The sequence below is a fragment of the Taudactylus pleione genome, unplaced genomic scaffold (genome assembly GCF_031769625.1).
Source record: "Taudactylus pleione unplaced genomic scaffold, aTauple2 ptg000258l, whole genome shotgun sequence".
NCBI lineage: Eukaryota > Metazoa > Chordata > Amphibia > Anura > Myobatrachidae > Taudactylus > Taudactylus pleione.
In genome coordinates, this window is record NW_028284660.1 from 1,400,817 (window position 1) to 1,544,995 (window position 144,179).

The 144,179-nt window shown below is 46.0% G+C and overlaps 1 protein-coding gene across 1 annotated transcript; it reads right to left on the reverse strand.

Moving 5' to 3' along the window:
* Positions 1–641: 641 nt before the first annotated feature.
* LOC148514803 (C-type lectin domain family 2 member A-like) lies at positions 642–111,349 on the reverse strand. Its single transcript, XM_088480925.1, has 7 exons — positions 111,289–111,349; positions 66,574–66,708; positions 51,355–51,438; positions 46,668–46,730; positions 30,050–30,219; positions 22,959–23,068; positions 642–1,968 (listed from the first exon to the last, which is right to left on the reverse strand). Exons 2-7 carry the CDS (start codon positions 66,698–66,700, stop codon positions 1,842–1,844), a joined length of 681 nt encoding a protein of 226 aa, XP_088337051.1. The 5' UTR covers positions 66,701–66,708; positions 111,289–111,349; the 3' UTR covers positions 642–1,841.
* Between the last annotated feature and the right edge of the window lie 32,830 nt (positions 111,350–144,179).

Consider the following 144,179-nt stretch of genomic DNA (forward strand, 5'->3'; position numbering starts at 1 on the left):
CTGTCTCGGCATGGATGTCTGCTGGGTAGGGTACTAAATACACATGGAGATGAGTCTCCTCTCATCATGACATCTCTCATCATGAGACTGCGGCTGCTGAAGGGACACAAGGGGGAGGTAAGAAGCTGCAGGGGGGCTTTACTGTGGGGCTTAATGTTATAAAGGGGATTACTATGTGGCATAATGTGTAAGGGGCATTTATTACTGGGTGGCATAATTTGTACTACAAATTTTGTTGATGACATTACTGTGTGGCATAATGTGTATAAAAGGCATTACTGTGTGTGACATAATGTGTTATAAGGGGAACTGCAATGTGGTACACTACACTGATGAAAAGGGGTGCATCTTAAGGGCACTACCCCCTTTTGAGTAGCCCTTTTCTGGTGTGCAGGCCTCCAGTGCCCACATAAGTGCAACCTTAGATTTTCCATACCCCACTTCAAAATTCCCACTTCGACCACTGCATTCATTTTGAGGTTAATGTTATCCTGACTCGCGGTGAAATCCTACTGCATGCCTATAGAATGGCGGCAGAATTGCCCATCATTAAAAGACTACAGTATTTGCAAATTACTGCAGCTGTATTTGTACTGCAGAACGGCCATTTTGCACTTCATAAATGACTTATACCGTTTTATTTTTTATAAAAGCAAACTTTAATTGAACAAAATAACAAAACAGCCCAGACTCCCTAACCCCTCATGAAATCGTTTTACAAAATTAAATAAACGAGATAAAATAGTCAAGAAGAGCTTATTCTTAAAAACCATGTATTCTTTTTTTCTTTATAACATCTTGGGTTTAATGGGCGGTATTGTAGAGATAAACTATTAGCACTGGAATGGTAGCCTCTGGTGGCAGCATTGAAGCTAGTTTTCACTATATGGGGAACACTGAAAACCGTAAAAGTATGCCTTATTGGGCTGAGAGGTGAACATAGGAACACTGCACAATGCCCAATCTCCTATCACTAAATAATACTTTCCCTCTTTTTTCCCTCAAGTACTGCCCTGTTATGACCTTAATTAATCCTGAGTATGAGAGGGAATGGGGCTGTCTTTCTAACATATTGCATTTTTGTCAAAATTAAGGGGGTCATTCAGACCCACTCACGAGCGGCAGTACGCTCGCAAGTGGGTCGATGTTCCCCACTGCGCATGCGCACGACGGAGGGAGCTCCGTCGTGCGCATGCGCGAGACCCGGCGAGCGAAGGACTTTCCATCGCTCCAGGTCTCGCACCAAAGGGGGCGTGCTGTCGATGTTGATTGACAGCACGCCCCCTTTGGTGGGCGTGCCGGGGGCGTGCCTGCCAGACGGAGGCGTTCCTATGGGAACGCCTACCATCTGAAGCCGGCCCCACTGACATCACTAGTGATGTCAGTGGGAGTGATTTTGGCTCTGATAGAGCCAAAATCACTCCAGGGCTTGCGGTTGTGAAACCCGACCACAGGGTTTCACTCGCAAGTCCGATGGTCGCGATGGTCAAGACCATCGCGACCATCTTGTTGGACGCTCGTATATGTTGTGGGTGGTGACCCACAGCTATACGAGCGTCCAGGAGGACGCTCCATTTTAATGGAGGTGGGCCCTGATTCAGAGCGAGGGCTCTGGTCAGAGCGTCCGGCTCTGAATCAGGGCCTAAATCCTTTTGCAGTGTGAAAATGGGTCATGTAAATGCACATAAATATGTGTATGGGTGGGAATACGGGTTCACGGTGGGTCCAAAGGCTTCATGTACACTGTTAATCAGCTGGGTTCCCCTTTTTCAACGACTTCCACAAAGTACAGTAACAGCATATCTCCAGGTCTCAGGTCTCTGAGTTTGATCCAACAAAGTTCATGAGCTACTTTTTTCACAAATCCATTTGTTTGGATAGTCTCCTTTCTGACTGTGGAAACCAGAGAGACTGAGGAAAACACATTCGTATTCAACAGAAAATCCTGACTGACTCTCAATTTGAAATCTGAAGAAAAACAGAAAGACAACATTGTATTAAAAAATAATGGAACAGGTTACTTACTGTACAGGAATCTAGCTCAGGATGGGCATTTTGTGATGCTGCTTCTATCTATCTATCTATCTATCTATCTATCTATCTATCTATCTATCCCATATCTATCTATCTATCCCATATCTATCTATCTATCTATCTATCTATCTATCTATCTATCTATCTATCTATCTATCCCATATCTATCTATCTATCTATCTATCCCATATCTATCTATCTATCTATCTATCTATATATCTATCCCATATCTATCTATCTATCTATCTATCTATCTATCTCATATCTATCTATCCCATATCTATCTATCCCATATCTATCTATCTATCTATCTATCTATCTATCTATCCCATATCTATCTATCTATCTATCTATCTATCTATCTATCTACTATCTATCTCATATCTATCTATCTCAAAACTATCTATCCCATATCTATCTATCTATCTATCTATCTATCTATCTATCTATCTATCTATCTCATGTCTATCTATCTCATATCTATCTATCCCATATATATCTCATATCTATCTATCTATCTATCTATCTATCTATCTATCTATCTATCTATCTATCTCATATCTATCTATCTATCTATCTATCTCATATATATCTATCTATCTATCTATCTATCCCATATCTATCTATCTATCTATCTATCTATCTATCTATCTATCTATCTATCTATCTATCTATCTATCTATATCTATCTATCTATCTCATATCTATCTACCTCATATCTATCTATCTATCTATCTATCTATCTATCTATCTATCTATCTATCTATCTATCAATCTATCTATCTAGCCCATATATATCTATCTATCCCATATCTATCTATCTATCTATCTATCTATCTATCTATCTATCTATCTATCTATCTATCTCATATCTATTTATCTTATTATCTATCTCATATCTATTTATCTCATTATCCATCTATCTATCTATCTATCTATCTATCTATCTATCTATCTCATATCTATCTATCTATCTCATATCTATCTATCTCATATCTATCTATCTATCTCATATCTATCTATCCCATATCTATCTATCTATCTATCTATCTATCTATCTATCTCATATCTATCTATCTATCTATCTATCTATCTCATATCTATCTATCTATCTATCTATCTATCTATCTATCTCATATCTATCTATTATTTATTTATTTATTTATTTATTAACAGTTTCTTATATAGCGCAGCATATTCCGTTGCGCTTTACAATTGGAAACATTGATAGAACAAAACAGGGTAATAACAGACAGACAGAGGTAAGAGGGCCCTGCTTGCAAGCTTACAATCTATAGGGAAACAGGCATTGATACACAAGGATAGGTGCTATATATATTGCAATTTGGTCCGGCCAGAATGCAGAGTTTCTTGGTGGGCTGCTTGATCCAGTCACATAGGAATGTCGGCAAAATGTCAGGAGTATGTGAAAGAAAGACAATATGTGAGGTTATGTATGGACTGTGAGAGGGGATGTGATAAGACATGGAAGCTATGAAGGTTATGTGGTCGGTTCTGGAGTCTGATAAGCTTGTCTGAAGAGGTGAGTTTTCAGGGAACGCTTGAAGGATTGAAGAGTAGAGGTAAGTCTTATTGTGTGTGGTAAGGCATTCCATAGAGTAGGTGCAGCCCGAAGAAAGTCCTGTAACCGTAAATGGGAGCAAGTAATGCGTGGGGATGAGAGACGCAGTTCTTGTGCTGAGCGGAGAGGTCGGGTTGGGAGATATTTTGAGATGAGTGAAGAGATGTATGTTGGTGTAATTCGGTTAATGGCCTTATGTGTAAGTAACAGTATTTTGTATTGAATACGGTAGAAAACTGGCAACCAATGGAGGGACTGACAGAGCGGGGCAGCAGATGATGAACGTTTGGCAAGGAAGATAAGCCTCGCAGCTGCATTCATAATGGATTGTAATGGCGATAGCCTGTTTTTGGGAAGACCAGTAAGGAGACTATTGCAATAGTCAATGCGGGAAATAATGAGTGCATGGATTAGAGTTTTTGCAGTGTCTTGTGTGAGATATGGTCGAATTTTGTATATGTTTTTTAGATGTATGTAACATGATTTTGAGACAGATTGAATGTGGGGAACAAAGGACAATTCAGAATCAAGGATGACACCAAGGCAGCGAGCTTGTGGGGTGGGGTGGATTGTTGAGTTATCAACAGTGATAAAGAGATCAGATTGGTAACTGTTATTGGCCGGTGGAAATATAATTAATTCTGTTTTAGAAATATTAAGTTTCAGGTAGCGAGATGACATCCAAGATGAAATGGCAGAAATACATTCAGTGACACGGACCAATACAGATGGTGATAAATCTGGAGAGGATAGGTAGATTTGAGTATCATCCACATACAGATGGTACTGAAATCCAAAAGAGCGGATTAGTTTGCCAAGAGAGGTGGTATAGATTGAGAATAGCAAAGGACCTAAGACAGAGCCTTGCGGTACTCCAACTGATAGAGGTAGCGAAGAGGAGGCAGAATCAGAAAAACGAACAGAAAAAGAGCGATCAGATAGGTAGGAAGAGAACCAAGAAAGGGCTGTGTCCTTAAGACCTAGGGATTGTAATGTTTGTACGAGAAGAGAGTGGTCAACAGTGTCAAAAGCAGCAGAGAGATCTAGAAGAATTAGAAGTGAGTAATGGCCTTTAGCCTTGGCAGTGACCAAATCATTTACTACCTTAGTCAGTGCTGTCTCTGTGGAGTGCTGGGAACGGAAGCCAGACTGAAGTGGGTCCAATAAGTTGTGGGTGTTAAGAAAGTGTGTGAGGCGGGTGTAGACAAGTCTCTCCAGTAGCTTGGAGGGGCATGGGAGCTGGGAGATAGGACGGTAATTAGAGAGAGTGTTAGGGTCAGAATTTTGTTTTTTCAGAATGGGAGTAATCACTGCATGCTTGAACAGTGATGGAAAGATGCCAGTAGAAAGAGAGAGATTACAGATTTTAGTTAGGGTTGGGATGAGCACAGGAGACAGAGCTTTACTAATTTGTGAGGGTATAGGATCTAGAGGAGAGGTAATAGAGTAGGAGGATGAGAAGAGTGTAGATACTTCATCTTCATTTGTGGGGTCAAATGAAGAGAATGTGCCAGAGGGTTCAGGTAGGGAATTGAGTAGGTCACTAGCTGAGGAAGAGAATAACATTTCATTTCGGATATTATCAATCTTGTCCTTGAAATAGGAAGCAAGATCTTGTGCACAGATAGTAGCAGGTGGCTTGGGTGAGGGAGGGGTAAGAAGCAGTTTAAATGTATTAAAAAGTCGCTTGGGGTTAGAGGCTTGAGCAGAGATTAGAGATTGGAAATATATTTGCTTGGCAGTGTCCAGAGCAGTACGATAAGAGTTGTAGATAGACTTATATGTGAGGTATCTATCTATCCCATATCTATCTATCTATCTCATATCTATCTATCTATCTATCTATCTATCTATCTATCTATCTATCTATCTCATATCTATCTATCTCATATCTATCTATCCCATATCTATCTATCTATCTATCTATCTATCTATCTATCTATCTATCTCATATCTATCTATCTCATATCTATCTGTCTATCTATCTATCTATCTATCTATCTATCTATCTATCTATCTATCTATCTCATATCTATCTATCTATCTATCTCATATCTATCTATCTATCTATCTATCTCATATATATCTATCTATCTATCTATCCCATATCTATCTATCTATCTATCTATCTATCTATCTATCTATCTATCTATATATATCTATCTATCTATCTCATATCTATCTACCTCATATCTATCTATCTATCTATCTATCTATCTATCTATCAATCTATCTATCTAGCCCATATATATCTATCTATCCCATATCTATCTATCTATCTATCTATCTATCTATCTATCTATCTCATATCTATTTATCTTATTATCTATCTCATATCTATTTATCTCATTATCCATCTATCTATCTATCTATCTATCTATCTATCTATCTATCTATCTATCTATCTATCTATCTATCTCATATCTATCTATCTATCTCATATCTATCTATCTCATATCTATCTATCTATCTCATATCTATCTATCCCATATCTATCTATCTATCTATCTATCTATCTATCTATCTATCTCATATCTATCTATCTATCTATCTATCTATCTCATATCTATCTATCTATCTATCTATCTATCTATCTATCTATCTATCTCATATCTATCTATCCCATATCTATCTATCTATCTCATATCTATCTATCTATCTATCTATCTATCTCATATCTATCTATCTCATATCTATCTATCCCATATCTATCTATCTATCTATCTATCTATCTATCTATCTATCTATCTCATATCTATCTATCTCATATCTATCTGTCTATCTATCTATCTATCTATCTATCTATCTATCTATCTATCTATCTATCTCATATCTATCTATCTCATATCTATCTATCCCATATCTATCTATCTATCTATCTCATATCTATCTATCTATCTCATATCTATCTATCCCATATCTATCTATCTATCTCATATCTATCTATCTCATATCTATCTATCTATCTATCTATCTATCTATCTATCTATCTCATATCTATCTATCTCATATCTAACTATCCCATATCTATCTATCTATCTATCTATCTATCTATCTATCTATCTCATATCTATCTATCTATCTCATATCTATCTGTCTATCTATCTATCTATCTATCTATCTATCTATCTCATATCTATCTATCTATCTATCTATCTATCTATCTATCTATCTATCTATCTCATATCTATCTATCCCATATCTATCTATCTATCTATCTATCTATCTATCTCTCATATCTATCTATCTATCTCATATCTATCTATCCCATATCTATCTATCTATCTATCTATCTATCTATCTATCTATCTATCTATCTATCTATCTATCTATCTATCTATCCCATATATATATATATATATATATATATCTATCCCATATCTATCTATCTATCTATCTATCTATCTATCTATCTATCTCATATCTATTTGTCTTATTATCTATCTATCTATTTATCTATCTATCTCATATCTATTTATCTTATTAACTATCTATTGGTCCGGCTTCAGTGGCGCTTGGAGATGACGTCATGTCCAAGCGTCCACTTTCATGCCGGGAAAGCTGGGTCTATGCAGACCCGACTCCGGTGTGAGCGGCGCCGACTCTGGAATATCCCGAGTCGGTGCCGGCTAAATTCCGGGTCTGATCCGGATAGGAACTCTGTTCCAACTCCGGGTCAGGCCCGGAATTTAGGTGGAAAAGGGGTATCAGTGGCAAACTCTGGATTTCTAGAGAGGGGTTTCCAAATGCTTGATTTTAAAATGAGTGTGGCCACTCCATGAAGAGGGCATAATTAGCACTTAACCAGCTGTAATATGCGTCATATATAGTGTATTGTGTGTCATAATTCCAGCATATACTGGACCAGCGATCTATCTATGTATGCCCTGCTCCCTGCAATTCAAACCCCAAGTTCTTGGTATATTTTAAACCATTTTCTTCATTGAAGTATAACAAATAAATACAGAAGTTATTTCATTATACTAACAGTCAGTTTCATAGAGACAAGTTATAGGTTTAGAAGGACAAACAACTTCAACAATATCCCAGTGCAATCCACTACTGATATAAATACAACGATAGTCATCCTTGATTAAAAAATAACTATTTTATTAAGATTGCAAATTTGCAATACAAATGACATGTATTATTGCACTTAATGTATCCTAATATTACTGCACTTAATGTATCCCAATTCACTCACCCTCCTTGGTATCAGGGAAAGGCCTCCAGCACCTTTCCCGAAGGACTTTCCCTGATACCAAAAAGGGTGAGTGAACCCTGACTTTCATTTATACAATGTGTGGAACGGACTTGTCCAAAGGCGAAAACTTGCATTTGTACAGCTGATGCTGCTAATCTATGACAAGACAAATTATAGCAACTACAGCAATATAGGAGTCTATTTACTAAGCCTTGGATGGAGATAAAGTGAACGGAGATAAAGTACCAGTCAATCAGCTCCTAACTGCCATGTCACAGGCTGTGTTTGAAAAATGACAGTTAGGAGCTGGTTGGTACTTTATCTCTGTCCACCTTATCTCCATCCAAGGCTTAGTAAATAGACCCATAGTCCAGTTTGGATATTTTTTTATGACTGACACTCCAATATATGGAACTGTGGGCCTGATTCAGACCCGCTCGCAAGCGGGTCGATGGTTGTGCATTGCGAACGCGCGGCGTGTGCAATGCGCATGCGCAAGCCCCGTAGGCGGGGTGGAGGGGTGGCTGGACAAACGGAGGCGTTCCTGAAAGAACGCCTGCCATTTGTGGGCGGCCCTACTGACATCACCAGTGATGTCAGTAGTGAGCTTCTGGCTCTATTAGAGCCGGACGCTCACTGGGGCTTGCGGCAGACGAGACCCTACCACAACCATCACCTGGCCTCTCGCATAAGCTGTGGGTGGTCACCCACAGCTTAGTGAGCGGCCAGGAGGCTGTCTTTAAAAAAAAAACGTCCGCCCTGATTCAGAACGAGTGCTCACTTTTTGTGAGCGGCTCTGAATGAGGTCCAATGTTTTTTTGCAGATTTTTCTCAGATATATATTTTTCAGTCTGTTAGTGTGAATGTTTTATGTTGTATTGGATGTGGTGTATCCTGTTATTAGGATACATTAAGTGCAATAATACTTACAGAGTAGTTTTTATTTATATCTGCTATTTGCAATCTTAATAAACTAGTTCTTTTTTGAATCAAGGATGACTTTCATTGTATTTATATAGATGTAATTCCAAGGAGAGGAAAAGTGAGAAATGTCCTCCAATGGCGCACACAGAAAGAGCGTCGTAAGACTAAAATATAACCTTTAGTGATAAGAACTTGTTCAGTGGAATATTAAACACAAATAGGAAGATTAGTGAAATGAGTTTAGGAAGGTGATATACTAACACTTACGCTGACACACTGTACGCTGCTACTATGTATTACTTATATTGTATTAGATTATGAGTAACTGTGACTCTCATTAAACTGATCCACGTGTAGATAATTATGACAGGCAATAAGTCGCACTATCACAGGTTACTAATATACTATCTTACATAAGTACACAAATAATATGTCCTTTGTATGTAATCCAATTCAAACAAAGGGAAAGGATAAGCACAACCCTCACTTAGGGGCCCATTTATCATTGAACACTTGAGGTAAAATCCCAGAAAACACCCATTTCCGGGGGTTTACCTCAAATATTAAGTGTCCCCCAGATGTATTAAAGAGGGACTGCAGCAGGTATCTCCGATACATGCTGTGATCCCCCAGTCCCACAGGCAGCCGCATCCCCCATAGGTCTCTATGGGGGATGCGATGCTGCCAGACTTACCAATATCCGATATGCGATGCATTCTCAATATTGGCTAACGCCTTCTGAAGATGGCGTTAGCCGGTGAAGCCTATGGCTACATACCGCATAAATAGTCAGCGGAACCCTCCCCTGGCAATGGCCACCGCTCATGTGCAGTCAGTTCATGCGCAGCAGCGCAGGGAGCACTCCGGCCACATCGCAAGGAAGTGATCCTTTTTGGAGCCCGTGTCCCTGCATGTCCCGGATAATACATCCGGCCATTGTGATCGCATTTTTCAATGCGATCATGGGCGGTACTGACATGCCCTGATCGTCATTACAGAATGCGATCATTAATAAATGGGGGCCCTGCTACTATATCTGGGTAGGCAACCACAATCTGGTTATTGTGCTCAGTATCTGATTGCTGTTATTACATCACATACCCTCTGTAACTATTTTCTATTAATCAGTTACTGATGACTTTATCACCTTAAAGATCCCCTGGGGTATAACAATAAATGTGAGGGTATATTCATATACATAAACATGTCAGTTCATCCTTATGAATAGCGATTGCTGTGAAATGTCTCTATATAAAGAATAGTTCCCTCTGTATTCATGTATCACTGTGTTTGTCCGTGCCGCGCTAGCTGGTTCCAAGGAGCAGAGGGGTCTATTTACTAAGCCTTGGATGGAGGTAAAGTGAACGGAGATAAACTCCCAGCCAATCAGCTCCTAAATGCCATTTTTCAAACACAGGGCCGTATTCAATTTGAGGCGAAAAGTCAGTTTCCCCGTGTTTTTGGCAGAAACTTTTCGCCGATGACGTCATTTTCGGCTGTTTTGCTGTTACCCCGTATTCAATTTGGAAGACTTTTCGCCTAGGCAGAAAGTCAATGCAATGTAATAGGCGGAAAAGTTTTGCCTATGAATGGGAGGTGGAAAAAAGTGCAGAAGTGGGGTTTTGGGGTGCAACGTTGTGGGAACCCCCCTGCAGCCTTCAGACAGTCCCCCAAAGGTAATCTGTGTCAAAACATTTTTAAAAAATACTTGAGGACATCCCAAAAATTGACTTTGGAAAAGGGGGCAAAAAAAAAAAATTTGGGGGTACAAACTTAAAAACTAGTGAACTTGACTCAGGGGGGGTCCCCAAGTATGCCCCAAGTGTTTTTTTTTTCATTGCAGGGGCTTGCGGAAGGTGGATTTTTCACAATTTTTCAACTTCACTTTAGCAACTTTTAAATATGCTGACCCCCATTTTCAAGTACCCCAAATTTTCTGGGATAAGTTCTTTTCTGGAAAAAATACTCCTGAATACTATTCTGCATCAGGTATACATTAATGCTATTTAGCCCATTTAAAATCACCAAATACCTTCAGCAAGCCAAATCAGGGGGGTACCATAGGGAACCCCCATGTCAGAGCATCTTTTGGGGGGTGTCAGGCTGATTTCCCCAAAAATGACAGCACTTTCCGCCTGTTTAAGTTTCGCCAGGTCCCGTTTTAGCGTACTTTCATATTGAATATGGGGTAAAGCAGGGACGGCCGCGATACTTTTCCGCATGCAGAACAGGCGAAGTTGGTGGAAAGTCCGGCCCGCGAAAAAGTATCGCAGCTCGGCTCAAATTGAATATGGGCCACAGCCTGTACTGGTTGGTTGGGCCTTTATCTCCATCCAAGCCTTAGTAAATAGACCCCAGAGTGTGCAAAAAACAAACCTTCTATTATCACTCACCACTGTATCAGCATTTCTCAGTGGGTTACATTGTTATTACTTATCATCATATACTGAAACGTTTGTTTGTGAACTGCGTGTGTTGTGTCCAGATTCTCATTCGCTTGTATAGGACATCAGTCAGTGTATTATGGGGAGGGTATTCATTGAACCTTCATCCTGGAGGTTATTACATGAATATGAGGAGAGATAATGTATATACTGTATGTCCACCAGAAAGTATCATTAATTCACAGGCATATTATTGTGTGCAGCAGACAACTCAACATTTATTTTGTATAAAGCCCTCAGTAACTGATCATTACTTATTCCTTATAATTAGGAAATATATATTTAAATTATTTAGTGGTTCATAATTCACCTCGTGAGAAACAAATAGCCAGGGTATTTTTGTTCTGGTAGCAATCTCGGAAGCCCTCACAACATGCTTTATTACACCCACTGATTTATTCACACCATCAGCTGTCAACGCCTCTGTAATATTACGGGTTATAGCTGCTAATTGATTGCCCCTTTACTTAATATACACACGCTCTCAGTTAGTGCGGGGAGTAATATACACTTTAGATATGTAATGATCTGGTCTCAGGTATTGTCACATCTAGTGCATGTACAGCATAAATCCCGGTCTCCCGAATCTCCTCCGTAATGTACGCGGTTATACCCTGTGTATTGCCTTGAGGGGCCGATGGATGGTGACAAAAAGTTTCCAAAGATGTCAAAAAATTGTGAATTTAAGTGTCAATGGGACATAATTAACTGAGAGGGTCTGAACAATTGGTATGCAATCGGGAAGCCGGCAGATGTAAGCCCGACAGCCGGCTTCCCGACTGCTTTATCCCGGTGAGGGTTAAATGACAGGCGTCTAATTCTAGACGCCTGTCATTTTACCGACCCCGGGAGACCGGCGCCCAGCATCCCGATCGAAGTGATGCCGTGCGCCGCTACGGACAGCCGCGGGAGGAGGAGGTTTAGGGCTCCCTGGGGGGACTTGGGGTTAGGCACCCCCCCCGGGAGGTTAGTTAGGCTAGGGGAAGGGGGGTTAGCGTTAGGCACCCCTGGGGGGGACTTAGGGTTAGGCACCCCCCCGGGGGTCTTAGGTTTAGGCGGCGGGGAAGGGGGGGGGTTAGGTTTAGGCACTTAGAGGGGGGATTAGGGTTAGGCACTGGGTGGGAAGGTTAGGGTTAGGCACCACTAAGTAGGGTTAGGGTTAGGGGGGTTAGGTTAGGTTAGTTGATACTTAACTGGGGGCGATTGGGATTTTCAGCCGTGTCGGCCTGCCGCTGTCAGGATTTGAACCGCCAGACTTGTGTCCGGCGGTAATTTGTATGTATTCCAAGCAATTGCTTGGTATTTTATAGGAAGGGGTGGGGCTAGAATGAGGGATTTTAATACAAATGATGTCATCCAACCTCCCGACTACCTACTTCAGAAGGGGGACACTGGAAGACTAGCCTGCTCTGTTTAAAGGCTGACAGAGCCCCCCAAATGTTGAAGCAAGTATGAGTTTGAATGATGATTTTAAAGATGAATTGGCCAGAATGGACCCTCCTCCAGATTAGGAAGAATTTATGGATCAATGTACTGTATTGCAATTGATTCACATGTAAATGAAAGATGTAAAGACTAGTGTAAAGGTGCCTACACAATAGACACATTTTTTGCATGATTTGGCTGGTTCCGACGTATCGGAACGACAAATCTTGCGTGTCCACTAACGATAACGATGCCGATGCGCGGTCCCACAAGTCGTATTCTCAGATCTTACCTACAGTATATGTTGTAAAATCTGGCAATCTCGTTAACGAGATTAAGGTCGTTGGTCAGGTTGTTGGTCAGATTGCACAGTTTAAGCACGATATCGTATGCCTCCAGGGGCATTTTAAGAGAGGAGGGGGCCTCTGTGCAAACTCAATGCGGGCCCCCTCCTCCCTCTGGGGGTCCCGCAGTGCACCGTAGATTCTGGCTTAGTGCCAGAATCTACTGCGCATGCGCAGGCCTCGGGGAAAATGGCACCTGCGCTGTTCTCCTGGGGGCAGTAGTACTGCGCATGCACAGGTCTGGGGGAAAATGGCCGTTGCCATTTTCCCAGTGATTTTTGCTGCTTTGCAGTGCCGGCTCGGCGCTACAAAGCATCACTATGGAGAGGTAAGTATAAGACTATGGGTGTAGGGTGTGCGGTGTACGGTGTGGGCCCCCCTTGACCCATTATACATACGCCCCTACAAAGAAATACAAATTTACCTCGCGCTTACTGGGAAAAACAACTAAAAAGTAGTGTACTGCTATGTGGCGCCCAAAATACTAGAAGTTCATAATTCCAAATGCCATCAAAATAATAATTTATTAATAATAAATAAATAATTCACTAAAAGAATAAACAACTCCCGGGAATATAAAGATATAAATGAATAGGAGCAATAATGCACATATCAATAAAAAATGAAAGACATGACGAACACAGACAAATCTTTCACATAATAAAAGATTCTATAGATGTATATAGATGAAAGTGTACCCAAATTCCTCGCTTATACTCACTGTCCTCAGGACCCGGGTGGGGAGCGTGAGACTGACGGCAGGCAGGAGTATGTCCTGATAACCCGTACTGCCGTGTGGTCTCACTAGGAAAACAATTTCACATCCAGTGATAGGTCAATAAGCCATGCCGCTGCAGTAACGATCTGTGTCCCCGGGCAACAAACCCGCGATGTAAGGGCCGGCAGCAACCTTGACCAGTACTCACGCTGTGATGGAGCCCGGTGTGCAATTCCACCAAACGTGAGTGGAACTGGCATCCAGCAGTGGCGCTCCAGCCGGCGTCTGGTTCCAGAAGGAAAGCGGCAAGTCAGAAAGACACCGGTTCATGTGGTCTCATTCCTGGGTAGTGAGAGTGAGTAATCACAGTGTAACGAAGCGGCACCTGTACCTTCAACGCGTTTCTCCGTATTACCACGGCTTTTTCAGGGGCAGATCTCAGGTTTTGAAGGGGTTAATGAACCAGTGCTGTGGGGTATTCTGGTTAAAGTAGGGGGCAAATGGACTGATGCTGGTTACACAGCTACGTTTACAATGAATAAGCTCTTTGCTTCATTCAGATCGTTCGTCAGATTGCACAGTTTGTGCAAGATATCGTATGTCCGGGAGTGCTGGGGAGTTGCCTAAAAGAGTTAAAAATTGTTGACGACATTGCATCTTTTGCGAGTCGTCTAGTGTGTACGCACCTTAAGATACATATAAGTAACCCTTTTCCTAGTAAACTGCAAACCTTCTACTCAGTTACAGATACTTTTGAACCTGAGACCATGCAGGTGGGAAGTGTGCCTTTGGCTCCTCAGGAGCAACAACAAAGAAATTAGCTCGGGGCCCAGAGATATACGTTCATCCAATGATGAATGCACATCTCCGATGATTAGGGGTCTGCGTCTGCGCATGTGTAGAATGGGTCCTGCGATTATGCTCGCAGACCCGCCCAAGCCGCAGCATAATTGACATGCTGCGGTGTTAGAGTGCGTGGCTTGTTACCAGGGCCATGTCTATATTGGATGCAGTGAGTGCGGTGCACACGGGCCCCTGGGTCCGGGGGGGCGACACCCTGCACCCATATAGTTTTATACTTACACATCCTTAGTCACCAGCATGCTGCTCTGCAGCACCTGGCCGGCACTACAGAACATCAAAAATCAGTGGGAAAATGGCGGTGGCCATTTTCCTGGTTACTCTGTGCATGCGCAGTACTGCTGTCCTTGGTAAAATGGCGCACTAAGCCAGAGACCTGCACTAAGCCAGAATCCACTGCACCGTGGTTGGCTCCATGGCACCGCACGAGAGAGGAGGGCGGGAAAAGGAGACCGTTACAAGTCGCGGCCATGCCTTGTCTCCTTCGAGCAGTTTACCCTGCCAGGACGGGGTTACTCTAGTTTCTCCTGTTACTAGGCGATCGGCACACCTTAGGAAGTGATTTGTCATCCACAGTACAGCGTGATTGGTGGATCCTACTATTTATACTCACTGGACTTTTGCCGCCTCGCCGACTATAGCGTATCTGTGAGTTCCATCAGCTTGGCTGCATGGTCAGCGTTCTGTTCCTCCTCATGGTGCAGTTTTTGTCCTTCCTGAAGTGGCTTTCGTGCTATCTCCGGCTTCCCTACGGCTTCTTAGCTGCACCTATACTGCCGTGCTGCCATCGGCTCTCCAAGTCGCAGCACTGACTACCTACTCCTCTACCTTCGGCTATTGCCACACCTCTGGCATATTTGCCACACCAACAGATTCTGTGATGTCTACGGTTCTCCAGCTTCTTCTACGGCTTCCAAGCCGCACCTATACCACCGTGCTGCCATCGGCTCTCCAAGCTGCAGCATTACCATTGACTGTCTACCAACGGCTATTGCCGCATCATCGACACATTTGCCATACCATCGGCTCCCAAAGCCACAGTATTACCGTTGACTGTCTACCAATGGCTATTGCTGCACCATCGGCACATTTGCTGCACCATCGACTCCCAAAGCCACAGCATTACCATTGACTACCAACAGTTATTGCCGCACCATCGGCACACAAGCTGCACATTTGGCACATTTGCCGCATCATCTGCACATTTGCGCACCATTGGCTCCCAAAGCCACAGCATTACCATTGACTGTCTAGCAACAGTTATTGCTGCACCATCAGCACATTTGCCGCATCATCAGCACATTTGCAGCACCATCGGCTCCCAAAAGCCACAGCATTACTTTTTACTGTAAATCATCAGCTATTGCCAGACCCTCACCATGCAAGCTGCATCATCGGCACATTTGCCGCATCATTGGCACCTTTCCCTGCACCATTGGCACAGTAGCCACACCATTGGCACACTTCACACCATTGGCTCCCAAGCCACATCTCTCCAGCTGTATCATCTGCTCCTTCTGTACAAGACTCTCTCCTTTCTTCTCAGGATTCCAGTTGACACTCCTGTAAGCTGCTACTACTCTGAGCAGTAAGTCCCGGCGGCCGCCTAAGTACCGGTGAGCTATTCTTCTCTAAGGAAACAACGGGCGGTTGTTAATGGTGGAAGACCTCATAGCCCGAATTCTAGACGGCTTACTTGGAGTGGTCACTGGAGATCATAACAGAGACATGTCGCCCGTTTTCCGGGAGGGATGAGGCCAGGGTCTGCGAGGGAGGTTTCTGACACCTCCTTCTACATTTGCATTAAGATGGACGGAATTGCAAAGCTGCTTGTGTGTGGCTCTGCGATTCTGTCCATCTCTGAATTAGGCCCTCTGTCTGCATTGTTCAAATCCAAGCCATTTTTTAATTGAATGTCCAGCACGCAATTTAAAAAAAAAATATTTATATATATATCTTTTCAGAAACACCAATGACCCAGCTCTACGTAAAAGGCAGAGTGGGTGATGTTGGTCATTGTCCTCTTACTACAGGTACTACTAAAATATATGTCTATAGTACATATCATTGCCACCCAGAGTCCAGCTCAAAGATTTGCTCATTTCTACTGTTGCTCTCAATGATTCTAGTTCAAAGTGTATATTGATAGGAGATTGATTCTAAGTTACTGTATTCTTTGCCAGTAAAGATCGCCAAATGATTGAACGCCCAACAAGCTAGATGGGCCTTATTTTTTGCCCAACTTAATTTTTAAGTGACTACAGGATCTAAAAGGGCAAAGGCAGATGCCTTGTCCAGAGAATATGGTGAACATCATTCACGAGGCTTGTTGTCCATTCTTATGGGTATATTTACTAAAGTGCGGGTTTATAGAAGCAAAGGTATTGACCAGAGTATTCAAACAGATTCTATTATCTTCTAGAAGGTGCTAGATAAATGATAAGTAGAATCTGATTGGTTGCTATGGGCAACAACTCCACTTATAAAAACCCGCACTTTAGTAAATATACTCCTTAGAATCTTTTAAGGAAAGAGTTATTTCAAAGGGAGTTTTGTGAGCCAAATGTAATAGGATGAGAGTTTAGAAAATGTGAGAAAACTTTCACATTTTTAAACTCAGCCGATGTAATAAAGTCACAGAACATGGAAACTCAGCCAATGTAATAAAGTCACAGAACATGGAAACTCAGCCAATGTAATAAAGTCACAGAACATGGAAACTCAGCCAATGTAATAAAGTCACAGAACATGGAAACTCAGCCGATGTAATAAAGTCACAGAACATGGAAACTCAGCCGATGTAATAAAGTCACAGAACATGGAAACTCAGCCGATGTAATAAAGTCACAGAACATGGAAACTCAGCCCATGTAATAAAGTCACAGAACATGGAAACTCAGCCCATGTAATAAAGTCACAGAACATGGAAACTCAGCCCATGTAATAAAGTCACAGAACATGGAAACTCAGCCCATGTAATAAAGTCACAGAACATGGAAACTCAGCCGATGTAATAAAGTCACAAAACATGGAAACTCAGCCAATGTAATAAAGTCACAGAACATGGAAACTGAGCCAATGTAATAAAGTCATAGAACATGGAAACTCAGCCAATGTAATAAAGTCACAGAACATGGAAACTCAGCCAATGTAATAAAGTCACAGAACATGGAAACTCAGCCAATGTAATAAAGTCACAGAACATGGAAACTCAGCCAATGTAATAAAGTCACAGAACATGGAAACTCAGCCAATGTAATAAAGTCACAGAACATGGAAACTCAGCCCATGTAATAAAGTCTCAGAACATGGAAACTCAGCCCATGTAATAAAGTCACAGAACATGGAAACTCAGCCCATGTAATAAAGTCACAGAACATGGAAACTCAGCCAATGTAATAAAGTCACAGAACATGGAAACTCAGCCGATGTAATAAAGTCACAGAACATGGAAACTCAGCCGATGTAATAAAGTCACAGAACATGGAAACTCAGCCGATGTAATAAAGTCACAGAACATGGAAACTCAGCCGATGTAATAAAGTCACAGAACATGGAAACTCAGCCGATGTAATAAAGTCACAGAACATGGAAACTCAGCCGATGTAATAAAGTCACAGAACATGGAAACTCAGCCGATGTAATAAAGTCACAGAACATGGAAACTCAGCCAATGTAATAAAGTCACAGAACATGGAAACTCAGCCCATGTAATAAAGTCACAGAACATGGAAACTCAGCCCATGTAATAAAGTCACAGAACATGGAAACTCAGCCGATGTAATAAAGTCACAGAACATGGAAACTCAGCCAATGTAATAAAGTCACAGAACATGGAAACTGAGCCAATGTAATAAAGTCACAGAACATGGAAACTCAGCCAATGTAATAAAGTCACAGAACATGGAAACTCAGCCAATGTAATAAAGTCACAGAACATGGAAACTCAGCCAATGTAATAAAGTCACAGAACATGGAAACTCAGCCAATGTAATAAAGTCACAGAACATGGAAACTCAGCCAATGTAATAAAGTCACAGAACATGGAAACTCAGCCAATGTAATAAAGTCACAGAACATGGAAACTCAGCCAATGTAATAAAGTCACAGAACATGGAAACTCAGCCCATGTAATAAAGTCTCAGAACATGGAAACTCAGCCCATGTAATAAAGTCACAGAACATGGAAACTCAGCCAATGTAATAAAGTCACAGAACATGGAAACTCAGCCAATGTAATAAAGTCACAGAACATGGAAACTCAGCCGATGTAATAAAGTCACAGAACATGGAAACTCAGCCAATGTAATAAAGTCACAGAACATGGAAACTCAGCCGATGTAATAAAGGCACAGAACATGGAAACTCAGCCGATGTAATAAAGTCACAGAATATGGAAACTCAGCCAATGTAATAAAGTCACAGAATATGGAAACTCCCATGTTTTTCAGACTCAAAAAAGTCTCAAGATTTAAACTCTCATCCAGGTGTTTCCTGTATTGAAAATACAACTCGATCAATGTATTAGTGTGAGAGATTACTGCTAAACTCTCATATTTTCTAAACTCTCACCCTATTACATTTGTCCCTATGGGCTCTATTTACTACAATCCGCATTGGTAATGCAGATTGTAGTGTGATATTACCGACTGAATTCGCATTGCGAATTCAGGCAATCACAGGGATTTACTACAAATCCCTTACAGGGACAGAGCTTGCGATAAAGCTCTGTCCCTGCGAATCCCCCTCGGAGCCTTATCACGGTATTTTCTCAAAAAATACCGTGATTAAGTGCCCGCGCATGCACCGACCGGTCGCCGCTGCAAACCCCCTCCAGCGCTAAGCCCCGCCCCCCGGCACTAAGCCCTGCCCCCCGTGATCGCGGACCCCCCGCGACCCCCCCTCCCTTAATTACACTTACCTGCATGCTCCAGGCCTCCGGTGATGTCCTCCATTCCTCCGGTCAGGTGATCTCCCATACTGCACTGGGGCCCGATCACCTGATGACCGGGCCGCAGTGCACTGTGGGAGACCAGCTGACCGGAGGGGAGACATCACCGGAGGCCCGATCACCGGTCCCTGGAGTCAGGTAAGTGATTTCTTTCTTTACTATTTTTTTTTTTCTTTTTTTTACAGTAATCAGCTTGCGGTCTGTTTAGACCACGCAGCTGATTACAGGGACCGACTCCCGGCTCTGCTCTCCCCGTTAGAGCAGGCCAGGAGTCCGGTAACCGGGGGTGACCCTGGATAACGCCACCTCCAGGCGTTATTATCACAGGGCTTTCCCCGATATTTTTTTCACATTTATTTTTAGTAACTCTGGTCGGATCACATTTCCCATTACAATTATGGGAAATGCGATCTGCTTTACTAAAAATAAGTGATACTTAGGGGTTGGAGTAGAATTTTACGAATTCTACTCCAATTGCCCTATAGTAGTAACTATAGGTGATACTAAAATAATGTGAAAAGGGTGTGAAAACACCCTTTTTCACTTTATTTTAGTAAAAATAATGTTAATAAATAGAGCACCAAGTCTTGGAAGATGGATGTTTGACTCTCAGATCTCATCTGTATGTTGCATGTGCTAGATTGCAAGAGCTGGTGATACAACAGTTCCATGATTCTCCTAGCACTGACCATCAACAGTTATCTATACAATTCACACATATGATGCAGCGCTTTACAGAGAATATTTATTCATTCACACCAGTCTCTGTCCAAGTGTCCAAGTGGAGCTTATACTCTATATTCCCTACCACATGTATACACATTACACACACACTATGGTTCATTTTCGTTGAAATCCAGTGTAGTCGGCATCCTGACAGTCAGAATCCCGATGCTTACTATACCGACTGTGGGATTCCGATGGGTCAATAGACCGACAACTTCAAATGATAAATATTAAGGGGAGGATTAGGGCTGGGTTAGGGAGCTGAAGGGGACAGTTAGCGTTAGGCTGTGGGGGAACTGGTTGTGGGAGGGGTGTGTTAGGGTTATGGTTAGCCTTAGAACTAGGGATGTGCAGGCTCGGATAGGTTCGAGTTTGCACGCCGAGTACGGATTTTTCCCTTCAAAAAACGGGACTCAGAAAGAGGCAAAACATCATCTTGCATGGACTTTTGTCCAGGAATGATGATGTCTGTCCATGCAAGATGACGTTTTGCCTCTTTCTGAGTCCCGTTTTTTGGAGGGAAAAATCCGGACTCGGTGTGCAAACTCGAACCTATCCGAGCCTGCACATCCCTACTTAGAACACATAAAAAATCGACTGCATTTTGACCATCGGGACAGTTTTTGGACTGTGGGAGGAAATCGGAGTATCCAGAGCAAACGCACACAAACACAGGAAAACATACAAACTCCACATAAATAGGGCCTTGGTGAGAATTGAAAAAAAAAAAAAGACCTCAGTGCTATGGGGCACCACGTTAGAGACTTTCCAGTATGTGCCCAAAATAACGCACCTCACACACCTCATACACCACCTTCATTGCTTGTACCTTCTGGTCCCAGAAATAATATTTCCATTGACTTTATTACAGATCTTCCCATTTCCAAAGGTTTCATCACCATAGTGTTATTTGTGGATAGAGGGAAAAAGTGGAAATATGGACGGATCTTATGGATTTTTTGCACATGAGTCAAAGGAAAAAATCAGCAACTATTCATGTGCTAGATCGTGCATATGCACATGGACGGACATCGCTAGTGTGTCTGTTACTGACAGATCGTATACACCCAGCATGGAGAGGGAGCAATCCCAGATACTGATGTGCTAGATCGTGCATATGCACATGGACGGACATCGCTAGTGTGTCTGTTACTGACAGATCGTATACACCCAGCATGGAGAGGGAGCAATCCCAGATACTGATGTGCTAGATCGTGCATATGCACATGGACGGACATCGCTAGTGTGTCTGTTACTGACAGATCGTATACACCCAGCATGGAGAGGGAGCAATCCCAGATACTGATGTGCTAGATCGTGCATATGCGCATGGACGGACATCGCTAGTGTGTCTGTTACTGACAGATCGTATACACCCAGCATGGAGAGGGAGCAATCCCAGATACTGATGTGCTAGATCGTGCATATGCACATGGACGGACATCGCTAGTGTGTCTGTTACTGACAGATCGTATACACCCAGCATGGAGAGGGAACAATCCCAGATACTGATGATGATGGCAGCGGCTGCAGATGGAAATACAGTGGGTGGGATGAGCTTCCACATGCAAATGGTCGGACTTTCCATAGACACGAGTAGATTCTCGCATTATAATGAAGTAAGTAGGATGCCATCTAAACCCGGTCGCAGATGCGTCCAACCCAGAATAAGGCCCATAGTGTCATTTAGGGCTCTGTCCAATTAGGTGCTAGTACCACCATACTCGTGGACTTTTGTTCTCAGCCCTATAGGGCTGCATACAAAAATATGCGAGTCTGGCCACGAGGGGGCAGTTGCCGATATTTCTACACAGTTGCATCGCCAACTCGCCCCCCCCTTCGAACCGAGGGCCTGATTCAGACCCGGTTGCAAGCGCTGTGCGCTCGCAACCGGGTCGATGGTGGGCCAGTGCGCACGCGCACGACGGAGCCGGCTCCGTCGTGCACATGCGCGAGACCCGGCTAACGACGGGCAATCCGTTGCTGCGGGTCTCGCTCCAAAGGGGGCGATCTGTCGATGTTGAGTGACAGCTCGCCCCCTTTGGTGGGCAGGCCGGGGGAGTGGCCGCCTACCATTTTGGGGGCGGCCCCACTGACATCACGAGTGATGTCAGTGGAGAGATTTCGGCTCTGTTAGAGCCGAAATCTCTCTGGGGCTTGCGGCCACGAGACCCTACCACAAGGGTCTCGTCGCAAGCCCGATGGTCGCGATGGCCTTGACCATCGCGACCATCATCATGGCCGCTCGCAATAGCTGTGGTCACCCACAGCTATGCGAGCAGCCAGGAGGCCGTTCAAAAAAAACAAAAGCCCGGCCCTGATTCAGAGCGAGCGCTCTGTCAGAGCGTCCGGCTCTGAATCAGGGCCCTAGTTGGATAGTGCCCTTTGTTTCCCTGACTAAATTAGCTATTGCTCCTCAAAGACCTAGGGGTAAATTTACTCAAGTGAGAGAATTTAGAAGTGAGTTTTAGAAGAGTTGTTGCCCATCGCAACCAATCAGATTCTAGCTATTATCTTCTAGAAGGTGCTAGTTAATTGTTATGTACTGTAAAATCTGATTGGTTGCTATGGGCAACATCTCTTCTAAAACTCACTTCTAAATACTCTCACTTTAGTAAATTTACCCCTTAGTATGTTTTTAAAGAATGTTTATAGCCATTGTGGTTGCCCAATTAGCTTGCTATGGATGTACAGTATAGTCCCGTTGATTATCAATTTTACTGATTCAAATCAGAGAAGACTTACAGTGAGCCATTGTGTGTAGCTCCATCCGTCCAGATCCAGGCATTATTATCATTGCTCCATCGTAGTCCAATCCAATAGTTATCATTGCTTTGAAATCTGCTCATGAATTTCTGCCATGAAGAAAATATATTGTTGGGTGAGTATCAGCTGCTTACAAATGCATAACATGTAGTAATGTAACATGACCCACAGTAACAGAGCCCGGCACCCGCTTGCAATTGAACACACTGGGCTTAATTTGGAGCTGGATGCAAGATCATTTGTGCATTGTAAAAATAAGACATGCGTAAGATGTGTTGCACCGTATATGCACAGAACTGGCATTTGAGTTGGCCCCTTAAAAGTGAACGTCCCTGACACACCTCTCCAAATGCAAATTCAATACCGTATAGGTAGACATACCAACAATGGGCAGTGGTGCAAGCAGATTCATTTCTATACAAGTGTGTGCACAAAAAATTGGCATGACCACATGCCACAAGGGGCATGGGTATACATCCCGGGACATGTCCAAGTGACATTCCCCATTTCTCATCACTCTGGGAGCATGACCAGCTGTCTGGGAGTTGCTAGGTTGCCGCTGGTCCCTCACAGGCGCAGGAGTATGTCTCGAAGCCGTACACTGTCACTTGCTCGGCAGCGCAGCTAATGGCAGGACCACGCCGGTAGGGGTGGGTATGATATACTGGCTACCAATTTTGTAATGGTATGCCATATCGCCCCATACCACCCTAATTTCACCATTGACCATGGAATCTTAGAGATTAGCCTATAGACCTAGTAGTCCAACAGCTCTGGTGCAGGTTTGCAGGTTCATGGTTATAACAGTCACATTTTTGCCCATCGATAGGATTGAAATCACCTTGCTTGTTTCCGAAGATATGTGCAACATATGGACATATTTTTTGGGTCCATGCAAATGTATCAGTTTTATACAGCAAGCCCATCTGAATTTAGCTTGCAGTGAGCACATTAAGCTGCTTATTGCTGGACGACTTCTACATAACTTGATCTAAACTGAATAAAAGCAGCTTACATTCCCTTTCTTTCCCCATTAATATAGTGGCACAACACAATGTTTGGCAGTTTAAAGTCAATTGAATTAGTAAATGACAATTTATTATAGAATTAATTTAAAGCATTGCTTTACTATTACATGACAGGACAGGACATGACAATGGGGGGAGCACACCTCTAACTCTTCCGCTATATATATACTGGATTGTTAGAATAGCCACCTTTCCTACTAACCAGCAGCACACAAACAAGCAACATAGGCACACCAACCAACCAACTAACCAACCAACCGACCGACCGACCAACCGACCGACCGACCAACCAACAAGAGAGGAAGGTGGGGAACTTCCATCACCAAAGAGGCAGATCCCACCTACTCTCCTGACTACACTAGCTTCACTAATCCCTCCCCCCCCACTACCCTGATAGGCTGCCTTGTAGTAACATCCTGTCAATCAAACAATTTCTTAAGCTGGGCAAACACGGCCAGATAAAATGCCTGTCAGACCGACAGACATTTTATCTGGCAGCCTGCCAGCCCGCAGATGTCCGCAGCATACACTGTGAGATATCTCACAGTGTATTAGCCCCGACATCTGCGCTCCGCCGCCGGGGAGGAGACATTTCCCTGTTCCTTTCATGGGAAAGAACACAGGAAATGTCTGTTGGCCGCGGCTGGGCATACACTGCCCGATGCGGCCGACATTTGAACTAATAAATATCACATCAGACGGGCATGCTGGACAATCCAGCATGCCTGACCAAGCGATATTTAACCCTCGGTCGCCCACACACACGCTACAATTATCGGGGCGATAATTGTAGCGTGTATGGCCAGCATTACTCCTTAAACCCATATCCACCAAATTATCCATCATCCACAAGTCCAATGCACTTTTGCGCTTATTGCAAAGCACTCAGGCCCTCATTCAGAGGCGGTCGGAGGATGCAAGCGGTCGCTCAGAAACTGGGCGGCCGCTTGCATCCTGACCGGCCGCCTCTGTTTCGGTCGTTAGGCTGTGGGTTTACACCCACAGCTCTAACGACCGCTAGGGTGATGGTCGCGATGGTCATAGACCATCACGACCATTGGGGCTTACGACGAGACCCTAGGGTAGGGTCTCACTTGTCGTAAGCCCCATAGAGTTTCTGGCTCTGTCAGAGCCGGAAGCTCTCCACTGACATCACTAGTGGGAATGCCTCCGTTTGGGCTGCCACCCCCCTGGCCCGCCTTCCAAATGGGGCAAGCTGTCAATCAACATCGACAGCTCGCCCCCTTTGGAAAGAGACCCGCTACGACCGGCGCTGTCGGTCGTAGCGGGTCTCACGCATGCGCACGAAGGAGTCCCTCATGCGCATGCGCACTGGACAAACATCAAGGCGGCCATGCGGTCGTAGACCGTACGCCCGCCTCTGAATGAAGCCTTCAGTGCCTGAAATAGGGTATGCCAGGACAATGTACAGAAATATGTCTTCATTTGCTCAACCTATTTTTGAAAAGCAAGTGGTGCCAGGACACAGTGAAATCCCCTCTGGTGGTGCCGTTGTTACAAGCCGCTGCACTGAGAACGCAGGGTGTGACGAATGCCGGGCGATCGTTTGCTGAACTCCCCGCCATCAGCTGTCCATCATCCTTGGTCTGTCCTGGATTGGCTCCTGCTGGTGTGAAGGCTGCTCTGGTGCCGGTGATAGCGTTTCACGTGTTTCCGGTTTTGGTGTTGTCTCCTGTTATCCAGTCGAGTACCCAGTCCTCCTGTCAGATTCTGTTACCTGCCGTTTGTGTCATCTAGGCGGCACGGTCCGCATATCAACGCTCTGCTGTTTGTGTCATCCAGGTGGCACAGATAACACTGAGTCCAGAGTGCGCAGTTCAGCATCCAGCTGCTTGTGTCAACCCGGTGGCACAGGCCGCACTCCAGCGTCCAGTTGCTTGTGTCAACCCGGCGGCACAGGCCGCACTCCAGCGTCCAGCTGATGTGTCAACCCGGCGGCACAGGCCGCAATCCAGCATTCAAATTAGACAACCCAGCGTACCACCGCCAGTGTCAACCCGGCAGCACAGGTCCTTCATCAGATCACCGCAGCCAAGGTTGCTGCACAGCTCAAAGGCTGCATCTTGTTCTATGGCCCACAGGCCACAGCTTGCCCAGGCTGCTACACGGCCCAAAGGCCGCATCTTGTCCTACGGCCCTCGGGCCACAACAAGCCAAGTTTACCAGCCCTCAAGGCTGCTACATGGCCCAAAGGCTGCATCTTGTCCTACGGCCCACAGGCCATAACAAGCCAAGGCTTACCAGCCCTCAAGGCTGCTGCATGACTCAAAGGCCGCATCTCATCTCACTGCCCTCGGGCCGCGACCATTCAAAAACTTTCCAGCCCTCAAGACTGCTCCACGGCCGCAGCTAGCTAGCTATCCTCTAAAAGATATACCCGTTCCCTAACAGCCATGTGCCTCAATCTCTACCAAAGTACATGGCCTTGAGGAAACAAGATGTTGGCATTCGAGGAGGAGCAAATATTTACAATGGCTGAAGGGAAGAGTTAGGGGGCTTGTCAGTACATGGCCATTTTACTCTTTAAAAGGCCTTAGTTTTTAAACCATCTGGTGAGATCAGTTCTCATCCTAAATTTAATGTATAGTTGCCCATTGTACTGGAATCTCAGGGAGACCCCGGAATTAAGGGAATTATCTCCTGGGTCCTGGAAAAGTGGGCAATTCTCATGCAACCCGGTGGCTCCAGTGCTTACCAGTGAAGTTGGGCATTGCAATAGGGAATGACAATTTGCATAATCCCGCCCCCTACTCAGCCACCTGGCCTGTCCTCTCAAGGGAATTGCTAGAGAGGATCTTACCTGAGTGGGCGAGTAGGATTTTGTGGGATGGACTTTGCTAATACTACTCAAAGACAGCTGCATTTCTAGGTGCTCCTTAAATGTTAATATTTTTATACTGGCCATAGCTGTAACTAGGGCTCTGAGCGCCTTGTGTCTGCCATGTCACTTTGTGTGTGACATCATGACGTCGCACATAAGGGGCCGGGGCTGCCAGCAACTGAAGCTGCAGCAGTGCTCTGAGCAGCTGTAATTATGGCATCCAATGGACGCGACAGGCAGCACTACCGCAGAAATGATTCAGGCACCCTGCAGCCAGAAGCAGGGGCCGTAGGGTGGCGACTGTGTCGGCCACAGAGCCCTGCGCTCTGTGTGGCAGCACACCCCTAGGTTACGGCCCTGATATTGGCAAACACAAATCAAAATGAAAAAAAAAAAGACAGTTACAATGTCATTTGAGCCTCACTGAATGCTGCCCATGTTAGAGGAGAGTGCACTACTGCGCTGTCTCCTCCTCTCTGTGCAGTGGCCCCCGTGGGATGATGTCACTGCGCATGCTCAACCCAACACACTCCAGTCTGTTAAAGTGCCACAATACTGCAAAGATGTGCAGTACTTAGCTTCTCAAGTGACCCCTGTTATTACCGCTGTTATAGTCACTGTGACCTCCACTGTTAACCCTGTTTAGACCGCTGGTTCTAATAAACCCAACAACCACAAATAAGTTATATTAATTGCCCAAAGGGGGAAGACCCCTCAAAATTACACCTGCTTGCATACCCAGAGGGTGCAGAGCAGCACCACGGTTGGATAGATGTGCATTTGTACAGCCATTAAATAGTGAGTTATATGGGTATATGAGCGCTGGTGTGGAATTATGTAAAAGTTATACTAAAATTGGTGAATAGCATTACTGTTTATGCCATTCCTTTCCTCTATTCCCTCCCCTCTGCTCCCTCTTCTCTCTCACTTTTTATACATTTTTTTTATTTTGATTTTTTTATATTTATATTTATTTTAATTTTTATTTAATTTAGTTCATTTTATTATTTTTTATTTATTTGTTTTAATTTTATTTTTATTGTCTAGTTCAATTCACACATTTTTATATCTTGCTATTCACCAATTTTAGTATAACTTTTACATAATTCCACGCCAGCGCTCATACACCCATATCTTTCATTTAATTTCGTAAATTTTGAGCTGCGGAAAATCAAGCGCCAAACACCATTTTACCCCAGTTACAATATTAAACAGTGAGTGATGAACCTGGGGCAGCCCAGCAGCTCGGAGAGTGCTGCCCCCCCCCCAGAGTGCTGTAAACGGGTGTGACGCGAGGCCACGCCCCCTTCCTGTACGGTCACAAACCTTTTTTCAGATGCACGCCTTCGGCACATGCATGGAGGTCCCTACACTGAAATTGCTTTGCTTTTATTTTATTTGCAATATTATTTCATTAGAAAAGCAAATTATTGTAGAGATTCCCTAAGTTCAATAATAAATACATAGGGGGAATTTTTTATGAGTCGTACTTACTGCTTTCCGGCATGATGTCAGTCGCAGAGTCGGACTGGCTCACAGGGGTACAGGGGAAATCCCCTACTGCCTGAGGACCCCACCCCCTCCACTAGGGGTCATGTTTCAGACTGTGCACTGAATTGTACATTGTTACTCTATTAGAGGGTCAGTTACCTGGTGGAGCAGGACCACTGATAAACATTGGTCCTTGGTTTGCTTCTATAGAAACTACATTAATATTTGCCTAATGGTTAGCCAAGCAACTGTGGTGTCTGGCCACACCCCCTCTGGTGGATGGCCACACCCCTTAAGCATGGGCCTCTATTACTGCATTCCCCCCGGTGGTCCCTTTATGCACCTATCCGACACTGGTCAGACGAATGGTCAGGCGAATTATCAAGGCCAAACCTCTAGAAAATCATTGCTAATCCATCACTTCAAGCCTGGCATCCTGCAAATCGCCATCCTAATTTTTGTTTTTAATTAAATAGAATAAATAAGAACAGCTACAGTATCTTGATTGATGGACTGAAAACAAACAAAACGAAAAAAACCTCCTTCCTGAATAATATTTAGCAGTGTAGGGCCTGATTTAGTTGTGCGCTTTGGGTTTTGCCGTTCCACCCCCAAACATCGGAGTTGTACGCAGACCATCAGGTTTACGTACAATCCTGTATCAGCCCCCTGATTCAGAGCCGCACACAATGCGGGTGTTCTAGCCGTTGAGTCAATGTTAAGTATCATTGACGCCCTCCTGGTACCTCTGTGTGGCGGGTACCAGGGCAAAGAGAGGGAAAAAAGTGCTCCCTTTAATTGAATAAAACTAATGTATATCCCCTTGGTATCTTAATACATGGAATGTGTACCCCTCTTTATATTATATAATATAGTATTATCAGCATTTCTATTTTTATATAATATCTGAATCCTTTTTCATATTATTATGTTTTATAAGTGCTCCATTTCTATTATTATATAATATCTGTAACCCTTTTCTGTTATTATTATATATTATTGGCTGAAATACCCGGCATTGCCCGGGTTTAAATCTTCAAGTTATTCCGTTTTATTCTGTGATGTCATCCAAATCCATCCAATGCAAGGCCCAGAACAGGCTCCCTGGGTCAAAGTTCTGCCCAGCGTACACCAACGAGAGGTTCGACCAGGACCCTAACCCCCCTAAAGCCTGGATCCAACTGTACCACCTTGTGTTGGTTTCATCCCAATCGGTGCAGGGGTATCTGAATAATACATAACCGGACAGACAGACAGACAAACAGACCAATGAATTATATATATATAAGATAAGAGACCGTCCATTTTATTGTCACCACCACCATTAAGTTAAAAGCAGCAAGAAAACGAAAAACAACCTCTATAGGATAAAATCATGACAAACTGCTTAACCACTGCTTCTAAGCCAAATAAATTGTGTCCCTAAAAATGATAGCCTGTACAGTATACTGTAAATACCAAAATGGCTTCCCTGTGTCATTGCTCTAAAGTTTGAAGTTGTACAAGACACAGGGGTCTATGTACTAAGCAGTGATAAGTGACAGAGTGAAAAGTGATAAGTCTGTGATGAGTGCCAGCCAATCAGCTCCCAACTGTCATCTCACAGGCTGTGTTTAAAAAATGACAGTTGGGAGCTGATTGGCTGGCACTTATCATAGACTTATCACTTATCACTGCTTAGTACATAGACCCCACAGTTTTATACTCACCAGTTCCATCTCGTTGTGAATAAGAGCCAAAGATGCACTATGTGTTTTACAGGCACTCTGGCTGTTGGTCCATGTATCAGTGTTGTCAGAGAAATAGTAACACTTCCCCCTGTGCCAGATCCAGTCATCCTCACACAGTGCAGACTTTGGTATGGAGGCTTCCTGTGTTACTGCAGCAAAGAGACAAACATCAACATATACTGTACTGTGCATTATTCCTATATTTATACTTGGAAATGGCTTAGACCTGCTGTAATTGTGTTTCCATTGTGCACAGTAACATTATAGCATCACTGAGGAATACTCTTCAACTATTGTGTCTCTTCATAAGGTGGAATCATTGTACATGTGAAGTCTCTATAAATGCTTTTATACTGATTGTAACGAATGACTCAGACAGTGATTACATTAACGCATGTGCAGGCACTTAACCTTTGTACATCCTGCGCATTAATGTTGTTACATTTGAACGCTTGAGCCGAGCATCATCTTGCAGAAAATAAACGTTAAGGGTAAATGATGGTGTCGAAGCTGGATAATTGGCTGAGACAGAATCTGTTAAAATTAAAATCTGCACGACGCCATTTTGCAAATGGCAACAAGACGCCATTTTGTGAATGGCCGCCCAGCGCCATCTTAGCGAATCTCACACATTATTGCAATGCTATTATTTAGCGTTGTGCGATTCCCACGCAATAGAACAATGTTAAAAGTCCTCATTATATAAATACATACATTTATTAAAACATATAATCTGACCAACCCTGCAAAACACGCACAACGGTGTACTTCACAAACATGTAGACGCACAACGCTAACTAGCGTCTTTTCTTAATATCCTTACACTTGCACACTTGCATAAAAAGGTTCCCTAGCACTAAGGTTTATATTCAAGGTTTTATTCATTATTAAGTATGTAATAAAGCGACTGTATTTAAGATCTCAGGTTTAGTACATGATAAGCAGACCGTGTTTGGTGCTATTCTAAACTACTGCTTATTTGCAGGCTTCCGGTTCCATCGGCAAGGAAATCGCAACATGCATCTGGGAATTATGGATCATAGAGAGATATGCATTAAAAATGTACTCTGTTCATGTATTGTAATTAGTAAGTTTAGACTTGTTCTTCGGCGCTAAAACGGACACAAAGAAGCTGTTGGAGGCTGAACTATTACAATACAAACTGACCTATGAACTGCATCGTAACAGGAGAACCAGGAAGAAGAACCAATGGGATTATGCCAACTTGTTTTATTGTATTGCCTATCTCTGCAAGGGTTTATATGCAAGCACCCTGAATCTGCTAGTCAGTCATCTTTTCTTTGCTGTTGACGGAGGTTTCATAGTTGATGCCGGGAATCTGGATTGAGAGCGCATGCGTAATGTATTGACTGTATCTTGTGATTGTATAATTTGTTTGCGCTAATTGTATTTAGATCACAGCGTGTAACTATCTGCTTTTTGGTGAATAATATCTTTTTGTGTTTTATAATCACAATCCAAGTCTGAAAAGAAATTATTTCTTGTGCGACCTACAGTATAATGCTAAATGGCGACATTTAGGGTGTATAGATAGGTAGGAATTCACAGTTGGGGGCTCATAGAGTGAGTTCATGCTGCCAGTTTACATGGTAACACACGGTTATCGATCTCTCAGCAAAGGGTGGAGGCGCCATATGCAGGAAAGAATGCATTGTGCCTTCGAAAACCTGCTACCACTGGATGCTTAGAGACCGCTATCCGTTATTGTGTGAGTTCAAGGCGCGCTGATTAGAATCCAGGGACAAGGAGGGGAAAAGTTTTTCTTCCTTCGTTGATAAAGGTTTGTGTTAAAAAGGGGAAGTCGGACAATAGCGTACGCATATGTCCTGTATTGCTGCCACGTGTTCAATGGTCATTGTATGTATAACGTGCTTGCTTGTTAAACCTCTGTATTATACTTCTATATTGAGGGAAAAGGGTTTTTATTTTCTGTACAGAAAAGGTGTGTGTAATTGAAATGTGTGAGTGTAGAGCAGAGGCTACTGTCTGTTAAGCCTGAGTATAAAGCAGAGGCTACTGTCTGTTAAGCCTAGGTGGAGGTTACTGTCTGTTAAACCTCAAGTGGAAACTCGGTAGGTGCCCGACGGGACCGTACAAACTACTGGGCCAGTGCACAAAACAGGTACATTGTGGTATTATTGAGAAATAAGGTTTTTTCTCGGTCCGAACACCCATTAATCACAAAGTCCAGTGATCAGTTATGTTCTTTGGGCGATGTGATCGGACCACATGATTATTTCAATTGTGATTATGAAGTGGGTGTCGTGGGAGTGAAACTGCTGGCAAGGGTAGGGGTTATTGGAATTCCTAGATGCTACCAGTGGCAGTAAACTCGAAGTAGGAAGCCAGTGGTAAAGCTTGAGTCGATTTACCACGGGTAAAGTAATTTGCTAAGCGGTTATTTTACTCCTCGTGAAGCACACGGTCCCTAAGGGTGGGAAATCGGTGCAATACGGGAAGGAGTGCGTGAACGTTAGCTCTAGAAAAAAAAATCGCTCACCAATCGAAATTCTCTAGAGATTGTTCAACGTTTTCCCAGATGGGTGTGAAACAATCTCTAGTAATGGTCGATGATGTGCTGCAGATGGAAGGGCCATTAGGGTTGGCCAGGTATGTTATGTTTAAAAAGTATGGTGCATACGCTACAGCGTATTGCGACATATGGGTCAAAATGACCAAGAAATGTAGAACACCTTTTCCTAAGATTGGTAGCTTTGATTCAGTGGTTCTGAACAATCTCAGAGACAGTATATGTTTAGTGAAGTCTCTGAAGAAAAGAGTAAAGTTTAATGAATGCTTGAAATTGTGGCAGCACAAGGGAGATATGTGGCTTAGCGGTGTGCACACGATGTAAACTAACATCTCGTGCATGATGCAAGGGAGCGCGTATGCAAATAGCATTGCGTGCACGCCTCAAAGTAGCACACACGCACAGCAAGGTAGCGTTGCGGAAGGTAATGTCAGTAGTTCACGCGCACCACCACTGCCCTATGCGGATGGGGGTGAAGGTACAGTCGATGTAAAAACTCATAAAAATGTAACAAATAATTTGTACCCTCTTCTAAGTAACTATAAGGAACATGTTGATGATATAGATGATGAACCTATTGTGATGTCCGCTCTCTCCCATGTTGCGCAAATGTTAAACGTACCAACACAGCAATCACATGTAGTACCAGAAATGGAGGTAGCCCCACCCGTACAGGAAGTATTAACCCCCGCTTTAACAGTAGCGGAGATTACTAATACCATACATAGTAGCAGTAGGCTGAACCCTCAACTAGGTAATCATGCCAAAGGTAGATTATGGCAGGCATCCATCCCGTCCGGGCAATAACTGTTCCTAATGGGAATCCGGACGCACATGGTGTGGTGGCCACAAGGGATGTAGCGATACATTGTCCATGGACAAGAGCAGAACTACGTTCCATATTGACAGATTTCCCTGACCCTAGGAAAGAACTAGCAAAGTGTCAGAGATTTATAAAGGATTTAGGTAATGCTCATGAGCCAACCAATAAAGATTGGCGAGTGGTATTACGGGCATGTCTTCCACACAATACCGACGTGAAAAAGTTTAACACGGCCTGTGTATTGGATGGAGATAGTCCCATAACTGATGAAGGTAATCAGAACAATATAACCCACATTGTTAACCAATTGGCTGTATTTTTCCCATTAATTGTTAATTGGAGTAAAATCTACACAATTAAGCAGAAAGAGAGTGAGTCTGCAGCAGATTATTTTACCAGAGCGCTGCAGACTATTACCCAATACACAGGTATAGAGGACATAAAAGACAACACCCATCACAGGGAAATGACAATCACAGTGCTTATGGATGGTTTTAAAGATCCTCTAAAGGCCAGGGTTCAGACCTCACTTCTTGGGTGGAGGGGAGTTACAGTGGACACACTCAGGAAATCTGCAATTGAACATGATAAAAACATCTTTAGGAAGAGAGAAATGCAGAGCGAGAAACTAATGGCTGTTAGTATTCAAGCTCTGGAAGTAATGCAAATACCACCACAGCATTCATTACCACATTCAACCACAATACACACTTCCCATAAAATCTCCAAACCATTATTCCTATACACAACCACAACCTTTCCTCATTTTTCCAACCCACACAACAACAACCTTTCACAACACGTCAACCACGAAGGTGTTATAGGTGTAACCAGGAGGGCCATATAAGTAAGTTCTGTAAGGCTAAGAAATGGGAAACACCAAACCAGAGAACACCGACATACCCACAGAAGGGGCACCCACAGCAGCCATCACCTGCTCACGTCACAGCAGTGAATGCTTTGCTGGAAGAAGATAGTCAGCTCTAGGGGTCAGGTCACACCTGTAGTCTATAGTCAGTTAGGTTAACTGGGGATGTTAGAGAAGAACCTGTAATGTTAATTGATGTAGCTGGTACTAAACATTATTTTCTTGTAGACACAGGGGTGACCAGATCAGTAATAAAATCTAAAAACTAATTTACAGGTGACCAGCGAAACAGTACCAGCAATTGGCGTAACGGGTAAAGTGCAACATTATCCTTTAACCAAATCTGCAGAGGTTAATATCGGTCCATTGCATACCAGGCACGCTTTTCTCCTGGCAGCAGCAGCTCCTACTAATTTACTGGGAAGGGATTTGTTATGTAAAATGGGATGTGTAATTTATTGTACCCCTGATGGTATATTTCTAGATATCCCAGAGAGAGTTGCGCACGAGGTGAGGGATATACTGGACACTCCCCAAAGGTTAATGTTTCACTCTACTGTTTCAGATAAAAATCCATCTCAAGTAGAACAAATGTTATCTCAAATACCAGGTTCACTTTGGACCAAAGATGGACAGGACACTGGATTAATGGCAAACGTAGCTCCCGTAATGGTAAATCTAAAAAGTGGTAGGCAAGCTCCAAAAATTCTCCAGTACCCATTAAAACAAGAGGTAGAGATAGGGGTTTATCCCATAATTATTACAACAGGGAATTTTAGTCCATACAGCGAGTGTAGCCAACAGTCCCATCTTTCCTGTGAAAAAGAGTAGTGGGAGGGGTTATAGGCTGGTACAAGACCTTAGAGGGGTTAATAAGGTAGTAGAGAGCCAATTTCCCGTAGTGCCGAATCCAGCTGTCATTCTCATGCAGATCCCACCAAATGCAACCCATTTTACTGTCATTGACCTCTGTTCTGCTTTCTTCTCTGTCCCCCTCCATCCTGACTGTCAGTACCTATTCGCCTTTACATACAGGGGGGTACAATACACATGGACATGATTGCCCCAGGGCTTCATAGACAGCCCCAGTATCTTCTCCCAGGCCTTACACGACTGTTTACAATCTTTTCAACCTGCCGAAGGATCTGTTCTAATACAATATGTGAACGATTTATTGTTGTGTTCTGATTCTTTTATGTCATGTTGAAATGATACTAAACTTTTATTGCTTCATCTCTCGCAAACAGGACACAAGGTTGCTAAGGACGAACTACAGCCATGCCAGTCCAGGGTTAAATACTTGGGACATTGCCTAACCCAGGGGTTACGACATCTGACCACTGACAGAATCCAAGCCATACAGACCGTGGCACTGCCGCAGAACCAACAGCAAATCCGTACCTTCTTGGGAATATGTGGATACTGCAGAATGTGGATCCCAGGTTTTTCTATTTTGGTCTTGCCATTACAGGACTTAGGGCCTGATTCAGAGCCGGACGCAACAACAGAAACTGAAATTGTTGTCATATGATATGCCTGAAACAAACTGTCATGATGTTGAACCTGGAGAATTTGTTATGATCAGAAATTTCTTGCGTTCAGGTTGTTTGACAGATCGGTGGGAAGGTCTGTATCAGGTGTTGCTGATGAGTACAACTTTATTGAAAGATACCTGGGTCCATTTCACTCACTGTAAGAAGGTCAACCAACCGGTGGAGAGACAAGGCAGAATCGAGGCAGATAACGTAGACCTGTCAATTGCGAGTCTGTTCCGGGAAGGTTAAAGGTTACAGTGAGATACCTGAGCTAGAGAAATTTGTAGATCATTGTTTTCAGCAATGGAGTGGTCTGCTGTGGTTATCTTTGTGTTTTCTCCCAGAGTTTTCATTATCTTGGGTTGTTTCAGGATTTCTGGTTTCTGTGACGGAGGACAGAGGAGCTGGTGGTGATATCAATGGAGTGGAGTTGGGAGAAGGAGTGCTATACCAACCGGGGGAGTATCTGACCAAACCCAGTACAGTAGTTGTTAAGAGATCTGCTATGTTGGAAACTCGGAGACAGTGTGAAGGTCTATCGTCTGAGGATTATTGTATTTGTGAGTTTTGTGGGTCCTTAGTTGATGAGAATTGCATCCAGCAGTGCCAACCTAAGTATAACCAGTATTGGGGTGGGTATCATTTAGAGGATTATCATACTATGGTGGGCAAAGTTTAAACCAGACTGACTGTTGGGTGTGTTCTCATGTGCCCCAGGGACAGCATAATGTAGGGTTAGTGCCATTTCCATTAAATGTCTCTGAGGTTTTAGAACTGCAACAAGGGAAGATGCTGGATGGAAATTTTCTAAACACCAAACCAACTCCAATAAACCAGGAAGTTGGGAGGTGACTGGGAATAACCAGATGATGACCTTCTCACCAAGAGCTGATTATGAGCCTATACATTTTGAACTGTTATGCACAATTAGATTAAACGGGAGACACTTCCGGTATTGGTATACATTAAGTAACATCAAAGAAATGGTTGGCAGAGTGCCAGAAGGGTATTGTGCCAGGGTTATACAACCAGAAACATGTGTTAACCAGATGGGAGAACCTGAGATAGGATCATTTGTTAGGGAAATGTGTTGGATGATCATGATGCATTCTATTCCTTATGTTCTCCCCGATGATGTATATTTTATATGTGGAAGGAAAGCGTATAAGTGGCTCTCTCCAAGTTCCGAAGGTTTGTGTTATCTGGGAAGAGTACTCCCAGAGGTTATGACCCTTACACATGGTGAAATGCTTGGTATTCATAAAAACACACCATCACCATATCTTCACACACAGTATGAACACAGAGACAAAATAAATATGTGTCAGGTGTGTTCCTACTGTGTTGAAATGTGGAAAATGTAAAGATAAGTTAAATCAAAGGAATGAAATTATGATGGTGGTCAGTAGTAACAATATGAATACTGAGGTAAATGCAGGACTGCATTACAACCCTGAACTAGAATGTACCATCAGATGATGTATAGATTTAGACATGCATGAAATGTATTATGAAATGTTATTTTTAAACATCTTAAATAATGTAAGTCCCTATTCCCCTTCAAGCCTTCCTTTTTAGGATAGGTGCATCCCCACATCTTTCCCATGATCTCCCAAGATCCGCGGTGTGTGTATAAGGGTAGTTTTATGTTCCCTCCCAGAGACACATTATTGATGGTTTAATAACCACCTTGTGCCATCCCATAATATAACATTAAATAAATGTCATAGTGTAAGCCTAAATTAAATAAAATCAGAGTGTGGTAGCATGTTGTTTGCTATCAAAGGGTGGACTGTCGAAGCTGGATAATTGGCTGAGACAGAATCTGTTAAAATTAAAATCTGCACGACGCCATTTTGCAAATGGCAACAAGACGCCATTTTGCGAATGGCCGCCCAGCACCATTTTAGCGAATCTCACACATTATAAGTACACACGGTGATGCTATTATTTAGGGTCGTGCGATTCCCACGCAATAGAACAATGTTAAAAGTCCTCATTATATAAATACATACATTTACTGAAACATATAATCTGACCAACCCTGCAAAACACGTACCATGGTGTACTTCACAAACAGGTATACGCACAATGCTAACTAGCATCTTTTCTTAATATCCTTACACTTACACACTGCACACTTGCATAAAAAGGTTCCCTAGCACTAAGGTTTATATTCAAGGTTTTATTCATTATTAAGTATGTAATAAAGCGACTGTATTTAAGATCTCAGGTTTAGTACATGATAAGCAGACCGTGTTTGGTGCTATTCTAAACTACTGCATATTTGCAGACTTCTGGTTCTATCGGCAAAGAAATCGCAACATGCGTCTGGGAATTATGGATCATAGAGAGTTAGGCATTGAAATGTACTCTGTTCATGTAATGTAATTAGCCAGTTTAGACTTGTTCTTCGGTGGGAAAATGGACACAAAGAAGCTGTTGGAGGCTGAACTATTACAATACAAACTGACCTATGAACTGCATCGTAACAGGAGAACCAGGAAGAAGAACCAATGGGATTATGCCAACTTGTTTTATTGTATTGCCTATCTCTGCAAGGATTTATATGCAAGCACCCTGAATCTGCTAGTCAGTCATCTTTTCTTTGCTGTTGACGGAGGTTTCATAGATGATGCCGAGAATCTGGATTGAGAGCGCATGCGTAATGTATTGACTGTACCTTGTGATTGTATAATTTGTTTGCGCTAATTGTATTTAGATCACATCGTGTAACTATCTGCTTTTTGGTGAATAATATCTTTTTGTGTTTTGGAACCACAATCCAAGTCTGGAATGCAATTATTTCTTGTGCGACCTATAACGCTAAATAGCGACATTTAGGGTGTATAGATAGATAGGAATTCATAATGGGAGGAGAAAGTAAAGACCAGAAAAGTGAAGGGATGATTCAAAACTTACGGAATGAGATAGATCCCCTTCCGTTTCTGTACGATGACGTCATCAGCCAGTGTCCAACGTCATTCCCTACCATCCAAGTGGGCATAGAGGGGGAATATATTCTTGCGCGAGCGAAGCGAGCCACCGTGCCCACAGTGTGGCAAGTGAAGCGAGCCTACAAGGGGCCGACTTTCTTATTTTCCTGGAAAGTGTGGGCAGAAACCTCCACTTCCGCCCTCACTCACGTCACTTCCAGGTACAGCTACTGAAGGGGTTTTATACTCTTCCATTCAATTACCTGCTACTTACAGGCATGATGTGTAGATCGCTGCTCTAAGTACAATAAAGTTTTGCTGAAAACTAACAATGATTGCTGTTAAGGAAAGGAAACAATCGGCTTACATGTAGCTCGCTTGCTGATTGCTGTGTGTGCATGTGGGGAAGCGAACCTGCCAATAAGTGTCCATTAACTGTGATATCTCACCAGGGGGTATATTTTGTTGGAAGAAATGCGCTCTTGCACTGCCTCCTTCAGCATCCAGATAGGACTGAGCTCAAGCACAGATAGTGAGGAGCAACCTCTGACACGCAAATGGACAGTTGGACCCAGAAGCGTAACTAGGGGGGGTCGAGCGAGGCATGTGACCTGGACTTCCATGGGGGGTTTCGAGTTGGCTGGCTGCATTTGTGTGAAAGAGGTGTGTGTATCTGCGTCAGTGTGTCTGTGTAGGCTGGCAGTGTGTGTGTGTTTGTATATGTGCCAGTGTGTGTTTATATATGTGTCAGTGTGTATGTGTATCTGTGTCATTGTATCTGTGTGTGTGTGTATATGTGTCAGCGTGTGTGTATATTTGTCAGTATCTGTGTCAGTGTGTGTCAGGGGTGGGAGGTGATGGTGTGCTGAAAGATGATGCAGGGGGGCGGTGATGGTGTGGCTGAGAGATGACACAGGGGGGTAGGTGATGGTGTGGCTGAGAGATGACACAGGGGGGAGGCAATGGTGTGCTGAGAGATGACAGGGGGAGGTGATGGTGTGCTGAGAGATGACGCAGGGGGAGGTGATGGTGTGCTGAGAGATTATGCATGGTGGGAAGTGATGGTGTGGCTGAGAGATGACACAGGGGGAGGTGATGGTGTGCTGAGAGACAATGCAGGGGGAGGTGATGGTTTGCTGAGAGACAATGAAGGGGGGAAGTGATGGTGTGCTGAGAGACAATGCATAGTGGGAGGTGATGGTGTGCTGAGAGACGATGCAGGGGGGAGGTGATGGTGTGCTGAAAGATGATGCAGTGGGGGAAGTGATGGTGTGCTGAGAGATAACGTGGTGGAGAGGTGATGGTATGCTGACAGATGACACAGGGGGAGATTGTGTGGCTGAGAGACAGGAAGTTACACAGGGGGAACGAGTCTGATTGAACTGCTGTTGTATGATGATGACCATGTTAATATTCCTACACAAACAGGCATCTTCCGGATGATGTGACCTACATGAATAGTGAATACCGACTGAAGACACCGTCTTCCCAGAGAAGATACATTTCTTCATAGGTTCCACATTGTGAGAAACCACCATATAGGTTAGGTGCATATTGACTGGAAATGAATGTTCCCAGAGTGATGAGAAATCGGTGGCATGTTTTGTTGGCATGACCCCATTTTCGATGGCCACTCCCCTTTGGTATGTGATCACGCCCATTTTTTGTCGCACATCGTTGGCGTGCAAATATATTTTACTGTGTGTCTGTGTGGAGGGGGGGGCCGTTCTTCAACTTGGCCTGGGCTCCAAAGACCCTAGTTATGCCACTGGTTGGACCCACGAGACTCTCACACCATTGGAGCCTTGCAGTGCCTCAAAACCACCCACAAGTATAATATATCACCACTGCTGTAGAGTAAGGCACCAGTGCTGCCATCCGCCTGTGCCATTGCCACAATTAAGCCCGGTGTACAATAACATCCAGCAACACCATGATATAATCCATATATTCTGTCTAATGCTGTAACACTGGTGATATACCGTGTGTCATATGCTACTTATGTTCTACCTGATTCAGTAAATCTAAAAGCTGGTTAAGCTGTACTACATGTGGACTAACTGCCAAAAGCACCAACACCTGCAATATATGCATATTCAATACCACTCATATTCTGGGAAGAATTATTATATCCTGGTGAACCAATATCTCTGGAAGAACTATAGCACCCAGCACATTCCTCTTCGCACTTCTATGCTAACATCACCTCACAGGTGCTATAACTGATTACGCTGACAATAGGTTAGGGGCCCAGCACCCACGTGCTAGCAGACACCATCATTCTCAGACTAAACATCTCTCTAACCACCAGGCTAATGCAAGTGGGATCTGTACCAAGGCCGTCACCATGTAAGAATCCAGCTGCAGATAGGCCAGATACCTTTGGCGTGGAAGATGCCGATACCAAGATCAGCAAAGCTGCAGATGACACTGAAAAAGTGGATCTGAATGAGAATGGACAGACCCTTATTCATCTGTTTGACATAAATGTACAGAACAGTGAACAGCATGAATTTTGAAAAGCTGACAGGTGCTGAAAACTACATTACATGGAAGTTTGCAATGGAGGTGCAGTTAGAGCAAGACACGTGGTGGAAGGTCACTATCTTGAAGAGGTAGACAAAGCCATGGAAACAATTGGTCTAGCGGTGGAATAACATGTTTATACATTTATCCACGGGAAAACTACAGTAAAGTGTATGATATGTGGATAACTCTGCAAATGGCTTATGAATATAAAGGCTTAATGAGGAGAATTAACTCAAGGCACACATTGTATGCAACAAAACTTAGTGCTTGTAAAAACATCGACAAGCACATAAAAAGAATGTTGTCCATATCTCAGCAATTGTTTTCAGTTGGCATCACTGCTGATGATGGAGAGGTTGCTATGGCGATGCTGCAAAACCTTATGCAGTAGTACGACTTCTTGGTAGTAGCATAAGAGTCCAGTACTATGAAACTGACCACAGAGACCGTCATTGCGAAACTATTGCAGTTCAAGAGCGCATATCTACTGAAACAAATACTGATAATTCTGTTCTCTTGTCTTAGAGTTAAAAGCACAACAAGTTTAGGATCAGATGCTTTAAAGTGTCAGATTGCAGATTGAATTCATCAAGTGGCACCACATTTCAAATGTAGCACATTGGGCCTGATTCAGAGCCACTCGTAAGCGGCCGCTCGTTCGCTCCGAGCGATGTTTGCCCAACTGCACATGCGTACGGATCGTTATACGCATGCGCGAACCAGTCAGTGCAGTCGAAATTCATGTGCTCACAAAATAGCGAATGCCTGATAATTTTAGTGACAGAAAGAGGCGTATGTGGGTGGTAACAGGGGAAGGTGCTTGAAAACGGGGAGTGGAGATCCGATCGCAGGCGTGCTTAAAGGTCAAAACGGGCGTTTTATGGGTGTGCATAATTAAAACAGCAGCGTCATTGACCACGTCACTGGGTTATTTTATAGCCAGAACTGCTCACAAAATTGTGGTAGCAAAAACCAACCACAAAAATAGCGAGCAGCTCATACCCTGGTCGATGTACTCGATTAATCTAATAAATAGCGGACATGACGTAGGATGCGAGCGGCCAGGGGGCGTAGTTTCCCAAAAAACGACCGCAAGTTTTGTTCGTTCGTTCAGACCTAGAGGCGTGAACAGACCGCAAACAGCGAACGGTTCATTTGAATAGCCACCCCTACTTTCTGGATGAGCGAGCGCAAATAGCGTCCGGCTCTGAATCAGGCCCATAGTCACTATAAGGACTGTTGGTACATGGACTCAGGAGCCACAAGGCATTTCTGCTGTAATGAGAATTGGTTTAAATCATTAAAGCCATGTGAGTCAACCAAAGTCCTAGGTATAGGAGGCAAGGTCTTGCATGCCACTAAAGTCGAGACAATTACACTATGGTTAAGAGTGAGAGACAAGTACTGTAAGTTGTCACTGATGTGGAAGACATATTATTTGTGCTGCACCTAGGAACCAACCTAAATATCATAAGTATCTTTTAAAGGACAGGATAGAGAGTCCAATTTGCAGGGGGTCGGTGAGTTGTGTACAACCAAAGAGGGACTGTTATTGCTGCAAGAACCTGGTGGCAACAACTATATAACCTAGACACTGTGGAGTGCCATGCAATAGTTGCTGAAGAATCCACCCAATCAATGGACTTTTGGCACAGGCGGCTGGGACATCTAGGCTATGAGTACAAAAGCTTTAGTATGGTATGGTGACTAAAATGTTAGATAACAATCCTGAAAGACCAGCCTGTGAGAGATGCGTTAAGGGCAAACAAACACGTTGCATCTTCCTAAGTTTGTATCCAGAGCACAAGTGCCATTGCGGGTGCTGGAACAGCAGTATTGCGGGTAATAGGTGGCAGGTCTCAGGAGCTAATGGGGAGAAATACATCTACCTCTATGTAACTCATACACAGTGGCAAGATGGTGCAGTGCATGCACAATAGTTGGGTCTGGCAGCCATCTTGGTAGGGGAATAAAGTGTCATCTCCGGAGGAGCCATATTGGAGACTGCACAGTAGCATATTTTTATTCTAACAGAATCCATGAGTGGCAGGCATTACTTCAATGCTACAAGGATGTTTATTTCTTGAGAAACGAAAGTGAAGTTACAAGTAACATAAAAGTGTACAAGAATTTTGTTCAAAACCAAACAGGTCAGAATTGAAAGTTCTATGCTCTGATAATAGTGGAGAATATGAGACTAGAGAGCTAACTAAGTACCTGAATGAAAATGGCATCCAGCATGAGCTAACTATTATACACCAGAACAAAATAACGTCAGTGAAAGAGCAAACAGTACAATAGTTGAAAGAAGCCTTGATGAATGATTCAAATCTTGACAAGAATATTTTTTGCTGTAGTAAGAACAGCATTTTACAGTACCTTAAAAATTGCTAACCTACAGCAGCAGTCAAGTTGATGACAGCATTGGAAGCATGGAACAGGGTAAAGCCAAAAATCAGCCATATACATGTGTTTGGAAGTACAGTAGAGCTTATGCTCATGTACCCAAGGAGAGACGAAACAAACTTGCTTTCAAGTCCATCAAATGCATCATGCTTGGATACTGTAATCAGAGCAAAGGCTACCATCTTTGGGACTTTAGCAACAAAGACATATTATTACGGGACGTTGTGTTTCACGAGACTACTTCAGTTAGTGTTAACAGGAGTAGTGTACAGCCACAGTGACCTGTGTCACTGAATATGCCTGCAGCTGAAAGCATGTCTGGTAGAAGTGGAAAAAACAAAAATAAGCAACTATTCAGTGAACAGGAGTTCCATGAGGAGCAGCAAGGGGAACCTCCAAGAAAGTTTAGTAAGGAGTTTGCTGGACTTGTTCACTGTGTACCTCAAAGACTTTATGATCCTAAACTAATCTATGACTGGCAGAAATGGAAATCTACTATGATCTCTATTTCCAAGTGCTTGAAAAGTGTGAGAACATCAAGTGTTGTGTAGCCAACTACAAAAAAAGAAGTGGAAGATTACCAGTTGCAGTTTCTTATCTGGGACTAAGTGCCATTCAAATTTGTCCAGATCAGAGAGGATCATCAACATTGCTATTAAACACCCTATCAAGTATCTAATAGATAATGCTTTAGCTAGTGCAGTTTATGTATCCAGTGAAATGTTGACCAAATGTCTGATTTTTCCATGCTCAGAATCTTTTCTTGCAGGAATGTGGGCTGGAACATATTTGAAATAATGATGCTTTATTTGTTGAATGTCTTTTACCTAACCCTTATGTCTGCCTTACAAAGAACCAAAGAGAGAGTATTCCTATACCGGGGCATGCACGGATTAATCGTGTCAGACACCGTAACCTCTAGTGTCCATACAAATAATAAAATATACCTTTTATTATATCCTTTAAAATCAGCGAAATATAATTGAAATCATAATGTGAAAAAACAACAAATAAGTGTAAATTATTAAAATATCTGTTCTCCACAATTTTACTCGTAATGTGGTGATCCTTCTACTATACTAAGAGTTGCCTAGGCACATTAGGGGTACAACTGTAATAATTGGCTTTTATCGAGTCATCCACTCTACTATACAGTATATAGCCCTTTCAGTATCTTTAAATGATATTATGCCACTCGATTTTGTGGTTATTTACTAAATACACTCCCTCCTACAATCGCCACTATATTCACTCTAAATGGAAATTGTATCACATGAATATGGAGTATTAGTATGTGGTATACGTACTAAGAGTGTTCATCAAGTTTACACTCACATGTAATAAGTAATTGGAGGTAATGTATACACAGCGTACCAGAAGTTATGTTGGTTAGAGTAATCACCCTTATCCTCTGGGTCTCTCCTAGCCAACGTCTCATTAGTTGGTAATTTAATGGATCAACTTACTACCAGTAGCTATCATACTAATGATCACAAAGTACTCAGTATGGTTTCATGAGAAAAATATGACGCCAGACAGTGCTCCATACATTTTCTACTATTTGATAAATACCATTATACAAACTACTGAATAATGTGATCACAATTATACGTATTAGGTGAGTTTAGACATCATATAAAAGGGAGGCAAACCGGCTACAGAGCCTGTTGAGGAAGCACTGAGAGAGAGAGGTGGAACTATAATAAGCAAAAGTTAGGGGTCTATGTTCTAAGCCTTGGAGACTGATAAAGTGGACAGGGATAAAGTACCAACTAATCAGCTCCACCTAGGAACCAACCTAAATATCATAAGTATCTTTTAAAGGACAGGATAGAGAGTCCAATTTGCAGGGGGTCGGTGTTACAGGCTGTGTTTGAAGAGTGCCAGTTAGGGGCTAATTGGTTGGTACTTTATCGTTAGTACATAGACCCCATAATATCCATTCTTCATTCTTTACGAGATGTTAGATGTTCATGGAAGACTATGGGCCTGATTCAGAGTTGGGAATAGAGAGAGAGATAGCACTTAACTGTGTACCTAGACAAACCATGATGCAATGCAAGGGGTGTAAATACATACATTTCATTTTGCATGTAGGGTAAATACTGGCTGCTTTTACATGTAGCCCACAAATACTGCACAGCTTTATCATTACTCTACAATTTAGATGTCAGTTTGGACACCTCCCTCCCAAATCTAAATCTCTCTGCACATTTTAAATCAAACTTTTTTCGTATAATCTCAAATTAATTAAATGAAAGATACAAGGTGATTTTTGAGGGCACTTTGAAAATTATAAAAAAAACTATTATTATTCAATTAAATTGTAATTAAATTTGGGATGCCTAAACCAAGGAAAAAGTTGATTTTGGGATGATTTGAGTATATTTATAACCCCCCAAAAATACATGTTTTTATTGGACTAATTAAGAGAATTGGAAACTTCTAATTGCTTTGGGGTGCCTAACCCTAAAACTCCAGGGGTGGGACCTAACCCTAAGTTCCCCCAGGGGGTGCCTAAACCTAACCCCCCCTCCCTGCACCCTAAACCTAACCCTCCTGGGGGGTGCCTAACCCTAACCTGCCCCCAGTGGTGTCGAACCCCCTTCCCCTAGCCTAACCCTCCCCGGGGGGTGCCTAACCTTAAGTCCCCCCAGGGGTGCCTAAACCTAACCCCGCAGCTAACTGCTAAGGATGCCCGGACTTACCTCGGTCGGTCATGCGTCCTTCGACCTTAAGGCATCGGGATTAAGATAGGCGTCGGTATTTCGACGCGTATCTTAAGTCCCATGTCGTGCTTCCACAGTCGGGATATAGACCGGTGGCAATTAGTCCGCCGGTCTATTGACTACATCCCGAGTAACAGAACACAGTTCAAGAAATATACATGAAATAAGCAACATATACAAGTTGAACAAAGTAGAGCACAAGATAAAAACTTCTACTTACATGGTTTAGTGAAATTAGTTGGGGGCTTCATATCATCTTCTTTATAAATGCATTGCCGGTTACCTGAAGAAACACAAGAAAACATATAGGTAAATGAACGTCCTACTGGGAAGAACGTCCTACTGGGAAGAACGTCCTACTGGGAAGAACGTCCTACTGGGCCTAACTCAGCAGGCTGTCATTACCAGCACACTGTACTGTAGGTTGGGGGTGAATGAAAGAGATTGTGCATGAGGGAAGACAGTTTCCAGTTACCAGAGCATATAAATTAGTTGAGATAAATAGTGTTACTAGGACTTCATTACAAACATTCTTTCTTATGCAGGAGCAAAACAAAATTTATAATTTATAAGCACAGCTGCTGGATAACCTGATCAATAAACACATAAATCTAAGGGAGGTATTCAATTGTTATAGCGCGCCCGATCTCCTGTCTAAAGTGACGGGAGATCGCGGGCCGCTATTCAATTGTTGCTGTTTTTCGCGCTGATCGCGCCCAAAGTGGTCGGGTTTAGCCGCGTAAAATGGCTAGCCCCGAACAAAGTGCTTGGCGCGATCGCGAAAAGTGCTGTTTGGACGCCCAAACAAGTCACTTTTTGCCCATTTCAGCTCGAACTCCCCCTCTGGGGCTGCGAACTGAAATGGTGCCCTGACAGCTGATCGCGCCCAACAGGAGCAACAATTGAATAGTTCCTGTCAGGTGCGTAAAGGGGCGAGACAATTGAATACAGCCCTAAGAATCAAAAATAGGTTTGATTACCCCTGAAAAAATGATGATTTAAGAAAACAAATATAGTAAAAAGGCTCAACACAGAGGACAATGGAAACAGACTACAATGAAATAATATAATATACCCCTTTCAGACCGTTGACCCAGCAAATACACAGGTCTATTAACCCATGAATTTCCAGTGTCTCAGTCCCCGACCCTGGCACAGAGGAGGGTCGCGGACCTGGGACTCGCACCTTTCACACATAGGGCCTAATTCATCAAGGATCGCTATTGCGATCACAATAGCGAATGCAAGCGCAGTCTACCTGTGAAGATATGGTAATGATTGCAATCGCAATGCCATACGCAACCTAACATAAAGACTGCAAAAACATCAGTAACATCGAGAAACATCGGAGCCTCACGTACACTTGCAAAAGGTCTGACCTCAGAAATTACCAACCTCAGCGCACGCAGTGAGAGGCCAAGCTGCATATGGCATCGCAGTAGCTAATTTATGCACGCCCCTGTAACGGCGTTCAAACACACTGGCACACCCGTGTTTCGCCGGCCACCCCCCTGTCTCCACCCACAAGCGGCACTTCCTGTCAATCAATCTGTGATGGGTCTGCATAGTCACTGCGATCACAGTCACAATCACAGTGAAGTGTTCGCTCACTGCGATGCATATGCAGTACGCAATAATCATCCGACTGTGTGCGTAATCGCAATAGCGATCCTTGCTGAAACAGGCCCGTAGTCTAGACTCTGGTTGGTGCACGTGGATCGTCAAAACCCGGATATTTAGGCTATGTGTGAAAGAGGTAATAATTATATATTAAATATTCTTATATAAAATAACTCTAAAAAACATTCTAAAACATAACAACTATGCCTAAAAGCATAACAAATATCAACGTTTCAGCTCACTGCAAAACTTTGTTTCTACAAAAGATTAAAGGAATAAAGCAGAAATGTTGCAAAGATAAAACAATTAGTGACACTTGTGTCCACACTGATCCTACAGACATAAATATGGTTGCTAATCCAACGTGATTCGCTGAGACTGGGAAATGTTAAATGAATTGGACAAGGTAGTGAGGGCATAAAACTTTAAATAAGGACCAGATGACCGCAACACGACTCCAAGTTCAATTCCACAGATAAAACCCGTCTAAAATCTATCTGCTTATAATGAACCACTGGTGGATAAATAGTAACAGAAGCCGCTGATGGGACCCTGACTATGCGCAGTGCTCCACCATGTCTGAATCAGAGCATTACATAGGCATGAAGATTTCTCCCAACCCTTTTGCAGCCAGAAACCCTTTGACAGAAGCAGAGATGAACTTGTGTCTGTTTGCGGAGAGTATCTTGCTCTGGAATCACCCATAGAAACAATTTAGGGTTACACACGGGTGTAAGTCTGCACTGATGATGATGAGTGGCAAACCAAGAGTACCGATATAAGTGGGCAGGCTGCAAAGATGCGTATAGCTCCTCATTTATTTACGTGCATGCAGAGCTGGAGCAGATATGTCCAATTTGCATTCAACTCAGCATCAGACCCTCTGTACAAATCCAACTCATCTCGGATCCACATATTCCACCAAAAGTCTACTGGTGGAGACAGCAATGCCGTATTTATCTCAGAGCCTGTTTGTAGCCTATAGAGGTTGGAGCAGAGACCAGCCTACAGCAATTGGCATTTAAGCTCATAGAATTCAGCCTTATGAGCAAGAAGTATGGTGGCTGTGTTTTTAGGCTTAAAAATGGTGACAGCAAAAACTAGTTTCTATATTCAAGTTTGCATTCCAACAATATCTGTATATCATTTAGCCCCTCCCTTTTAGAATGTTACCCCCCTCCCTTTTAGAATGTAAGCTCTTGTGAGTAGGACCTCTTCTCCTGTTTCATTCCTCTCCCTAAGCCCGCTCACTTAACCAATATGCCTACACTATAGATACTGGGGTAGATGTATGATAGCGGCACTTAACTTGCCGCTATACCGCTTCTGGGCTTCATACATCTCCCCCACTGTATCTAAGGATTGCTCTAGCGATGCTTCCTGCTGTAGGGCTGCTTCCTCCTACAAGGGACGGATCTAGACCTTTCTATTAGGGGGGGTGGGTTAAGAATTCATCCTGACCCTCTCCACTCATTACTCTTCCCACTCCCAGTCCTGCTTCTCCCATTATCAGTCCCAATTTAACTACTCCAATAAATATGGGATTAAATAACCCTATGCACTATGATGCCCTTAATTATGTGCATTGTTGATTGATATCATATACTGTTGTAGTGTTTATTTGCATATATGCTAATTATTTAGCTGCTTATCCATTATAACTGTAAAGGATCTAATGTTTGCACTGTCTGCCTGTTTATTTGACATGCAGGTTTAACAGAATGCTGATTAGCATATAGATAGCATGGGTGTAGCTATAGTGGGTGCAGGGGGCGCTATTGCTATGGGGCTCCTAGGTATAGTGGAGCACAGGTCATATAGTTGTCTGCCAAGTGCCTAGAAGTGCCTGCTAAGCAATTTGGTCTAATTCATTGCTTGGCCTAAATGGGGTGATATGCCATTTGCAGTGAGCGTTATAACAGTAAGAAGGCACTGTAACATGGAATAATCTGAACTGGGCACTGTAGTGTTACATAATATGAACTCGAGGGACTGTAAGGTTGCATATTATAAACTGTGAGCATTGCAGTGTGGCATAATAGGAACTGGGGGAACTACAATGTGGTATAATAGGAACTGGGGGAACTACAATGTGGCATAATAGGAATGGGGGACACTACAATGTGGCATAATAGGAACTGGGGGAACTACAATGTGGTATAATAGGAACTGGGGGAACTACAATGTGGTATAATAGGAACTGGGGGAACTACAATGTGGCATAATAGGAACTGGGAACACTACAATGTGGCATAATATGAATTGGGGCCCCTAGAATGTGGCATAATAGGAACTAGGGCCCCTACAATGTGGCATTTTAGGAACTAGGGCACTTCAGTGGCATAATATATTCTGGAGACACTGTATGGTATACTGTGATTTGGGGGCACTGTGTTGCATAATGTGTACTGGCAACGCTACAATGAGGCATATTATGAACCACAGCAGTACCATGGGGGACAACATTAATTAGGGTACTACCGGTTCATAAAGTCAACTATGGCACTACTATGAGGCATAAAATTAACAACTGATGTGAAGAGAGGCGTCTCACTAAAAGTATTAGGGTTGGGGCCCCTTCAAAATGTTGCTACGGGGCCCACAAAATGCTGGCTATGCCCTTGATATTAAGTATTCTAAACAATATATAGTCTTCCTAATCCTAGTTGTGTATTCACCCCCTGCCCAAGCTGGGCATTGCTGTGACTGTGGGTTATCGGGATCATCCTTATCACCCCCCAAATGTGTCCCTGTCCCCACCCTCCCCAGAAGCTCCCCACTCCCAAACACCACATGCCATACTAGACTCATAAAAAAGTAGTTAAAGTACCTTCCTCCTCCATGTAGCTGTACCTACACTTGTATCTATGCAAATATGTTACCTTGTTGCCTTGTTCACCCTGTTTTGTACTATGTACGGTTCTATGGAAATTTGTAGTTCCTTAAAATAATAATAATAATTTTAATAATAATAATATTATTATTATTATTGTTGTTATTATTATTATTATTATTATTATTATTATTATTAATAACAACAATAATAATAATAATAATAATAATAATAATAATAATAATAATAATAATAATAATAATAACAACAACAGTAATATTGGTTTTCTATATAAAAATAATAATTCTTAATATAAATCATAGAAGACTATATTATAAATAAAATAAATGACATTAGCAGTCAAGGGATGGATACTCAAACAATAATCTCCAATAAGTAAACCTTTTTAATAAAATGTGATTTTTAGTAAAGTGTGTAATACATCTGTGCTTACCTCTACTACAGCAAACAGTAGTTGCAATTAACCAAATCACCACTAGAATAATAAGGAGCAGACAACAAACATATTTCCAGGATCCTAAAATAGATTGGATATAAAATATTATAGTTACATTTTATTCATACATGAAGAAAAGAGATGACAACATGATGTTATAGGCCCGGATTCAGAGTCCTGTGCACACTCCGTGGTATTCGTACAACTATGATGTTCGGCGATCGGTGCATGTGCAGGATTTGTACTCGGCATGTGCAGATCTGGGTGTGGGCGATGGTCTCCGTGACCCCTAGACTGCAGCTCGGTGGATATTCTGCGGCCGCTTGGGGGCGGGGAAGGGATGGCGACACGGAGTGTCCCAGAAAAATGATTATTAAATCAGTCTAGTGAAAAAGAATTGCTGTGTGCTAGTACAAGTATCATTAATCCAGCAATTGCCTGACCAGTCATATCTAATATTAACTTTAAGACAAAGCAATTGGTCGCGAACTGTGCAAGAGTTCAAGAGCTTCATCTCTTACTGTAACCCATCCACCATTTTCAGAGATCCTAATACCCCAGAATGTGCCTGATTCTGAATCAGACCCAGCTGCGTCTGCGTCTACTGCCAGTCACACAGCTGCGACTTTATGCAAATGCTGCTACAAAGCCGTTCCCTTGTGTACATCGGTGCAAATGAAGCAGCAAGGACTGAGATGTCCACTTTGAGGGTCTATATATAATTCTATCAGTGCATCAATTGCAACCACGCCTTTGTGTGAGTACACACTGTGGGACGCATGTGCCGTACAAGTTTTTAGGGATTGTTGCGCACATGCAGTAGCAAAAAAGCCCCCGCTCACCTCCGTGAACATCGCCATCGCCAGCATCTTTTTATCAGACCCAATGCTTTAAAATATCAATGATTTACTGGTTCTCTAACAGAGCATTCAGTCTCGGAACATCTGGACAGCAGCTCAGCTGTCACTGCCAGGAGAGCAGGGAGCCCACTGGTTCCTGCAACCTTCACTATCACTGGTAACATGGCGTGGCTGATGCTGCTGCTGCATGTCTGAGCTTTATTCAGAAAGGGAAAAAAAACAAATATCGTTTGTAAAGCGCTATCAGAATCACTCTAGATGTGTTTTTGTAAAAAATAGATGAATAATTTAAAAAACATATATAAAAATATTTTTTACAAATTAATATATTATTCACACTCTAAAATTGCTGCCTTATACCAGAGTAGTCTCTCTGGGAGGAAATATACATATACAAAAGATGAAACGATATATAAATTGTATATAAAAAAGGTCGTGTGGATATCTTCATAAATGCACAATTTATTATAGACAATAAAACACAAAAAAATTTATGTATATACACACACACATATATATGTATGTGATACAAATGCACAATAACTAGAATAAAATTGCTAATTAGCATATATGCGATAGAGCATGAATGTTCTTTCTCAGAGGTACATCTCCCACAAAATTGGTTTTAAGAATGTATTGATAACATTTAAAGTTCCATATAATTACCGGTTTTACCACTCTTGTATAGTAAATGAGATACGGGATGTGTCCAAGGTGGGTTAGTAATATCCTGCAACCTGTGCAGTCCCTTTTTTCTTTAGTCTCCAGACTCACAGTTCATAACAGCTGGTTCCAGATAACTGGGTGTGTAGCCCGTGTGATCTCTGTGTCCTGCTCTCTCAGATGGCCCAAAATGTGCAAGTGTGGCTTCAGCGTATAATCCGGTTTGAATAGGATATTCCAAAAGTAAAAGTAGGTAGATTCCGTGTGGGGAGACCTCTCCGTTAACAGCCTGATGCGTTTCTCTGTACCAGACAGCTTTATCAAAGTCATTGCCTTTGAAAAAGCTGGCGATAAATGGCATTGCAATATGCAAAAGAACATGAACACCCAAGTAAAGTACAGTAATATACAGTACACTGCCTGTCAAGCACACACAATCTTGGCAAAGCCCACAATGAAAAGTGGGGCATGATGCAATTGTCTTTGGGCTCTCCCACCCTCCATTATGTTGTATAATAAAAAGGACATACACAGTTTAACAAACCAAGCACTTCAGTGACAGGGACTGACACTTTTGTGGCTGAAGTGCTTAGTTTGTTTGGGACCCCACAAAACAAGCTACCAATGGGCTTAAGGTGACTAATCAAGTCTACAGTTGTTATATGTCATTATCATTCTCATCTTCACCCTCATCCTCAGCACTGTTATTAATATCATCATCACACAATATCAGCTCATCCCCACTGAACTTCACTGTTACAGACATGTGTGTACTTTGCTGTGATGTCAAAGGTCTTTCTCATAGAATTTGCACTGTAGTTCATTTTTGTGAAAATCAGTTCAGGAAGTAGCCTCCTGCAGTGATCGCTCACAAAGTTCCCGGCTTTGCTAAACACTCTTTCTGAGTGCATACTGAATGGTGGGCAGCTTAAATAAAACAAATCTAGTTTGTACCAGGGGCTCCTATTTGCTTTTTTTTCCTACCAAGGACTGTGTGACATGCTAATTTATACATTGTCAATAAAATAATCCTCCACCATTCCATTTATGCATACTGTATCAGATTGAGTAATGGTAGAGTTTTCAATAATTTGGGGAAATTGTTTTAAGCCTGATCAGATGTAATAATTGTGTTTCACTCTGATGCACTGAGTTGGCTCATCCTCCTCACCAGTGGGTCTCTTGGGAATAAGGTCACTTTTTTTCCTGACAGCAGCATTTGCACGAGAAACTGAAGCTGGAGACGTCATTGTGTCATGTGCCTCTTGAGCTGACAACTTGCTCACAAAGAGCTCTTTGCATCTCTTAAGATCTGTGTCAGTTGGAACGAAAGACATTCCTTAGGACTTAAACCTAGGATCAAGCAAGGTTGCCAAAATGTAGTGATCCAATTGCAAGATGTTGATCGTGGTAAATGGAATAAAGAACTTGATCTACAAGTCTGACATACTTAGTGGAAATTGATTAGTTTATTCTCCTCCTTCAGATTCTCTAGCTGCTTTTACAGTAGTTCAACTAACAGAATCACCTGACAGCATCTAAACTCACTTCATTGGTTACTATTTCTAATGGTTTCAGTATCTTGCATAAAATGAAGAGTATTCTTTTCTGTGCTGAAGTAAGTTACATCCCCCCTCCTATCCCTATGTCATGGCTTGTAGTGTAGGTTTGGATGGCTTTTTGCTGTTTGAGTCGCAGAAGCATATAAAGCAGGGATATATCGCAGAAGCATATAAAGCAGTGTATACGGCCCGCAAGATGATTTCATCAGGCCCGGCCAGCTGTGGCTCTCTCCCCCTGAGCGGCAGCAGAGTCAGTGCAATGGGTGTGCAGGGCTCAGCAGCAGACAGCACAACGGCATGCAGGGCTCTCCTCTCAGGGGCAGCAGGCAGCACAGTGAGGGGGGGGCGTGTACAGGCAGGATTCATGATTAGTTTTCGTTTTTAAACCAGCCAAGAAGTTTTTTTTCTACACTTGAGAATTGTTTTGGGATGCAAGATGATGGGGGACACCATGCACACTGCGCCACTTACACTTTAAGGATAACACACTATGCTCACTTTTTTGCACGAATGTCTTTGTTTTTTAGACACAGACAACTGTGGAATTTTTTAGTATGCACTTGGAAGAACAGGACTTTGTGAGAATAGTTTTGGGGAGCAGATGATGGAGGGACACCACAGCACACACTGTTGCTTACACTGGAAGAATAACACACTTAGGGGGAGATTTAATAAAGCTTGGAAAGAGATAAAATTGGAGATAAATAGCACCAACCAATCAGCTTCTAAAGCTGCATACACACACAGAGATTTTTTGAACGATTATTGTTAAATGGTATCGTTTAACGATACTTGTTTGAAAAAATTGTTCACTTTCTGAGTCAAACGATGAACGATTATCGTTCATGCGTGTCCACATTTGTAGTTTGTAGTTCAGTCAGACTTGTCAACTCAACGATTTTCATTAAGTTAATATGCAAAAATCGTTTGTAGTTCAAAAAAATCATTAATTACACTTTAAAAAATCTGACAGATAATCGTTCATAAAATCGTTCATAAAGTCGTTCATAAAATTGTTGGTAACAAAATCGTTGTGTGTGTATGCAGCTTAACTGTCACTTTTCAAACACAGCCTGTAAAGTGACAGTTAGGAGTTGATTGGTTGGTGCTATTTATCTCCAATTTTATCTCTCTCCAAGACATTTTACTGACATCGCGACTTTTGGCCGCAGAAACTTATCGTGCTCGTCCCCGTTATTCGCCGTATTCAATTGCAGAACGCGGAAAAAACACCAAGCGGCGAATTAAGACCAGGTGGAAAGTGCTGTCAGAATTGGGGAAACCAGCCTGCACCCCCCAAAAAGATGCACTAACATTGGGGATCAATTTAGTTGTGTCCGAATAGCCCTAATAAAACTGTTTGGGGTACTTAAGTTGTGTCAGTAGCGTCTTATTTGCGTCTTTGCACACGTGGTGAAGAATGGCATTAAGCAGTATTTTTTGGTGATAATAAGTAGTCCTGTCAAATTTGGGGTACTTGAAAATGGGTGCTTGCAAATTTTAAAGTCGCTAAAGTGAACTATTAAAAAACATGAAAAACGCACCTGCTGCAAACACCTGCAATCCTAAAAACACATCACCCATATTTGCAGACCCCCCAAAAGTCTATTTAGCTACTTTTTATGCTTGTGCCCCCACTTTGTACTTTTTCGGTGCCAAAATGAACGTACTTTTTTTGGGGTCTTCCTCACTTTTGTTTAGGGATCTTTTGACGCAGTTATCCTTTAGGGGGTTTTCCCAAGGGCTCTGAGTGATTTCCCCACCTTTGCACCCCAAAATAGAAAAATTGCACTTTTCTCATGCTATTTAGAGGCAAATCTTTTTTGCCTATTTCATTGCATTGACTTTCCGTGCGAAAAGCATTTAGAATTGAATACGGAGATAAGTTTCCGACAGGCGAAAAGTCACAATCGGTGAAACTTTTTCGCAGATCTCTGCTTTTCGCGTCTAATTGAATACGACCCTATGATTTTTTTTTGCGCTAATGTCTTTGCTTTTTAGAAACAGACAGCACTGGCAATTGTTTGCACGCAGGAACAGATAATGTTTTGGTTTACAGGTGATGTAACCACACATAACAGTAAAATACACTGCGTCACTCGCCTGAACACACACTTCTTGGAATACACAATATAGTTTTTAAAAGACTGCAGATTATTTTTTTGTTTTAGACAACAGTGCATTTTTTTTTTAAATAACTGGGAAGAAAACATAGAGGTGTTTTTGGGGTGCAGTAGCCTCAGACACAATAGAGGATTTTTGAACAGAAACAATGGCCCTCATTCAGAGCCGTACGCTCTGAGCAGAGCGCACGCTCTGAATGAGGGCCGGGCTCCATTTTCATGGAGCGTCCTCCTGGACGCTCGTATAGCTGTGGGTCACCACCCACAGGCTATATGAGCGTGCTTTGTGATGGCCGCGATGGTCGAGACCATCGCGACCATCGAATTTGCGAGCCGGAGCCTGCGGTTGAGGTTTTCAACCGCAAGCTCCAGAGTGATTTTGGCTCTATCAGAGCCAAAATCACTCCCACTGACATCACTAGTGATGTCAGTGGGCCGGCTTCTGACGGGAGGCGTTCCCGTGGGAACGCCCCCGTCAGGGAGGCACGCCCACCAAAGGGGGCGTGCTGTCAATCAACATTGACAGCACGCCCCCTTTGATCGGACACAACGAGCGAAGGACTTTCCTTCGCTCGTCGCGTCTAGCGCATGCGCACGACGGAGCTCCCTCTGTCGTGCGCATGCTCAGTGCATAACATCGACCCACTTGCGAGCGGACAGCCGCTCGCGAGTGGGTCTGAATCAGGCCCAATATATATTATATAACAGTATTCTGCAGTGATAGATTTTCTATGGGGAAAATAAGGTGCAGGTTTACATAGACAGACAGACAGAGACATACAGACAAACAAACAATACCACACACAGGGCCTGATTCAGCAAGGATCGCTATTCTGCTAATGCGCACACAACGCAGTTGCTAATATCAGCGGTGATATGAAAACAATTGCATTCACATCGCGATCGCAGCCTGACATATCGAAGCCCACTTCCCCTTACTCGCATCCGTAATACTTAGCAGAATAGCGAAACCATCAGTACAATCGAGTAACATCGGACCCATACGCACACTTGCACAAGCCCAGACCTCACTCGGGAATTGCTAACAGCCATGCACGCTATCAGTGCTATGGCTGCGTATGGCCAAGCAGTGGATAATTTATGCCCGCCCCTGTCTGTGTTTGCCCGACCACCCCCCTGTCGGCCGATTACGTGTGTATTAGCAACTGTGGAGCTTATTCGTGAGCTCTACGATGTTGAGTGACAGCTCGCCCTGTTTGCTGGGCGGGCCGGGGGCGTGCCCGGACAAACGGAGGCGTTCCTGTCGGAATGCATGCCGTTTGGGGGAGGTCCCACTGACATCGTCAATGATGTCAGTGGGGAGCTTCCTGCTCAAACAGAGCAGGAAGCTCCCTGGGGCTTAAGGTTGACGAGACCCTACCTTAGGATCTCGTCGTAAGCCCCGATGGTCACGATGGTCTTGACCATCTCGACCATCACCCTTAGCGGTCGTTAGAGCTGTGGGTGTTAACCAACATCCTAACGACCGACATGGAAGCGGCCGTTCAGGATGCAAGCGGCCGCCCTGTTTCAGAACGACCGCTTGCATCCTACGACCGCCTCTGAATGAGGCCCTGTGTTCTTTGCTGAATCAGTCCCACAGACAGTAGATTGTTTGTTTGCACCGCAGTGTGTGAGTGTGCAGTCAGTGTGTGTGACTGACAAACAACAAACACACATACACTGACAATGATGTCTGCAGTAACAGTAACCCTTCCCATGCAGGCAGTCCACTTTGTCCTAGTCTAACACAGACTCCTACTCCAGTCCTAAAGGTACCCTTATTGTGCCCTGATGGCGTGCTAATGGTGTGTTTTTTCTATTACAGTGCTTCAGCTCACAATCCCGCACGCTCTCCCTCTGCTCTCCTGTGTGAAATGGCGCCTGATCATGACGCAGGGACTTTTGTATGTAAACCAAAACACGTGAAATCCGACTCTGGGAAGATGATGTTTTGCCTCATTTTGGGATTCAAACTTAGGGCCGTATTCAATTAGTTTCGCATCCGCAAAAAAGTTCCGCCTGCCCGACTTTTCGCCTACATTACGCGTTTTGGACACGAAAACTTATCGTGCGCGTCCCCGCTTTCCGCCGTATTCAATTCCAAAACAGGCGAAAACGGCAAGCCGCGAATGCAGAACAGGCGGAAAGTACTGTCAGACTTGGGGAAATCAGCCTTACCCCCCCAAAAAAGATGCACTAACATTGGTGATCAATGTAGAAGTGTTCCAATAGCCTTAATAAAACTAATTGGGGTACTGAAGTTGTTTAAAATCCTTGTTATTAGCGTCCTTTCAAAAGTGGTGAAGAATGGCATCAAGCAGTATTTTTTGGTGAAAATAAGTAGTCCCATCAAATTTGGGGTGCTTGAAAATGAAAGTGAAATTCCTGCCATCATACTAGCACCTGCAATCCCCAAAACACTTGGCCCCCTCTTAGAGCACCCCCAGAAGCTTATTTCGCTAGTTTTTGAAGTTGTCCCCCCACTTTTGTAATTTTGCCCCAAATTTCTAAGGCTTTTTTTGGGGTGATCCTGGAATATTTTTATTATTTTTTTGGGTGAATTGTCCATTGGGAGGGGGGGGGGGTGTACCAAGGGTTTTGAGTGGTTTCCTTACATCTGCACCCCAAAATAAGATTTTACGCTTTTTTTCACCTGTTATTCTGTGGAGAAAGACTATCGCCTGTTTCAGTGCCTTGACTTTCCGCATAGGCGAAAACGGAATGGAATTGAATACGGAGTAAAAAAAATGCGAAATGATCACAAAAAAACATGTGAAAACAGCTTTTTGCTCCTAAATGAATACAGCCCTTAGCAGGAAGACCTGAGCCAGGGCTCAGATTCACTCGTAACCCCTAAGTTCAGGTGTGTTCGGTTTCCAGGGAAACCGAAATGCTCATCATTAGTGGAAACAGAGATTCTTAGTTTCCAACATGAAAGTACTTTTTATACACTGATGATAGATAGGGTCAAGAGGGGAGATGGAAGTGGGAGGACACCAAATTAAGGCCATGACTTCATCTCCAGATACTGGGGAGAATGAAGACAGAGTTGGTACAAAGGATGGGCAGGCTGGGAAAGAAGGAGATGGGGTAACAAGGGTCTGGTGGGATATGATTTCCTGATGTATGGATTAAATTTTTGATGTGAAGTGGGTGGTGAACTCAAGGGTAGAGTTGAAAGTGGTGAAGAGATGATTGGGGTTGAAGGACTGGGGGTAGTTCACTGTTTTGAAATAAGACTGTTTAGAGAGGGAAAGGGCAGGACTGAAGATTGAGAGCATACATTTAGGAAGTCTATACTGGAGCGCAATTTCCTCCACTGTTGCTCTGAGGTTCGCGAACAATTTTGCAGGTATCTGGTGCATTTGCAATGCAAAAGTTGATGAGTGGATCTGCGAAGGTGTACAGTGACCACCAGAGCAACATAGCTGAGAGCAGAAGTAAGGGAGACATTGTATAGGGCAGGGGTAGCCAACCCTGGTCCTCGAGAGCTACCAACAGTGCATGTTTTAGAGGTGTCCACACAGTGTGTCGCAGTCGGTGGGCACTTTCTTTGTTTTATAAAAAAAATAAAAATATTTTGTTTGTGATAAAATTCAGGCCGTGATACTGTCTGTGTGAGATATAACAGTCAGTAACGGTCAGTAGTCAAGGGCTACCACGCAGTGTGTCGCAGTAGGTGGGCACGAGTTTTTCTTGCGAAAAAAAATTCAAGCATCCATGTGGAACACAACAATCAATTAAAAGAACAGCAGGAGCAGCAACCAAGCACTAGCGCTGCAGCTGCTGTCACTACCAGTCATCATGACGATACTGCTGCAATGTCATCTACTAAAGGGAATAGTCAGGATATCTAAAATCCAAAAAAACAACAGTGGTAAAGAAAAAAACCTCTAACAAAGGGAAAGTTTAGTGCAGAACAAAATAAAATTGGTAACATGATATTCCCCACACGCAGTGGCAAAGAAAGGCTCAGGCCTTGGCCTGTATTTATGAGTCAGTTCCTCTGCAATCCTCTTAGAACTTGCCTCTGTAGAGCCAGTTTGTGTATGTAGAGATCATTGCCAGCAATGTCAGCTGCCCATTGGTAACTTGTTTTGTGGTAGCCCAAACAAACCAATCACTTCAGCCACAAGTGGCAGTCCCTGTTGCTGAAGTGATTGGTTTGTTAAACTGTGCAGGTCCTGTTTAATATATTCAACATAAGGGTGGGTTGGGGGACTCAAGGACAATTCCATTTTGCACCTCTTTTCTTTGCATTATGCGCTGTTTGGGGCACTGCTGCCTGACATTTTTAATTTTATAGTTTATTAAATTGCCATCCTGTCTGCCACTGCCATGTAAATGTTTCATAGATATCCTATATGTTTTTAAACTGCCGTGCGTTTGTGCCACTGCTCTGACGCATACTTTTTTTTTTCATACTATATTTATTTAAACTAAAATCACAAATAGGTATACTTGCAAAATACTCTTATGCCTTTTTTAACCTTGCTTTGTAGATACCAACCTTGTGGGCTTGGCATTCCTTGATCATAATAGCCATATTTGGTCAGATGCAACTTAAGCACCAAATGGAGAGGCTATTTTGTGATGGTATATGTTCTCGCTCCTCCCCTCTCAGCCTTCTTATACATAATCCCAGAAGCACGATGATGAGAGATGTTTAATACCAGACTTTAACAATCCCTCTGCCCCCTGTTCAGAGATTCCATTTTATAGGCTGCCACATTAATAGTTCTTCCACCCATTCAAGAATCGAAATGGGCAGGTGCGAAATTAGTCGTTTTGGTGGGAGAATTCCATCTTGCACCTCTTTTTTTTGCATTATGCGCTCTTTGGGGCATTGCTGACTGTCTTTTTTTGTAGATGACAAACTTTATTGTTATAGATTATTAACTGCCATCCTGTCTGCCACTGCAGCGCCATTCTCTTTCCTAGATGTGCCATGTTGGTAATTGAACTGCCACAGCCCCTGACATCTTCTACATGTGGTTGATGATGAATTCCAAAAATGTCCAGAAATTTTATGAACAAAGACAGCATCTTCTGCATGCCCCTTTCATTTAAAAAAAAAATTCTGGACCATTAAAGAGCTCAACTGGGGCAAGGACTGATGTGAACGAGTAAAATATTTTTTGTAACTGCCTCCCCTCCTCCCTCAAAAATTTGCTTTGGAATCCAAAACTAAAATGAAATTTACTACGAATCAACCCTTCCTTTCCCTGCCTTCACTACATACATACTCCAACTCCCTCAGGCCTCTTGATTAATAAAAACATTTGTTTCCTGATGTACCATGTTGGAAGTTGAACTGCCACAGCTGCTGAAATCTTCAACATGTGGTTGCTGAATGCCGAAAATGTCCAGAAATGTTTGTGGCCATAGACAGCATCGCCTGCATGCCCCTTTAATTTTAAAAACTATTCTGAACCACCACATTGATTTTATGGGACATGTTGTTCACCCATGCTCTCCCCGCCTCCCTCATAAATTTGCTTTGGAATCAAAAAATGAAATAAAATTTACTACAAATCAACCCTTCCTTTCCCTGCCTTCAACTACATACATACTCCATCTCCCTCAGGCTTCTTGATTAATTAAAACATTTGTTTCCTGATGTGCCATGTTGGAAGTTAAACTGCCACGTGTTTGTGCCACCCATTGCTGCTGCTTAGCTTAGTCAAGCCAGCTAGCTTGGTGCAACATTCTGCTCTAAACTGGATGAAAACAATATTGTGAGCTGCAAGGTGGTCAAAATTGACTGGAAATTTGTGGAAATGAATGTTATTGAGGTCGATAATACTGTAGGAACAAAAAAAGCCCAAATTCTGCAATTTTAGCAGTTTTTATCAATTAAAAAAAAAATACAGATCCACAGCCAAAACACGTGAGGGTGGTTTTTCAAAACCAAAACACGAAAGTTAATCCAGATCCAATACCAAAATCAAAACACGGGGGTTGGAGCACATCTCTATTACAAACACACTTCTCCAAACAGCAAATCATATACAAATTGCTTATTGTAGAAAGTAGAAATTGATAATTAATGAATTAGTTAATTAATAGGTTAATAACAAACTTCTCCAACAGCAAAGCACAGGTCTCAGGCCAATATAAATTGATAATTGTAGAAATTGATAATTAATAAGTTAATAACAAATTTCTCCAACCAGAAAATCACACACTGCAGGCCAATATAAAATGATAATTCTAGAAAGTAATAATGAATTAATAAGTTAATTACAAACTTCTCCAACTAGCAAATCACAGGCCTGAGGCCAGTACAGATGATTGGAGGTGGAGTACTATTTAGTGGGTGGGTTAAAGCATTAAACTATTAGTTCTACTATAAGGAAAATTAAATAGGAAACATGAAAAAATTAAACCAAATGTGATATTTCAAATGCAAACTGAACAATGGTCCCCAGAAATCTCTGCATTGTATAGCGGGGGCTGGGGTATGTGACCTTTTATAGACCTGTACTATTCAGTTTGGACAGGTTAGTTCCTTTTTAATGTAACAATGTTTTGTGTAAGTTAATATTGACATAAAATAAAGTTGTCTTGTTACTCAGTTTTATCCTCAGCTATGGGAATCCCAAAAGTCATTAACAATGTTTTTAAGAAAAGTAATATCTGCTGCCATTTGTCCATGTATAGCAGGCCTGCTGACAAATAAAAGTCCATTATATTTCTTAACTACATTTCTTAAAACCATGCAGATTAAAACATGCAGACCATACAGTAGGTAAGAATTTGTAAATGTAATAACTACTGATATATTTTGCAAAGGTTAGCCACCAGCAGTCTCCACAAGCTATCACCATGGGCAGAACCCTACTGAAGGACAGGTTCTGCACACCGGAATTGGTATGAAATACCGTCAGCCGCATGGCCGGCAGTTCGATTCCCATCAGCGGCAGCCCGACAGAAGCAGAGTGCGACGCAGCGGAAGCCCGACAGCGCTGGAAATCCCGATCGTGGATAGGTAAGTATCCACTAACCTAACCTAACCCCCCTAACCCTAACCCTCCTTAGGTGTGCCTAACCCTAACTTCCCCCCCAAGTGCCTAACCCTAATCCCCCCTCTAAGTGCCTAACCCTAACCACCCCCTTCCCCGCTGCCTAAACCTAAGTCCCCCGGGGGGGTGCCTAACCCTAAGTCCCCCCCGGGAGCCCTAAACCTAACCCTCTCCCCCCGCGGCTGTCCGCTCACGGCGCCCAGCATCACTACGATCGTGATGCCGGGCGCCGGTCTCCCAGCGTCGGGGAAATGCGGGCGTCTATATCTAGACGCCCGGCATTTCACCCATGCCGGGATAAGACAGTCGGGAAGCCGGCTGCCGGTATTTAGGCAGTCGGCTTCCCGATTGCCTCCCCTGCACACCACACTGTTCTTACCTATTATGAGTGCCTCTGTCTATATTTGTCAGGGATGTCCCCTTCAAAAGACCATCATACTGTGAGGGTGTGGGGATAGCAGGAGTCTGATAATGTGACTAAAGAAGATTGTCTGATGGAGTTCCCACCAATATGAAAGCCCCCTTATAATGGTCATCATAGCTTGAAGAGGGTACTTTTTTTCAGAGCAATGTGATTGTTATGGAAGCCAGAAACAGACAGAGGGTATTTCATATGTGTGTCATTTCAGAAGACATCTAGAAGCAATGGTTAAAAATGTGGGTGTCCCCATTCTGTAGTCTGATTTGTGTAGTCCTATTACAGTTAAGGAGTGGAATTTTGGGGCTATTGCTGATTTGTAATAGTAATTTCCTGGTTGGGAGTTTTTACCTCTTTGTGAGTCCCCAGATACCCATTAAGTTTGGATACTTCTGGTTTGGTGTGTATGTGTGTGGGGGTGTGTGTGGAGGAGGGGCTGGTGGAGTGAGTGCCTGGCTCAGGGTGCATGGAGGAGGGGGCTTGGGAACGAAGGTTCTTGAGCTTTTTCCTACAGATGGTTGTGTCTGTCAGGCAGTCAGTCTCCTCCTCTCACTCATCATTTCCTTTCACTGTCACCACCAGGATGGGGAGCCTGTGTATGGTATCTAGAATAGCTGCACTAGACTGACACCATACAGAATTATATTATAGATGCTATTCAACCATCCGCATTCATTTGCTGGAGGAGTGTCGTGTAAATACTGTATGCTGTTACCTTGCATAGAGATAGTCTGGCACCCAATCTTTTGTTCTACAGTACATCTGAACTGCACCACGTGCCAACATCTAAGTTCACATCCTGCAAATCTATGTTCAGCACCTGTGCATTTGAGGGCCCACTGGTCACATCTGACCCATGACTTAGCTGGGGCTAAAGAGGAAGGTTCTACTGCACCATGTTCTGCTCTCCTGTGCATCAGAGGGTTCGCACTAAGGACCTGAGTCAGAGCCGCTCGCAAGTGGCCCGATGGTATGCGAATGCGCATGCGCACGCTTTGTTCTGCACGTGCGTGAACTACTCTGTGCGATCGCAGCCCGCTCGCTCACCAAGCAAAGACAGCCCAGTGAAATGAGTGACAGGAGAGGCTGTTTGTGGGTGGTAACAGGGGCAGGACACTAATAACGGGGGAACGGAGGTGCGAATGCAGGCGTGCCTGAGTGTTCTAACGCCGTTTCAGAGACGTACATAATTAACAGGCAGCGTCATAGTACACGTCACCTGCCTGTTTTTTACACTGAAGTCCTCACACTGCTTGCGGTAGGGTAAGGCAACCACAAGCGCTGCGTTAGCTTCCGGTGGTCCTCGATGTACCAATGTTTTAAACACTTCCTGGAGATGACCTGCGCTAGTGGGCGTCTCAACATATGCTTATGGGTGTCTGCATACATAGAGCGATCGCTCGCACAGCCAAAGTGGGTGTGCTAATGCCTTTCCGAACTAGCGCCTGCCATGGCGTCACTTTGCCGAATTTGCATACGCTGGATGCGAGCGATTGCATCTAGCGAGCGGCTCTGAATGAGCTCCCAAGTCTAGCAGGAATACAGTATGGCGAGGTTGGTGGTAGGCATGTGCCCTTGTTCTGCATGTCCTGGACTATGTGCAGTTAGATACAGTAATGGAAGATTTCAAGTTGCTTTTACCTTGCTTCCATAAGTATCTGAAACCCATTTGTGAATTGATGATTAAAAACTCTGCATCCATCCTGTCGGGGTCCCATATAATCCACTTGGTATTGATATGAACTTAGAATAATAATAATAATAATAATAATAATAATAATAATAATAATAATAATAATAATAATTATTATTATTATTATTATTGTATTATTATTTTAGCTGCATGTGTATATAGACATATACTGTATTGGTATATTTTAAATTACTTCTCTTAAAGATCCGATATAACAGTTTTGTTGCTCCACTAAAAACATTGGTCCTCATTCAAACCTGGTCGCAAGCGCTGAGCACTCGCAACCGGGTCGATGTTTATGCCCTGTGCACGCGCAGCGGCTGCACTGCGCGTGCGCAAGCCCTGGAGCGAGAGAGAATTTCTCTCGCTCCGAAGCTCACTACAAAAGGGGTGGCTATCGATGGTGATCGACAGCTCGGCCCGTTTTGTGGCGGGGGGGTGGTTTCACAAATGGAGGCGTTCCTTAGGGAACGCTTGCCATTTTGTGGACGGCCGCACTGACATCAGCAGTGATGTCAGTGGGGAGCTTCCTGCTCGATCAGTGCAGGATGCTCCCTGGGGCTTGCGGTTGCCGAGACCCAACCTTAGGGTCTCGTCGCAAGCCCCGATGGTCTTGACCATCGCGACTGTCAACCTGGTCGGTCGCTAAAGCTATGGGAGGTAACCCACAGCTTAGCTAGCGATCAGGAGGCTGCACTTAAAAAAACAAGCGGCCGCCCTCATTCAGAGCGAGCGCTCACTTCTTGCAACCGCCTCTGAATGAGGGCCATTGTCTTAAAATAATGTATAAATCCTGAATCTATACTTTCACTCCTGTTTGTACAGTCCTCCCATGACACAATAACACATTACCCCGTCACGTAACTCACGTGCTCTTCTGCCATCTGAGTACACTGGCATTTCTTTCTCGCTTATTTGCATGCTCTGTCCATCTGCATCCGAGCTAGTTCTTCTTCTAGCTACTAAGCCCAGGATATCTTCAATGCCATGTGCCATATTCTGCACTTTTGGGAGAAAACAAAAAATTAGCAATGCCCTTCCTCTACTGAAAATTATTGGATCCAGAAATTAAAACAGTGCCAGGTGATTGTGTTAAAGGTGTGTTAGCAAAAGGGAAAAGTGCAGTAGAAAGAAGTTGAGAGCAAACCTCTGCCCCAGCCCTGTGGCCAATGATCACATTAATTTTTATTGCATATTTCCCAACCTTTACATTTTCCCTCTAGTTCCCAAAGGGGAGATGCAGCTGATCTCTGTGGGGGGGGCCGGGATCTTTTCACCATTAGGCTATGCCCCCTTGCGGCATAATGCTGCTAATTGCGGGTCTGTGAAGAAGGGGCAGTGCCAAGATGATGCTATTCCCAGAGTGACATGTCATCTCACCCCTGTCTCACCCAGCTCACTAGGAAGTGGGGTGAACGTGGGAGGGTAACCTACCCTTCCAAAATTTAATGGCTCTTCTTTAAAAATTCAGGAGTCTCCCTACGGTTGCCACCCCTGCGGGATTCATCTGAACAATCAGGAAATCACAATAGTTGCCCCCACCCCCTTCATCTCACTGCTGTGCTGCAATGAGGGGGGGAGGGGGGCACTTTGCACAAATTAATTAGATATGTTATAGAACTGGAAGGGGAGACAGCCAGGTAGCAGACATTAATTAAATGTATTATATAGGAAGGAACTGGCTAACGGGTGGCACAAATCAATGAAACATATTATATAGATGGGGGGGCAGGTGGCACAAATTAAATATATAAGGGGTATTGCTGGTTTTTAATGTCCTCTGGTATTGGCAATAAAACTAGTCAGCAATTGTTTATCTCTGGCTCACCTATGATATACAGGTTACTTGTTTATTATTTGTGTCACAACATGTGGGGCAGGGTGACAGAAATGTACTAATAACCTTTATGGCATGATCTCTGTTTTAATGTACAATGGGAATGAACAGGTACAGTAGCAGCTAAAGTGATGGAAGTCAGTGAGTGGCTGCATAATTGGGATTGCAATGATATAGGAAATATGTATGGAAGGGGAGAGAGGTCAGGTTTTCACTGATTGCACCAAGCTCATAACTCTGGACCTGATTCAGACCCGTTCGCTAGCAAGTGAACGCTCAGAGCGAGCGATGTTTTGCAAAGTGTTCATGCGTATGCATTGCAGCGCGCGTGCGTGAACTAGTCCGAGCAATCGGGAAGCAATTGCTCGCCCAGCAGAGACAGCCCAGCTGAATGAGTGACAGGTCAAGCCGGTTGTGGGTGGTAACAGGGGCAGGCCACTGGAAACAGGGGAGTGGAGGTGCGAACGCAGGCGTGCCTGACCATCTTAGCGCCGTTTCAGAGGCGTGCATAATTAACAGGCAGCGTCATAGTACACGTCACCTGGTTGAATTATACACTGAAGTACTCACAGTGCTTGTGGTAGGGTATAGTCAACCTCAAGCGCTGCGTTCACTTCCGATGGAACCCGATGTACCGATGGTTGTATACACTTCCTGGAGATGACGTGCGCTAGTGGGCGGCTAAAGACAGACTGGTGGGGGTCTGCATACACAGGGCGATCGTACGCCAAGACATAGTGGGTGTACTTATGCCTTGCCGTCCGTTCGCCTGCCTTGACGTCACTTAGCCAAATTTGCATATGCTGGGAGAGAGCGTCCGCATCTAGTGAGCGGGTCTGAATCAGGCCCTCTGTGTGTCTCCACATGCCATCGCACTCTCTGGAGGTCACGAGTTGATTGAATAGCTCCAGGTACTTGACCCAGGAGCAGAGGCCACACAGTACACTACATGTAGTTAAAGCTCCGAGCATGCACCCTTCAGTGTGTAGAGCCGCCCAGAGCATCAGGACATCTCTCCACTTTCTACTGCCGCTAACACTGCCCCTATTAAGTGGTTTGTGTGTTGGTATCCTAACCCTGTAGGAATGCCGGAGTCGGGATTCTGACCCCCGGGATCTCGAGCACCGACATCTCGTACCCACACCTGGATCGCGGCAGAAGTGCGTCTTTACTAGCTGCAGTCATGCTAGGCAATGGCGCAAAGAAAAAAAATGGCTGCACGCTCGCTCCAAATCACACACTGTCCCACAGAAATATGTGTAGAAAATTAATATTTTTATTTAATACTCCAAATATATTGTGCCGTACATACAGGTATAAAACAATATACAATAATGCAATAACACAAATATGTAAAAACTGTGGGCCTGATTCAGACCCGGTCGCAAGCGATGAGCGCTCGCAACCGGGTCGATGGTGGCCCACAGCGCATGCGCACGACGGAGCCGGCTCCGTCGTGCGCATGCGCAAGACCCGGGTAGCGACAGGCAATCGTCGCTCCGGGTCTCGCACCAAAGGGGGCGAGCTGTCGATGTTGAGTGACAGCTCGCCCCTTTTGGTGGGCGGGCCGGGGGGGTGGCTGCCCAAATGGAGGCGTTCCCGAGGGAACGCTTGCCGTTTGGGGGCGGCCCCACTGACATCACGAGTCATCACTGACATCACGTCTGGCAGGCACGCCCACCAAAGGGGGCGTGCTGTCAATCAACATCGACAGCACGCCCCCTTTGATGCGAGACTCCGAGCAAAGGAAAGTCCTTCGCTCGCCAGGTCTCGCGCATGCGCACGATGTAGCTCCCTCCATCGTGCGCATGCGCAGTGGGGAACATCGACCCACTTGCGAGCGTACTGCCGCTCGCGAGTGGGTCTGAATGACCCCAATAGACAGCTTATCTGTGTGTCTCTGACTTCCTGGATGCTACTCTTTAAATCTATGAACTTGGGGGGTCATTCAGACCCGCTCGCGAGCAAATGACGCTCGCAAGCAGGTCGATGTTTGCAGAATGCGCATGCGCACGACGGAGGGAGCACCGTCGTGCGCATGCGTGAGACCCGGCAAGCGACGAGAAATACGTCGCTCGGGGACTCGCACCAAAGGGGGCGTGCTGTCGATGGTGACTGACAGCACGCCCCCTTTGGTGGGCGTGCCGGGGGTGTGGTGGCCAGACGGAGGCGTTCCCATGGGAACACCTACTGTCTGAAGCCGGCCCCACTGACATCAGTAATAATGTCAGTGGGAGTGATTTTGGCACTGATAGAGCCAAAATCACTCCTGGGCTTGCGGCAGCGAGACCCTACCGCAGGGTCTTGTCGTAAGCCCGATGGTCGCGATGGTCTTTGACCATCACGACCATCTTTTTGGCCGCTCGCATATGCTGTGGGTAACCACATTGCGATTGCGATGGCCGCGATGGTGATGGCCAGGAGGCCGCTCCATTTTCAGGTAGGAGGGCACTGATTCAGAGCAAGCATTCTGCTCAGAGCGTTCAGCTCTGAATCAGGCCCTTGGTTTAATACAAAGAAAATTAACAGCCTAATATTACAAATAAAGTGAAAATAGTGAAGTTCCAATGTGCCCAAGACTGTCAATATAAGATTGCCAAGATATGTGTCTGATTGTGCAACTCCAATCCAGGAACCTCCCAGAGTTGACGCATCTGATGATGGATGGGGCAGAACAATCTCCATATCAACTGCCCAAACATTCTCTACCAAACAGATTGTTAAGGTCAATTTCTCCACTCTATGGGGCATATACAATTGGGCGCGAGGTTTAGCGAGTTAAAAACCTTGCGCACCTCGTGCCCAATTCCGGAATACTGCGGGTATGCGCGCTCCCGCTACCCGCGGTATTCAATTAAAAAAATAGTGGTCGCGGGGTTTTCAGCTCTGAGATTGGTGCTCTGGTGAGGTCCTCTGGGGCTTCGGTCAGCTGGTCTCCCGGCTCCTGCACTGTGACCCTGGTCAGCTGCTGTATTGAACAGCTGACTGGGTTCACAGTGCAGGAGCCGGGAGACCAGCTGTCCGAAGCCCCAGAGGATATCACCAGAGCACCGATCACCGGAGGTAAGTGAAAGCTAAGCGGGGGGGGGGGGGCGTTGGGTCGCCGGGTAAAGGGGTATTGGGGGGGATTCTCTGTTTATTTATTTTTTTAAAAGGCAGGGAGAAGTGTGCGGACGGGATTCGCAGGGACAGAGCTTTATCGCAAATTCCTGTGATATTTCTTAAAATCGCAATGCAAATTAAGGGCCTGATTCAGGTTGGATCGCAACTGCGATTACGCAGGCTATCGGACGATTGTTGCATTCTGCGCATGCGTATGCATCACAGTGCATTGTGCGCACACCAGCCGCTGCGATTGGGACTGTGATCGCAGTGACTATGCACACCCGTCACAGAGTGACTGACAGGAAGTAACGTATGGGGGAGGTGACGGGCAGGCGTGCCAGTGCGTTTTGAACGCCGTTGCAGGGGTGTGCATAAATTATCCACTGCGATAGCATACACAGCCTACCCACGTGTGCCTCTGCCCCTTTCATGTGTGCCACTTTGGGAGCAGTATATCAAAACTCAAATCTACCTGTACGTTGCAGTGTAATAATAAAGCTGTCCAGCATCTGTGGGCTACCTGCAAAAGCAGCCGGTACCTAACCCCACACTACTCCCCTCTATCTCCTCCTCGTGTTCCTGGCAGGTGAGTCCAATCCCAACAATGTGATTGTCTGTCCTCAATGTAACAATATAACATTGTAACAGTATATATATATATAGTCAGGGAGCTGGCAGCAGGGACTTTTACGATGCTTTCAAAATGTTATTTTCCATCCCAGGTACAGATAAATGTAATATAAACATATATCCAGTAATACTGACCAGTGTCCGCGGCTCTTAGCATGTTCCCCTCTGCAGTGTCTCTGTGGTGACAGGTGAGATGCGGGCTCTGATCGCAGGATCAGGTATTTCCTGTGCCGCCCAGATAGACAGGTTTACTGTCAGTTTTTTACAAACACACCTTAAACTTCCCTGTAACAGTACCCAAAAAGGTACAAAATGCACCGACCGGCTTCTGTGCAAAGACATTAAGAATATAGGAGTCTGGTAATTAATAAATAGGAATTTATTCACATAAATCACAAATAAATATAATAACAATAATACACACATACACATTTCAACAGTTAGCATATATATCGATAGCTGTATTACCAAAATTGAAACAAAATATAAACATATACTTGTGGAGTAAACATCAGGGTTCCAATACGAAGTAGCAAATAAATATCTATTAGTCCAATAATAGACCACAATTAGATACTATGGGGTATATTTACTAAAGTGCGTTTTTTTAGAAGTTGAGTTGGTGCCCATAGCAACCGATCGGATTCCACTAATCATTTATCTAGCACCTTCTAGAAGATCATAGCTAGAATCTGATTGGTTGCTATGGGCAACATCTCCATTTCTAAATATTCTCACTTCAGTAAATAAACCCCTTAAGTCAGTGGTTCCCAAACTCAAGACACCCTGACAGTCCAGGTTTTCAGGATATTCATACCAGTGGTGTAACTAGGGTATTTGGAGCCCAGGGCAAATTTGAAAAGGGAGCCCCCCCCCCCCCCCCGATGGCAAAAAAATGGGCAGGGTCACTTATAAATGGGGCGTGTCAACATGACACACCCCTTTATTTTCAAACTGAACATTCCTATCCATATGCACCTTAACCCCAGTAGTACCCCTTATACAGTACCCCCAGTACGCAGTTGTGGTCCCTCTCATGCAGGCCCATAGTAGTGCCCCTTATACAGTATCCCCAGTAGTGATCCCTCTTATACAGCCCCAAATTAGTTCCCCTTACTCAGTACATAGTGTTCCCCCTTATGCAGTGCCCCCAGTAGCAGTCCCCACAATGCAGTGCACCCAGTAGCGGTATCCCCTTATGCAGTGCCCTTTATATGGTGCCCCCAGTAGTAGTCCCCCCCCTATGCAGTGCCCTTTTATATAATGCCCCCAGCAGTAGTCCCCCCCATGCAGTTTTCCCAGTATTGGTCCCCTTATGCAGGCACCCTGTAGTGATCCCCCCTATCTAGTGCCCCCTGTAGTGGTCCCCGCAGTGCCCCTAGCAGTAATCCCCTTATATAGTGCCCCCAGCAGTAGTCCCCCCCCCCTCCCATGCAGTGCCCTCAGTAGTGGTCCCCCTGATGCAGGCTCCCAGTAGTGACCCCCCCCTATCCAGTGGTCCCTGTAGTGGCCCTCCCTATTATTGCCCCCAGTAGTGGTCCCCCGAGTGCAGTGCCTCTAGTAATAGGCCCCTTTTAGAATGCCCCCAGTGGTAGTTCCCCCCCAAGTAGTAGTCCCCAGTAGAGTAGCCCCCCCAGTATAGGTCCTCCCAATGGCGCCCCCAGTAGTAGCCACACCTCCCCCAGTAGAGGTCCCCCCAGTAGTAGCCACCCCCCTCCCCCGTTGTGCAGATAGGTTAAAAAAAAATATATATATATATAAAAATATACTTACCTGATTCCACGCTGCTCCTGCTCCTGTCCGCCAGTCCGCCCGGGCTGGCGCGCTCAGCATTATGGGACAGACGTCATGACGTCATGATGTCAGTCCCATTACCCACTGCAGGAGCCGGACGGAAGTCCGGCTCTTGCAGTGGGTGTTGCAGCAGTCAATGAGAGTCTATCTGACTCTCATTGGCTGCTGTTTAACACATGCATCGCCGCCAGTGCTGGCGGCGATGCGTGTGTTATGCACAGCCTGAGCCCGCCTCCTAGCGCTATTGGGCAAGCACTCAGTGGGAGGGAACGGGCTCAGGCGTGCAGCACAGGACCGGGGCTGGAAGCCTAGCGCCGGTCCTGTGCAAATGTGTAGCGCTGACAGCACTCATTGCGGTCAGCGCTACACCGGCTAACTAGGGCGGGTGGGCCGGTACCGTGGCCGGCGGCGCCCCCCCGCGCCGCTGGTCCAACGGCGCCCAGGGCACGAACCCCGCTCGCCCTGCCCTAGTTACGCCACTGATTCATACTTAAACACAGGTGACTTAAATAAGAACCTCAGTCAGTTTGAATTTACCATCTATGCACAAGCATGGATATCCTTAAAACCTGTACTGTTAGGGTGCATTGAGGGCCGAGTTTGGGAGCCCCTGCCCTAAGTGGTTTATGTTGTATCCAGGTCTAAGAAAACTTAAGTCTGTAGCTGTCCCCAATCTGTTCTCAAGGTCCTCTATTATAAATCCTCCAAAAGGAATACACATCGCTGAACAATAGCAGTGTTCATGCGGTACAGTCAAAAATAGATCCAAGCTTACCCGCCCTCCTGGTAAGGATGATGAGTACACACTTATGCAACGTGCCTCCCACTTCAGGTGAATATTTGATCATATGTGATCTGGAGTATATTTATGTCAGACACTGGATCCTGCACACCGATGCCACCTAAGGTGGGCCAATTTCTGGAAGCGCCTCACTGCTGAAGATTGTGCACTTACAGACCCGGTTTGTATAATGTCTCTATTAGAGATGTGCGGGTCCGGTTCTCAGAGAAACGACAACAACCGAATTTAAGGGTTCCAAGTTCAAGTTCGGAATCATTTTGGGGTACAGAGTAGAACCGAGTCCCAGTACAGATCTTCCTGCAGTTTGGAAGTCTGATTTAAAAACTGGACTCGGGTTTTGGATTGCTTGCTAACAGGTCAAAATTTTTGCAGTTTTTTTATTTGATTTAAAAAAAAAAAATACAGATCCAAAGCCAAAAACCAAAACCAAAGCACGTGAGGTTGGTTTTGCAAAATCAAAACATGGAGATAAATCCAAAACCAAAGCACGGGGGTCGGCGCCAGTGGCGGTTCTTGGGGCGGGCAAGCAGGGCTATTGCCCGGGGAGCTGCATCCTAAGGGCGCAGCCTCAGTGTCCCCACCGGCGCCGTCTAAACAGCCAGCAGCTGCCCACGCTTGCCCTACCAGCCGTTGTACCGCTGTCATAGCCTAAAGCAGGCAGCAGCTGCCACTTGCTACCTCCCACCTTTCTCCCAGAATGCCGATCACGATGCGACACCTCCATGGCATTCTGGGAGTCCCAGAATGCTAGGCACGGCCGCCAACATCATTGAACGCGGCCGCGGAGGAGAGAGGACCACCGAGAGAAGCAGCAGTCAGTCATTGAGCAGAGCCCATGATGACGGCGCTGGGTGCGAGTGAAGTGATCGCCTAGCTGGAGAGCGCTGCCAAAGTTGTAATGGTGAGCGGGGGAGAGCCGGCAGGGTGGAGATTGTGGCCATGCCGGGGGGAGCTTTGTATGGGACAAGCAGCTGGCGGTGTGCGCTGGGCACGGGGTGCAGGTGCCCACACTGACCCGAGTCAGGGGGTTCTGCTTGCTGCCTTTCTGTGTGAGTGTAGACATGGGCTGCCCATGGGGTCCTCTGTTCCCTGATCTCCCCTTAGAGACTTCAGGATCACCTGGCTGTGATGGAGCCTGATCTCCCTGCTTTATCCTCCTTGTACTATTTGCATGATGATGACATGATGGCTGGGTGCTGCAGACCTGGCATTTGCCAGGGCATAAGATGTGGCCCCTGCTGTAAGTTACACAGGCATATTATAGTGTTACTTATGTATCCTGAACCCATCATTACAATGAAAAGGGACAGTGTGCTAATGCTAGAAGTGATCATTTCAAGCCACATGCACTTTTCTGTATTGTTAATGTTTGGAATATAAACTTTTTTTGCTCTATATTACAGTGTGGCATAATGTGTTATAAATGGCATTACTGTGTGTGGCATAATGTGTTATAAAGTGCATTACTGCGGTTGGCATAATGTGTTATACAGGGCATTACTGCATGTGGCATAATGTATTATAAAGGGCATTAATGCGTGTGGCATAATGTGTTATAAAGGGCATTACTGCATGTGGCATAATGTGTTATAAAGGGCATTACTGTGTGTGGCATAATGTGTTGTGTGGCATAATGTGTTATAAATGGCATTACTGCATATGGCATAATGTGTTATAAATGGCAATACTGTGTGTGGCATAATGTGCTATAAATGGCATTACTGCGTGTGGCATAATATGTTATAAATGGCATTACTGCGTGTGGCATAATGTGTTATAAAGGGCATTACTGCAAGTGGCATAATGTGTTGTAAATGGCATTACTGTGTGTGGCATAATGTGTTATAAAGGGCATTACTGCAGTTGGCATAATGTGTTATACAGGGCATTACTGCGTGTGGCATAATGTGTTATACCGGGCATTACTGCATGTGGCATAATGTGTTATAAAGGGCATTACTGCATGTGGCATAATGTGTTATAAAGGGCATTACTGTGTGTGGCATAATGTGTTGTAAATGGCATTACTGTGTGTGGCATAATGTGTTATAAAGGGCATTACTGCAGTTGGCATAATGTGTTATACAGGGCATTACTGCGTGTGGCATAATGTGTTATAAAGGGCATTACTACATGTGGCATAATGTGTTATAAAGGGGATTACTGCGTGTGGCATAATGTGTTATAAATGGCATTACTGCATATGGCATAATGTGTTATACAGGGCATTACTGCATGTGGCATAATGTATTATAAAGGGCATTAATGCGTGTGGCATAATGTGTTATAAAGGGCATTACTGCATGTGGCATAATGTGTTATAAAGGGCATTACTGTGTGTGGCATAATGTGTTATAAAGGGCATTACTGCATGTGGCATAATGTGTTATAAAGGGCATTACTGCATGTGGCATAATGTGTTGTAAAGGGGATTACTGCGTGTGGCATAATGTGTTATAAAGGGCATTACTACATGTGGCATAATGTGTTATAAAGGGGATTACTGCGTGTGGCATAATGTGTTATAAATGGCATTACTGCATATGGCATAATGTGTTATACAGGGCATTACTGCATGTGGCATAATGTATTATAAAGGGCATTAATGCGTGTGGCATAATGTGTTATAAAGGGCATTACTGCATGTGGCATAATGTGTTATAAAGGGCATTACTGTGTGTGGCATAATGTGTTATAAATGGCATTACTGCATATGGCATAATGTGTTATAAATGGCAATACTGTGTGTGGCATAATGTGCTATAAATGGCATTACTGCATGTGGCATAATATGTTATAAATGGCATTACTGCGTGTGGCATAATGTGTTATACAGGGCATTACTGCATGTGGCATAATGTGTTATAAAGAGCATTACTGCATGTGGCATAATGTGTTATAAAGGGCATTACTGTGTGTGGCATAATGTGTTGTAAATGGCATTACTGTGTGTGGCATAATGTGTTATACAGGGCATTACTGCGTGTGGCATAATGTGTTATAAAGGGCATTACTACATGTGGCATAATGTGTTATAAAGGGGATTACTGCGTGTGGCATAATGTGTTATAAATGGCATTACTGCATATGGCATAATGTGTTATAAATGGCATTACTGCGTGTGGCATAATGTGTTATAAATGGCATTACTGCGTGTGGCATAATGTGTTATAAATGGCATTACTGCGTGTGGCATAATGTGTTATACAGGGCAATAGTACGTGTGGCATAATGTGTTATAAAGGGCATTACTGCATGTGGCATAATGTATTATAAAGGGCATTAATGCGTGTGGCATAATGTGTTATAAAGGGCATTACTGCATGTGGCATAATGTGTTATAAAGGGCATTACTGCATGTGGCATAATGTGTTATAAAGGGCATTACTGCATGTGGCATAATGTGTTGTAAAGGGGATTACTGCGTGTGGCATAATGTGTTATAAATGGCATTACTGCATATGGCATAATGTGTTATAAATGGCATTACTGCGTGTGGCATAATGTGTTATAAATGGCATTACTGCGTGTGGCATAATGTGTTATAAATGGCATTACTGCGTGTGGCATAATGTGTTATACAGGGCAATAGTACGTGTGGCATAATATGTTATAAAGGGCATTACTGCATGTGGCATAATGTATTATAAAGGGCATTAATGCATGTGGCATAATGTGTTATAAAGGGCATTACTGCATGTGGCATAATGTGTTTGTAAATGACATTACTGTGTTTGGCATAATTTGTTATAAAGGGCATTACTGCATGTGGCATAATATATAATAAAGGGCATTACTGCGTGTGGCATAATATATAATAAAGGGCATTACTGCGTGTGGCATAATATATTATAAAGGGCATTACTGCGTGTCGCATAATATATTATAAAGGGCATTACTGTGTGTGGCATAATATATTATAAAGGGCATTACTGCGTGTGGCATAATATATTATAAAGGGTATTACTGTGTGTGGCATAATATATTATAAAGGGCATTACTGCGTGTGGCATAATATATTATAAAGGGCATTACTGCGTGTGGCATAATATATAATAAAGGGCGAGTGACATAATATATTATAAACGATGATGAATTGGGTGTTCCACAAGGACATGCCCCCTCTGCAATCAACCACACCCCTTTACCGTAAGCACCTGCGTCTAAGGCGCGAGCAGAGGAATGCCATCTGTAAACTTTTTTGTTTTGGGGGGGGCGCAACTGGCAACTCCTGCCTTGAGCTCCACAATGTCTAGTACCGCCCTGGTCGGCGCACATCTCTAGTCTCTATGAAGCAGCCGGCTGCAGCATGCTGTGCACCAAACTCAGCGGCAGCGAGCCGGCACAGTGTTAATCCAGCTAATTATCAGTCAGCTCTTTTTTGTGTAACGCCGGAGAAAGCTCCTGCAGAGCCGGTAGTAGGTAAGTGAGGGGGAGGGTAGCACCCACATGTCCTAACGCGTTTCCCTGGGGTCGGGTAGCACCCACATGTCCTAACGCGTTTCCCTGCATTGAGTGCAGGTTCTTCAGAACCGTGACTCCCTTACACTACGTACAGCAGAAGCTGACTTATACCTCTTATCAAATACACCAAGTAATAAATAAAGACGCAACTACTGTATATCATATTCAAATTGTTCAACACTTTATTGATAACATTGAAAGAAGAAAATAGTGGCAAAGAAAAGGGGGCAATCAATGAATAGTCGTGTAGTATAACAGGCTCTGCAACCACAGAAGCAGAGGTATATCTATAATAGGTGCAGGGTGTGCGGTGCACATGGGCACCTGGGTCCAGGGGGGCCCACACCACACACCCTGCACCCATTTATCCATTAATTACCTCTCTGGGGTCCTGTGTTGGTGGTAGCAGTGGCATAATGTCACAAATCACGGGCAAAATGGCGTGGCGGACATTTTCTAGGCATTTTGCACATGCGCAGTAGGGAAATCAACGAGAAAATGGCTGCCGCGCCATTTTCCCGGTGACCTGCTCATGCACAGTAGACAATGGCACATTGCTAGAGTTAGAGTCTACTGCCCGGCTCAGTGCGCTGCCGACCACCAGGGGAGACAGGAGGGGTCCCCAGACGGAGACTGCACATGGGCCCCCTCTCTCTTAATATGCCCCTGCACAGTAGCCTTAATATGCTAAAAGGGGTGTAATCATCCAGCGCCAAGGTACACAGCTAGAAGCTTATCCACGCCAATAAGTCGAGACCCATCTAAGATGGAGTCACTGGCCTCTGGTGTAGAGGCTAGCATCTGACACGCCACCGTGAAGGAGAGTGTACCTACTGTGCACCACAAATTATTTGATGAGCCAGTCCCCTCTGCCAACAGCAAGGCTCCCCTATGGTCCGCAGCCCCACCACCACCACTAACCTAACACTAACCTAGCAGTCTCCTCAAAGCACCTAAAGAAAACACCAGGAGAAGAGGCATTCTATCACCAACCAAATGCATCCCGCCAGGACAGTAAAGAAACTGATGTCAGCGTACTGTATCAGAACAAGACACTGTGCGCCACACAACCAACAAAACCGTAAGAAAGAGAACCCAAGGTCAAAACAACAAAAAGAATAGGTCATGGAAGGGGGAAAAACAGTAACAGAAAAAAGAAAGAAGAAGGGACCGGGGGCAGGGACCTGATCTGAGGTGAAACAGTTCTGAAAACCTAACAGGGTACTCTAGAGGCCTAACTGAGGACTCACATAGGGCAAAACATTCCTCAATACTAGGGGTGTGCACCGGCCACTTTTCGTGTTTTGTGTTTTGGTTTTGGATCTGGATCTTTCTTCGTGTTTTGGATCTGGATTGGTTTTGCCAAAACCACCCTTCCGTGTTTTGGGTTCTGGGTTTTGTGTTTTGGATCTGTATTTTTTTTTAAAAAAGCATAAAAACAGCTAAAATCACAGAATTTGTAGGTTTTTCTGCTCCTATGCTATTATTAACCTCAATAACCTTAATTTCCACTCATTTCCAGTCTATTCTGAACACCTCACACCTCACAATAGTGTTTTTATGTCCAAAAGGTTGCACCGAGGTAGCTGGATGACTATGCTAAGCGACACGAGTGGGCGGCACAAACACGTGACCCATCTAGGCGTGAAACTGCAGTGGCAGACAGGATGGCAGTTTGAAAAACTAGGCCCCAAACTGTACATAATGCAAAGAAAAAAAAGAGGTGCAAGATGGAATTGTCCTTGGGCCCTCCCACCCACCCTTATGTTGTATAAACAGGACATGCACACTTTAACAAACCAATCATTTCAGCGCCAGGGTCTGCCACACAACTGTGGCTGAAATGATTGGTTCGTTTGGGCCCCCACAAAACAAGCTGGCAATTAATGTGTCCCTGCACAAACTGGCTCTATGGAGGCAAGATGTCATCCTCATCCTCCTCATCCACCGATTCCTCACCCTCTTCAGTGTGTACATCCTCATCCTCACAAAGTATTAACTCGTCCCCACTTGAATCCACCACCACAGGTCCCTCTGTACCTTCTGGAGGCTGGTCTCCCTGGAAGAGCTGATAATTCATTTTGATGAACATCATCTTCTCCACATTCTGTGTAAGCAACCTCCTACGCCTTTCGCTGACAAGGTTCCCGGCTGCACTAAACACTCTTTCGGAGTACACACTGGAGGGGGGGCAACTCAGGTAAAATAGAGCCAGTTTGTACAGGGGCCTCCAAATTGCCTCTTTTTCCTGCCAGTACAGGTATGGACTGTCTGCCATGCCTACTTGGATGCTGTCACCGATGTAATCCTCCACCATTCTGTCAATGGTGACAGTATCATATGCAGTGACAGTAGACATGTCAGAAATTGTTGCCAGGTCCTTCAGTCCGGACCAGATGTCCAAACTTGGTCCTGCCTGCCCTGCATCACCGCCAGCGGGTTGCTTAGGATACCTAAGTTTTTTCCTGGCAGCCCCAGTTGCAGGAGAAAATGAAGAAGGAGCCGTTGACGTGTCACGTTCCGCTTCAGCTGACAGTGTGTTCACCAGCAGGTCTTTGCACCTCTGCAGGCTTGTGTCGGCCGGAAAGAGAGACACCACATAGGCTTTAAACCTAGGATCGAGCACGGTGGCCAAAACGTAGTGGTCTGATTTCAACAGATTGACCACCCTGGAATCCTGGCAAAGCGAATGAAGGGCTTCATCCACAAGTCCCACATGCCGAGCGGAATCGCTCCGTCTTAGCTCCTCCTTCACTTTCTCCAGCTGCTTCTGCAAAAGCCTGATGAGGGGAATGACCTGACTCAAGCTGGCAGTGTCTGAACTGACTTCACGTGTGGCAAGTTCGAAGGGCTGGAGAACCTTGCACAACACGGAAATCATTCTCCACTGCGCTTGAGTCAGGTGCATACCCCCTCCTTTGCCTATGTCATAGGTGGATGTATAGGCTTGTATGGCCTTTTGCTGCTCCTTCATCCTCTGAAGCATATAGAGGGTTGAGTTCCACCGCGTCACAACCTCTTGCTTCAGGTGATGGCGGGGCAGGTTCAAGAGTGTTTGCTGGCGCTCCAGTCTTCGGCACGCAGTCGCTGAATGGCGAAAGTGGCCAGAAATTTTTCGGGCCACCCAAAGCGTCTCCTGCACGCCCCTGTCGCTTTTCAGAAAATTCTGCACCACCAAGTTTATTGTGTGAGCAAAACATGGGACGTGCTGGAATTTGCCCAGATGTAATGCCCGCACAATATTGGTGGCGTTGTCAGATATCACAAATCCCCAGGAGAGTCTAAGTGGGGTAAGCCACTGGGCGATGATTTCCCTCAGTTTCTCTATGAGGTTGTCGGCGGTGTGCCTCTTACTGAAACCGGTGATACACAGCGTAGCCTGCCTTGTAACGAGCTGGCATTTCTGAGATGCTGCTACTGGTGACGCTGCTGCTGTTGCTGCGTAAGGTGATACATCTACCCAGTGGGCTGTCACAGTCATATAGTCCTTAGTCTGCCCTGTTCCACTTGTCCACATGTCCGTGGTTAAGTGGACATTGTGTACAACGGCATGTTTCAGGACACTGAGGACACTTTTTCTGACGTTTCTGTACAGTCTCGGTATCGCCTGCCTAGTGAAGTGGAATCTAGACGGGATTTGGAACCGGGGACACACTACCTCCATCAATTGTCTAAATCCCACTGCACTAATGGCGGATACCGGACGCACGTCTAACACCAACATAGCAGTCAAGGCCTCAGTTATACGTTTTGCTTCAGGATGACTGCTGTCGTACTTCATCCTCCTCGCTAAGGACTGTTGGAGGGTCAATTGTTTAGTAAAAGTAGTGGTGTTCCTACTTCCTCTCTGGGATGATGAACGACTCCCAGCAGCAGCAACAGCAGCAGCGGCAGCAGTAGGTGTAGCAATGCAGGATCCTCCAGAGGAATCCCGGATAGGAGAGTCAGTCATGCCAGTGACATGGCCTGCAGGACTACTTCCGATCCTGACTAAGGAGGAAATTGACGAGGAGGGAGTTGACGGTGTGGTTTGCAGGCGCTTGGATACAACAGGACAACGGGATTTAGGTGTCCCTGGACTGCTTACGGTCTTAGCCAAAGTTTCTGAACTTGACAGTAACTTTTTATGAACGCGCTGCAGGTGCCGTATAAGGGAGGATGTTCCTAGGTGGTTGACGTCCCTACCCCTACTTATTTCACCTTTACATATGGTACATATGGCAAGACAGTTGTTGTCCGGATTTGGATAGAAATATTGCCAGACCAAAGAGGTGGAATGTTTGGTCTTCTGCCCAGGCATGACCGTGATGGGCTTTTTCATCCCACGGACAACAACTGTCTCCCCCGGAGCCTGATTTAAACAAACCACATCACCATCAGAATCCTCCTCGCCAACTTCCTCCTCAGCGCCAGCTACACCAGTATCCTCATCCTGTTGTACTTCAACAGTGACATCTTCAATTTGCATATCAGCAAGTGGACTATGGGTGCTCCTTTCAGCACTTGCAGGGGGCGTGCAAATGGTGGAAAGAGCCACCTCTTCCCGTCCAGTGCTGGGAAGGTCAGGCATCGCAACCACCACCACACTTGGACTCTCCTTGGGGATTTGTGATATCTTCTTAGAAAGCACAGTTCTTCGCTGTGCTTTTGCCAGCTTAACTCTTTTGATTTTTTTAGTGGGAGGAGGGCTTCCATCGTCATGTGAAGCTGAACCACTAGTCATGAACATACTAGGGATCGACCTTAGCCGTTCCTTGCCACTCCGTGTCGTAAATGGCATATTGGCAAGTTTACGTTTCTCTTCAGCTGATTTAAATGTCTTTTTCAAGGTCATTTTCCTGAACTTTGCCATTTGGGATTGTATGTGCCCTCTACTATGACATTGGGCATCGGCCTTGGCAGACGACGTTGATGGCATGTTATCGTCTATGTCATGACTAGTGGCAGCAGCTTCAGCACTAGGAGGAAGTGGTTCTTGATCTTTCTCTATTTTATTTTTATCGGAGAAAGTTTGGTCCTCCATTTATGTTATATCGATTTGATATATACGTGCGGCTAAACACAGAAAATAATTTTTTTTTTGGTTTGGACTGGAGTGTACTTTGTGGGTTACAGCACCCTTTAACGGTCAAGCCAGCCGGCCCTTTACTTATGACACAGGCGCACGCTTGGCACTACTTTGTTGATGCACGTGCGGCTACTGCGCACACAATTCACAAACACAGAAAATAATTTTTTTTTGGTTTGGACTGGAGTGTACTTTCGGGGGTTACAGCACCCTTTAACGGTCAAGCCAGCCGGCCCTTTACTTATGACACAGGCGCACGCTTGGCACTACTTTGTTGATGCACGTGCGGCTACTGCGCACACAATTCACAAACACAGAAAATAATTTTTTTTTGGTTTGGACTGGAGTGTACTTTCGGGGGTTACAGCACCCTTAACGGTCAAGCCAGCCGGCCCTTTACTTATGACACAGGCGCACGCTTGGCACTACTTTGTTGATGCACGTGCGGCTACTGCGCACACAATTCACAAACACAGAAAATAATTTTTTTTTGGTTTGGACTGGAGTGTACTTTCGGGGGTTACAGCACCCTTTAACGGTCAAGCCAGCCGGCCCTTTACTTATGACACAGGCGCACGCTTGGCACTACTTTGTTGATGCACGTGCGGCTACTGCGCACACAATTCACAAACACAGAAAATAATTTTTTTTTGGTTTGGACTGGAGTGTACTTTCGGGGGTTACAGCACCCTTTAACGGTCAAGCCAGCCGGCCCTTTACTTATGACACAGGCGCACGCTTGGCACTACTTTGTTGATGCACGTGCGGCTACTGCGCACACAATTCACAAACACAGAAAATTATTTTTTTCTTGGTTTGGACTGGAGTGTACTTTGGGGGTTACAGCACCCTTTAACAGTCAAGCCAGCCGGCCCTTTACTTATGACACAGGCGCACGCTTGGCACTACTTTGTTGATGCACGTGCGGCTACTGCGCACACAATTCACAAACACAGAAAATAATTTTTTTTTGGTTTGGACTGGAGTGTACTTTCGGGGGTTACAGCACCCTTTAACGGTCAAGCCAGCCGGCCCTTTACTTATGACACAGGCGCACGCTTGGCACTACTTTGTTGATGCACGTGCGGCTACTGCGCACACAATTCACAAACACAGAAAATAATTTTTTTTTGGTTTGGACTGGAGTGTACTTTCGGGGGTTACAGCACCCTTAACGGTCAAGCCAGCCGGCCCTTTACTTATGACACAGGCGCACGCTTGGCACTACTTTGTTGATGCACGTGCGGCTACTGCGCACACAATTCACAAACACAGAAAATAATTTTTTTTTGGTTTGGACTGGAGTGTACTTTCGGGGGTTACAGCACCCTTTAACGGTCAAGCCAGCTGGCCCTTTACTTATGACACAGGCGCACGCTTGGCACTACTTTGTTGATGCACGTGCGGCTACTGCGCACACAATTCACAAACACAGAAAATAATTTTTTTTTGGTTTGGACTGGAGTGTACTTTCGGGGGTTACAGCACCCTTTAACGGTCAAGCCAGCCGGCCCTTTACTTATGACACAGGCGCACGCTTGGCACTACTTTGTTGATGCACGTGCGGCTACTGCGCACACAATTCACAAACACAGAAAATAATTTTTTTTTTGGTTTGGACTGGAGTGTACTTTGGGGGTTACAGCACCCTTTAACGGTCAAGCCAGCCGGCCCTTTACTTATGACACAGGCGCACGCTTGGCACTACTTTGTTGATGCACGTGCGGCTACTGCGCACACAATTCACAAACACAGAAAATAATTTTTTTTTTGGTTTGGACTGGAGTGTACTTTCGGGGGTTACAGCACCCTTAACGGTCAAGCCAGCCGGCCCTTTACTTATGACACAGGCGCACGCTTGGCACTACTTTGTTGATGCACGTGCGGCTACTGCGCACACAATTCACAAACACAGAAAATAATTTTTTTTTTGGTTTGGACTGGAGTGTACTTTGGGGGTTACAGCACCCTTTAACGGTCAAGCCAGCCGGCCCTTTACTTATGACACAGGCGCACGCTTGGCACTACTTTGTTGATGCACGTGCGGCTACTGCGCACACAATTCACAAACACAGAAAATAATTTTTTTTTTGGTTTGGACTGGAGTGTACTTTCGGGGGTTACAGCACCCTTAACGGTCAAGCCAGCCGGCCCTTTACTTATGACACAGGTGCACGCTTGGCACTACTTTGTTGATGCATGTGCGGCTACTGCGCACACAATTCACAGACACAGAAAATAATTTTTTTTTTGGTTTGGACTGGAGTGTACTTTCGGGGGTTACAGCACCCTTAACGGTCAAGCCAGCCGGCCCTTTACTTATGACACAGGCGCACGCTTGGCACTACTTTGTTGATGCACGTGCGGCTACTGCGCACACAATTCACAAACACAGAAAATAATTTTTTTTTTGGTTTGGACTGGAGTGTACTTTCGGGGGTTACAGCACCCTTAACGGTCAAGCCAGCCGGCCCTTTACTTATGACACAGGCGCACGCTTGGTACTACTTTGTTGATGCACGTGCGGCTACTGCGCACACAATTCACAAACACAGAAAATAATTTTTTTTTGGTTTGGACTGGAGTGTACTTTCGGGGGTTACAGCACCCTTTAACGGTCAAGCCAGCCGGCCCTTTACTTATGACACAGGCGCACGCTTGGCACTACTTTGTTGATGCACGTGCGGCTACTGCGCACACAATTCACAAACACAGAAAATATATTATTTTTTTAGCACTTGGGGGGAGCACCCCTGATGGACAGAGCACCCCCTGGACAACACTACAGCACTCCTTTAGGACTGGGACACTGCACAGGACTTTGGAGTGGACACAGCCCCTATGGAGAACTGACTGCACAACACAGTCCAGCCAGCCCCTATGGACTTTGAAGTAGTGGACACAGCCCATATTAACAACAGCAGCACAGCACAACACAGCCAGCCCCTATGGACTTTGAAGTAGTGGACAACAGCAGCACTACACTACACTACACTACACTACACTACACTACACAGCCCTAACTCCCACCCTCCCTCTTCACTGTCCACAGCCGAGTGAGAAAATGGCGCCGACGCGGGTACCTTATATAGGATCCAAAACCCGCGAGACTCGGAAGGCGGGATGATGACGTTTTGCCTCGATTTCAGATCCGAGTCAGGCGGGAAAAGTCGAGCCTGACTCGGATCGGACTCGGATCGGGGGGGCTCGGGGGGGTTCGGATTTCAGAAATCCGAACCCGCTCACCCCTACTCAATACTTCGACCAGAAGCTCATGCTAACTGGCGATGGGTGGCAGCAGCCTCTGGTCCATACATGTGACTCGCTGCGGGCGCAGCAGGAATGACACAGTAACTCATTAAGAGCCAACCCCTGCATGTAAAGCAGCCGAAACACCACAAAACTAAACATCAATTGAGGATGCTGAGACACCAAAGCAAAGCACCTTGACTCAACCCCCATGGCGTATCTATAATGGATGCAGGGTATTGGGTGCACACAGGCCACTGCACCCGTATTATAGCTCTCCGGAGTCCCGCGGCGGGTGGTGCTGCACTGGGACAAGGGTGCAATACAGAGCTCTCAGAGAACATATATGGCCTGATTAAGCAGAGAATGCATTAGCTATTGCAGCTACTAACATGGTAGCAGCTGCGATATCTTTAACATAGTAATGCAGCAGGAGGCGTCACGATCTGATGGTTAGGGTTAGGCACCAGGAGGGAGGGTTAGGGTGAAGGTTAGGGTTAGAAAAAAAAAATGTGTCGACCAGTTTTCGTGTCGTCTGTTTGACCATGTTGACCATTTGTACATGTTGGCCTTCTGACATGTCGACCTTTTGTGTTGACCTTTTGTCTCGGTTGACCTGTTGACATCTGGTGTCTATCTATACATTGTCGACCTCTTTACTGTCTATCTTTTCATCCACACCCCTCCTTGTTACATTTGGCCATCATATCTCTCTCCAAGTTTTATTAAATCTCCCCCTAATATTACATTACTAATCTGTATATCATTGATAGATCTAGTGAGTGTAAATGTGGCACTACATTTGTATTTTAAAGTGAATATTTCCCAGACACTTGTTTTGCGAGCTGGGTAAGCTGGCCATTCAGTTTCCACTGCGGCATCTGCTGACTCTCTTACAAAGTGACCAGCCACAGTTGGACGTAATTAAAACACATAAATGAAAAAGAGCAAAAATATAGTGTAAATGTTGGAATATACAGGTACAGGTTTTAAGTAATATACATACTGTACATGTAAGTAGGGAAGTGTATCTGAGATACCGTAACAGTAATAAGATCTCTACATGTCATGAAATTAGTTTATCAAGTCCAATGGTGGCGCTGGAAGGTACTCGCATGACAAACAAAACGCCAAAAACAAGACCAATGGCCACGCACGTGTAGTATATTCCTTTTTGATCTAATAAAACCCTTCAAAATGTATAAATAATAATATTATTTATATCAATGTGCTTATCTGGTCACAGCAGTCCCAACAGGGAGGAGCTGCAGCTTGAGAAAGGAGTTTGGATTCTCTGTAACATTGCTGCTGTGCATTCACTATATTTAAAATAAGTTCTTACAAGTCCTATTTAAGTTCCTGCTTCTTAACTTGGTCTATAAGCGTATCCTTTGTTGTGCTTTTGCTGTGCAGCTGGGTCATTAATTACAGGGAGGTTTGTGTCTGTATAAGAAGCCTATATGTAATACCCCTTTTACACCAGATCAAAAACCTGGGTTTTTGCTGGGTCTACCCGGGTCGCAGCTCAGTGTAAAAGGGTCCCTGAAAAATAACCTGGGTCAAGTGAACCTGCAATCCAACCCAGGTAGCTACCAGGGTTGGACCCAGGATGGACCCAGGTAATGGTGCAGTGTAAACGATGCAACCCGGGTTATCTGACCTGGATCATGCCTAAAATGAGCGGATTGGTGGTTGTGGAGCATTCACCACCCACTTTTTATGACCTCACAGGTTTAGCAGGGCAGACCTGAGTTCAGTGTGAACAGGGCTGACCTGGGAGTAACCAAGATCAAAGGTGCAGTTTAAATGGGTCTGACCTGGGTCTGACCAGGATTGGAACCATGTCCAAAAACCCAGGTCGGACCTGGGTTTTTGGTGGAAAAGAGGTATAACAAACACTTAGGATGTTAGGACTGAAGTTGCGCAGTCTGATGAGGTTTCCTTCAGTCAGTTTGCTTACCAATTTGTTTGGCAGTTCTGTTTGATTGCATTAAAGCTCTAATCCTCAAGGTATCGACTCACTTTTAAATATCAAGCAAATTTATTCACAATTCCTCAAACAAGGCAATTGAATATAAAGGATCAGTTAATGGCAACAATAAGATACAATACAAAACATGAATACATTTCAAAACAATACAATGGACACTTTTCTGAGAATGAAATACACTCTGGTCCGAGTTATATTTATTAAACAGGAATGCAGGATACTCGACCCACCTATGGGAGCAATGGGTTAAACATGAATGGGCATACAAGATCACATTCCTGTATAATGGTTTGACCCTAGCAACATTACCAACTGTTTTCAGGTGCACCCGAATAAGGTAATAAATAGTCTCTAGTCCCCTCTCTGCATGCAAGAGATAATTGGTCCCTAGTGTTAGATCAACGTTGCCTGGGTTGGTGAATAGTTCATTAAAGGCAGGGATTAAGTAGTCCTGGTGCAATACAAAGTCCTGCATGGCTTTTTAGGTAAGAACAATTAGATAGCTGTCTGGCTACCGTATTTGTAGTATAACACTTTCCCTTTCAGAAATAGCTGGGGGTCAATTGATGAAAGTCACTGAAGAGTAATTGCAGCCATCACTCCTGGCTGCTCTCTCTCTATCCTGGCGGATGATATGGCTGTTCTTTTTACTCACTCTGCCTTTCACAATTCCTCTCAGCTGTCAAATTAGAACTGCCAACGGTATGCCCTTTTTAGAAGAGGGAGCTGTTTAGCTAAAAATTAGTAATTTTACTGAACCTAGTTTATTCTGAGGTAAAAGGGCTGTCACTGCAGGGAGCACTGCCTTCCACTGTACTTAGGTTACTCTGAGGTAAAAGGGCTGTCACTGCAGGGAGCACTGCCTTCCACTGTACTTAGGTTACTCTGAGGTAAAAGGGCTGTCACTGCAGGGAGCACTGCCTTCCACTGAGCTTACGTTATTCTGAGGTAAAAGGGCTGTCACTGCAGGGAGCACTGCCTTCCACTGTACTTAGGTTACTCTGAGGTAAAAGGGCTGTCACTGCAGGGAGCACTGCCTTCCACTGAGCTTACGTTATTCTGAGGTAAAAGGGCTGTCACTGCAGGGAGCACTGCCTTCCACTGAGCTTACGTTATTCTGAGGTAAAAGGGCTGTCACTGCAGGGAGCACTGCCTTCCACTGAGCTTACGTTATTCTGAGGTAAAAGGGCTGTCACTGCAGGGAGCACTGCCTTCCGTTGTACTTAGGTTATTCTGAGGTAAAAGGGCTGTCACTGCAGGGAGCACTGCCTTCCACTGAGCTTACGTTATTCTGAGGTAAAAGGGCTGTCACTGCAGGGAGCACTGCCTTCCACTGAGCTTACGTTATTCTGAGGTAAAAGGGCTGTCACTGCAGGGAGCACTGCCTTCCGTTGTACTTAGGTTATTCTGAGGTAAAAGGGCTGTCACTGCAGGGAGCACTGCCTTCCACTGAGCTTACGTTATTCTGAGGTAAAAGGGCTGTCACTGCAGGGAGCACTGCCTTCCACTGAGCTTACGTTATTCTGAGGTAAAAGGGCTGTCACTGCAGGGAGCACTGCCTTCTGTTGTACTTAGGTTATTCTGAGGTAAAAGGGCTGTCACTGCAGGGAGCACTGCCTTCCGCTGTACTTAGGTTATTCTGAGGTAAAAGGGCAGTCACTGCAGGGAGCACTGCCTTCCACTGAGCTTACGTTATTCTGAGGTAAAAGGGCTGTCACTGCAGGGAGCACTGCCTTCCACTGTACTTAGGTTATTCTGAGGTAAAAGGGCTGTCACTGCAGGGAGCACTGCCTTCCGCTGTACTTAGGTTATTCTGAGGTAAAAGGGCTGTCACTGCAGGGAGCACTGCCTTCCACTGAGCTTACGTTATTCTGAGGTAAAAGGGCTGTCACTGCAGGGAGCACTGCCTTCCACTGTACTTAGGTTATTCTGAGGTAAAAGGGCTGTCACTGCAGGGAGCACTGCCTTCCGCTGTACTTAGGTTATTCTGAGGTAAAAGGGCTGTCACTGCAGGGAGCACTGCCTTCCACTGAGCTTACGTTATTCTGAGGTAAAAGGGCTGTCACTGCAGGGAGCACTGCCTTCCACTGAGCTTACGTTATTCTGAGGTAAAAGGGCTGTCACTGCAGGGAGCACTGCCTTCCGTTGTACTTAGGTTATTCTGAGGTAAAAGGGCTGTCACTGCAGGGAGCACTGCCTTCCGCTGTACTTAGGTTATTCTGAGGTAAAAGGGCTGTCACTGCAGGGAGCACTGCCTTCCACTGAGCTTACGTTATTCTGAGGTAAAAGGGCTGTCACTGCAGGGAGCACTGCCTTCCACTGTACTTAGGTTATTCTGAGGTAAAAGGGCTGTCACTGCAGGGAGCACTGCCTTCCGCTGTACTTAGGTTATTCTGAGGTAAAAGGGCTGTCACTGCAGGGAGCACTGCCTTCCACTGAGCTTACGTTATTCTGAGGTAAAAGGGCTGTCACTGCAGGGAGCACTGCCTTCCACTGTACTTAGGTTATTCTGAGGTAAAAGGGCTGTCACTGCAGGGAGCACTGCCTTCCACTGAGCTTACGTTATTCTGAGGTAAAAGGGCTGTCACTGCAGGGAGCACTGCCTTCCGTTGTACTTAGGTTATTCTGAGGTAAAAGGGCTGTCACTGCAGGGTGCACTGCCTTCCGCTGTACTTAGGTTATTCTGAGGTAAAAGGGCTGTCACTGCAGGGAGCACTGCCTTCCACTGAGCTTACGTTATTCTGAGGTAAAAGGGCTGTCACTGCAGGGAGCACTGCCTTCCGCTGTACTTAGGTTATTCTGAGGTAAAAGGGCTGTCACTGCAGGGAGCACTGCCTTCCACTGAGCTTACATTATTCTGAGGTAAAAGGGCTGTCACTGCAGGGAGCACTGCCTTCCGTTGTACTTAGGTTATTCTGAGGTAAAAGGGCTGTCACTGCAGGGAGCACTGCCTTCCGCTGTACTTAGGTTATTCTGAGGTAAAAGGGCTGTCACTGCAGGGAGCACTGCCTTCCACTGAGCTTACGTTATTCTGAGGTAAAAGGGCTGTCACTGCAGGGAGCACTGCCTTCCACTGAGCTTACGTTATTCTGAGGTAAAAGGGCTGTCACTGCAGGGAGCACTGCCTTCCACTGTACTTTGGTTATTCTGAGGTAAAAGGGCTGTCACTGCAGGGAGCACTGCCTTCCACTGAGCTTACGTTATTCTGAGGTAAAAGGGCTGTCACTGCAGGGAGCACTGCCTTCCACTGTACTTAGGTTATTCTGAGGTAAAAGGGCTGTCACTGCAGGGAGCACTGCCTTCCGCTGTACTTAGGTTATTCTGAGGTAAAAGGGCTGTCACTGCAGGGAGCACTGCCTTCCACTGTACTCTGAGGTAAAAGGGGCGGTCACTGCAGGGAGCACTGCCTTCCGCTGTACTTAGGTTATTCTGAGGTAAAAGGGGCTGTCACTGCAGGGAGCACTGCCTTCCACTGTGTGGGAGTCTATAGTTCAGGTAATAACGGTTGGGCTGTCCTGTCCCTGGCCGCGTGCCCACTGGCTCCCTCAATGTCCAGAGTGGGCAGCAGGCTCCAATTGCTCCCCTTGAGGGGGTAGTTCACTCCAATGTTCCCCAGGAAGGGGTTAACAGTTCCAAATATACTGCATTCACCATGAGGCACTGTGTACACATATTAACCAGTACTTGGATCTTTATAAACAAAGCAACATGACTATATATATATATGAATTTACCACAGAATTACAAATATGAAGGAATTGACCAGCAAGCACTTTAGGGGTATCACATATAGGCCTGCCGATTTTTTTTGCACTGTGCATGCATACGCATCACACTACGTGTGCGCAAACCAGCCACTGCGATCAGGACTGCAATCGCAGAGGCTACGCAGACCCATGGTAGAGTGATTGACAGGAAGTGTCGTTTGTGGGTGGTCAGGGAAACGCAGGCGTGCCAGTGCGTTTGCATGCTGTTGCAGGGGTGTACACAAATTATCCACCGCAATGCCATACACCATAGTCTGAGGTCTCATAGCGTGTGCTGAAGTCAGCAATTCCTGATTGAGGTCTGACCTGCCTTAACTGTGCGTATGGGTCTGATGTTACTTGATGTTACCGATTGTTTCGCTATATTGCCATAGTATACAGATGTGTGTAGGGCATACTTGCTGACAATCAGCTCCAGCCTTCTGGGAGGGAGCTGATTGTCGGCTTATGTTAGGCTGCAATCGCAATGTGAATGCAAACATTTACATATCCCTGCTGATATTAGCAACTGCGTTGTGTGCGTATAAGCAGCTTAGCGATCCGTAGTGAATCAGGTCCTATGTACTAAGGTGAGAAAAGGGGTAAAAACGGTAAAGGCAGAGAAAAACCCTGTATATACCACTTCTCAGTATGTACTTAAGGGATTTTCTCTGTCTGCAGCCTGCCAGTACTAAGTGCAGGATACAATATCACACTGCACCTGGGTCACAGTGCTGCCATAAGTAAGTGTACACCAGGTGTTACTAAGAGGAGAGGTCACTTACCGTCGGGGGTCTTCGCCTCCTCTTGCTGCCGTTATCCTGCAGTGAAGAAGCAGGAAGTGAGTTCTGTCACATTTTGGGCCTGATTCAGCACGGATCGCAACTACAACAGAGGGCCTGATTCAGAGCCGGACGCTCTGAACAAGCGCCCGCTCTGAATCAGGGCGTTTTTTTTTTTTAATGTTGCGGCCTCTTGGATGCTCGCATAGCTGTGGGTTACCACCCACAGCTTATGCGAGCATCCATGATGATGGTCGCGATGGTCAAGACCATCGTGACCATCGGGCTTGCGACGAGACCCTTGTGGTAGGGTCTCGTTGCCGCAAGCCCCAGAGAGATTTCGGCTCTAACAGAGCCGAGATCTCTCCCACTGACATCACTCGTGATGTCAGTAGGGCCACCCCCAAACGGAGGCGTTCACAAGGTAACGCCTCCGTTTGGGCAGCCACTCCCCCAGCCCGCCCACCAAAGGGGGCGTGCTGTCACTCAACATCGACAGCACGCCCCCTTTGGTACGAGACCCGGAGCGACAGTTTGCCGTCGATATCCGGGTCTCGCGCATGCGCACGACGGAGACGGCTCTATCGTGCGCATGCGCACAGGGCCACCATCGACCCACTTGCGAGTGAATAGCGCTCGCGAATGGGTCTGAATCAGGCCCAGAGTACACAGATGGCCGATTGTAGCGTACTGTGCATGCAAATGCTTTGCAGTGCGCGAACAGTGAACTGCGATCGCATTGCTATCATGCAGAGCACACAAAGCCATTGCAGAGTGAGTGACAGGCAGAGAATGTTTGAGGGTGATGAAAGGGGAGTGGTTGACAAAATGCAGGCGTGTCTGACCGTTTGAACGCCTTTGCATGGGCGTGCATAAACTAGGGGTGAGCGGGTTCGGATTTCTGAAATCCGAACCCCCCCGAGCCCCCCCGATCCGAGTCCGATCCGAGTCAGGCTCGACTTTTCCCGCCTGACTCGGATCTGACATCGAGGCAAAACGTCATCATCCCGCCTTCCGAGTCTCGCGGGTTTTGGATCCTATATAAGGTACCCGCGTCGGCGCCATTTTCTCACTCGGCTGTGGACAGTGAAGAGGGAGGGTGGGAGTTAGTGCTGTGTAGTGTAGTGTAGTGTAGTGCTGCTGTTGTCCACTACTTCAAAGTCCATAGGGGCTGGCTGTGTTGTGCTGTGCTGCTGTTGTTAATAGGGGCTGTGTCCACTACTTCAAAGTCCATAGGGGCTGGCTGGACTGTGTTGTGCAGTCAGTTCCAAAGTCCTGTGCAGTGTCCCAGTCCTAAAGGGGTGCTGTAGTGTTGTCCAGGGGGTGCTCTGTCCATCAGGGGTGCTCCCCCCAAGTGCTAAAAAAATTATATATTTTCTGTGTTTGTGAATTGTGTGCGAAGTAGCCGCACGTGCATCAACAAAGTAGTGCCAAGCGTGCGCCTGTGTCATAAGTAAAGGGCCGGCTGGCTTGACCGTTAAGGGTGCTGTAACCCCCGAAAGTACACTCCAGTCCAAACCAAAAAAAAAATTATTTTCTGTGTTTGTGAATTGTGTGCGCAGTAGCCGCACGTGCATCAACAAAGTAGTGCCAAGCGTGCGCCTGTGTCATAAGTAAAGGGCCGGCTGGCTTGACCGTTAAGGGTGCTGTAACCCCCGAAAGTACACTCCAGTCCAAACCAAAAAAAAAATTATTTTCTGTGTTTGTGAATTGTGTGCGCAGTAGCCGCACGTGCATCAACAAAGTAGTGCCAAGCGTGCGCCTGTGTCATAAGTAAAGGGCCGGCTGGCTTGACCGTTAAAGGGTGCTGTAACCCCCGAAAGTACACTCCAGTCCAAACCAAAAAAAAATTATTTTCTGTGTTTGTGAATTGTGTGCGCAGTAGCCGCACGTGCATCAACAAAGTAGTGCCAAGCGTGCGCCTGTGTCATAAGTAAAGGGCCGGCTGGCTTGACCGTTAAGGGTGCTGTAACCCCCGAAAGTACACTCCAGTCCAAACCTAAAAAAAAATTATTTTCTGTGTTTGTGAATTGTGTGCGCAGTAGCCGCACGTGCATCAACAAAGTAGTGCCAAGAGTGCCCCTGTGTCATAAGTAAAGGGCCGGCTGGCTTGACCGTTAAAGGGTGCTGTAACCCCCGAAAGTACACTCCAGTCCAAACCAAAAAAAAATTATTTTCTGTGTTTGTGAATTGTGTGCGCAGTAGCCGCACGTGCATCAACAAAGTAGTGCCAAGCGTGCGCCTGTGTCATAAGTAAAGGGCCGGCTGGCTTGACCGTTAAAGGGTGCTGTAACCCCTGAAAGTACACTCCAGTCCAAACCAAAAAAAAATTATTTTCTGTGTTTGTGAATTGTGTGCGCAGTAGCCGCACGTGCATCAACAAAGTAGTGTCAAGCGTTCGCCTGTGTCATAAGTAAAGGGCCGGCTGGCTTGACCGTTAAGGGTGCTGTAACCCCCGAAAGTACACTCCAGTCCAAACCAAAAAAAAAATTATTTTCTGTGTTTGTGAATTGTGTGCGCAGTAGCCGCACGTGCATCAACAAAGTAGTGCCAAGCGTGCGCCTGTGTCATAAGTAAAGGGCCGGCTGGCTTGACCGTTAAGGGTGCTGTAACCCCCGAAAGTACACTCCAGTCCAAACCAAAAAAAAAATTATTTTCTGTGTTTGTGAATTGTGTGCGCAGTAGCCGCACGTGCATCAACAAAGTAGTGCCAAGCGTGCGCCTGTGTCATAAGTAAAGGGCCGGCTGGCTTGACCGTTAAAGGGTGCTGTAACCCCCGAAAGTACACTCCAGTCCAAACCAAAAAAAAATTATTTTCTGTGTTTGTGAATTGTGTGCGCAGTAGCCGCACGTGCATCAACAAAGTAGTGCCAAGCGTGCGCCTGTGTCATAAGTAAAGGGCCGGCTGGCTTGACCGTTAAGGGTGCTGTAACCCCCGAAAGTACACTCCAGTCCAAACCTAAAAAAAAATTATTTTCTGTGTTTGTGAATTGTGTGCGCAGTAGCCGCACGTGCATCAACAAAGTAGTGCCAAGAGTGCCCCTGTGTCATAAGTAAAGGGCCGGCTGGCTTGACCGTTAAAGGGTGCTGTAACCCCTGAAAGTACACTCCAGTCCAAACCAAAAAAAAATTATTTTCTGTGTTTGTGAATTGTGTGCGCAGTAGCCGCACGTGCATCAACAAAGTAGTGCCAAGCGTGCGCCTGTGTCATAAGTAAAGGGCCGGCTGGCTTGACCGTTAAGGGTGCTGTAACTCCCGAAAGTACACTCCAGTCCAAACCAAAAAAAAAATTATTTTCTGTGTTTGTGAATTGTGTGCGCAGTAGCCGCACGTGCATCAACAAAGTAGTGCCAAGCGTGCGCCTGTGTCATAAGTAAAGGGCCGTCTGGCTTGACCGTTAAGGGTGCTGTAACCCCCGAAAGTACACTCCAGTCCAAACCTAAAAAAAAATTATTTTCTGTGTTTGTGAATTGTGTGCGCAGTAGCCGCACGTGCATCAACAAAGTAGTGCCAAGCGTGCGCCTGTGTCATAAGTAAAGGGCCGGCTGGCTTGACCGTTAAAGGGTGCTGTAACCCCCAAAGTACACTCCAGTCCAAACCAAAAAAAAATTATTTTCTGTGTTTGTGAATTGTGTGCGCAGTAGCCGCACGTGCATCAACAAAGTAGTGCCAAGAGTGCGCCTGTGTCATAAGTAAAGGGCCGGCTGGCTTGACCGTTAAAGGGTGCTGTAACCCACAAAGTACACTCCAGTCCGAACCAAAAAAAAAATTATTTTCTGTGTTTAGCCGCACGTATATATCAAATCGATATAACATAAATGGAGGACCAAACTTTCTCCGATAAAAATAAAATAGAGAAAGATCAAGAACCACTTCCTCCTAGTGCTGAAGCTGCTGCCACTAGTCATGACATAGACGATAACATGCCATCAACGTCGTCTGCCAAGGCCGATGCCCAATGTCATAGTAGAGGGCACATACAATCCCAAATGGCAAAGTTCAGGAAAATGACCTTGAAAAAGACATTTAAATCAGCTGAAGAGAAACGTAAACTTGCCAATATGCCATTTACGACACGGAGTGGCAAGGAACGGCTAAGGTCGATCCCTAGTATGTTCATGACTAGTGGTTCAGCTTCACATGACGATGGAAGCACTCCTCCCACTAAAAAAATCAAAAGAGTTAAGCTGGCAAAAGCACAGCGAAGAACTGTGCTTTCTAAGAAGATATCACAAATCCCCAAAGAGAGTCCAAGTGTGGTGGTGGTTGCGATGCCTGACCTTCCCAGCACTGGACGGGAAGAGGTGGCTCTTTCCACCATTTGCACGCCCCCTGCAAGTGCTGAAAGGAGCACCCACAGTCCACTTGCTGATATGCAAATTGAAGATGTCACTGTTGAAGTACAACAGGATGAGGATACTGGTGTAGCTGGCGCTGAGGAGGAAGTTGGCGAGGAGGATTCTGATGGTGATGTGGTTTGTTTAAATCAGGCTCCGGGGGAGACAGTTGTTGTCCGTGGGATGAAAAAGCCCATCACGGTCATGCCTGGGCAGAAGACCAAACATTCCACCTCTTTGGTCTGGCAATATTTCTATCCAAATCCGGACAACAACTGTCTTGCCATATGTACCATATGTAAAGGTGAAATAAGTAGGGGTAGGGACGTCAACCACCTAGGAACATCCTCCCTTATACGGCACCTGCAGCGCGTTCATAAAAAGTTACTGTCAAGTTCAGAAACTTTGGCTCAGACCGTAAGCAGTCCAGGGACACCTAAATCCCGTTGTCCTGTTGTATCCAAGCGCCTGCAAACCACACCGTCAACTCCCTCCTCGTCAATTTCCTCCTTAGTCAGGATCGGAAGTAGTCCTGCAGGCCATATCACTGGCATGACTGACTCTCCTATCCGGGATTCCTCCGGAGGATCCTGCATTGCTACGCCTACTGCTGCCACTGCTGCTGTTGCTGCTGCTGCTGGGAGTTGTTCATCATCCCAGAGAGGAAGTAGGAACACCACTACTTTTACTAAACAATTGACCCTCCAACAGTCCTTAGCGAGGAGGATGAAGTACGACAGCAGTCATCCTGAAGCAAAACGTATAACTGAGGCCTTGACTGCTATGTTGGTGTTAGACGTGCGTCCGGTATCCGCCATTAGTGCAGTGGGATTTAGACAATTGATGGAGGTAGTGTGTCCCCGGTTCCAAATCCCGTCTAGATTCCACTTCACTAGGCAGGCGATACCGAGACTGTACAGAAACGTCAGAAAAAGTGTCCTCAGTGTCCTGAAAAATGCCGTTGTACACAATGTCCACTTAACCACGGACATGTGGACAAGTGGAACAGGGCAGACTAAGGACTATATGACTGTGACAGCCCACTGGGTAGATGTATCACCTTACGCAGCAACAGCAGCAGCGTCACCAGTAGCAGCATCTCAGAAACGCCAGCTCGTTACAAGGCAGGCTACGCTGTGTATCACCGGTTTCAGTAAGAGGCACACCGCCGACAACCTCTTAGAGAAACTGAGGGAAATCATCGCCCAGTGGCTTACCCCACTTAGACTCTCCTGGGGATTTGTGATATCTGACAACGCCACCAATATTGTGCGGGCATTACATCTGGGCAAATTCCAGCACGTCCCATGTTTTGCTCACACAATAAACTTGGTGGTGCAGAATTTTCTGAAAAGCGACAGGGGCGTGCAGGAGACGCTTTGGGTGGCCCGAAAAATTTCTGGCCACTTTCGCCATTCAGCGACTGCGTGCCGAAGACTGGAGCGCCAGCAAACACTCTTGAACCTGCCCCGCCATCACCTGAAGCAAGAGGTTGTGACGCGGTGGAACTCAACCCTCTATATGCTTCAGAGGATGGAGGAGCAGCAAAAGGCCATACAAGCCTATACATCCACCTATGACATAGGCAAAGGAGGGGGTATGCACCTGACTCAAGCGCAGTGGAGAATGATTTCCGTGTTGTGCAAGGTTCTTCAGCCCTTCGAACTTGCCACACGTGAAGTCAGTTCAGACACTGCCAGCTTGAGTCAGGTCATTCCCCTCATCAGGCTTTTGCAGAAGCAGCTGGAGAAAGTGAAGGAGGAGCTAAGACGGAGCGATTCCGCTCGGCATGTGGGACTTGTGGATGAAGCCCTTCATTCGCTTTGCCAGGATTCCAGGGTGGTCAATCTGTTGAAATCAGACCACTACATTTTGGCCACCGTGCTCGATCCTAGGTTTAAAGCCTATGTGGTGTCTCTCTTTCCGGCCGACACAAGCCTGCAGAGATGCAAAGACCTGCTGGTGAACACACTGTCAGCTGAAGCGGAACGTGACACGTCAACGGCTCCTTCTTCATTTTCTCCCGCAACTGGGGCTGCCAGGAAAAAACTTAGGTATCCTAAGCAACCCGCTGGCGGTGATGCAGGGCAGGCAGGACCAAGTTTGGACATCTGGTCCGGACTGAAGGACCTGGCAACAATTTCTGACATGTCTACTGTCACTGCATATGATACTGTCACCATTGACAGAATGGTGGAGGATTACATCGGTGACAGCATCCAAGTAGGCATGTCAGACAGTCCATACCTGTACTGGCAGGAAAAAGAGGCAATTTGGAGGCCCCTGTACAAACTGGCTCTATTTTACCTGAGTTGCCCCCCCTCCAGTGTGTACTCCGAAAGAGTGTTTAGTGCAGCCGGGAACCTTGTCAGCGAAAGGCGTAGGAGGTTGCTTCCACAGAATGTGGAGAAGATGATGTTCATCAAAATGAATTATCAGCTCTTCCAGGGAGACCAGCCTCCAGAAGGTACAGAGGGACCTGTGGTGGTGGATTCAAGTGGGGACGAGTTAATACTTTGTGAGGATGAGGATGTACACACTGAAGAGGGTGAGGAATCGGTGGATGAGGAGGATGAGGATGACATCTTGCCTCCGTAGAGCCAGTTTGTGCAGGGACACATTAATTGCCAGCTTGTTTTGTGGGGGCCCAAACGAACCAATCATTTCAGCCACAGTTGTGTGGCAGACCCTGGCGCTGAAATGATTGATTTGTTAAAGTGTGCATGTCCTGTTTATACAACATAAGGGTGGGTGGGAGGGCCCAAGGACAATTCCATCTTGCACCTCTTTTTTTCTTTGCATTATGTACAGTTTGGGGCCTAGTTTTTCTAACTGCCATCCTGCCTGCCACTGCAGTGTCACTCCTAGATGGGTCACGTGTTTGTGCCGCCCACTCGTGTCGCTTAGCATAGTCATCCAGCTACCTCGGTGCAACCTTTTGGACATAAAAACACTATTGTGAGGTGTGAGGTGTTCAGAATAGACTGGAAATGAGTGGAAATTAAGGTTATTGAGGTTAATAATAGCATAGGAGCAGAAAAACCTACAAATTCTGTGATTTTAGCTGTTTTTATGCTTTTTTTCAAAAAAATACAGATCCAAAACACAAAACCCAGAACCCAAAACACGGAAGGGTGGTTTTGGCAAAACCAATCCAGATCCAAAACACGAAGAAAGATCCAGATCCAAAACCAAAACACAAAACACGAAAAGTGGCCGGTGCACACCCCTAGCATAAACTAGCCACTGTGACGGCATACGCAGCTTGTGTACTCACTGCGTGCAGAAAGCTTAGCAATGAGTAAGGCCTGACCTGCTGTAATGGTGCATGAGGCTCCGATGTTACTTGATGGTACTGATGCTTTCGCTGGATTGCAAGGTGTTACGGATGTGAGATAGGGGGACGTGGGCGTCTTTATGGTGGCCTGCGATGACTTTGCTGTTGCATTCATTAGCATATTTGTGCAGTTGAGCTGCGTACGTAATCGAAGCCGCGATCGCAATAGTGATCCATAGTGACTCAGGCCCTTTGTCTGTTTTCAGCAAAGTTTGGATCCCCAAAGGTTACATAAGGTACATGTGTCCTCATACAAACATCCTTTTTGTGGCTGCAGTCGCGCCAAGCACACCCTCTCATCGCACCAGGACCCGTGCGACTCGGCCACACCGAGTGTCTTATTCGCTCAATTTGTGTGTCTAATTCGCACAAATAAATCAACTGGAAGTGACAAAACTACTTAGCTAGATCACACTGATCCATTTGATGTACAGCATTTGTACATCTGTGCGCAGCTATCCAAAATCCTACTATGATGCAGCGGCCACAGATTTTTCACAAGCCAGGCTCCATTGTTGTTTTAGGAGTTTATGGGGTCTATTTACTAAGCAGTGTTAGGAGAAGTGAAAAGTGAAGAGTGAAAAGTGATAAGGTGCCAGCCAATCAGCTCCCAAATGTCATCTTACAGGCTGTGTTTGAAATATGACAGTTGGGAGCTGATTGGCTGGTACCTTATCACTTTTCACTTCTCCAAACACTGCTTAGTAAATAGACCCCTAAATCTAGCTCCAGTGCAGCTAAAGTTGCAGCCCAGCAATCCCAGTACAGACTGAGTGGTGATTCACTGCATCTGCAGTGCGAAAGAAATGCAAAATGTAAAGAAAAAGTTGCACTGCTTGGTGCCGCTTATCTTGCGTGTTGAGGCTTGGTGTATGAGAACATATCTGTAGACTAGTGAGGTCACATGTTGAAATAGAATCGTTATGTGATGCTGGCTGTCGGGATGCCTCCTGTCACAATACCGACAGCGTCATGCCGATGGTTGGTATCCCCACAGGGGTTGGGTAAGTATACTTACCCTCCCCCCTTCTCCCCCTAACCCTCCCTTCTTATAGCCTAACTCTAACCCTGCCCACCCAGCAGCGTCCCGGACTTACCTCATTTGGGTTGATGTCCTTCGGCATTCTGGCATCATGATTAAAATATGCATCAGTATTTTAACTAGGGGTGAGCGGGTTCGGATTTCTGAAATCCGAACCCCCCCGATCCGAGTCCGATCAGAGTCAGGCTCGAGGTTTCCCGCCTGACTCGGATCTGAAATTGAGGCAAAACGACATCATCCCGCTGTCGGATCTCGCGGGTTTTGGATTCTATAAAAGGTACCCGCGTCGGCGCTATTTTCTCACTTGGCTGTGGACAGTGAAGAGGGAGGGTGGGAGTTAGGGCTGGCTGGGCTGTATAGTGTAGTGTAGTGTTGTGCTGTGCTGCCCATAGGGGCTGTGTCCACTCCTCCAAAGTAAATAGGGGCTGGCTGTGTTGTGCTGTGCTGCTGTTGTCCATAGGGGCTGTGTCCACTGCTCCAAAGTCCATAGGGGCTGGCTGGGCTGTGTTGTGCAGTTTGTTGTCCATAGGGGCTGGCTGGGCTCTGTTGTGCAGTCAGTTGTCCATAGGGGCTGTGTCCACTCCAAAGTCTATAGGGGCTGGCTGGGCTGTGTTGTGCAGTGTCTCATAAAGGCTGTAGTCCTAAAGGGGTGCTGTAGTGTTGTCCAGGGGGTGACCTGTCCATCAGGGGTGCTACCCCCAAGTGCAAGAAAAACCCATAGTGGATGCCAAAAAAATATAATAAAATATTTTCTGTCTTTGTGAATTCAGTGCGCAGTAGCCGCACGTGCATCAGAGTGCGCCTGTCATAAATCAAGGGCCGGCTGGCTCGTCTGTTAAAGGGTGGTGTAACCCATAGTGCACGCCAAAAAAATATAATAAAATATTTTCTGTCTTTGTGAATTGAGTGCGCAGTAGCCGCACTTGCATCAGCGTGTGCCTGTCATAAATCAAGGGCCAGCTGGCTCGTCTGTTAAAGGGTGGTGTAACCCCCAAAGTGCGCTCCACAAAAAATAAACAATTCTTTTTTTTCTGTGTTTGTGTGCGAAATGTATGCACAGTAGCCGCATGTGCATCAACAAAGTAGCAGCGCCAAGCATGCGCCTGTGTCCAATAAGTGCTCCAAAAAATAAAAAACTATTTTTTTTTCTGTGTTTGTGACTTGTGTGCACTGTAGCCGCACGTGCATCAACAAAGTAGCAGCGCCAAGCGTGCGCCCGTGTCATAAGTCAAGGGCCGGTTTGGACATCCGGTCCGGACTGAAGGACGTGCCAACAATTTCTGACATGTCTACCATCACTGCATATGATACTGTCACCACTGACAGAATGGTGGAGGATTACATTGGTGACAGCATCCAAGTAGGCATGTCAGACAGTCCGTACCTGTACTGGCAGGAAAAAGAGGAAATTTGGAGGCCCCTGTACAAACTAGGGATGTGCGCCGGACCATTTTTGCCGGATTTGGATTTGGTTCTAATTCGTCGTCCGGCTTTGGATTTGGATTTGCCAAACTGCGGTGACTGGCTTTGGATTTGGATTTGGATTTGGATTTTTTTACAAAAATTGACAAAAAAAGCTAAAATCACATAAATTGGTCTTTTTTTTCTTCCTAGAGTATTATTAACCTCAATAACATTAATTTCCAGTCAATTTAGACCATATCACAGCTTATAATATTGTTTTCAACATTATTGGCCAAAGGTTGCAGTGAGCTGACTGGTTACTAAGCGACAAAGCAGCGGCACAACGACACAGACACCACAGTATAAAGCACATCTATGACACATTGCCACACAGCAGTGGCAGAAATGAAAAGTAGTGCACCCACCCAGTGGGGTACGGCCAGCAGAGTCACAGTACTTGTTTACATAGTGGGCTATGGCCCTAGGAGTCACAGTGCACAATCTTATTAGCATTACACCGCACATAGGGCCTGATTCACATTACACCATAAAGTAGTGTCTCTTATTTATGTTACGACACACAGTAGTGCCCCTTTTACACAATGCCCACAGTAGTGACCCTTTTACACAATGCCCACAGTAGCGGTGTCCCTTACACAATGTCCCCCAGCAGTGGTGCCCCCTATGCAGTCCCCTTAGTAGTAGGGTCCACTATGCAGTGCCCCCAGTAGAATGCCCCCCAGTAGTATGCCCCCCATTAGCAGGCCCCCCCCAGTAGTATGCCCCCCATTAGCAGGCCCCCCCAGTAGTATGCCCCCCATTAGCATGCCACCCAGTAGTATGCCCCCCCAGTAGTATGGCTCCCCCAGTAGTAGGCTGCCCCAGTAGCAGGCCCCCCCAGTAGTAGGCTGCCCCAGTAGTAGCCCCCCCTGTAGTATGGGCCCCCCCTGTAGTATGGCCCCCCCTGTAGTAGGCTGCCCCAGTAGCAGCCCCCCCCAGTAGTAGTAAGCCCCCCCAGTAGTATGGCCCCCCCCAGTAGCAGGCCCCTCAGTAGTATGGCCCCCCCAGTAGCAGACCCCCCCCAGTAGTATAGCCCCCCCAGTAGCAGGCCCCTCTGTAGTATGGCCCCCCCAGTAGTATAGCCCCGCCCAGTAGCAGACCCCCCCCAGTAGTGCAGACCCCCCCAGTAGTATAGCCCCCCCCCAGTAGCAGGCCCCTCTGTAGTATGGCCCCCCAATAGTGCAGATCCCCCCCAGTAGTATGGCCCCTCCAGTAGCAGACCACCCCAGTAGTATAGCCCCCCCCCCAGTAGCAGGCCCCTCTGTAGTATAGCCCCCCCCCAGTAGCAGGCCCCTCTGTAGTATGGCCCCCCCAGTAGTATTGCACCCCCCCAGTAGCAGACCCCCCCCAGTAGTGCAGACCCCCCCCAGTAGTATAGCCCCCCCAGTAGCAGGCCCCTCTGTAGTATGGCCCCCCCAGTAGTATAGCCCCCCCCAGTAGCAGACCCCCCCAGTAGTGCAGACCCCCCCCAGTAGCGCCCCCGGACCTTTGACAAGTAAAAAAATAAAAAAAATAAAACTTACCTGATTCCCCGCTCCCACGCCGTCCGCTCTGTCACACGCTGAGGAGGGAGCCGGAAGATGGAGCTCATGTGTGAGCTCCAGCCGGCTCCCTCCGTGCAGCAGCCAATGAGAGTCTGTGTGACTCTCATTGGCTGCTGTAACAAACACACAGCTGCCGCTGGCGGCTGTGTGTCTGTGTCTGTGTAGGGCAGACCACTATCACTGCGCTCTGCCCTACACGCGAGGAAACCTGATGTCGGATTCTCTAGTGAGAATCCGACATCAGGCGGCCGCCGTTCGGCCCCGAACGGGGATCCGAGTCAGGCGGTGGACTCGGATCCCCAATGTTCGGAGCGGTTCGGATTCCACAGAATCCGAACCGCTCATCTCTAGTACAAACTGGCTCTATTTTACCTGAGTTGCCACCCGTCCAGTGTGTACTCCGAAAGAGTGTTTAGTGCAACCGGGAACCTTGTCAGCGAAAGGTGTAGGAGGTTGCTTCCACAAAATGTGGAGAAGATGATGTTCATAAAAATGAATTATCAACTCTTCCAGGGAGACCAGCCTCCAGAACTTACAGAGGGACCTGTGGTGGTGGATTCCAGCGGGGACGAATTAATACTCTGTGAGGATGAGGATGTACACAACACTGAAGAGGGTGAAGAATCGGTGGATGAGGAGGATGAGGATGACATCTTGCCTCCGTAGAGCCAGTTTGTGCAGGGACAGATTAATTGCCAGTTTGTTTTGTGGGGGCCCAAACGAACCAATCATTTCAGCCACAGTTGTGTGGCAGACCCTGGCGCTGAAATGATTTGTTTGTTAAAGTGTGCATGTCCTATTTATGCAACATAAGGGTGGGTGGGAGGGGGCCCATTGACAATTCCATCTTGCACCTCTTTTTTTTCTTTGCATTATGTACTGTTTGGGGCCTAGTTTTTCAAACTGCCATCCTGTCTGCCACTGCAGTGTCACTCCTAGATGGGCCACGTGTTTGTGCCGCCCACTCGTGTCGCTTAGCATAGTCATCCAGCTACCTCGGTGCAACCTTTTGGACTAAAAATAATATTGTGAGGTGTGAGGTGTTCAGAATAGACTGGAAATTAGTGGAAATTAATGTTATTGAGGTTAATAATAGCATAGGAGCAGAAAAACCCACAAATTCTGTGATTTTAGCTGTTTTTATGTTTTTTTTAACAAAAATACAGATCCAAAACACAAAACCCAGAACCCAAAACACGGAAGGGTGGTTTTGGCAAAACCAATCCAGATCCAAAACACGAAGAAAGATCCAGATCCAAAACCAAAACATGAAAGTGGCCGGCGCACACCCCTAATTTTAACATCTATCTTAAGTCCCGTGTCGGGCTTTACCCGTCGGGATCGCGGCCGCTGGTATCATAATTACATCCCGTTGAAAGAGGACTGCACTACTGTGCAGATACCAGTCTTCCTGTCCCTCCAGAGAGGCTTCATGCCCTGTTCCTACATCGCCTCTGAGGTCACTACAGAGCATGTGCAGGGGCCATCTGGTCTTTACTCTGTCCTGTGAAGAACAGCATGGTGGGAGACAGAAATCTCCTGCTTAGCTCCTATGAGAGACCTGGTTAATACCTACATCTATCCCCGTTCTAGCATCCTGCACCTCTACTCGTTAGCAGCCTACACTCACCGGTTGGTGATCTGTATAACACCCTGCTTTGCTCAACCTCCATTCCATCAACACCATTGTGCATATAACAATGAGTACGGCTGTACCTGCTATCTATTAATAAACCAACACCACTGGTTAAGTAACTGGGATGTTCATAGTGTGAGTCATCCGCTGGTGTGTGCCTATATAATTCTGAAATATCAACACCTGTACACACATAATTTCCAACACCTTTTGTATCCAGAGGTGCCGGGGTCCACACATTTATTAATATTGAACCCTGTTTAATAATATATCTTTTACATTTCTCCTTAAATTATTATATAGTGTCTGTTTATACTGTACACAACATTTTTTAAAATGCATCTTATTAAAATACATACACACACATTAGTAGCATACACGGAAGAGAAATACATTTCATTTTTGCTTCCAGTACTTAGATATAATAATAAAATAACACTTGTAGAAGAAATAAGCAAATATGTGACATTTATGAACTTCTAGTAGTGTAGATACAGAACAACAGTCTTCGTTTAGACCAGAAGAACCGGTTTATGTTCTCTTCAGTTTCTTCCCTACACTGTATTAGTATATAGGACGGGTCTTACATACTGGCCTGTGGTTTGACTGTGCTTTCGGTTGTACGGTTTCCATTTGTCTTATTAGGATGTTTTTATGATTTGCCTCTTGCAGGATGTGACTTGTGGTTTCTACATTCACAGTCAGTGTCTCTGCTCTCATCCTCTGGTTCTAGAACCCGAGACTTGTCTCTGAGAATTCGGATTACCTGATTGCCACCATCTGGCCCACTAAGGGTGCTAACCAAAGGATTTGCCTTCCTTTATAAGGGGCCTGACTCAGCTTGGATCACAGTTGCTAATACGCAACGCAATTGGGCGATTGTTGCATTTTGCGAATGCATACGCATAGCAGCGCACGTGTGCGAACCAGCCACTGTGATCGCAGAGGCTACGCAGGTCCATCACGGTGTGATTGACAGGAAGTACCGTTTGTGGGTGGTGACGGGAGGGGTGGTCGGGCGAATGCAGGCGTGCCAGTGCGTTTCAACGCCGTTGCTGGGACGTGCATAAATTATCCACTGCGTGGCCATACGCAGCCTGAGGTCTCATAGCGTGCGTGACTGTTAACAATTTCTGAGTAAAGTCAGGGCTTGTGCATGTGTGGGTACGGGTCCGACAGTACTCGATGTTACAGATGGTTTCGCTATTCTGCTAAGTATTACAGATGAGCGTATGGTAAAGTGGGCATCCTTAGGTAGAGCTGAGAGGGCATTGTGCATAGTTGCCGACTTTCTGGCTGCTCCTTCTGGGAGGGAGCAGCCAGATCGGCAGGGCAGCGGGGGGCGTGGCCAGAAAAGGGGTCATGTCTGGACGGTGCCTGACGTCTGTAGGTATAACGGGGGCGGGGTCACATGATCGCGTTATTTTGGCCCCACCCCCGCTACACAACGCCGATAATACAGGCATTGTAGGGCAGGGGGCGGGGCCAAAATGACGCGAATCGCGTCACTGGCTGCCCTCGCAGCGGGGGTTTACAGTAAATTGCAGGGGAAGTCAGGGGGATCGGCGGCCGCCGGGAGGCTTGCCCGCCTTTCCGGGGGGGCGGGAGCTGCACCCGATTATCGGGAGGCTCCCGCCCAAATCGGGAGGGTAGGCAACATTGGCATTGTGATCGTAATGGATTAGCATACTTTCGCAGTGGGACTGCGTACGCATTAGCAATTTCAATAGCAGTTGCGATCCGTGCTCAGTCAGGCCCAAAGACAACAAAAATAGAAAAAAGTCACATGCACAACACAACACATCTAGTGGTGATAATGAAAACATAAGAGCACTTTTTAAAAAATAGTTCTGCTTCATCTAATTTATTTTAGCAGATTTCAGACCAATGGCTTTTCCAGAAAGGCCATGTGTAACATTTCAAATAAAGATCAAGTACGACAAAAAGCGCTTGGATTATTTTATTGCTATATATCAATCGCTTAAAGCACTGTGGCCCTCATTCAGAGCCGTACGCTCTGAGCAGAGCGCACGCTCTGAATGAGGGCCGGCCTCCATGAAAATGGAGCGTCCTTCTGGACGCTCGTATAGCTGTGGGTCACCACCCACAGGCTATACGAGCGTGCATTTTGATGGCCGCGATGGTCGAGACCATCGCGACCATCGAAATTTCGAGCCGGAGCCAGCGGTTGAGGTTTTCAACTGCAAGCTCCGGAGTGATTTTGGCTCTATCAGAGCCAAAATCACTCCCACTGACATCACTAGTGATGTCAGTGGGCCGACTTTTGATGGGAGGCGTTCCCGTGGGAACGCCCCCGTCAGGGAGGCACGCCCCCGGCACGCCTACCAAAGGGGGCGTGCTGTCAATCAACATTGACAGCACGCCCCCTTTGATCGGACACAACGAGCGAAGGACTTTCCTTCGCTCGTCGCGTCTGGCGCATGCGCACGACGGAGCTCCCTCCGTCGTGCGCATGCTCAGTCCAGAACATCGACCCACTTGCGAGCGGACAGCCGCTCGCGAGTGGGTCTGAATCAGGCCCTGTGTCTGTAATCTCCTACATTGTTCTAGATCTCACTGTGACTGCTGGGACTTTCCAAACTCCCACCCCCGCAGCTGAAGTGATACCTGAACATTCATCAGTGCAGTTAAACAGTCTGGCAGTGAATTATAATTAATTGATCAGAGGTTCACAAACTCGGTCCTAAAGGTGCATACACACGTACCGATTTTCGTTCAGATTTTCCCTTGAAAAATATAACGATTTTTCGAAGTGTAATGAACGATTTTATCAACGATTTTAACAACAATGAACGAAGAACTCCTTTCCTTAATGAAAATCGTCATGCTGGACAACCTGAAGGGACGATAAATGAAAACTACAAACTACAAACGGGAGGGCGCATTGGTGATTTTCGTTCATCGTTATAACTCAGAAACTGAACGATTTTTTGAATGACTTAATGATAACAACGTCGTAAACGACAAATCGTTCAAAAAATCGTTACGTGTGTATGCACCATAACAGTCCAGGTTTTCATGATAAAGCACAGGTGACTTAATTAGTACATCAGTCAGTTTGATCTAACAGATTTTCTCTAAGCTGCGGAGATGGCTGTGATCTTGCAAAAAAGTTTTATGGCCTGAAAGCCTACTCTCCACAAGAACAGAAGCTATGTAGGAGAAATTAAATGGGGGAAAATGTGTTACTGTGAAGGTGGGGGAGGGGGGATGTTACTACAACGGGGGGCTATAGGCCTGATTCAGCGAAGGGCGCTGCTGCAAATTTGTATGCATCGGTTATGTGAAAATATGCAAATGTATCAGCCTCCTAGATTTGTATGGAGACGCACAGTGGCGGCTTTGCAAAACATCGATCACACATCGGACGAGGGTCGACCATCTGTGTAACCCTATTGCTGTGCAGAAAGGCTGCCGTAACTGAGACGACGGAGCCATTTTTTCTGTGTATGTGGTCACATTCGCCTGTGACACGCCAGTAAACGGTTGCGACATGCCTGTGCTTGAGTTGACACTCCCCCGTTACCTCCCACAAAGCTCTGTGACTGTCAATCACACTGCGGCCAAATCCTATCTGTGAGCGATGTTGGTACAAGTTTGCTACAAATGCCAGGGGCAAAGGATTTCTAGACAGGGGTTTCCAAATGTTTGATTTTAGAGCTAGTGTGGCCAGTCCATGAAGAGGGCATAATTAGCACTTATCCAGCTATAATACGTGTCATACAAAGTGTATTGTGTGTCAGAATTCCAGCTTATACAGTATAGGACCAGCAATCACAGTAAGCCATTAGAGACGGCAGTAGGGCCATCCTGCCTAAGCTGAATATTCTTATTTCAGATGTGGGAGCATTCCAGAGCATTGGAGCAAGTCTAGGCGTTTGGGGGAGCAGCAGAGATACCTAGCACTGCCCTGGGCATATATGTACACATTGGTTTCCTTGTGGACTGGATAGTGTATGTTATGCAGTATTAATAATTATCCACATAGATTGTCTGTAGTAGTGCACCCCATAGATTGTCTATAGTAGTGCACCCCATAGATTGTCTATAGTAGTGCACCCCATAGATTGTCTGTAGTAGTGCACCCCATAGATTGTCTATAGTAGTGCACCCCATAGATTGTCTATAGTAGTGCATGTATTCCAGATCTTCTTGTTGGTGCACAGGTGTAATCATTACTGGTTTTGGTATTTATTTCATTTACGATACTGAGATCTTTAAAACATGCAGCTCTAGTAAAGTTTAACTATATACTGTTATTGTGGTCATGGTGTGGGCTGGGGGAGGGGTGTTTCCAGGCAACTGGAAACCCCCCTGCAGTTGCCTATGCGTGCACGGTGCCACTCATACGCATGTGCAGTATGCAACTGCTAAAACATTGGCTAAGCATCCATCTCTGAATAAGGCCCTATGACACAGGGGAGATATGGGGAAGACTTTGTTACAGATGTGTGGTGTGAAAGTTTTACTACATAGGTGGGATTTTATTACTACTGGGAGGGTAGTCTTTTATAAGGGAGGAAAGAGGGAGAAATGTGCTACTACAGAGGTGATGGGAGGGGAATGTGTTACTACAGATGTGATAGGAGTGGATAGTGGTACCTCAGAGATGATGGGAGAAATGTACTACAGAAGTGATGGGAATATGTTACTATAGATGGTATAGGAGGCGGGGGCGTATCTATAATGGGTGCAGGGCCCCGCACTGCACACCCTGCACCCATAGAATTACTTACCTCTCCGGAGTCCCACGTCAGCGCGGGGTCCGGCGCTGTAAAAACGACTGGAATATGGCTGCCGCGGCAATCCCAGTACAGACTGAGTGGTGATTCACTGCATCTGCAGTGCGAAAGAAATGCAAAATGTAAAGAAAAAGTTGCACTGCTTGGTGCCGCTTATCTTGCGTGTTGAGGCTTGGTGTATGAGAACATATCTGTAGACTAGTGAGGTCACATGTTGAAATAGAATCGTTATGTGATGCTGGCTGTCGGGATGCCTCCTGTCACAATACCGACAGCGTCATGCCGATGGTTGGTATCCCCACAGGGGTTGGGTAAGTATACTTACCCTCCCCCCTTCTCCCCCTAACCCTCCCTTCTTATAGCCTAACTCTAACCCTGCCCACCCAGCAGCGTCCCGGACTTACCTCATTTGGGTTGATGTCCTTCGGCATTCTGGCATCATGATTAAAATATGCATCAGTATTTTAACTAGGGGTGAGCGGGTTCGGATTTCTGAAATCCGAACCCCCCCGATCCGAGTCCAATCAGAGTCAGGCTCGAGGTTTCCCGCCTGACTCGGATCTGAAATTGAGGCAAAACGACATCATCCCGCTGTCGGATCTCGCGGGTTTTGGATTCTATAAAAGGTACCCGCGTCGGCGCTATTTTCTCACTTGGCTGTGGACAGTGAAGAGGGAGGGTGGGAGTTAGGGCTGGCTGGGCTGTATAGTGTAGTGTAGTGTTGTGCTGTGCTGCCCATAGGGGCTGTGTCCACTCCTCCAAAGTAAATAGGGGCTGGCTGTGTTGTGCTGTGCTGCTGTTGTCCATAGGGGCTGTGTCCACTGCTCCAAAGTCCATAGGGGCTGGCTGGGCTGTGTTGTGCAGTTTGTTGTCCATAGGGGCTGGCTGGGCTCTGTTGTGCAGTCAGTTGTCCATAGGGGCTGTGTCCACTCCAAAGTCTATAGGGGCTGGCTGGGCTGTGTTGTGCAGTGTCTCATAAAGGCTGTAGTCCTAAAGGGGTGCTGTAGTGTTGTCCAGGGGGTGACCTGTCCATCAGGGGTGCTACCCCCAAGTGCAAGAAAAACCCATAGTGGATGCCAAAAAAATATAATAAAATATTTTCTGTCTTTGTGAATTGAGTGCGCAGTAGCCGCACTTGCATCAGCGTGTGCCTGTCATAAATCAAGGGCCAGCTGGCTCGTCTGTTAAAGGGTGGTGTAACCCCCAAAGTGCGCTCCACAAAAAATAAACAATTCTTTTTTTTCTGTGTTTGTGTGCGAAATGTATGCACAGTAGCCGCATGTGCATCAACAAAGTAGCAGCGCCAAGCATGCGCCTGTGTCCAATAAGTGCTCCAAAAAAAAAAAAACTATTTTTTTTTCTGTGTTTGTGACTTGTGTGCACTGTAGCCGCACGTGCATCAACAAAGTAGCAGCGCCAAGCGTGCGCCCGTGTCATAAGTCAAGGGCCGGTTTGGACATCCGGTCCGGACTGAAGGACGTGCCAACAATTTCTGACATGTCTACCATCACTGCATATGATACTGTCACCACTGACAGAATGGTGGAGGATTACATTGGTGACAGCATCCAAGTAGGCATGTCAGACAGTCCGTACCTGTACTGGCAGGAAAAAGAGGAAATTTGGAGGCCCCTGTACAAACTAGGGATGTGCGCCGGACCATTTTTGCCGGATTTGGATTTGGTTCTAATTCGTCGTCCGGCTTTGGATTTGGATTTGCCAAACTGCGGTGACTGGCTTTGGATTTGGATTTGGATTTGGATTTTTTTACAAAAATTGACAAAAAAAGCTAAAATCACATAAATTGGTCTTTTTTTTCTTCCTAGAGTATTATTAACCTCAATAACATTAATTTCCAGTCAATTTAGACCATATCACAGCTTATAATATTGTTTTCAACATTATTGGCCAAAGGTTGCAGTGAGCTGACTGGTTACTAAGCGACAAAGCAGCGGCACAACGACACAGACACCACAGTATAAAGCACATCTATGACACATTGCCACACAGCAGTGGCAGAAATGAAAAGTAGTGCACCCACCCAGTGGGGTACGGCCAGCAGAGTCACAGTACTTGTTTACATAGTGGGCTATGGCCCTAGGAGTCACAGTGCACAATCTTATTAGCATTACACCGCACATAGGGCCTGATTCACATTACACCATAAAGTAGTGTCTCTTATTTATGTTACGACACACAGTAGTGCCCCTTTTACACAATGCCCACAGTAGTGACCCTTTTACACAATGCCCACAGTAGCGGTGTCCCTTACACAATGTCCCCCAGCAGTGGTGCCCCCTATGCAGTCCCCTTAGTAGTAGGGTCCACTATGCAGTGCCCCCAGTAGAATGCCCCCCAGTAGTATGCCCCCCATTAGCAGGCCCCCCCCAGTAGTATGCCCCCCATTAGCAGGCCCCCCCAGTAGTATGCCCCCCATTAGCATGCCACCCAGTAGTATGCCCCCCCAGTAGTATGGCTCCCCCAGTAGTAGGCTGCCCCAGTAGCAGGCCCCCCAGTAGTAGGCTGCCCCAGTAGTAGCCCCCCCTGTAGTATGGGCCCCCCCTGTAGTATGGCCCCCCCTGTAGTAGGCTGCCCCAGTAGCAGCCCCCCCCAGTAGTAGTAAGCCCCCCCAGTAGTATGGCCCCCCCAGTAGTATGGCCCCCCCAGTAGCAGGCCCCTCAGTAGTATGGCCCCCCCAGTAGCAGACCCCCCCCAGTAGTATAGCCCCCCCAGTAGCAGGCCCCTCTGTAGTATGGCCCCCCCAGTAGTATAGCCCCGCCCAGTAGCAGACCCCCCCCAGTAGTGCAGACCCCCCCAGTAGTATAGCCCCCCCCAGTAGCAGGCCCCTCTGTAGTATGGCCCCCCAATAGTGCAGATCCCCCCCAGTAGTATGGCCCCTCCAGTAGCAGACCACCCCAGTAGTATAGCCCCCCCCAGTAGCAGGCCTCTCTGTAGTATAGCCCCCCCCCAGTAGCAGGCCCCTCTGTAGTATGGCCCCCCCAGTAGTATTGCGCCCCCCCAGTAGCAGACCCCCCCAGTAGTGCAGACCCCCCCCAGTAGTATAGCCCCCCCAGTAGCAGGCCCCTCTGTAGTATGGCCCCCCCAGTAGTATAGCCCCCCCCAGTAGCAGACCCCCCCAGTAGTGCAGACCCCCCCCAGTAGCGCCCCCGGACCTTTGACAAGTAAAAAAATAAAAAAAATAAAACTTACCTGATTCCCCGCTCCCACGCCGTCCGCTCTGTCACATGCTGAGGAGGGAGCCGGAAGACGGAGCTCATGTGTGAGCTCCAGCCGGCTCCCTCCATGCAGCAGCCAATGAGAGTCTGTGTGACTCTCATTGGCTGCTGTAACAAACACACAGCTGCCGCTGGCGGCTGTGTGTCTGTGTCTGTGTAGGGCAGACCACTATCACTGCGCTCTGCCCTACACGCGAGGAGACCTGATGTCGGATTCTCTAGTGAGAATCCGACATCAGGCGGCCGCCGTTCGGCCCCGAACGGGGATCCGAGTCAGGCGGTGGACTCGGATCCCCAATGTTCGGAGCGGTTCGGATTCCACAGAATCCGAACCGCTCATCTCTAGTACAAACTGGCTCTATTTTACCTGAGTTGCCACCCGTCCAGTGTGTACTCCGAAAGAGTGTTTAGTGCAACCGGGAACCTTGTCAGCGAAAGGTGTAGGAGGTTGCTTCCACAAAATGTGGAGAAGATGATGTTCATAAAAATGAATTATCAACTCTTCCAGGGAGACCAGCCTCCAGAACTTACAGAGGGACCTGTGGTGGTGGATTCCAGCGGGGACGAATTAATACTCTGTGAGGATGAGGATGTACACAACACTGAAGAGGGTGAAGAATCGGTGGATGAGGAGGATGAGGATGACATCTTGCCTCCGTAGAGCCAGTTTGTGCAGGGACAGATTAATTGCCAGTTTGTTTTGTGGGGGCCCAAACGAACCAATCATTTCAGCCACAGTTGTGTGGCAGACCCTGGCGCTGAAATGATTTGTTTGTTAAAGTGTGCATGTCCTATTTATGCAACATAAGGGTGGGTGGGAGGGGGCCCATTGACAATTCCATCTTGCACCTCTTTTTTTTCTTTGCATTATGTACTGTTTGGGGCCTAGTTTTTCAAACTGCCATCCTGTCTGCCACTGCAGTGTCACTCCTAGATGGGCCACGTGTTTGTGCCGCCCACTCGTGTCGCTTAGCATAGTCATCCAGCTACCTCGGTGCAACCTTTTGGACTAAAAATAATATTGTGAGGTGTGAGGTGTTCAGAATAGACTGGAAATTAGTGGAAATTAATGTTATTGAGGTTAATAATAGCATAGGAGCAGAAAAACCCACAAATTCTGTGATTTTAGCTGTTTTTATGTTTTTTTTAACAAAAATACAGATCCAAAACACAAAACCCAGAACCCAAAACACGGAAGGGTGGTTTTGGCAAAACCAATCCAGATCCAAAACACGAAGAAAGATCCAGATCCAAAACCAAAACATGAAAGTGGCCGGCGCACACCCCTAATTTTAACATCTATCTTAAGTCCCGTGTCGGGCTTTACCCGTCGGGATCGCGGCCGCTGGTATCATAATTACATCCCGTTGAAAGAGGACTGCACTACTGTGCAGATACCAGTCTTCCTGTCCCTCCAGAGAGGCTTCATGCCCTGTTCCTACATCGCCTCTGAGGTCACTACAGAGCATGTGCAGGGGCCATCTGGTCTTTACTCTGTCCTGTGAAGAACAGCATGGTGGGAGACAGAAATCTCCTGCTTAGCTCCTATGAGAGACCTGGTTAATACCTACATCTATCCCCGTTCTAGCATCCTGCACCTCTACTCGTTAGCAGCCTACACTCACCGGTTGGTGATCTGTATAACACCCTGCTTTGCTCAACCTCCATTCCATCAACACCATTGTGCATATAACAATGAGTACGGCTGTACCTGCTATCTATTAATAAACCAACACCACTGGTTAAGTAACTGGGATGTTCATAGTGTGAGTCATCCGCTGGTGTGTGCCTATATAATTCTGAAATATCAACACCTGTACACACATAATTTCCAACACCTTTTGTATCCAGAGGTGCCGGGGTCCACACATTTATTAATATTGAACCCTGTTTAATAATATATCTTTTAAATTTCTCCTTAAATTATTATATAGTGTCTGTTTATACTGTACACAACATTTTTTAAAATGCATCTTATTAAAATACATACACACACATTAGTAGCATACACGGAAGAGAAATACATTTCATTTTTGCTTCCAGTACTTAGATATAATAATAAAATAACACTTGTAGAAGAAATAAGCAAATATGTGACATTTATGAACTTCTAGTAGTGTAGATACAGAACAACAGTCTTCGTTTAGACCAGAAGAACCGGTTTATGTTCTCTTCAGTTTCTTCCCTACACTGTATTAGTATATAGGACGGGTCTTACATACTGGCCTGTGGTTTGACTGTGCTTTCGGTTGTACGGTTTCCATTTGTCTTATTAGGATGTTTTTATGATTTGCCTCTTGCAGGATGTGACTTGTGGTTTCTACATTCACAGTCAGTGTCTCTGCTCTCATCCTCTGGTTCTAGAACCCGAGACTTGTCTCTGAGAATTCGGATTACCTGATTGCCACCATCTGGCCCACTAAGGGTGCTAACCAAAGGATTTGCCTTCCTTTATAAGGGGCCTGACTCAGCTTGGATCACAGTTGCTAATACGCAACGCAATTGGGCGATTGTTGCATTTTGCGAATGCATACGCATAGCAGCGCACGTGTGCGAACCAGCCACTGTGATCGCAGAGGCTACGCAGGTCCATCACGGTGTGATTGACAGGAAGTACCGTTTGTGGGTGGTGACGGGAGGGGTGGTCGGGCGAATGCAGGCGTGCCAGTGCGTTTCAACGCCGTTGCTGGGACGTGCATAAATTATCCACTGCGTGGCCATACGCAGCCTGAGGTCTCATAGCGTGCGTGACTGTTAACAATTTCTGAGTAAAGTCAGGGCTTGTGCATGTGTGGGTACGGGTCCGACAGTACTCGATGTTACCGATGGTTTCGCTATTCTGCTAAGTATTACAGATGAGCGTATGGTAAAGTGGGCATCCTTAGGTAGAGCTGAGAGGGCATTGTGCATAGTTGCCGACTTTCTGGCTGCTCCTTCCGGGAGGGAGCAGCCAGATCGGCAGGGCAGCGGGGGGCGTGGCCAGAAAAGGGGGCATGTCTGGACGGTGCCTGACGTCTGTAGGTATAACGGGGGCGGGGTCACGTGATCGCGTTATTTTGGCCCCACCCCCGCTACACAACGCCGATAATACAGGCATTGTAGGGCAGGGGGCGGGGCCAAAATGACGCGAATCGCGTCACTGGCTGCCCTCGCAGCGGGGGTTTACAGTAAATTGCAGGGGAAGTCAGGGGGATCGGCGGCCGCCGGGAGGCTTGCCCGCCTTTCCGGGGGGGCGGGAGCTGCACCCGATTATCGGGAGGCTCCCGCCCAAATCGGGAGGGTAGGCAACATTGGCATTGTGATCGCAATGGATTAGCATACTTTCGCAGTGGGACTGCGTACGCATTAGCAATTTCAATAGCAGTTGCGATCCGTGCTCAGTCAGGCCCAAAGACAACAAAAATAGAAAAAAGTCACATGCACAACACAACACATCTAGTGGTGATAATGAAAACATAAGAGCACTTTTTAAAAAATAGTTCTGCTTCATCTAATTTATTTTAGCAGATTTCAGACCAATGGCTTTTCCAGAAAGGCCATGTGTAACATTTCAAATAAAGATCAAGTACGACAAAAAGCGCTTGGATTATTTTATTGCTATATATCAATCGCTTAAAGCACTGTGGCCCTCATTCAGAGCAGTACGCTCTGAGCAGAGCGCACGCTCTGAATGAGGGCCGGCCTCCATGAAAATGGAGCGTCCTTCTGGACGCTCGTATAGCTGTGGGTCACCACCCACAGGCTATACGAGCGTGCATTTTGATGGCCGCGATGGTCGAGACCATCGCGACCATCGAAATTGCGAGCCGGAGCCTGCGGTTGAGGTTTTCAACTGCAAGCTCCGGAGTGATTTTGGCTCTATCAGAGCCAAAATCACTCCCACTGACATCACTAGTGATGTCAGTGGGCCGGCTTTTGACGGGAGGCGTTCCCGTGGGAACGCCCCCGTCAGGGAGGCACGCCCCCGGCACGCCTACCAAAGGGGGCGTGCTGTCAATCAACATTGACAGCACGCCCCCTTTGATCGGACACAACGAGCGAAGGACTTTCCTTCGCTCGTCGCGTCTGGCGCATGCGCACGACGGAGCTCCCTCCGTCGTGCGCATGCTCAGTCCAGAACATCGACCCACTTGCGAGCGGACAGCCGCTCGCGAGTGGGTCTGAATCAGGCCCTGTGTCTGTAATCTCCTACATTGTTCTAGATCTCACTGTGACTGCTGGGACTTTCCAAACTCCCACCCCCGCAGCTGAAGTGATACCTGAACATTCATCAGTGCAGTTAAACAGTCTGGCAGTGAATTATAATTAATTGATCAGAGGTTCACAAACTCGGTCCTAAAGGTGCATACACACGTACCGATTTTCGTTCAGATTTTCCCTTGAAAAATATAACGATTTTTCGAAGTGTAATGAACGATTTTATCAACGATTTTAACAACAATGAACGAAGAACTCCTTTCCTTAATGAAAATCGTCATGCTGGACAACCTGAAGGGACGATAAATGAAAACTACAAACTACAAACGGGAGGGCGCATTGGTGATTTTCGTTCATCGTTATAACTCAGAAACTGAACGATTTTTTGAATGACTTAATGATAACAACGTCGTAAACGACAAATCGTTCAAAAAATCGTTACGTGTGTATGCACTAGGGGTGTGCACCGGCCACTTTTCGTGTTTTGTGTTTTGGTTTTGGATCTGGATCTTTCTTCGTGTTTTGGATCTGGATTGGTTTTGCCAAAACCACCCTTCCGTGTTTTGGGTTCTGGGTTTTGTGTTTTGGATCTGTATTTTTTTGAAAAAAAGCATAAAAACAGCTAAAATCACAGAATTTGTAGGTTTTTCTGCTCCTATGCTATTATTAACCTCAATAACCTTAATTTCCACTCATTTCCAGTCTATTCTGAACACCTCACACCTCACAATAGTGTTTTTATGTCCAAAAGGTTGCACCGAGGTAGCTGGATGACTATGCTAAGCGACACGAGTGGGCGGCACAAACACGTGACCCATCTAGGAGTGACACTGCAGTGGCAGACAGGATGGCAGTTAGAAAAACTAGGCCCCAAACTGTACATAATGCAAAGAAAAAAAGAGGTGCAAGATGGAATTGTCCTTGGGCCCTCCCACCCACCCTTATGTTGTATAAACAGGACATGCACACTTTAACAAATCAATCATTTCAGCGCCAGGGTCTGCCACACAACTGTGGCTGAAATGATTGGTTCGTTTGGGCCCCCACAAAACAAGCTGGCAATTAATGTGTCCCTGCACAAACTGGCTCTACGGAGGCAAGATGTCATCCTCATCCTCCTCATCCACCGATTCCTCACCCTCTTCAGTGTGTACATCCTCATCCTCACAAAGTATTAACTCGTCCCCACTTGAATCCACCACCACAGGTCCCTCTGTACCTTCTGGAGGCTGGTCTCCCTGGAAGAGCTGATAATTCATTTTGATGAACATCATCTTCTCCACATTCTGTGGAAGCAACCTCCTACGCCTTTCGCTGACAAGGTTCCCGGCTGCACTAAACACTCTTTCGGAGTACACACTGGAGGGGGGGCAACTCAGGTAAAATAGAGCCAGTTTGTACAGGGGCCTCCAAATTGCCTCTTTTTCCTGTCAGTACAGGTATGGACTGTCTGACATGCCTACTTGGATGCTGTCACCGATGTAATCCTCCACCATTCTGTCAATGGTGACAGTATCATATGCAGTGACAGTAGACATGTCAGAAATTGTTGCCAGGTCCTTCAGTCCGGACCAGATGTCCAAACTTGGTCCTGCCTGCCCTGCATCACCACCAGCGGGTTGCTTAGGATACCTAAGTTTTTTCCTGGCAGCCCCAGTTGCGGGAGAAAATGAAGAAGGAGCCGTTGACGTGTCACGTTCCGCTTCAGCTGACAGTGTGTTCACCAGCAGGTCTTTGCACCTCTGCAGGCTTGTGTCGGCCGGAAAGAGAGACACCACATAGGCTTTAAACCTAGGATCGAGCACGGTGGCCAAAATGTAGTGGTCTGATTTCAACAGATTGACCACCCTGGAATCCTGGCAAAGCGAATGAAGGGCTTCATCCACAAGTCCCACATGCCGAGCGGAATCGCTCCGTCTTAGCTCCTCCTTCACTTTCTCCAGCTGCTTCTGCAAAAGCCTGATGAGGGGAATGACCTGACTCAAGCTGGCAGTGTCTGAACTGACTTCACGTGTGGCAAGTTCGAAGGGCTGAAGAACCTTGCACAACACGGAAATCATTCTCCACTGCGCTTGAGTCAGGTGCATACCCCCTCCTTTGCCTATGTCATAGGTGGATGTATAGGCTTGTATGGCCTTTTGCTGCTCCTCCATCCTCTGAAGCATATAGAGGGTTGAGTTCCACCGCGTCACAACCTCTTGCTTCAGGTGATGGCGGGGCAGGTTCAAGAGTGTTTGCTGGCACTACAGTCTTCGGCACGCAGTCGCTGAATGGTGAAAGTGGCCAGAAATTTTTCGGGCCACCCAAAGCGTCTCCTGCACGCCCCTGTCGCTTTTCAGAAAATTCTGCACCACCAAGTTTATTGTGTGAGCAAAACATGGGACGTGCTGGAATTTGCCCAGATGTAATGCCCGCACAATATTGGTGGCGTTGTCAGATATCACAAATCCCCAGGAGAGTCTAAGTGGGGTAAGCCACTGGGCGATGATTTCCCTCAGTTTCTCTAAGAGGTTGTCGGCGGTGTGCCTCTTACTGAAACCGGTGATACACAGCGTAGCCTGCCTTGTAACGAGCTGGCGTTTCTGAGATGCTGCTACTGGTGACGCTGCTGCTGTTGCTGCGTAAGGTGATACATCTACCCAGTGGGCTGTCACAGTCATATAGTCCTTAGTCTGCCCTGTTCCACTTGTCCACATGTCCGTGGTTAAGTGGACATTGTGTACAACGGCATTTTTCAGGACACTGAGGACACTTTTTCTGACGTTTCTGTACAGTCTCGGTATCGCCTGCCTAGTGAAGTGGAATCTAGACGGGATTTGGAACCGGGGACACACTACCTCCATCAATTGTCTAAATCCCACTGCACTAATGGCGGATACCGGACGCACGTCTAACACCAACATAGCAGTCAAGGCCTCAGTTATACGTTTTGCTTCAGGATGACTGCTGTCGTACTTCATCCTCCTCGCTAAGGACTGTTGGAGGGTCAATTGTTTAGTAAAAGTAGTGGTGTTCCTACTTCCTCTCTGGGATGATGAACGACTCCCAGCAGCAGCAACAGCAGCAGCGGCAGCAGTAGGCGTAGCAATGCAGGATCCTCCAGAGGAATCCCGGATAGGAGAGTCAGTCATGCCAGTGATATGGCCTGCAGGACTACTTCCGATCCTGACTAAGGAGGAAATTGACGAGGAGGGAGTTGACGGTGTGGTTTGCAGGCGCTTGGATACAACAGGACAACGGGATTTAGGTGTCCCTGGACTGCTTACGGTCTGAGCCAAAGTTTCTGAACTTGACAGTAACTTTTTATGAACGCGCTGCAGGTGCCGTATAAGGGAGGATGTTCCTAGGTGGTATGGCAAGACAGTTGTTGTCCGGATTTGGATAGAAATATTGCCAGACCAAAGAGGTGGAATGTTTGGTCTTCTGCCCAGGCATGACCGTGATGGGCTTTTTCATCCCACGGACAACAACTGTCTCCCCCGGAGCCTGATTTAAACAAACCACATCACCATCAGAATCCTCCTCGCCAACTTCCTCCTCAGCGCCAGCTACACCAGTATCCTCATCCTGTTGTACTTCAACAGTGACATCTTCAATTTGCATATCAGCAAGTGGACTGTGGGTGCTCCTTTCAGCACTTGCAGGGGGCGTGCAAATGGTGGAAAGAGCCACCTCTTCCCGTCCAGTGCTGGGAAGGTCAGGCATCGCAACCACCACCACACTTGGACTCTCCTTGGGGATTTGTGATATCTTCTTAGAAAGCACAGTTCTTCGCTGTGCTTTTGCCAGCTTAACTCTTTTGATTTTTTTAGTGGGATGAGTGCTTCCATCGTCATGTGAAGCTGAACCACTAGTCATGAACATACTAGGGATCGACCTTAGCCGTTCCTTGCCACTCCGTGTCGTAAATGGCATATTGGCAAGTTTACGTTTCTCTTCAGCTGATTTAAATGTCTTTTTCAAGGTCATTTTCCTGAACTTTGCCATTTGGGATTGTATGTGCCCTCTACGTTGATGGCATGTTATCGTCTATGTCATGACTAGTGGCAGCAGCTTCAGCACTAGGAGGAAGTGGTTCTTGATCTTTCTCTATTTTATTTTTATCGGAGAAAGTTTGGTCCTCCATTTATGTTATATCGATTTGATATATACGTGCGGCTAAACACAGAAAATAATTTTTTTTTTGGTTTGGACTGGAGTGTACTTTGTGGGTTACAGCACCCTTTAACGGTCAAGCCAGCCGGCCCTTTACTTATGACACAGGCGCACTCTTGGCACTACTTTGTTGATGCACGTGCGGCTACTGCGCACACAATTCACAAACACAGAAAATAATTTTTTTTTGGTTTGGACTGGAGTGTACTTTGGGGGTTACAGCACCCTTTAACGGTCAAGCCAGCCGGCCCTTTACTTATGACACAGGCGCACGCTTGGCACTACTTTGTTGATGCACGTGCGGCTACTGCGCACACAATTCACAAACACAGAAAATAAATTTTTTTTGGTTTGGACTGGAGTGTACTTTCGGGGGTTACAGCACCCTTTAACGGTCAAGCCAGCCGGCCCTTTACTTATGACACAGGCGCACGCTTGGCACTACTTTGTTGATGCACGTGCGGCTACTGCGCACACAATTCACAAACACAGAAAATAATTTTTTTTTGGTTTGGACTGGAGTGTACTTTCGGGGGTTACAGCACCCTTTAACGGTCAAGCCAGCCGGCCCTTTACTTATGACACAGGCGCACTCTTGGCACTACTTTGTTGATGCACGTGCGGCTACTGCGCACACAATTCACAAACACAGAAAATAATTTTTTTTTAGGTTTGGACTGGAGTGTACTTTCGGGGGTTACAGCACCCTTAACGGTCAAGCCAGCCGGCCCTTTACTTATGACACAGGCGCACGCTTGGCACTACTTTGTTGATGCACGTGCGGCTACTGCGCACACAATTCACAAACACAGAAAATTATTTTTTTTTGGTTTGGACTGGAGTGTACTTTCGGGGGTTACAGCACCCTTTAACGGTCAAGCCAGCCGGTCCTTTACTTATGACACAGGCGCACGCTTGGCACTACTTTGTTGATGCACGTGCGGCTACTGCGCACACAATTCACAAACACAGAAAATAATTTTTTTTTAGGTTTGGACTGGAGTGTACTTTCGGGGGTTACAGCACCCTTAACGGTCAAGCCAGCCGGCCCTTTACTTATGACACAGGCGCACGCTTGGCACTACTTTGTTGATGCACGTGCGGCTACTGCGCACACAATTCACAAACACAGAAAATAATTATTTTTTTGGTTTGGACTGGAGTGTACTTTCGGGGGTTACAGCACCCTTAATGGTCAAGCCAGCCGGCCCTTTACTTATGACACAGGCGCACGCTTGGCACTACTTTGTTGATGCACGTGCGGCTACTGCGCACACAATTCACAAACACAGAAAATAATTTTTTTTTTGGTTTGGACTGGAGTGTACTTTCGGGGGTTACAGCACCCTTAACGGTCAAGCCAGCCGGCCCTTTACTTATGACACAGGCGCACATTTGGCACTACTTTGTTGATGCACGTGCGGCTACTGCGCACACAATTCACAAACACAGAAAATAATTTTTTTTTGGTTTGGACTGGAGTGTACTTTCGGGGGTTACAGCACCCTTTAACGGTCAAGCCAGCCGGCCCTTTACTTATGACACAGGCGCACTCTTGGCACTACTTTGTTGATGCACGTGCGGCTACTGCGCACACAATTCACAAACACAGAAAATAATTTTTTTTTAGGTTTGGACTGGAGTGTACTTTCGGGGGTTACAGCACCCTTAACGGTCAAGCCAGCCGGCCCTTTACTTATGACACAGGCGCACGCTTGGCACTACTTTGTTGATGCACGTGCGGCTACTGCGCACACAATTCACAAACACAGAAAATTATTTTTTTTTGGTTTGGACTGGAGTGTACTTTCGGGGGTTACAGCACCCTTTAACGGTCAAGCCAGCCGGTCCTTTACTTATGACACAGGCACACGCTTGGCACTACTTTGTTGATGCACGTGCGGCTACTGCGCACACAATTCACAAACACAGAAAATAATTTTTTTTTAGGTTTGGACTGGAGTGTACTTTCGGGGGTTACAGCACCCTTAACGGTCAAGCCAGCCGGCCCTTTACTTATGACACAGGCGCACGCTTGGCACTACTTTGTTGATGCACGTGCAGCTACTGCGCACACAATTCACAAACACAGAAAATAATTTTTTTTTTGGTTTGGACTGGAGTGTACTTTCGGGGGTTACAGCACCCTTAATGGTCAAGCCAGCCGGCCCTTTACTTATGACACAGGCGCACGCTTGGCACTACTTTGTTGATGCACGTGCGGCTACTGCGCACACAATTCACAAACACAGAAAATAATTTTTTTTTTGGTTTGGACTGGAGTGTACTTTCGGGGGTTACAGCACCCTTAACGGTCAAGCCAGCCGGCCCTTTACTTATGACACAGGCGCACATTTGGCACTACTTTGTTGATGCACGTGCGGCTACTGCGCACACAATTCACAAACACAGAAAATAATTTTTTTTTTGGTTTGGACTGGAGTGTACTTTGGGGGTTACAGCACCCTTTAACGGTCAAGCCAGCCGGCCCTTTACTTATGACACAGGCGCACGCTTGGCACTACTTTGTTGATGCACGTGCGGCTACTGCGCACACAATTCACAAACACAGAAAATAATTTTTTTTTTGGTTTGGACTGGAGTGTACTTTCGGGGGTTACAGCACCCTTAACGGTCAAGCCAGCCGGCCCTTTACTTATGACACAGGCGCACGCTTGGCACTACTTTGTTGATGCACGTGCGGCTACTGCGCACACAATTCACAAACACAGAAAATAATTTTTTTTTTGGTTTGGACTGGAGTGTACTTTCGGGGGTTACAGCACCCTTAACGGTCAAGCCAGCCGGCCCTTTACTTATGACACAGGCGCACGCTTGGCACTACTTTGTTGATGCACGTGCGGCTACTGCGCACACAATTCACAAACACAGAAAATAATTTTTTTTTTGGTTTGGACTGGAGTGTACTTTCGGGGGTTACAGCACCCTTAACGGTCAAGCCAGCCGGCCCTTTACTTATGACACAGGCGCACGCTTGGCACTACTTTGTTGATGCACGTGCGGCTACTGCGCACACAATTCACAAACACAGAAAATAATTTTTTTTTGGTTTGGACTGGAGTGTACTTTCGGGGGTTACAGCACCCTTTAACGGTCAAGCCAGCCGGCCCTTTACTTATGACACAGGCGCACGCTTGGCACTACTTTGTTGATGCACGTGCGGCTACTGCGCACACAATTCACAAACACAGAAAATATATTATTTTTTTAGCACTTGGGGGGAGCACCCCTGATGGACAGAGCACCCCCTGGACAACACTACAGCACTCCTTTAGGACTGGGACACTGCACAGGACTTTGGAGTGGACACAGCCCCTATGGAGAACTGACTGCACAACACAGTCCAGCCAGCCCCTATGGACTTTGAAGTAGTGGACACAGCCCCTATTAACAACAGCAGCACAGCACAACACAGCCAGCCCCTATGGACTTTGAAGTAGTGGACAACAGCAGCACTACACTACACTACACTACACAGCCCTAACTCCCACCCTCCCTCTTCACTGTCCACAGCCGAGTGAGAAAATGGCGCCGACGCGGGTACCTTATATAGGATCCAAAACCCGCGAGACTCGGAAGGCGGGATGATGACGTTTTGCCTCGATTTCAGATCCGAGTCAGGCGGGAGAAGTCGAGCCTGACTCGGATCGGACACGGATCGGGGGGGCTCGGGGGGGTTCGGATTTCAGAAATCCGAACCCGCTCACCCCTAGTATGCACCATAACAGTCCAGGTTTTCATGATAAAGCACAGGTTACTTAATTAGTACATCAGTCAGTTTGATCTAACAGATTTTCTCTAAGCTGCGGAGATGGCTGTGATCTTGCAAAAAAGTTTTATGGCCTGAAAGCCTACTCTCCACAAGAAAAGAAGCTATGTAGGAGAAATTAAATGGGGGAAAAATGTGTTACTGTGAAGGTGGGGGAGGGGGGATGTTACTACAACGGGGGGCTATAGGCCTGATTCAGCGAAGGGCGCTGCTGCAAATTTGTATGCATCGGTTATGTGAAAATATGCAAATGTATCAGCCTCCTAGATTTGTATGGAGACGTACAGTGGCGGCTTTGCAAAACATCGATCACACATCGGACGAGGGTCGACCATCTGTGTAACCCTATTGCTGTGCAGAAAGGCTGCCGTAACTGAGACGACGGAGCCATTTTTTCTGTGTATGTGGTCACATTCGCCTGTGACACGCCAGTAAACGGTTGCGACATGCCTGCGCTTGAGTTGACACTCCCCCGTTACCTCCCACAAAGCTCTGTGACTGTCAATCACACTGCGGCCAAATCCTATCTGTGAGCGATGTTGGTACAAGTTTGCTACAAATGCCAGGGGCAAAGGATTTCTAGACAGGGGTTTCCAAATGTTTGATTTTAGAGCTAGTGTGGCCAGTCCATGAAGAGGGCATAAATAGCACTTATCCAGCTATAATACGTGTCATACAAAGTGTATTGTGTGTCAGAATTCCAGCTTATACAGTATAGGACCAGCAATCACAGTAAGCCATTAGAGACGGCAGTAGGGCCATCCTGCCTAAGCTGAATATTCTTATTTCAGATGTGGGAGCATTCCAGAGCATTGGAGCAAGTCTAGGCGTTTGGGGGAGCAGCAGAGATACCTAGCACTGCCCTGGGCATGTATGTACACATTGGTTTCCTTGTGGACTGGATAGTGTATGTTATGCAGTATTAATAATTATCCACATAGATTGTCTGTAGTAGTGCACCCCATAGATTGTCTATAGTAGTGCACCCCATAGATTGTCTATAGTAGTGCACCCCATAGATTGTCTATAGTAGTGCACCCCATAGATTGTCTATAGTAGTGCACCCCATAGATTGTCTATAGTAGTGCACCCCATAGATTGTCTGTAGTAGTGCACCCCATAGATTGTCTATAGTAGTGCACCCCATAGATTGTCTATAGTAGTGCATGTATTCCAGATCTTCTTGTTGGTGCACAGGTGTAATCATTACTGGTTTTGGTATTTATTTCATTTACGATACTGAGATCTTTAAAACATGCAGCTCTAGTAAAGTTTAACTATATACTGTTATTGTGGTCATGGTGTGGGCTGGGGGAGGGGTGTTTCCAGGCAACTGGAAACCCCCCTGCAGTTGCCTATGCGTGCACGGTGCCACTCATACGCATGTGCAGTATGCAACTGCTAAAACATTGGCTAAGCATCCATCTCTGAATAAGGCCCTATGACACAGGGGAGATATGGGGAAGACTTTGTTACAGATGTGTGGTGTGAAAGTTTTACTACATAGGTGGGATTTTATTACTACTGGGAGGGTAGTCTTTTATAAGGGAGGAAAGAGGGAGAAATGTGCTACTACAGAGGTGATGGGAGGGGAATGTGTTACTACAGAAGTGATAGGAGTGGATAGTGGTACCTCAGAGATGATGGGAGAAATGTACTACAGAAGTGATGGGAATATGTTACTATAGATGGTATAGGAGGCGGGGGCGTATCTATAATCGGTGCAGGGCCCCGCACTGCACACCCTGCACCCATAGAATTACTTACCTCTCCGGAGTCCCACGTCAGCGCGGGGTCCGGCGCTGTAAAAACGACTGGAATATGGCTGCCGCGGCAATCCCAGTACAGACTGAGTGGTGATTCACTGCATCTGCAGTGCGAAAGAAATGCAAAATGTAAAGAAAAAGTTGCACTGCTTGGTGCCGCTTATCTTGCGTGTTGAGGCTTGGTGTATGAGAACATATCTGTAGACTAGTGAGGTCACATGTTGAAATAGAATCGTTATGTGATGCTGGCTGTCGGGATGCCTCCTGTCACAATACCGACAGCGTCATGCCGATGGTTGGTATCCCCACAGGGGTTGGGTAAGTATACTTACCCTCCCCCCTTCTCCCCCTAACCCTCCCTTCTTATAGCCTAACTCTAACCCTGCCCACCCAGCAGCGTCCCGGACTTACCTCATTTGGGTTGATGTCCTTCGGCATTCTGGCATCATGATTAAAATATGCATCAGTATTTTAACTAGGGGTGAGCGGGTTCGGATTTCTGAAATCCGAACCCCCCCGATCCGAGTCCGATCAGAGTCAGGCTCGAGGTTTCCCGCCTGACTCGGATCTGAAATTGAGGCAAAACGACATCATCCCGCTGTCGGATCTCGCAGGTTTTGGATTCTATAAAAGGTACCCGCGTCGGCGCTATTTTCTCACTTGGCTGTGGACAGTGAAGAGGGAGGGTGGGAGTTAGGGCTGGCTGGGCTGTATAGTGTAGTGTAGTGTTGTGCTGTGCTGCCCATAGGGGCTGTGTCCACTCCTCCAAAGTAAATAGGGGCTGGCTGTGTTGTGCTGTGCTGCTGTTGTCCATAGGGGCTGTGTCCACTGCTCCAAAGTCCATAGGGGCTGGCTGGGCTGTGTTGTGCAGTTTGTTGTCCATAGGGGCTGGCTGGGCTCTGTTGTGCAGTCAGTTGTCCATAGGGGCTGTGTCCACTCCAAAGTCTATAGGGGCTGGCTGGGCTGTGTTGTGCAGTGTCTCATAAAGGCTGTAGTCCTAAAGGGGTGCTGTAGTGTTGTCCAGGGGGTGACCTGTCCATCAGGGGTGCTACCCCCAAGTGCAAGAAAAACCCATAGTGGATGCCAAAAAAATATAATAAAATATTTTCTGTCTTTGTGAATTCAGTGCGCAGTAGCCGCACGTGCATCAGAGTGCGCCTGTCATAAATCAAGGGCCGGCTGGCTCGTCTGTTAAAGGGTGGTGTAACCCATAGTGCACGCCAAAAAAATATAATAAAATATTTTCTGTCTTTGTGAATTGAGTGCGCAGTAGCCGCACTTGCATCAGCGTGTGCCTGTCATAAATCAAGGGCCAGCTGGCTCGTCTGTTAAAGGGTGGTGTAACCCCCAAAGTGCGCTCCACAAAAAATAAACAATTCTTTTTTTTCTGTGTTTGTGTGCGAAATGTATGCACAGTAGCCGCATGTGCATCAACAAAGTAGCAGCGCCAAGCATGCGCCTGTGTCCAATAAGTGCTCCAAAAAATAAAAAACTATTTTTTTTCTGTGTTTGTGACTTGTGTGCACTGTAGCCGCACGTGCATCAACAAAGTAGCAGCGCCAAGCGTGCGCCCGTGTCATAAGTCAAGGGCCGGTTTGGACATCCGGTCCGGACTGAAGGACGTGCCAACAATTTCTGACATGTCTACCATCACTGCATATGATACTGTCACCACTGACAGAATGGTGGAGGATTACATTGGTGACAGCATCCAAGTAGGCATGTCAGACAGTCCGTACCTGTACTGGCAGGAAAAAGAGGCAATTTGGAGGCCCCTGTACAAACTAGGGATGTGCGCCGGACCATTTTTGCCGGATTTGGATTTGGTTCTAATTCGTCGTCCGGCTTTGGATTTGAATTTGCCAAACTGCGGTGACTGGCTTTGGATTTGGATTTGGATTTTTTTACAAAAATTGACAAAAAAAGCTAAAATCACATAAATTGGTCTTTTTTTTCTTCCTAGAGTATTATTAACCTCAATAACATTAATTTCCAGTCAATTTAGACCATATCACAGCTTATAATATTGTTTTCAACATTATTGGCCAAAGGTTGCAGTGAGCTGACTGGTTACTAAGCGACAAAGCAGCGGCACAACGACACAGACACCACAGTATAAAGCACATCTATGACACATTGCCACACAGCAGTGGCAGAAATGAAAAGTAGTGCACCCACCCAGTGGGGTACGGCCAGCAGAGTCACAGTACTTGTTTACATAGTGGGCTACGGCCCTAGGAGTCACAGTGCACAATCTTATTAGCATTACACCGCACATAGGGCCTGATTCACATTACACCATAAAGTAGTGTCTCTTATTTATGTTACGACACACAGTAGTGCCCCTTTTACACAATGCCCACAGTAGTGACCCTTTTACACAATGCCCACAGTAGCGGTGTCCCTTACACAATGTCCCCCAGCAGTGGTGCCCCCTATGCAGTCCCCTTAGTAGTAGGGTCCACTATGCAGTGCCCCCAGTAGAATGCCCCCCAGTAGTATGCCCCCCATTAGCAGGCCCCCCCCAGTAGTATGCCCCCCATTAGCAGGCCCCCCCAGTAGTATGCCCCCCATTAGCATGCCACCCAGTAGTATGCCCCCCCAGTAGTATGGCTCCCCCAGTAGTAGGCTGCCCCAGTAGCAGGCCCCCCCAGTAGTAGGCTGCCCCAGTAGTAGCCCCCCCTGTAGTATGGGCCCCCCCTGTAGTATGGCCCCCCCTGTAGTAGGCTGCCCCAGTAGCAGCCCCCCCCAGTAGTAGTAAGCCCCCCCAGTAGTATGGCCACCCCCAGTAGCAGGCCCCTCAGTAGTATGGCCCCCCCAGTAGCAGACCCCCCCCCAGTAGTATAGCCCCCCCAGTAGCAGGCCCCTCTGTAGTATGGCCCCCCCAGTAGTATAGCCCCGCCCAGTAGCAGACCCCCCCCCAGTAGTGCAGACCCCCCCAGTAGTATAGCCCCCCCCCAGTAGCAGGCCCCTCTGTAGTATGGCCCCCCAATAGTGCAGATCCCCCCCAGTAGTATGGCCCCTCCAGTAGCAGACCACCCCAGTAGTATAGCCCCCCCCCCCAGTAGCAGGCCCCTCTGTAGTATAGCCCCCCCCAGTAGCAGGCCCCTCTGTAGTATGGCCCCCCCAGTAGTATTGCGCCCCCCCAGTAGCAGACCCCCCCCAGTAGTGCAGACCCCCCCCCAGTAGTATTGCCCCCCCCAGTAGCAGGCCCCTCTGTAGTATGGCCCCCCCAGTAGTATAGCCCCCCCCAGTAGCAGACCCCCCCAGTAGTGCAGACCCCCCCCAGTAGCGCCCCCGGACTTTGACAAGTAAAAAAATAAAAAAAATAAAACTTACCTGATTCCCCGCTCCCACGCCGTCCGCTCTGTCACACGCTGAGGAGGGAGCCGGAAGACGGAGCTCATGTGTGAGCTCCAGCCGGCTCCCTCCGTGCAGCAGCCAATGAGAGTCTGTGTGACTCTCATTGGCTGCTGTAACATAAACCTTCTATCGGATGAGGTGTTGTCATGTGTGCAAACCACTTATTATACTAACATAAAATAAAGACACTGAGACGTGGATTTGGCAGATAACTTGATGGCGATTTATTGGAGCAATAATAATTATTATTTATTTAAGGATGTATGGTGGCAAAGAAAGGACGGCCAGAAATCAGCCAGATCTGCTATGCCCACACACAAACAACAAAAGGCATAGCAGGCGTAGATCGCCCAGAGTGCATACACATAACCATGTAACTCATATCATCAACAAAAGGTAACGCTCACCCCCATCTTGACTTCCCACCCGTTTAGGTGGTGATACTGCCCCCCGTTAGGTTGGTACAGCCAACTACCAGTCAACGAAGGGAGCGCCCTTAAATCATAATTGCACCCGGACTGGCGACCTGCCGTTCTTTCCCGCCACCCAAAACCAAACCCACAACATACCAAAATTTATAGGGGAGGGAGGGTGGGGAATCTTGAACAAAGAGGCTTTGGCCCACACTTTTATCCCACTATATAATGTTCCTGTTACAAACCCGCCCCTGCTTGCCATAGGCTAACTCCCACAAGTAATTTGCATACATGCCTGCCCCCATCCTAGAGGTTTAAAACACCTCTTTTCTTATGCAATCTTTCGGTTTCTCTAAACCTTCTATCGGATGAGGTGTTGTCATGTGTGCAAACCACTTATCATACTAACATAAAATAAAGACACTGAGACGTGGATTTGGCAGATAACTTGATGGCGATTTATTGGAGCAATAATAATTATTATTTATTTAAGGATGTATGGTGGCAAAGAAAGGACGGCCAGAAATCAGCCAGATCTGCTATGCCCACACACAAACAACAAAAGGCATAGCAGGCGTAGATCGCCCAGAGTGCATACACATAACCATGTAACTCATATCATCAACAAAAGGTAACGCTCACCCCCATCTTGACTTCCCACCCGTTTAGGTGGTGATACTGCCCCCCGTTAGGTTGGTACAGCCAACTACCAGTCAACGAAGGGAGCGCCCTTAAATCATAATTGCACCCGGACTGGCGACCTGCCGTTCTTTCCCGCCACCCAAAACCAAACCCACAACATACCAAAATTTATAGGGGAGGGAGGGTGGGGAATCTGGAACAAAGAGGCTTTGGCCCACACTTTTATCCCACTATATAATGTTCCTGTTACAAACCCGCCCCTGCTTGCCATAGGCTAACTCCCACAAGTAATTTGCATACATGCCTGCCCCCATCCTAGAGGTTTAAAACACCTCTTTTCTTATGCAATCTTTCGGTTTCTCTAAACCTTCTATCGGATGAGGTGTTGTCATGTGTGCAAACCACTTATCATACTAACATAAAATAAAGACACTGAGACGTGGATTTGGCAGATAACTTGATGGCGATTTATTGGAGCAATAATAATTATTATTTATTTAAGGATGTATGGTGGCAAAGAAAGGACGGCCAGAAATCAGCCAGATCTGCTATGCCCACACACAAACAACAAAAGGCATAGCAGGCGTAGATCGCCCAGAGTGCATACACATAACCATGTAACTCATATCATCAACAAAAGGTAACGCTCACCCCCATCTTGACTTCCCACCCGTTTAGGTGGTGATACTGCCCCCCGTTAGGTTGGTACAGCCAACTACCAGTCAACGAAGGGAGCGCCCTTAAATCATAATTGCACCCGGACTGGCGACCTGCCGTTCTTTCCCGCCACAGCAAGGTTCAGCTTATAGAACCGCCGCACCGCCACCATACCAAGTACTACCCCAATAACGCCAACTCCTCAAAAAGATCCCCAATAAACAATGACACACCCTCCTCTGTTAAATGAACTCCATCAGGTCTATACATATAACTAAATCGAAATTGAATGTTATTATGGTAAATGAAACGGCCATAATTGGCCATCACAAATTTGGCAACTGCGAAATTAAGTTTCTTCCTAGCTTCGTCATTAGCAGGAAAACTCCTAACCCCACGCCAGACCTGTCGAGGTACAATGCAAGACCAAATTAATTTACACAAGGGCCAGGCCGATAGCACCCTCGCCAAATCGTTGACAATATCAACTCGTAATTCTACAGTGGACCTCTGCCCTAAGTCGTTGCCTCCTAAATAAGCCACCAAAATACGTGGCCTACCAAAAAGCCTTGCATACTCTAACAGTTTAGGACAAAAGGAATGCCATCTCATACCTCTGGAACCTATCCAACGGACCCTAGCTGAATATTCAAAAATTGGAGCTTGATCTGAACTCAAACCTAGCAGCCCAGAAAATATATGAGTGGCCTATAACCCAAATGTCCTGCGTGTCAAAGAGCAATCCTAAAGGTGGAGGAAAGCAGTAAATAAAAAATTAGTAATTGTCATAAAACAATAAAATTTTATGGTGTATTAGTGGGATCTGATAGAACATAAGTGAGTATCTGCCAAAAAGAAAAATTTTCTATTGGTCGCCGACTTTACTATTTGAAGTGGCTGAGACAAACAGAAGACACAAAGGGGAAGAATGGGTGGGGGGGAATTGGGAAAAAACAGGTGAACTCGGCAAGAGGTAAAATAAAAACCTGCTGAGGGATGGACTATGGCCTAATTAAATGATTGAGAATAGCCGAATTGAATCCGTCAGTTCAGGTAAAAATTGTAAAATCCCTCAAGACTCCCATTGCCAGCAATGGCGAGTAGCTAATCCCGAGTAGGACGGACAGGGGTAACAGACAAGACAGGACAGTACATGAGACAAGACAAAAACCAGGCAAGCATAAAATATAAACGTAACCGGAACAGACTGTGAAATGACTTTAAACAAAGGGCCTTCATGCCTAGGTCGAATGTAACCTTTATAACTATCCGATTTCCAATGTCCTAGGGCCTTAATTTCTGATGCCGAGAAACCCGCAGCTGCCGCCGAAGTTGCGGCTCCGATCAGAAACGAGTGTGTACCAAAATCTTGAGGCGGGAGGCCTAAAACTGATACACACCTCTTCAAAAACCAACCAAACTGGTATTTGGTAAGCGGAGTCCTGTCCATATGCATGAGTCATGAACCAGGAACATCCGGCCGCAATAACTCATACCGCATAGCTAGTGCCACGGGGCAGATCTGTTCGTCCCTAGATGGACCCAACGAGATCCACCTACCCCTACCAGTCTGGTCGGTCTTCGACTGCCGAATCCTACAGAGAACAGACCTCTCACTGACCAGGATATCCGAGAGGAGCATGGCGGCATCAACCCATTTGGATGATGCCACCAGCTCCGATACCCTCAAGGTGCCGTGAAAAGCCTCCGAAAACACCACTTGAATCAGGACCGCCTCATACGCAGTAAGAGCCACTCCGAGAACCGCCCCTAATACTGCCGGAAGCAGATGAGCGTCCACAGGTCTCCTACGGTCAGCTACTGGCCGGGAGACCCGTGCCCAACCCTTTAAAGCCTTCACTATCAGAAAACTTTTAGTAAAGTCAGGTTGGCCCTTCAATCTACAATAAAATGCAATGCCCCCCAAAGAGCGCGCAACAGAAGCCCTGGATCTGCCAGCCAAACGGAGACTCCAAATAAAAGAAAGCATCGAACGATGCTGACTCTTACCTGCCTGTTTGCTGCTACGGGAATAATCTTCCCATTCATTCCATGCCTGCCGATATGCTCGCAACGTGGAGGGGGCTAAAGACTGTTCTGCTTAGCCCTCCATGCCGGCTCGATCACCTGCCAAACATAAGAGGGGCAAAGCACAACGTCAGCACCAGGGCCACAGATCGGGACCTAGCCCACTGGAAACGTGATAACGCATCGTCTATCTCATTCTCCACCCCAGGAACGTGTCTTGCCTTAAACATGATGTTACAGCGCAAACATGTGAGCACAGCTGCGCTAGCAAGCGCAAAACCAGCAGGGAAGCCGCATGTTGCTGATTGTATCGCATGGACCATGCCCAGGTTGTCACACCTGATAATGATGCTGCGATTGCGTAACCATTCCCCCCAGATTTCCAAGGAAACCATTATGGGAAAGAGTTTGAGAAGGAGTAAGTCCTTAGTCAAACCCTTTCCCACCCATTCTTCCAGCCAACGGCCAACGCACCAGGAGCCATCAAGGTAACATCCGAACCCCGTGGTGCCTGCTGCGTCGGTGAACAGCTGCAGCTACAAATTGTCAGTGGCTGGAGACATCCACAACCGAACGCCATTAAAATCCCGAAGAAACGAGACCCAGACAGAGAGGTCCTGCTTAATCTCTGAGGATAAACGTAGCAAATGTCTCGGTTAGTGACACCAGCCGTGGCCCTTTCCAATTTACGTGAAAAAGCTCTGCCCATTGGAATTACTTTACAGGCCCAGGAGGGATTGCGCCTGCCGCAGGGTAATTCTACTGGAAGCCGTGCATTCCGCTATGGCATTACTTGACAGGCTTATCGAGAGGAATGCGACAAGAACCCACCGAGGTACAGATCTCGATACCCAGGAATGACAAGGGGAAGGGCCCTCCGTTTTGTCCACAGCAACGGGAACTCCAAATGAAAAAACAGCGCTCGTAAAGAAAACAAAAGATAACTGCATCTGCCTGAACCGGAAGGGCCGACACACAGAAAGTCATCGAGATAGTGGGCTATTCCATGACTACCGCAAAAATTAAATAAATAAATTCCGCGCACCAGTGTAGGAAGGTGCTAAAATGCTCGAAAAACGCACAGGACACAGAACACCCCATAGGCAAGCATTTGTCTATGCAATATCCGTTGTCCAAGCTAAAAACCCATAAACTGGAATGACTCTGGGTGCAAAGGAAGTAGACGAAAAGCTGACTCAACATCTATCTTAGCCATCAGTGCGCCCGGACCATAACACCTAATGACGTCCAAAGCATCGTCAAAAGACTGGTACACCACCGAGGAAACCTCAACTGGTATGGCATAATTTACTGACGAGCCTGGCGGATAAGACAGATGTTGCATGAGCCCTTATTTTCCTGGAATTTTCTTGGGAACCACTCCCACCGGGGAATTCACAAGATCCCTAATGGGGGTTCTGCAAAAGGCCCAGCAATGCGCCTGCGCTAACCTCGCCAGCCACTTTTTCCCTAAGAATGTGAGGCAATTCAAAGGCAGACTTCAAATTTCTAGGCGAATATGTGTCGACATCCCTGCAAATAGGTAAACGAAAACCAAAACTGAAGCCTTTTAACGAAAATTCTGCGTCCTGCAGAACCGGGTACCAACTCAACCATTTTGCTATCGCTGTGACACGGACAGGGGATGGAACTTTACTTAGCACTTGTGCCTTTTGCTGGCTGTGCAGGCTGCTGCTGGGCACCCCCCTTGAAACACTTGGCAACTGGGTGATTGCCACCACATCGCAAGCAGAGGTGACGAAAACGACATTTTAATGTGGAATTATTAAAGGCGAAGCATTTTCCCCAGACGCCTGCTGTTAGCCCTGACGAACTGAACTAGCTGCTTTGCACGCGTTGTACCCCTCATAGGCAGGACGTGAAGGCTGCGTGACCTCCAGCAATGTATATTTGTTGAAGTAGGAGCATAGCTGAGAATGGAGCTTCCCGGTGATAGCTGCTTGGGGCAGTGATTGCAATAATAAGCTGTGCACCCTGTAGAAATTCACTGTAGCACATGTATTCTGTCTATTTTGTAAGTTAAATGCTCAGAATACAGTATATAATACAATCTCCTCTATTGGCTGATAATAATGATTCAAAGGAGATAAAAGCTAGATCTTAGGTGCTATAGATAAATAAAGCAGTGTCAAAGCCATTACCCCTTACTGTCATATAACGCATCACTAAAGCATTCTATTCCCCCAATGATACCTCAATGCCCAGCATAATACTGACACTGTTTGCTGCAACTGTTTTCTACCATTAAGAGGCATAATCAGCACTTAGACCATCTATAAAATACATCATACGAATGTACTGAATGATATAATTCTGGCATATACAGGACCAGCAAACACAGTAAGTAATTATATGTAGAAGTAGGGCCATCCTGTCTGAGCTGAATCTTTTTATTTCATGTGCCGGCTCCTTTACAGATCATATGAGCAAGTTGGGGAATCTGGGAGAGGGCAGAAAAAGAAACCATGCACTGTCCTGGACATAGATGCACAGATTGGTCCCCCTATGTACTGGATGGTGTATTATCCAGTATTAATAATTGATCCAATAGGTGATCCATATCAGTGCACCCCGTACAGTGCATGTTTTCCAGATCTAGTTGGTGCACAACAATATTCATTACTGGCTTTTTAACTTTTTCTACTGGCTGACACATTTAAAAGATCAACAGGGACTGTAGTGCTAGTTATTTCATTTGTGACACTGAGGGGATCCTAAAAAACATGCAACTTTAGTATTATATGCTATTTCTATTGTAGTCATCATGGTGTGGGCTGAGGGGGGGTTCAGGCAAGGCACTCATAAACCCCTCCTGCATTTGCCTATGGTGCTGGCCATTGCAGCCACAAAGATAATATTGACCAGGGGCATTAAGGACTAAAGGGAAGCACCCCTCCCCCGCACTGGCACACCTTCCACAAAGCTGCTGCAGCCTGAGGGGGGATAGAACTATCAATAGGGGAACCACACCTGCAGCTCCTAATAACATGGGGACACTGTGGAGCCAGGGACCAGGGTCTGGGGAGGCTCATTACTAGGCAGGACATAGCTACACCCACCCCCAGCAGAACAAGAAATCAGAAAAGACACTGATTGAGGACAGAAAGGAAAAGTAAAAGCAATGATATGAAGTAAATGAAAAGAGACTAAATACAATAAGGAAAAGGAGGAGAGAAGAAGAGAAGAAGGAGAAGCACTAAGAGAGTTTTATTAAGGAAAATGACAACTGACAAAATGCACTTCCCTGTCCTGGAGGAATCTGGAACAAAGAGGCTTTGGCCCACACTTTTATCCCACTATATAATGTTCCTGTTAAAAACCCGCCCCTGCTTGCCATAGGCTAACTCCCACAAGTAATTTGCATACATGCCTGCCCCCATCCTAGAGGTTTAAAACACCTCTTTTCTTATGCAATCTTTCGGTTTCTCAACACACAGCTGCCGCTGGCGGCTGTGTGTCTGTGTCTGTGTAGGGCAGACCACTATCACTGCGCTCTGCCCTACACGCGAGGAGACCTGATGTCGGATTCTCTAGTGAGAATCCGACATCAGGCGGCCGCCGTTCGGCCCCGAACGGGGATCCGAGTCAGGCGGTGGACTCGGATCCCCAATGTTCGGAGCGGTTCGGATTCCACAGAATCCGAACCGCTCATCTCTAGTACAAACTGGCTCTATTTTACCTGAGTTGCCACCCGTCCAGTGTGTACTCCGAAAGAGTGTTTAGTGCAACCGGGAACCTTGTCAGCGAAAGGTGTAGGAGGTTGCTTCCACAAAATGTGGAGAAGATGATGTTCATAAAAATGAATTATCAACTCTTCCAGGGAGACCAGCCTCCAGAACTTACAGAGGGACCTGTGGTGGTGGATTCCAGCGGGGACGAATTAATACTCTGTGAGGATGAGGATGTACACAACACTGAAGAGGGTGAAGAATCGGTGGATGAGGAGGATGAGGATGACATCTTGCCTCCGTAGAGCCAGTTTGTGCAGGGACAGATTAATTGCCAGTTTGTTTTGTGGGGGCCCAAACGAACCAATCATTTCAGCCACAGTTGTGTGGCAGACCCTGGCGCTGAAATGATTTGTTTGTTAAAGTGTGCATGTCCTATTTATGCAACATAAGGGTGGGTGGGAGGGGGCCCATTGACAATTCCATCTTGCACCTCTTTTTTTTCTTTGCATTATGTACTGTTTGGGGCCTAGTTTTTCAAACTGCCATCCTGTCTGCCACTGCAGTGTCACTCCTAGATGGGCCACGTGTTTGTGCCGCCCACTCGTGTCGCTTAGCATAGTCATCCAGCTACCTCGGTGCAACCTTTTGGACTAAAAATAATATTGTGAGGTGTGAGGTGTTCAGAATAGACTGGAAATTAGTGGAAATTAATGTTATTGAGGTTAATAATAGCATAGGAGCAGAAAAACCCACAAATTCTGTGATTTTAGCTGTTTTTATGTTTTTTTTAACAAAAATACAGATCCAAAACACAAAACCCAGAACCCAAAACACGGAAGGGTGGTTTTGGCAAAACCAATCCAGATCCAAAACACGAAGAAAGATCCAGATCCAAAACCAAAACACAAAACATGAAAGTGGCCGGCGCACACCCCTAATTTTAACATCTATCTTAAGTCCCGTGTCGGGCTTCCCCCGTCGGGATCGCGGCCGCTGGTATCATAACTACATCCCGTTGAAAGAGAACTGCACTACTGTGCAGATACCAGTCTTCCTGTCCCTCCAGAGAGGCTTCATGCCCTGTTCCTACATCGCCTCTGAGGTCACTACAGAGCATGTGCAGGGGCCATCTGGTCTTTACTCTGTCCTGTGAAGAACAGCATGGTGGGAGACAGAAATCTCCTGCTTAGCTCCTATGAGAGACCTGGTTAATACCTACATCTATCCCCGTTCTAGCATCCTGCACCTCTACTCGTTAGCAGCCTACACTCACCGGTTGGTGATCTGTATAACACCCTGCTTTGCTCAACCTCCATTCCATCAACACCATTGTGCATATAACAATGAGTACGGCTGTACCTGCTATCTATTAATAAACCAACACCACTGGTTAAGTAACTGGGATGTTCATAGTGTGAGTCATCCGCTGGTGTGTGCCTATATAATTCTGAAATATCAACACCTGTACACACATAATTTCCAACACCTTTTGTATCCAGAGGTGCCGGGGTCCACACATTTATTAATATTGAACCCTGTTTAATAATATATCTTTTACATTTCTCCTTAAATTATTATATAGTGTCTGTTTATACTGTACACAACATTTTTTAAAATGCATCTTATTAAAATACATACACACACATTAGTAGCATACACGGAAGAGAAATACATTTAATTTTTGCTTCCAGTACTTAGATATAATAATAAAATAACACTTGTAGAAGAAATAAGCAAATATGTGACATTTATGAACTTCTAGTAGTGTAGATACAGAACAACAGTCTTCGTTTAGACCAGAAGAACCGGTTTATGTTCTCTTCAGTTTCTTCCCTGCACTGTATTAGTATATAGGACGGGTCTTACATACTGGCCTGTGGTTTGACTGTGCTTTCGGTTGTACGGTTTCCATTTGTCTTATTAGGATGTTTTTATGATTTGCCTCTTGCAGGATGTGACTTGTGGTTTCTACATTCACAGTCAGTGTCTCTGCTCTCATCCTCTGGTTCTAGAACCCGAGACTTGTCTCTGAGAATTCGGATTACCTGATTGCCACCATCTGGCCCACTAAGGGTGCTAACCAAAGGATTTGCCTTCCTTTATAAGGGGCCTGACTCAGCTTGGATCACAGTTGCTAATACGCAACGCAATTGGGCGATTGTTGCATTTTGCGAATGCATACGCATAGCAGCGCACGTGTGCGAACCAGCCACTGTGATCGCAGAGGCTACGCAGGTCCATCACGGTGTGATTGACAGGAAGTACCGTTTGTGGGTGGTGACGGGAGGGGTGGTCGGGCGAATGCAGGCGTGCCAGTGCGTTTCAACACCGTTGCTGGGACGTGCATAAATTATCCACTGCGTGGCCATACGCAGCCTGAGGTCTCATAGCGTGCGTGACTGTTAACAATTTCTGAGTAAAGTCAGGGCTTGTGCATGTGTGGGTACGGGTCCGACAGTACTCGATGTTACCGATGGTTTCGCTATTCTGCTAAGTATTACAGATGAGCGTATGGTAAAGTGGGCATCCTTAGGTAGAGCTGAGAGGGCATTGTGCATAGTTGCCGACTTTCTGGCTGCTCCTTCCGGGAGGGAGCAGCCAGATCGGCAGGGCAGCGGGGGGCGTGGCCAGAAAAGGGGGCGTGTCTGGACGGTGCCTGACGTCTGTAGGTATAACGGGGGCGGGGTCACGTGATCGCGTTATTTTGGCCCCACCCCCGCTACACAACGCCGATAATACAGGCATTGTAGGGCAGGGGGCGGGGCCAAAATGACGCAAATCGCGTCACTGGCTGCCCTCGCAGCGGGGGTTTACAGTAAATTGCAGGGGAAGTCAGGGGGATCGGCGGCCGCCGGGAGGCTTGCCCGCCTTTCCGGGGGGGCGGGAGCTGCACCCGATTATCGGGAGGCTCCCGCCCAAATCGGGAGGGTAGGCAACATTGGCATTGTGATCGCAATGGATTAGCATACTTTCGCAGTGGGACTGCGTACGCATTAGCAATTTCAATAGCAGTTGCGATCCGTGCTCAGTCAGGCCCAAAGACAACAAAAATAGAAAAAAGTCACATGCACAACACAACACATCTAGTGGTGATAATGAAAACATAAGAGCACTTTTTAAAAAATAGTTCTGCTTCATCTAATTTATTTTAGCAGATTTCAGACCAATGGCTTTTCCAGAAAGGCCATGTGTAACATTTCAAATAAAGATCAAGTACGACAAAAAGCGCTTGGATTATTTTATTGCTATATATCAATCGCTTAAAGCACTGTGGCCCTCATTCAGAGCCGTACGCTCTGAGCAGAGCGCACGCTCTGAATGAGGGCCGGCCTCCATGAAAATGGAGCGTCCTTCTGGACGCTCGTATAGCTGTGGGTCACCACCCACAGGCTATACGAGCGTGCATTTTGATGGCCGCGATGGTCGAGACCATCGCGACCATCGAAATTGCGAGCCGGAGCCTGCGGTTGAGGTTTTCAACTGCAAGCTCCGGAGTGATTTTGGCTCTATCAGAGCCAAAATCACTCCCACTGACATCACTAGTGATGTCAGTGGGCCGGCTTTTGACGGGAGGCGTTCCCGTGGGAACGCCCCCGTCAGGGAGGCACGCCCCCAGCACGCCTACCAAAGGGGGCGTGCTGTCAATCAACATTGACAGCACGCCCCCTTTGATCGGACACAACGAGCGAAGGACTTTCCTTCGCTCGTCGCGTCTGGCGCATGCGCACGACGGAGCTCCCTCCGTCGTGCGCATGCTCAGTCCAGAACATCGACCCACTTGCGAGCGGACAGCCGCTCGCGAGTGGGTCTGAATCAGGCCCTGTGTCTGTAATCTCCTACATTGTTCTAGATCTCACTGTGACTGCTGGGACTTTCCAAACTCCCACCCCCGCAGCTGAAGTGATACCTGAACATTCATCAGTGCAGTTAAACAGTCTGGCAGTGAATTATAATTAATTGATCAGAGGTTCACAAACTCGGTCCTAAAGGTGCATACACACGTACCGATTTTCGTTCAGATTTTCCCTTGAAAAATATAACGATTTTTCGAAGTGTAATGAACGATTTTATCAACGATTTTAACAACAATGAACGAAGAACTCCTTTCCTTAATGAAAATCGTCATGCTGGACAACCTGAAGGGACGATAAATGAAAACTACAAACTACAAACGGGAGGGCGCATTGGTGATTTTCGTTCATCGTTATAACTCAGAAACTGAACGATTTTTTGAATGACTTAATGATAACAACGTCGTAAACGACAAATCGTTCAAAAAATCGTTACGTGTGTATGCACCATAACAGTCCAGGTTTTCATGATAAAGCACAGGTGACTTAATTAGTACATCAGTCAGTTTGATCTAACAGATTTTCTCTAAGCTGCGGAGATGGCTGTGATCTTGCAAAAAAGTTTTATGGCCTGAAAGCCTACTCTCCACAAGAACAGAAGCTATGTAGGAGAAATTAAATGGGGGAAAAATGTGTTACTGTGAAGGTGGGGGAGGGGGGATGTTACTACAACGGGGGGCTATAGGCCTGATTCAGCGAAGGGCGCTGCTGCAAATTTGTATGCATCGGTTATGTGAAAATATGCAAATGTATCAGCCTCCTATATTTGTATGGAGACGCACAGTGGCGGCTTTGCAAAACATCGATCACACATCAGACGAGGGTCGACCATCTGTGTAACCCTATTGCTGTGCAGAAAGGCTGCCGTAACTGAGACGACGGAGCCATTTTTTCTGTGTATGTGGTCACATTCGCCTGTGACACGCCAGTAAACGGTTGCGACATGCCTGCGCTTGAGTTGACACTCCCCCGTTACCTCCCACAAAGCTCTGTGACTGTCAATCACACTGCGGCCAAATCCTATCTGTGAGCGATGTTGGTACAAGTTTGCTACAAATGCTAGGGGCAAAGGATTTCTAGACAGGGGTTTCC

What these genes read in the sequence shown, in the direction of transcription:
- LOC148514803 (XM_088480925.1), bottom strand. Translation starts at nt 66,700, where the DNA reads ATGGCACATGGCATTGAAGATATCCTGGGCTTAGTAGCTAGAAGAAGA. An exon ending in TACTGTTTGCTGTAGTAGAG is followed by an intron (nt 46,731 to 51,354) that starts GTAAGCACAGAT and finishes GTGTTTCTTCAG; the next exon opens with GTAACCGGCAATGCATTTAT. An exon ending in AACTAATTTCACTAAACCAT is followed by an intron (nt 30,220 to 46,667) that starts GTAAGTAGAAGT and finishes TCTTTGCTGCAG; the next exon opens with TAACACAGGAAGCCTCCATA.